Raw genomic sequence first — 121,896 nt, 5'->3', positions numbered from 1 at the left:
GAGTGTGATTGCTTCTGATTGGCTGTGTGTGTGTGTGTGTGTGTGTGTGTGTGTGTGTGTGTGTGTGTGTGTGTGTGTGTGTGTGAGTGTGTGAGTGAACTAACGTCTCTCTGCGTACATGTGTGATGGTGACGTGTTCCAGATAAATTAGCTGTGGGTTTATAATTAGCCTCTTGAAGTGTATTTCTGGACTGGCCCATTTGTGCTGTGCGCCTGCTGGAGCCATTCTTGGTTTCTCACTGCCACCTTGTGGATTTTAAGTTTTCTTCCCCTTTCACGTGTGTCATGATGTCGTAGGTTACGTCTTCACTATTCAAACACCATCCTGGCTGCACAAAAAGTAGAGAAATAAGATTGACAAGATAGAAGATTAGGTAAGATTTAATAGAGTGAAGTGAAATGATGTTTATTAGCCTCAGCATGTGACGCAGAGAATCACGCAGAAGATTGGAAGGGTGTTATAAATAAATAAATTTAGAAAAGCAATTAAGGGAACATTTTGGCTTGTAATTGAACATTTTTCTCCCTCGATTGTTGCCCTCTTGTTTTTTTCTCCACAAGAACAAAACCAATCTCTCCATCTCTCCCCCTCCCCTCTTTGATCCTGATCCCTCCTCACGTAATGTGTTGCTCATCGCATCAAACTTCAAGTCCATGTTCGTGACCGGGATTCAAATCAGAGCTATAAAGATCCGAAGACCATCAACACTTCCCACCCCTCCAAAAAAGTCACAATTTCAGGGGCCGAAAGCGGCGACATTCAGTGTCAGAGCTGCCAGACAAGCTGCAGACGGGCTCTGCTCCACAGATGTGCAGCACCGGTGGAGGTAACCAGCACTCACAGTGACTCACTGGTGCGCAATGACAATAAACAGACAAGGCTCGCTCTAAATATCAGCAAATCAAGCCTTCTTTGACCAAAGCAAGGTCACCTTGTGTGGGATCTAGCGGGGGAACTGAAGCACCGATCCGAACCTCAGTCTTCTTTTTCTTCTTCTTGGAGTAGCGCTGCAGTCTCTTCTTCTGGAATTAATTGGTGGTATATTCATTTTTTTCTTTCATTTGGGCTGCACTTGATCACCTGGAACTACACACACAAGGTAAGCCACCTATCACTTTGTATTCTTCTTTATAAGCTCTAAACACGTCTAAACCAAACTAACTCTTCTTTATTATCATTGGAGATGCTCTAACAGGTGTTTTATCAGGTTTTCTCCCTGAAAAACAAAGCTGGTTTGTGTGACATCATTGGTAGTGGACTGTGTGTAAATTGTATGAGTGCAGAAAATGTTTGTTTTGCTCTGGGGGAAATGTTTCCCAGAAGAAAAACTCGTTTAATACCCAAATTACGCATTAGGAGAAGGATGTGCCTTTTTTCTATGGCTGGCTTACCTGTATCACACCTATTTATGCAAGAATCACCTTGAGCTGTTTGTGAAGCTTAAACCAAGAAATTCCCACATCATTAAGGCCAGGTCATGAAAATACAAAAAAGAGAGTAATTTGCTTCCTGGAGTCTTTTATTTGCAGTTTTGCATTTTTTATGCATGGCCTTACGCCTAGAAGTGGATCATGTGAGCAGGGTTTGATGATCTGTTGTTTACAAAACAGAAAATGACAGGTGAGGATTTTATGCCAAATGTGGCAAACCTGAATTTGTTTGCAGTTGATCATCAGGCTGAAATAATGCCCTCATGTCAGTTTATCAAAGTGGGAGCACTGATAGACTTCCGCCTGTCAGCTAACAGAACTCGGGTTGAATTAAATGTTAACTTGTCAGACAGCCAGTGTCCTTGTCGTCTACAGGTCTGTGTCGCAAACTTGAGCATCTCTTTTAGTGTTAGAGAGCAGGATGCGCATTGTTTAGAAACGCTCCTTTGGGGTTCCTCTTCTTTCCACCAGTGAGTCCTGTCCTCCAATCCTGAATTATAGAGTATAAAGAGGGATTTTTGGGGCCATTCAAGGGGCGAAAAAAGTGTCCAGGCTTTTTGAGGTGAAGACTTTGGCACAGGGTCTCGGGAGTGATGGCGGCGTCTGCACCCTCCTCCTCCTCCGGCGGCGGCGAACCGGATCCCAACTCGACAAATTTACGACCACCGGGCTCAAGTAGGTCCATCACAGATAAAATGCTATTTCACGTGTGCTATTTACTTTGTGGGCAATGCCATTAATCATTTTCATCGAGGGGGAGAAGGAGGGAGGGGGAGAAGGAGGGTGGGAGGGGGGAAAGAAAATCCGCTACCATTTGGAGAGGCTTCCTCCGCCACAAATTACCGAGTGTTTCATTCAGCATCACAGACCTCCCGGCTTCTGCTGACAGACGAATGTGCTGTCAGAGGCAGCTCACCTCTGCTAACATCACACTGACGGCTATTAGCCCGAAGCTAACCACTGGAACAGCTCATTAAAATAAATTACAATATACATTTGTATATACTTTATTATTATTATTATTATTATTATTATTATTATTATTATTATTATTATTATTATTATTATTATTATTTGGCATGTTATTTTTCCCTCCTCTCTTTTTCTTCCTTGGTTTGGCTGAATGTGCCCATTTTGAATAAAGTGCCTGCATGGAAAAAATTCAAATTGCCCCTGAAGTGGCTTTTAATTCAGCCATATTAAATTGCCTCTAATGGCACACTTAAGCATTGTAGCCTTCAAGAAGGGGAGCCGGGGCACTGTAGAGCCCGTCCATTCATTGTCAGCATGCAGGAAAATAAAAAGCCTGCTGTGTCCTCTTTGAATAGAGGTCTAACATCAGATCCTGGAGGAAGAAACCGATATTGGAGCATTCTGCTTTGAGAACTGCATATCTTAACAGTCCATTTTTTGCTGTTTCTGAGATAAAATCAGTGATTGTTCTGTGTCAGGCCCCTGCAGCTACAGCTGATAGCAAGCCCATAACATGCATTCAGGCTGCACCTTTGCAAATGTTAGCTCCTCTGAATGCCTTTCGTCAGCACATCTGCTCTGGTTCCTTTTCCTGTTTTTATAGCTGTTTGTTGTTTCTTTGTTAGCCATTACGCTCTTTCTTGTGGAGGAAATCACTGAATGCTGAGTTAAAGTGCGACCAATGAGCTGAGCAGGGCAATGATTTATCTAATGATCCAAAGCAAAGGGTTAAATTGGGATGTGGGGAGTAGTTCAGCCCCTCGATCTCCATTCTTCCCCTCCTCCTCCTCCCCCTCCTCCCTTAAATTGCTGCTTTTGAGGATCTCGTTTTTATACCCCCCTCCCTCCTCTCCCTCCCTCTTCATGTGGCTGTGAGCCCTTGATAACGCAGTAATTCTCTATCTGTCAGCGGCCAGCCGCTTCATGTCCACTGATGCTCGTGTTTTAAAACCAGCATCTTTTTCACTCAATTAGATCTTTAGGCTGCACGGCGTGGATCCAAACGGCTAATTAATTTTAAGTCCTGGCCCGGGTCATGAACGGTGACATACACTGGAAATGGGCTAATCCACATGCAGGGGCCAGGGGAGTTCATGTTAAATCATCCCCGGTGTCTCATTCTGGTTATTTTTGTTCCTGCATGCGACATCACTCCACCTCACGTCTCCTCTTTTATTTCAAACATAAATCGAAAAGGATAAAAACATACGCTGATATCGATTTTTTCTTTTTCCCACTGTGAGGCCTCCTAATTGTTTTGTGGAATTGTTTCAGGCTATGATGCTTGGTGTGGAGTTGCTCATGGATGTACTAGAAAATTGGGAATGAAAATATGTGGTAAGTTTCAATAATTTCCCTATTTCCTAATGCAATTTTGCCAAACATTATGAAATTATAGAGAGAGATATTCGCTCTGGTTTCTCGCGCCTCTCAGCATGACTGGAGGCTGCACGGCCTGCATCACTTTCCCCGCGGCTTCAATTGAAAGGGCAGAGATTTCCAGACCTTATGGTGTTTAAAATAACATCCAGAAAAAGAGGAAGAAGAATATTTATAAAAACAATTTTGAGTTTTAAATTACCGTCACAACTGCGTGTAAAATTGATCCAAAATTGGAAAATTAAAGTAGGCTACCATTATCCCCTGACCTGCATCTGATTATAAAAAAAGAGAAACGGTGCAGCTTGGGTTTTTTTCAATTTCCTCTCTTTCAGTCTGAGAGTCTATTTTTGTTCCTCCCTACTCCAACCATAGACGGACTGACATCTCCCATAATGGTGAATGTCATGCGTCAGTGCGCAGCGCAATTTCCAGGTATTTTTGACCGACACGTTCTGCTGCTTTCATTATGGGCATTTAATTAACCGAAGACATAAAAAAGCTGCAGAACACAATGTGTGAGGGGGCACAAAAACAAAGCCACATTTTGGAGGGAAACCTCCAAAGTAACGTGGTACATAATTTTATGTAAAGATTTTCTATCAATTTATTTCATGAGAATATTTACTGATAAATTCACACCCATCAGATGTGCACTTGTGCTTCACTGTTACCAACTACTTGTGCTGCTGTGCTTGTCTGCACACCATCACCGGAGGAGCTTTAATAAGAATTTACAGCCGCTACATGACAACGATTTGTTTATGCTTGACTGGAGTCCGATGCTGATGTCACCGTGCTGAACATCCCACTGTGCCCCTCCGCCCATAAATAGGACCACTGCGCACGGAGATAAAGTCAGATATGAGAGAGTAGAATTATTAGAAGAGGCCTGGCAGTGTACGAGCAACAAATAAATAAATAAGAGCTGCAGCATTCAACATGTTCGGAAACTGCAATCACCCCACGGACTCTTCTTCTTCTTGTAAACGTTTAGGGTTTTTGCAGAAGAACAACAGTCTGGAGGAGAGGAGCAGGATCGTGAGTTCTTTCAAGGAGCGCACAGCCAAGAACCTGCTGTCCTGCGACAACACCGGCGGAGAGGCGCGTTTCAGACACACAGAGACCGACTTCTCCAACCTGTACGCCAGAGGTAAGCCTGACAACAAGTAAGACTTTTTTTTTTTTTTGGACTTGATGGGATTTCTTTGCACACAACTTGGAGAAACCTAGTGGACACCCGGTGAAAAGTAAATATAGATTTTATAGATTGAAGAAAAAAGCCTATCACATAATTCAGCAGCAAATTCAAATTTAGTGAGATTTTATTCTTCAATCCTGCTTTCAACTTTTTTTTTTCATACCCTGTATGGACATATGGAATCCAACTGTGATAAGTTTGTACAGCCCTATTAACACAGTATTTTATTGCTTGTTTTTTATTATCACTTATCTTACATTGACTATGGATGAAATGTTGATAAATCCTAACTTTAGGTCAAAACACAAGCGTATGTACGAGAAAGAAAACAAGCGTGTTGTATCATATTGTGTCTTGTATTGTATCCTATAGTTTCATTCTGTTATCACATTAAGCCATATCCCATCATATCCAATTATACAACATGTTATTTTATATTACATTGTGTTGTATTGAACTATCCTTTCTTTACACATCTTAATTTCACTATTGTATTGCATTGGTTTGTTCATCCTATTGGTTGGTATCATATCATGTCATGTTTTAGAGCGTCATATTTGAACCTAACTTTTCAGAATTTGTTGAAATAAATAAGTAGATATTTTTGAGTTAACTCTTAGACTACCAATTCAGGTCAAAGAGTGTGACTATAAGCAGACCTAGAGTTTCACGGACACATCTTGTTTTGCAGATCTGCTGCCTGCTAAAAATGGAGAGGAGCCCACCATGCAGTTCCTGCTCGAGGTTGTGGAAATCCTCACCAACTATGTCCGAAAGACCTTTGACAGATCCACAAAGGTCCTGGACTTCCACCACCCTCACCAGCTCCTGGAGGGCATGGAGGGCTTTAACCTGGAGCTATCTGACCAGCCTGAGTCCCTGGAGCAGATCCTGGTGGACTGTAGGGACACCCTGAAGTACGGAGTGAGGACAGGTGAGAACAAAGAGGCCTGGAGATGCAGCGGGAGCCTGCTGCAATCAATAACTCTCATTACATTGCATGTCAGAGTAATGATTACAGATAAGCCATTTACCCGCGCAGATTCTCGCATGATTAATTGTTTTCTGGGGGATTATGTTGCTCTGTTGTCTTTTTTATCAATTGTAGGACACCCAAGGTTCTTTAACCAGCTGTCTACTGGTTTAGACATTGTTGGGCTGGCAGGAGAGTGGCTCACCTCCACAGCCAACACTAACATGTAAGTACTGATAGTGTTAGAGATCAGTTTGTATTTTAAGCAACTGATTCACTCTAAAAATAAAGCCAATGACCTGGAGTAAAGTAATAAGAGGCAGGAGGCCGTAAAGTTCATTTTATTCTCCTCTTTTGTGCTGAGTGTTTTCAAATGGGCCATGAAGAACTGAGGCTTTAATATAGAGGGAGAAATCAAGATGGGTGCATTAATTAGCCTCTTTGGCTAAATGACAGTCTGCACGCTTTGATATTGTGTCCGTCAAGCAAAATCACAAAAGGGGGTATTTTTAACACACACACACACACACACACAGAAACACACACACACGCACACAAATGTGTATTGTCCATGAGGGCCTGCACTCTGGCTGGGGTCACGTCATTCAGCCCTGGAGGCAAACTAAATTGCATATTGATTCACATTCAGTTTACATGCTGTCTTTGTTTCTATTTCTACTTCCTGTGACATAACAATAGCAGGAGCTAGGGGACCCAGCATGCCCCACAGACCATCTGTACACATTATCAACAGCTTTCACAAAGACCCATTTTTCCCATTCGAATGAGTTATATCTATTTTTACAGAAGAAATGTTGTGTTTAAACAACTTGTTTCCTTCTTTGTATGAAAATTGAGTCAAGATTGTTTTAGTACTGTAAGTTTGAACTGTAGTTTTGAGAAACAGCTCTAAATTTCTTCCTAATTGTCATGGATCAACATGAGAAAGGAGGATTTTCCAGTATAAGGTCTCAGCATGTGTCCCAGTCTTTGTGAGAGACTCTCTGCACTCATCTCCTTTTCCATTGTTGTCTTCAGCGAGGATGACTTGAAGCACTGGGTGGAGGTTGCGTACATACTTGTAATTTACCTTTATTAATTACTCCATCAACCCTAATTACCCCTGGCAGATATTGACTGACACTAATAGACTGACAATCACATGAAGGTTCTTACATAATCACGATGACTGAGTGTCATCTGCATGAATGAATGCGGTGAAATTAATGGGTGACATCTGCGACGTGGCATCTGACTTGTTTATTTTTTCCCCTCCATACATCCTATTTATGTGAGTGTGTGTGTGTGTAGTGAAGATGCTGAGGGGCACATTGTGACATTCTTTAATGTCCCACTGATTCTTTAGCTCCATGTGCATGAAAAGACAGATACTTATGGAAGTGGAAGGATATTGGCCTGGAGGTGATGGATGAACGTGCGTTGGCTTTAACTTCTAATTGACTGTCTTTGAGGCAGAGAGGTTTTTAATGTACTTCAACTCTGAAGGAGAAAGTAAAGGCTTCACCTGTTTGATCAAAAAAAATACAGGCAGCTCTAAAAAGATTTAAATTGTGACTGGGATCTCTGACTATGCTTCATACCTTGATTAGTTTTATTGAGTAAACGTGAAATTGTTGCTAACTTTCTGAAAACAAACCCCCCGTTGTTGCTGTGTCACTGAGCCTAAAACTATAAACTCTTCTCCTACAGCAAGAGGCTGTTTCCAAAACAATAAGATGGTGCTGCTACTGAAGTGTGACTGAACAAAATGCATATTCGTCCCATTTGTATTAAGAGAGCAGCGTGCTCAGTAAACAGACAATTAGAGTCTGCAAATGCATGCTGTTGAATATCAGTGTATTTCATATCGATCCCATCAGCGTGAATGTTAAACAGTTATCACTTCAATTAAACTGTGAGGAGAAACAATGTGATGTCCCACTTTCTCATTAACTAACACACATTAGAGCACACAGATATAGAGACGATCTTCTTCTGTTTGTTTGGGAATGAAAGAAAAGCCTCTGCTGATTTCTGTTGATGTGTTTGTGTTGCCTTCAGGTTTACCTATGAGATCGCACCTGTCTTTGTACTCATGGAGCAGCTGACACTGAAGAAGATGAGAGAGATCGTCGGCTGGCGTGATGGAGAGGGCGATGGAATATTCTCTCCGGGTGAGAAAATGTTTTTATCTCTTTTTTCTTTCTTTCTTCATGTTTTAGTGAAGAGAATGACAAATAAAGCCATCATTCGAATGCTGAACTGTTCGGAAGGGCTAATGTATTAGCATTAAAATGCTAATTATTCAGGAAGAATTTGATATTAATTGAAAAATAGTGGTGTACACAGACTTTTTTAAGGCAGAGACAAAAAGAAAAAAAAAGGAATATACAGAAAGTGCTCAACACTGAAGAGGGCACTAAGTTTATCATGTTTTCAAGGGGCACTTAAGCATGTGTTTTTGCCACCCTGGAGGGCATTTTACCACGTTTTCACAAGCCAAGAGGGCCAGTTTGTCGTGTTTGCCCACCCAAGAGGGCAGTTTAGTGTGTTTATCCCACCAGGATATTACTTTGTTTTGGATCCCAAGAAGGCACTTTGGCAATGTGTTTTTCAACAATTGGGCCAAGTCCCCCCAGCCCCCCACCCCTGTGCACACCACTGTTAAAAACAGATAAATCTACCTCTTCTGTTTGAATCTCTTAAATCATGCAGACAGTTATGATTGGGCTAATTTAAGATTACTAAATTGTTTTTGATTGCATTAGACCTTTATTTTTAGCAGTTAGAAGGTGTTTTTGCTTTCTAAATCCATGCAGTATAACTAAAATGTACCAACATATTTCAGTAGGGTACCCTTCTTTCTACTTTCTACAGGAGGAGCAATCTCCAACATGTACAGTGTGATGATCGCGAGATACAAGTTCTTCCCTGAAGTGAAGACCAAAGGCATGGCAGCAGCACCCCGGCTGATCCTCTTCACCTCAGAGCATGTAAGTTCAACACTTCCCCCTAACCTAACCACTCCTTAAGTTTGAAATGACTTTCTGCATCATGACTGATCATCCTGTGTCCTCGCAGAGCCACTATTCCATCAAGAAAGCCAGCGCAGCTCTGGGCTTTGGGACGGAGAACCTGATCCTTTTGAAGACAGATGAGAGGTTTGCTTTGTGCTTTAAACACATGAAAACACTCAGACAAGATATCAAATATGGATACCTCACGTGGATGTCTCACTCCTGTTTGTCGTCTTGTTCCCACAGAGGGAGAGTCATTCCTGCAGATCTGGAGGCCAAAGTAATAGAAGTTAAGCAGAAGGTGAAAGTCCATATGTTGTTCCCTCTTACTTACTTATTTGTTTGTTCCTATTAGTGACTCAATACAACAGGAAGTGCTGCTCTGAGCCTTGGAGTTCACTTATCAGAAAGTAAAACACTGATGTTAGCCTGAGCAGATGGGTTGTTTCTCCAAGGTTAATGCGTCTGTCTAGTCACATGTGATTCTCCTACGCTCTAAAGTGCCTCTCCTGGAGAGGAGTCTTCGGGGGTAAAGTGACGTGCGGGCTAAAAGAAATGGAAAAGCAGTCGGCAATTACAGCAATGCTTTGTTTCCTATGCTCTTACTTTGCAGGGCTATGTTCCCATGTTCGTGAATGCAACCGCTGGTACCACCGTCTACGGAGCCTTTGATCCCATTAATGAAATCGCAGACATCTGTGAAAAGTACAAAATATGGCTACACGTGGATGTAAGAGAAGATTCACTATCTGCAAGATATGAAACATGCATCAGCTGTGCATGACATCAACTGAATGTGTTGTTTCTTGTGCAGGGTGCGTGGGGAGGAGGTCTGCTCATGTCCAGGAAGCACAGGCACAAGCTGAATGGCGTAGAGAGGTAAAAAAAAGAAAAAAAAAGAATTAGGTTGAGTCAGCACTCCCAGTCTGGTGATCGTCATCTTGTACACAACCACAGATTTCACAGAGAAAGAAGTGCAAAGCTTTTTCATAACCAGCTTAGACTGCCAGTTCTGTTTCAAGATTTTATGCCACACACACACTCACAGAGCTGTGTTTACTGTTTCAATATCTGCACAGAGCCAACTCAGTCACCTGGAACCCCCATAAAATGATGGGAGTGCCACTGCAGTGCTCTGCCATCCTGGTCAGAGAGAGGGTGAGCCTGTGCTGCCTTCTGCACACATTACCACTCTGCTGCTTAAACACATGCACACATTTCTGTTAGTGTTTCATAAAACTCACCTCTCTTTCCATCATGACTCTGCATCATGTCTCTGCAGGGTTTACTACAAGGCTGCAACTCCATGTGTGCTGGATACCTCTTCCAGCCTGATAAACAGTACGACGTCACGTATGACACGGGTGACAAGGCCATTCAGTGTGGACGCCATGTTGACATCTTCAAGTTCTGGCTAATGTGGAAAGCAAAGGTGTGTGTTTTACCTCTTCCTTCCACCTCTTAACCTCTATTGTAGAATGTCTTGAATGTTAAAGTAACATCTCAAATCTTCCTCAAAGGGAACAGTGGGATTCGAGCAGCATATCGACAAGTGCCTGGATCTGTCAGCGTATCTCTACAACAAAATAAAAAACAGAGAAGGTTATGAGATGGTGTTCAATGGAGAGGTGAGAACTTTATTCTTAAACTTCTGTTTGTCTTGTACGATATAGAAACAGAACTTTTAGCTTCTTCACTTGGTTTAAGGATCGATTGTCATTTTGTGTTGCTGACAGGAAACAGTGAACAGAGCAGTTTTCTTATCAGCGCTCATTTCAAATGTTGTTCACATTTTCTGTTATCAGCCACAGCACACAAATGTGTGTTTCTGGTATTTTCCACCGAGCCTGCGCAGCCTGCCAGATGGTGAAGAGAGGCGGGAGAGGCTGCACAAGGTAATGACCTGTCAATCTGCTCCTTGAGAAACATCTCTGTTCCCACAGATCGATTCAGAAACAGATTTAGAGATTCATCCTGTAATGTCATAGACTTTTTCCGCTCAGGTGATAAAGTTGTTTGTTTGCTGCATCAGGTCGCACCAAAGATCAAGGCGATGATGATGGAGTCTGGGACGACAATGGTGGGTTACCAGCCGCAAGGAGAGAAGGTCAACTTTTTCCGTATGGTCATCTCTAATCCAGCAGCAACCCGGTCAGACATCGACTTCCTCATAGAGGAGATTGAGCGACTTGGGAATGACCTGTAAGAGTCACAGCTAAACCACTTTTTACCCTCTAAACATTTGTCTTTTAAGACTCAGGAAAGCCACAAGTTTGGCTTTGAGTCCTTTCTGTTTGACAGAAACATCCCAATGTTTGCTTCAGGTCTTTTTTTTTTTTTTGGCAAAACAGAACAAAAATCTGCACTGTGTGTCTTATATTTCCCCCCTCTGTTTTTGGCATATGTTTGAGAAAATTGCACTCATAGAAATTCAGCACAACACTGGAGAGGATAGGAAAAGCACACTGGTGTTCCTACCTTACATGGGAACATGATGCTGCTGACACAAAAACCTCATTTTTTCCTCTTCTATTTTATCACAATCAGCATCAAAAACAGAATGAAAACCAAGATATTTTTCTCTCTTAACAGAGCACAATGTAGGAAACCATATAGCATTGACAAAAACACTATTAATGTAAATTAAATTTAGGAATATATAATGTACTGACTGTTGGTGCTTCATGTTGTCTATGTAATTACGAGCCCGATGCACCGCTACATTGTCCCCTAGCTGTTCTTCTCTTTGATATTACATAAGTGGAAATATTTAACACAGACCTGTACCTGACTGCTGTGTTTTTAGAGCTCTTTGTGTAGATTGTGTATAGTATTGTTACATTGCCTTTGTGCCAAATGTGTCCTAGTTGTACAGTGAGAAAAACCTATATGTAAATGGACAATACCGTATAGTATGTAATAGATGAATCACTTTATTTGTAACCAGAGATTATAATTGTGAATAGGTTATCTGCTGTCCATTTGTAATGTATCCTCTTTTCCTATTTGGAAAATGTATTATATCACACTGTTTTAAATAACGTCAAAGTCTTTTAGTGTCTTTGTGAACCAAAGAGGGGTTAAGTTGCATTTACCAACATGTACACTGACCTTATCCTCCCTGATAGATGCATTCAGACAGGTACATCAGAACACGTCACTTACCGCCCTTAACTTTTGTGCAATCTATGTTGTGTAACTGTGAAATGTCATTGTGATCCACTGACTGAATGTTGTTACGACAGAGGCGGGAGGTCGGACTGGCAGCTGAGCTCCTGCTGCCGGTGAATTATTTGTGATTTAAAGAGCACAATGCTGGAGCAGCTTTTATTCTAATGGACCTATGATTGTGTAAGTGTTAAGTGAAGTAAAATTGTTATATGCAAATTTAGTTTGTCTTAATGAACTCTGTAGGCTCTTATGTTGAGAAAACAATCTGGGAAACTCTTAATCTATTGTATAGAATTGAGCTTGAATTATTGAATAATGAACTTTGGTGTTTGCTACTGGAATAAGATTTATTTATTGGGAAAATGTACATTCCTAAATCAGTGGGATGAATATTTCCTTGTTAAATTTAATGTAGGCACTTTAACTTCACGCCATCATTTGCAGAGTATTACTGTTGTATCCACAGCACTAATAAAAACATGAGCTATACGTCATCTGTGGGCACATTTTTTACAGTGTAAACAACACAGGACAAAAACTCACTTTGACTTGTATTTTTTTTCTTAATTACCATGATGCTTTGTTAATTGTTGACATATTGAAGGTACTGCTTCAAAAATCATGTGGGGAAAAAGAATCTGCATAAAAAGTCGAGGGATATTAAAATGTTGAGTGTTTCATGAGCTGTTAAAGAGAGCTCAGGGTCAGTAGGAGTCTGTCTCCAGCCTCTCTCTGGCTCTCCATCACCCTCTCTGATAGACAGGTTAAATGTTTAAAGGTGTTGAAAAGCTGACAGTTAAGGGATAAGTAGTCCATCTCCTCTGGTGTTTGATCTTTACACAAAGATGTATAAAATAAGCATAATATACGTAGAAAGATCCACACTAAGGTAGGTTAATTAACCATTCTCAGCTTGATATTGTCTGTGTAAAACTCTCCACATCCTCTCCATCCACCTGGCAGTCACAGCTATTGGTCAGATTAATCACCCAGCTGGGATTCTTTTATTGGCTGATCATCTCACAGCTGAGATTTCACGAGTCTCTCCTGCCAATTCCTCCACTCCTCTCATTACTCACACTTCTAAGATATTTATCATAAAACGCATTAGACTGTGCCGTCTTTACTATTTTTTTTTTCTGAGGGGCCTATTTGGAGGCTCTGCCTGGCTGCTTTTTATTTCGACACAGCCATTGAGGGACTGGCTGTTTCTCTCCTCCCCATCCTCCACTGGGCAGCCGCTGCTGCTGCTGCTGCTGCTACTGCTGCTTTGTTTCATGCTTCAGTGCAGCGATCATTACAGAGCTGGTGTCTCTGCCGCTGTGTGAAGTTACAGGGAACAAAGGATTCGAGGAATAACTGCTGATATAATGATGTAATAAAAATAATAACACTTGACACCCTGCCAAAACCTGAAGGAGGAGATACAGAAGAGAGAGGATATGCAATTTTTTGTTGCTCTAAGCATTGCTCTGCAAAAGCATAATGACAGGGGGAATTTGGAAGCAGGTGCTGGAGAATTTTCACAATAATTGAATGCAAATTGAGTCGGGCCTATGTTGCATGAGACGCCTGCAAAATGATAGTGAATCCCTGCTTCAAAAATACGCACAAGTGTCATGATTTATTCTATTTCAGGAAACTTGAGAAGTTATTTTTTCTCATTTTTCTGAGCTTGTCGTGTGAATGTGGCTTATTTTAGGTCTAATACAACATCCTTATCATCAAGCTTAACAAAAACACCCGCTAAGTTTTGAAAGTTTGTGGTGTTTTTCATACATTTTAAGCCGTTTTTATAGTTTTGTTCCTCATTACTTCATCAATTTGCAACACTTCTGTTTTTGCAGTGCAGCCTGTGAAGAGTAGGTGGATGAGTGTGGGTGTGGGCTAACTCAGAACACCAGACTGTGAAATGTCTGTCTCTGCACTGGTCTCTTCACCCTCCATTTCACACCTGGCACACACACACACACACACACACACACACACACACACACACACACACACACACACACACACACACACACACACACACACACACACACACACACACACACACACACACACCATCCAGATTGGAATACTGCAACTGAAACAAAGACCATCACATTTATTGGGCTCATTGCTTCTCCCTCCCTGCTTCTGTGTTAATCGTTTCCTTCATTACCATCTTGTGTTTTCTTTTGTGTTTGTTTGCTTGTGAGTATCTTTTGGGGGGGGTCACAGTTTCCCCTCACGCACCATCAATCGTTCACGCGTCTCTCATCTCTCTGCTGTGTTACTCCTCTCTCTTAAACGTCCATGAATCTTGTCAGTGGTTTTACTTGATGTGCCAAATATATCTGCTGCCCCAGGGAATCACTGCCACATTAGCTTCCTGATAGATACTGACGCTCCCATTGTGCAGGGCACATCTAATGAAATGATGAGGATGATGATGATGATAATAATATTGACTGCTGGCAGCTTTCCAGCCCATCCCCCCTTTTTTACACACACTGTTAAAACGCATGTTCTTTTTTCTTTTTGACCCCGGGGCGACGTTAAAAACATTTTTTTCCCTTTAGAGTTAAACTAAGAGGTCAATCATTTTGTGTTTTGAGCCACAGCGACTTGTTCTTAAATTCAAACCAAGCAGCAGACATGCTTGACATCAAAAACAGTGATAACAGAAGCAGTTGTAGCACCTTAAGGCCTCTGACTCCTAAAGTAATTATAATGGGTTACACTTATCTAAATAGCCTCCTCTTATTGACTGTGGGTCCACAGCTTGATTAATCTTGGCAGAAAGTAAATTTTTAAGCAGGAGATTAATAGTGCAGGGACTTTAACTTGCCTGTCTCTTTAGCCGGGGAGTGTAAACCTAATGTGGCGCTTGTTAAAGTTGAAAGGCTGCTATAGTAAATGTCTCTGTTGGACGTTTTCTAAACGAAAAAAAAGCTGGAGCCCAGGAGCAATTACACTGCAGCTAAGCAAGGCTTTAAGTGGTGATTGCTATCATGCATGCTAAATGAACAGAACAACCTCCACGAGGGCACGACAGTCATCCACAGCTCTTGTCTTTGCTAGTGTAGTCTTTTAAAGTCATTTCACCCTCCTGAATAGGAACCACAGGTCAGGACGGGGAACATGTGTCCACTGCAGCTGAAAAATAACACCATGAGAACTATAGTGTCGGCTGCTTATGCTTGTGTTTGTCTCAGCTGCTTCATCATCTTTACAGAGGCTGTTCTAATTCACTTAGCGTTTTATCTGTACCTCCCAGCCCTTCAGGGGACATTATGTCAGCACAGAGCGTTTATTTATGACACAAACCTTTCATTGGGGAAAAATAACACCTCACACGAGCATGACGTTAAGCATCTAACCCTGACAATTCAGTTCATGACATTTAGCTGCTTTGCTTACTGTGTAAAAATGTAAGGTGTAAAAAGGATACTACAAAACATCTCAGATTCTCAGTTAATTCCTCCTCAGACTGGAATGAGTATCTGTGCTAAAGTACTCTGTTTGCAGGTTTGGTTGTAAATTGCTTGGAGGACTGAGGACGTATAAATCTGAGAGATCTATCCACATCAGTGATCGCAGAGTTTTAAGGCGTCAGCAAGCTTCTGCTGAAACACAGAGTTTATTTATCTTCTTCTGGAAAGAGCAAGTGTCATCATATGGAGTGTATTTCTCACCGGTGGTAAACACTGAGTATGATGATCTGTGACAGAAAGACACAATGACTGAGTACAGTTTAAGATTTACACTGGGACTGTTACTCAGAGTAGTCTTCTTTTTTTTAATCCCAAAACTCCATTAGTCATTGGTCTACAAAACATGGAAAAATAGTGAAACTGTTTGCAGTGGTTTGAGCATAATCTTCAAAATCACAGTGATATAACTATTTGGACCTACATGAGCTCTGTGCTCACGTTTTATATGAAGAATACCTTTCTGAATTTCTGTAGAGTACTTCCTCTCATCATGTATCTCGTGTTATGAAACGATTTGAGTTGCAAAAAATAATTATTTTCTGAGTCTTAATTCCTTATCCCAGATTTACACCACAGTTTTGGCATTGCGAGCAGGATCACTCATGGGTTTCTGGGGCTCGGGTCAAGTGATCAACCTGAAGCCAAGCTATAAGCCTCTTCAGCCTCAGACTTTACTAAAACTCAGATTTGGAGCAGAGACAAGGACCATAGGCCTGAGACTGGACTTACATGCTGCTGTGATCCCAAAACTACCTCCAAAAAGGTGAGTTGACTGGAAATTCACAGTTACCAACATTTAAGGAGATTTCTTTCACTGTAAAAAATCACAGAAGAGCAGTGAATTATAATCCTGTGTATGCCACGGATATAAATATTCCTGCCTTGAAATTGGCGAGAATAATGACTTTTTTAATCGGTATTTTATTCAAGTTCTCTATGGATTGATCAATGGGCTCCAGCATGTTGATTGTCTTACTTTAGAACAAGCATTAAAAACAGGATAGTACTGATTACTTTTTTAAATGTCTTTTTTGTACTGTAAGAAGAGACCAGGATAATCTAAAGGCAGGGAAAGAAATGTAAACTATCAGGCTTCTCTGTTTCCACGACATGAATTCAGAATTTAGGTCTTAAAAAGACCCATCATGAATGCTTGAAAATGAAAAACGTTAACTCCTTACCGCCTGATTTAATTAACAATTATAAAAATAGATTTTTTTTATGTGTAATTAAGTGGAGATTGTAAATTTGAGTATAGTGCACACATACGCTATAAATGAGTTATATCACACATGTAGACATGAGAAGTTCATCCCGTGACCTTAATATTGTGACATAGAGGAGCTGATATGATCTTTGGTTTGTGTAGAATATGAATCAATAGGCAATAATGAGATAAAAAGGCCATTTCAGTTGCATCAAGACCTGACAGGGCATGTCACAAATTTGCAACAACAGACAATAAGGAGATAAATTCATACCACTTATTCTGATTCTCAGGAAACAACACTTCAATCAGTTCATCTTAGAAAATAAACACACTTAAAGTGAGTTAGCTGGAGCTAGAATTGAAAGGGGATCAGTATTTTGGCATTTTTACCAAACACGTGTCAAACAATGGTGAAATTTTTCATTGAGGAACACGGTCATGAGGTTTTAACTCTAGATTTCGGTGAAATATATTTTCATCTCATTATCTTTGTTTAGTCTTTTCACTTTTGTTTTTTGTTTTTTTTGTTTAGTCAAAAAGTCAAATCAATTTTCTGAAATTCCAACAGTTTAAAGCTTTAATTTCTGCTATACTGTCTCTTCACACCTTTAAAGCAGGAGATAAGTGAAAAAACTATTATTGCCACGAATCATTACTCTAAAATGATAATATGAATGACCATTTTTACTCGGACGACAATGTCAAAAGTATAATCCTCTTGTTAAAATGTTTCGCACCACGGCTCGATCTCCTCTGAATGATATATTTAAGCTTTAAGTATCCTCAAGTGCAGAGCGACCATATCAAGGTGAGCCTCAGTGAACACGCAGTCTGACAGATAACTGATGATTGATGAGAAGCATCAAATGCTGCGTGAGTTTATTTCAAATTATTTGATAAGAGCTGCTGCACTACAGAGATATCAAGAACATATACATTCATCTGCTCCTCATTCCCATCTTCTTTGTAGCATTAAAGATACCCACCATTATCACTATGTGATCACAGGGACTATTTTATTCTTGAACATATTCTTTGGATGTTGTTTCTGCTGTGAAATAATTATATGCAGAACAACAGAAAAAGAAACTTTCATAATAAAGAGTTATCAGGGTTATTTTGGGGTTGTGTGGGTAGGAACTTAGGAGCTCTGAGGAAGTTCATGGTGAAGTGTCATTATCCTCAAAAAGAGGGAAAAGACACAGGGATGTTTTTAGAATACTAAAATTGGGTTATATTTTCTTGGACATTGAAATAAAGAGTGCATGCGTGTGCAGTAAAAAACCAGCAGATGGTGCTGTCTGGCTTCATAACAATTCCACAAGACTGGACTCAATAGCACATGCAAATGAGCACAATGGTTATAGATACAAGATAGATTACAAGCAAAGTATTACTTGAATTAAAAAATATGGAGTATACCTCATATCAAACTAATGATGCATTTCAAGATCTTTCTGACTCAGATGCATCATGTTTTCTGATAACCATATTTCAACAAACATAAATGTTAAGATCTTTCAATGTGGAGTCAGTTTTTCTTTGTTGCACACCACTATCTAATCTGCAGAAAAACTTCAAAACAAATAAAGTGTTTTGATTTGGAAAGAAAACACGTTGTTCATAACTCTTACCCAGGGTAGCAAAAGCATTACCCCATTAGTGTAGGACACAATAACTGGTGTATAATAACAATAACAATGTATTATTTTTTAGAATGTTATCCCATTATTTATAAAAGAAAGCTTTGTTATTCATGGTTTATACCAATGTGTCTGAATAATTCAAGTTGCTCGGTTAAGGAAATCTGAAGAAAACGACTGGAATTAACTGTTATTGTAAGATTATTTTTATTTATTATTTTTAACTCAAGATAATGAGATAAATAGGCTACATAGAGATCTAAAATATAATGTGAGTTATCACCTGAGAACACATTATACATGGATGCATGTCAGTTTGGGACTGGTGTAATTTCCCACCCATGAAAATTAAAAAGAACTGAAAGGAAATGTTAACGTTAAAATTTGAAGAGTTTTATCACATCACTCTCACATGACTTAGCCAATGGTTTTAATTATATGTGTGCATTACCCCTCTCATCCGTGATGCTGTCATCGATCGGCGGTGATGATGCACCACAGCGGAAGTGCAGGAAACCAGGAACCGCAGAGCAAACACCGCACTGTGCGGACATGACCTGGAGGAGAGCTGACACCTGCTAACTAACAGAGACAGAAACCCTGAGAGACACGTCCAGGGAAAGACATGGGAGGATCTCAGAGCGTGGAGATACCAGGTGGAGGGACAGAGGGGTACCACGTCCTCAGAGTAAGAGCAGTTCGGCTGCATCATTTCTGCTGTGAAGGCTGCGGGGTGTAGCTGCAGATTCTGCTGCTAGCTGTCGTCTTAATTTTCTTCGTCTGTAATGAAAACTGATGTTCATTTGTCGAAAGTCATTTTGAGGATATTATGCGACAAAGCGTCCGGGTGGTCTCGTGCTTTGCTTGGCTATGTAATGTACTACACCTTGCTGTCAAAATATCGCGAGCCTCTAATGAACGCGCGTGCTGCTGCAGTGTTACCTATCTTACCTGAGTTAGCTCTCAGTTACACCCTGCGCTTGCTTTCATGCTTTCACATCAAAGATCTGTGAACCAGTTTTTATTTGCCCACAAATGAAACAATGTCACATTGATGTTAGTTTGTTTATTGTAGCAAAATAATGTGTGTTTTGAGGCGCTGTGTACGTGTTTCAACACATTTTTTACCAAGTATCAGGATATGCTAACAAGTGGAATAACCGGTGTGGTTACTGAAGCCCATGGAGTAAGAGGACTGGTGCTGCTGGAATATATGAATAAACAGCAATAAACCTCCATTTAAATGCTGGAATTCACACCTTGAACAGTTTTCTTACAGCTTCATTATTTTGGTACTGACAAAGTCCAAAAAATGAGAGCTGCTTGTGTTGTTTTTTTCCTCTCTATAATTTTGCATCATTAAAATTTAGAGGAGCCCTGGTCTGATTTAAAGGACTTGTTTAAGGTTGAGGACAACAGTGTTGACTAAAATTCCAATATGATCTACTTTGCACCTCAGCATTGTCATCAGCTCTTCTTAATGTTTATTTAAAATTATTTGATGAATTTAAGTAACCAAACAATTTTTGTTTTCTGAGTTTTGAATTAAGTGTTTTTTTTATTGACTGACAGGGAAAATCAAGGACCAAAAGCTATATATACTTTACTATACTACTATACTATATATTTACTAACTAGAAGTGGTGATGAGAAAAGAGGTTAAAGCAAACATGTTTCAATGGAAAACATATTGGTTGTTGAGGAGATGGTGCAAAAACTGATTTGAAATTAGGCACATTTTCCTGAATTTGATTTAAAAAAATAGTCTTTTGGAAGTCCTGATATGTATAAGTCATAATCATTTGATATATGTAAAACTTCAAAATAAATATGATTTAACCTTGCTATACCCACTGTTGAGCTTCTTGAGTTCAGAGGAGTTAAACTGTGATCTTTATCACCCTCTCAGGTCTGACACGTTGTGTTCTTACAGAGGCTTAGCAATGCTGCAATGCTCGCTCTTTGTTTCACACATTTCTACATAAACACAAAAGACCAGTGTGTCCTGGGGAACAGCTGTTTGTGAGATCCCTAAGTCTGGCATCAAACTCATTGCCCCTACAAAGTTACTTAGACTGCTCATTGGTTTGTAAAAAGTAAATGACAAAGTCTCTGAGCTCAAATGCATTTAGTTCCTGCCACATGAGCAGTCTAAATATTTGCACTAAGGTGCAGGTGTACAGGTGTACAAAATGAATTGTGCAGCCGAGAAGGTCAAACCCTGATAATATTTTTTGTGCTGAGATGCACAGTTTTAAACAGCTTTCTTTCAAAGTATCTCTCTCGCTAAATGAGGTGTTTCCATTCAGCATGCTTCGTCGTCTTATCTTTATGATGTTGTGTTTACAGGTGCAGGAGAATTCCCCTGGTCACCGTGCAGGACTAGAGCCATTCTTTGATTTTATCATTTCCGTTTGTGATACCAGACTGGTAAGTTTCCTCTAATGGCAACAATAAAACTTTGCAGTAGCTATTGAACCTGCTCCTGTAAATCTCATTGAAGTGCTCCAGCAGTGGTGTAAATGATTCGATCTCTCATAGAACAAGGACAACGACACACTAAAAGAGCTGCTGAAGATGAATGTGGAGAGGCCTGTTCGGATGCTGCTGTACAGCAGCAAGACGCTGGAAGTGAGGGAGACCACCGTCACACCCAGCAGCATGTGGGGAGGACAGGGGCTTCTGGGAGTCAGCATTCGTTTCTGCAGCTTCGAAGGAGCCAATGAGAATGTGTGGCATGTCCTGGTGAGTGTTGACTCAGAAGGAGGGTTGGAGCAGGAACACTATTTGGAGATCACATATAATTTTCAGTAGTTAAAGAAGAATCCAAATAGTCATGTAAGTGTTCTGCTTTGCAAAACAATACAAGACAAGGTCACCATAATTTCTGACAGATCTTAAAGTTTGATCCAGATCCTGGCAATATTCTGGATACTAAGCTCCAGAATATGAAATATGTACTGGGTCATCATAATTTTCAACACTGTCAGGTAACAAATTATCTACAAACCTGCAACTAACTACTGCAAATTGTAGCAGACAGTCTGCTGAAAGGGAGTATAACATTAAAGTAGGACTAAAGTGTTGGTGACAATCCCAATATGCTTGGTGGAAGTCTGCGCTCTCTGATTGCTTTTGAACTTTCTTGTATCCTAATGTCCATCCTAATGTTTTGGTACATGTCTGCTTCTAGGAAGTGGAGCCAAACTCTCCTGCAGCCCTGGCTGGTTTAAGGGCTCACACAGACTACATCATCGGAGCAGACATGGTCATGAATGAGGTAATTTCTCTCCAGATTAGTGGTAAATTTGTTTTAAGCTGTGCAACAAGTTGGCCTGCAGCGTCTTCTCTGTCCACAGAGTGAAGATCTGTTCTCCATCGTTGAAACCTATGAGGGCAAGGAGTTGAAGCTTTATGTTTACAACACAGACACAGACAACTGTCGTGAGGTGCTCATCACTCCGAACTGTGACTGGGGTGGAGAGGGCAGGTAGGGCAGCAATGTTGCTTTTTGGAAATCCTGAAATTTGATAGTGCTCCTTCCCACACAGTACAAATGTAAGATGATGATCCAAGTACACGCTGACCTTAAACTCTTGTGTGTTTTCAGTCTAGGATGTGGGATTGGCTACGGCTACCTGCACAGGATACCTACAGTGCCATTCACAGAGGGAAAGAGGATCAATTTCCCATCGCAGCCTCCCAGTGAGCCTGCACTTCCAGCTAAAGATGGTTTCACAGAGGTAGCTCTAAAATTACAAAGATAAAATCACACCCATATACGAAAGCTCTCCTTGGGTTGAAACATTTCGCTAGACTAAATTTATTTTGTACCCCAGGTCCACCTCTCTGCTGTTGTTCCAACCATTCCTGTTGCCATGTCTTCTCCTGCACCAACTGGATTAGAGCAGTCTCTTGCTGGGTTGAATGTCAGCTCTGACCTGACTTCAGTTGTTAGCAGTCTACAGACAGGTAAACCACCATCTCTACTAATTTATAAAGTTTGTGTGCAACATAACATGACTGTTAAATTTTGTTTCAGGAGCTCCTACTCTCCCAGTGCTCAGTCAAGCCCCCTCACAAAGTGTTCCTCCATCTGCTGCCACACTCCCAGGTAGGCTGACATTACAGAGAGTTTAAAGCTTTCCATATTGGCCAAGCAACCTAACGTATTAATTCCCCTTTTGTTGCACAGGTTTAATGCCCGTACCTGGAAGCCTTCCACCTCTCCCTACTATGCCAAATCTTCATTTCACCTTGCCGGATGTGGGGCAGGTTCTACCACCTGGAGTGGGTGGATCACAACATGCAGGTATTTTGTTTTCTAGAGCAGTTGGTGTTATTGATATTTACCTTTTTGCTTTCAAAAATGTGTGCAGTTTGTGAAATTTAAACTAAAATTAAGTAGGGATGCACGATATTATCTGCACAATATCGGTATCGTCTGATAAAAGCTTAAAAACACATTTATCGGTATCTGAATGTCTTGAGTTTAAAAAAAAAAAAATATTTCTTATTTATGGTAAAATCAAATGTTTTTTGTCTTGTTTTATGTGTGTTTCTTAAACAAATAAGACCGTCACAATAAAAGTAACATATAAATTCCAGTACAGGAAAGACTTAGCTTTCTTTACAGTGAAAAAAACAAACAAACTTGTAATTATCGGTATCGGTATCGGTATCGGTGTCGGCCAAAAGAGGTTTCGATATATCGGCATCTCGGATATCGGCAAAAATCCAATATCGTGCATCCCTAAAATTAAGTGGTTACCAGATGTGTAAAATATGTGTGCAAGTATTAGAAATTTAATGTCTTAAAATGTGTAACTCTCCTGCAGGTGGTAAAATTAGACTCTCAGGTAGAAGTTAAGTCTCTTTGTGATTTGCTCCACAGGTCACCCGCCTCTCGCCATGCACAGTGGGGTCCCTGGTGTCACTTTGCCGCCATCAGACTTTATTCTTCCCCCCATTCTTGCTAACGCAGCTCCTGCTGTCACATCCCTCTCCTCTAAGACCCAAACGAACAATTCACTCACTGACACCCCTGCCGCTCCTCCGGTGACCACCTGTGAATCCATAAATATCACAATGACTGCAGACTCGTCTTAGCAGAAAGTGCACTCTAAGTGGCCATCAACCGCTCAAGTCTTAACTCAACAGAGCCAGAGCAGTTACACTGACAAATTTTCCACAACAGTTAGGATTGTTTTCACTCTACCATGCTGCTCTTCTAACATGCAGCAAAGCCAAAGTTTCCCTGTGAATGTGTTCATTTATTGTAGTCCTGAATCTTCAGTATATTTTATTTCAGCAGAGGTCAAACATATGTGGGGTTACAGAACTTTCAAATGTGAAGTATAATGGGGGAGCGAGATGTTTTCATTGTGCAAATCTGTATCTTTGCATCTTTTTTACTCCTACTACAGAGCCTCTGAAAAGTTACATTCTGTGTTAAGATGAGTCAATATCCTGGTTTTATACAGTTAAAATTATAGTGCCAGTTTTCCTCATACTCGGGTTACACTGAGAGATGACCAAATGTTTTAAGTTTTACCTTTAAAAAGCAGAGCTCTAACACTTTACAGCATCTGCTAATTGAATCTGTTGCTACTGTCATAACTAGAGCTACATCTGTAAAACATATTTCTGTTTCAATATTGTTACTGAAAGTTACACTTTTGGCTTGGTCACTCTAAATGTGAAAGGGATACAAAAAGTAACCTTTTAGGGGCTCTGTAAACTACTGGGTTTAAAGGTTTGAGTTTTGGCTGGGATCATGCTATTCTACTTGGTATTTTCTTTAAAAAAAGGCAGGTTTACTCGCTATCACTGTTGCCATTTAATCTACTAAAAGTTTTGGTTTTGTACAGAAATATTATTTGTAAAGTTGCCTTGATTAAACTAATGTATTTTATCTATCTCAGCCTGTTTTGTAGTTATTGGGCACCTCTAAAAGGATTTGTGTTGTGTGCATCCCCTTCAGTCACTGAAGTGACAAACTGAGCCACTGGGTGTCAGTATAATGTAAACAAATGGAGACAAATCCTGGCAAATCGTACCCAAACATTTACCCTGTCTAACCAGCATTGATGGCTGTTCTGGGCTTTATTGATACTTCAACTCTTTTTTTAAATAACGTTTCATGACTCGAGCGCGTTAGACATGACAAGTCGTGACTAAACCACGAAGCAGTATCATGGTTTGACATGTTTTCCCCATGAGCTACCGCACATGTGTCAGGGCTTCAGTCATCGCCTAACCCCTTATGTTTTTTGCAGAAATGTGACCAGAGATGAATTACTCAAAAATCACATGGAGGACACTCCCAGGGCTCTTACAGAGATACCCAAGTAGCAAAATAAGCACTCAGGGCACCTTTTCTGGTGTTTTTCCAATTCAGAATTAAAAAAAAAAACATGGACTAAACCCCTTGTGTTTTTTTTTTAAATTTTGACCAAAAATAAAAAGCTGAAAAAACACATTTGGGACATTCCTAGGGCTCTTATGAAGACACCCTGAGGTTGCACTCAGGGTTTATTTTTGGTGTCATTCAAATTTCTGAAAGTTAAAAAAGAAAAAACCCATTGAGCCTATAGGCTCCAGTGATACAGTGCCTGAAGTGATCAAGTAAGACATCTAGTGGTAAATAAAATTAAGTGCAATTAAAACGTTATATTGGTTCATGGGTTGTATGGGATTTGATTTGCCTGCACATTCCAATTTGACAACACTCAATGACTGCTTCAGGTAGATACACTCATAATGATTATTGATAAAATAGAATATAATAATAATAATTCTATCAATCATAATAATGAGAATATACGTTAATATGTTTCTTATTTGGCATGTGTCTTTGTATTCGTGTCTGCTTCACTTACAATTTGTATACTGAAATATTTCAATGGCTTTGCTACATTGATGAATTGTTCTTTACAATTAGACTGTTATTGAATACTCAAAATTGAACAAATCAGCTGATTTGTTGACGTTCGAGCACTCAACTGCTTCAAGTGTCACTTGGGGGCATTAGACGTCATGACTCATGCGACTGATCATCACTTTAGCACAGTGGTTTGACACGTTTGCCCCATGAACTACCACACACATGTTGGAGCCTCAGGTGTCTGAGGACCAACACTAATTACCAGGTGAACTGTATCGTTTGTTAACTTCAGAATAAACAGGCTTGTATTTTCTCTTGCACCATTCACTGAGAGAAAAACGTTTCCTGGCATTTATTATTCAGTCTTAGCAGAACTGCACAATTTGTACCCGCAGAGGAACATAGAGCCCTTGAAAAAGTAAGAGCATCCAAGCAGCGTAATGAAACAGTCCAGGAAACTAGTTTTACATGGGGAAGTTTTAACTTTGTACATGTTACTACTGCAGCTCAAAATTTGAAAATTCACCTGTACATCATATACAGCTTCCAATTTAATATTCCTGCATAGGATTTAATATATTGTCATTTTTCTACATTTGGTTACTTTGTGCATTAATCTTAAGTATGCCGCCCCGCCCTACATCACTAGTTGCCACTTGTATGCTACACATTACATTCTCATGGCTAAGTAACTTAATTTAAAGCCTAACACTTGTGAAAAACAAAACATTTAGCCCAATCAATGGTGAAATCTTTGTAGTTCTACATAACTGCCCTCTTCTCACAGTAAATTAACGTCTAGCAGCTGAATCATTTGCACCCTGGCAGAACCATGTTATTTATTCTAAACGGCCGCCAAGTCTCCCTTCGGCCCTTTAAGGCTTTATCCATCTGCAACATCAGAACAGAGTGTCCAGTCACATTTGCTTCAAGGTACATCGTCAGTTTCAGTGCTTTTGTCGGACCCTCTAAAGATCCTTTCACCCAAGTCCTTTTCAAAAAAACGTCCCTTCACTGTCCCTCTATTGATCGAGCCCGGGTGAACCAGAAAAAGCCTGGCACAGGTCAGAGGAGACTCTGCTGTGATCTCCTCATCATTGTCCTGCTCCTCCTGTTTCTGGCTGTTCTTTTCCCCATGAGCCTGAAGCTTACGCAGGCGGATGGAGCCACTTGGTCAGTTTGCCTTTGAGTCGTCACAGTACGAGGCTGTCAGTATGAGATGATGCTGGAGGAGGCAAGTCCTGAGCCGGCAGCACTCATCTGCAGGTTTCCAGACGAGCTAGACCTCCGCATGTGAGGGAGCAGGTAAGGGTCGCTTCCCATTTGGTGAACATCTACCCGGTCTTCTTTCCTGTATGCCAGGCACCGTCTTATGAAGGCCTGGAGGAAGGAAAGATTGTTTCACAAAACAAAGGTCAAAAAACTGTGGCCAAGACTTTAAATACTTACTTTCTATTCTATAAATGTGAATCCAAGTTTCCCTACCTTTGCTTCATTACTGGAAACAGGCTTGACAGGGAACTGAACATCAGTAGCTTTCAGTATGGTGTTCTCCTGAAGGATATCTTGTTGTGACTGGTTGTGGCCAAAAGGCTGAGAAGAAAGGACGAGTGATCAATCATAGTGCAATAAATACGTGAAAAAAAACAAAGTCCTAATCTTTATTTTCCTGCTTACCTTCCTTCCATAAAGACACTGAAAAAAGATAACGCCGACAGACCAAACGTCCACCTTATTGGAGATCTTTGGAGGCTCTTTTCCAACCACAAAACATTCAGGAGGCAAATACCTGGTTGTGAAAAAAGTTAAACATTAAAAGTGGAGCAGCATCTTTGAGTCCATATCTTTAAGTATCTCAGAACTTTCACAATAATCATATTTTCCGTAACTGGTGTTTATCTTTTCAGGGGATTTTTTTCCTCACCAATAGGTCCCTGCACCCTGTGAGGTCAAGTCCATCCCGTCTACGCCATAGTTGTCGTCATCCATGATTTTAGACAAACCAAAATCAGTGATTTTGATTTCTCCACACGCTGTGCCGTCCACCAACAAGATATTACCTTCAATGGGAAGTAAAATGAGTCATCACTGAATAAAAGATGGTGGATCATCACTCAGATGACTCAGTCAGTCAGTATAAGTGATAAGTTCTTGTTCATCATGTTTACCTGGCTTAAGGTCATAATGGATGATGGGAGGTTTGATTTGATTCAGGTATTTTAGTGCGTTCACAATCTGCATGACTATGGACCGAGCCTCCTTCTCGGACATTAGCTTATGCTGTTTCAAGTAGAAATCCAAGTCGTTGCCCTCGCAGTACTCCATGACAGTGCAAAACCTGTCCAAAAGAAAGAAAACTCACTTAGAATTATGACCACATCCAGCAGGAAGCAAATGAAAGAGCAGAAGAAGAATTCATGAGTGTACTAACGTGTCTGTGTCCAGTGAGAAGTAGTCGTACAGCTTCACGATTCTGGGGTGGTCCAGCTCCTTGTGTATTCTGTACTCTCGACATGCATGCCTGCAGAGAGGAAGGTGATTATGCCTCAACAAGACAACAAAGCATGAAGGTGCAGCTCTGAGAGGGGGGCTTCTGGAGAGGAATAGCAGCAATGACAGGTGTCTACATACTTGTGATAGTTCTCCTTTTTCTCTTCTCGCCAGTTTTTGTTGAGTTGGTGGATCTTCACAGCAGCATATCGTTGCTCAATCAAGTCAAAAGCCTGCACGGAGAACACACACAGTTGTCTTATATTTAGAAAACAAAAGCTGCAAAGAGCATGACTTCCTTTCATTTGTTTCCTTACCTTGTAAACTTCACTAAAGCCCCCTCGTCCCAGAAGATGTAGGAGCAGATATCGTTCATTCAGCGTTGGGTGATCTTTAAATCTTTGGATGGGGAAATAGATGAAAAACAATCAAATAAGAGAAACATTTTACAGTTTTATTATTTCTAAGGGATGTTTGTTCCATGTGTACTCATGTTGTAATGTCGATGCTGTGAGAGTTGAAGAAAGTGATCCAGACTTACTGTGAGCTGTCCTCGTTATTTATTCTCTTCAGCTCCCGTATGTGAAGGTTTCTCACTCTCTCCAGACGCTCCAGCTCCGCCTGGATCTCAGCTTCTTCCTATAAATGATTCAAGCACAAACACACACACTCACACAAGGCACTTCAGAGCGTTGGCTTCAAGGAGAGAAGCTCATCAAAACCCACTTGCAGACACTGACTAGTTCTGTATTTAATATTTACGGTTGACTCAGTACAGAATCTGTCGGCCACTGCTTTTGATGCTCAGTCATCAAGAAAACAATGAGTATATCAAATAACTACAGGCTCACTCCATCTGTTACACAAAAGAAACAGTGTTTGAGCTTGAGATACGGGATAATCACTGTCAATTATCTTCAAAATGAAAAGACAGAATTGCCAGATTAAATAATTCACCACCTCCAATTAGGAGAAATGAACTTAGTGAAGGGTCTTTACCCTTTTGGAAATTGAGGCCTGAATAAAATGAATGATGTGTGAAATTAATTATGTACAGAAGAGGTTTTGTGCAGCAAAGATATGAAAGGTAGTGTAATTATCTTTGTGCAAACCTTCTTGAGATGTCCAAGGCGCAGTTTGAAGATTTCTTCCTGTTCATGGTACTCTGCGAGTGTCAGCCTTTCAGGAATCAGAGAACAGAAAGCATTTGGTTTTTGGCCACGGTTAACTTCGACATGTACATTTAGCTTTCTCTGTACAACACTGCTGAACTTACAGCTGAGGTAGGCTGGGTTTCAGAAAGGGATCACTCTCTGCTCCATTCACTGCCTTGGTTTTGCGTTGCTTTGGCTCTGAGTTTGTGGTGGGTGCTTGGGAGTTGCTGGAGGACGGAGGTTTTCTCTTGGCTAGAAGTTTTCTCTGCCTCTCAATGTCCTCTCTCTGTTGGTTTATCCATTCTTGCTGTCTGTAGATGGAGAGCAGTATTTTGTGTTGGATTGGTCCCAGTCATTACATTCAATTCAACAGTTTGTGGCTCAGAAATTTGATGTTTTCAAAATACAGATGAAGTTCAAAGACTTGTGAGCTAACACAAAAAGTCTGACACAGTTTCTCATCCAAAGCCTCTTACTTCACAAGGTTTTGGAAGGCGTAACCATCAGTCCACTGTTCTGTAAATGAGGCCCCATGTCTCACTGTAGTGAAATGTCCTAAACGAAGCCTATCCTGCATACTTTTCTCCCGACAGGCCTGCTTCTCCTGGGTGCTCTGAGGAACAATTCAAGACGACAGGTTTGCATGTGCGTTTGCATACACACAAATATACGCGTGTTCAAAAAGAGTTAAGAAAATCAACCCATTACCTTTTCTATGAGCAACTTCTTGCTCATGGTAATACATTTATTCAAGCGTTCCTTGTACTTTTCAAGTAATTTCTGTTGTTCGTCTATCTGTCTCCTGAGATCACAGTTTGCCTACAGAACAGAAAAGAAACATAAAAGATCTTGTTGTAACATCACAACCCAGAGCACATTTTAAAAGTGTAGTAAAAAGACTCTCTGCTCACCCTTAGTAGGTCATCTATTCTGCCCTCCTTCTTCTCAAGGTCTAGATTCTTAGTGCTTTCAAGGGCAGCCAGTTTCAGGACTGTAAGGTCAGTCTGGAGTGGGAAACCAGAAAAAAAAAAGTGAAATTCAAAACACATTTCAGAGCGATCACAGAAAGCTGGTGGTGTTTAAACTATCCACCGTCAGTTATTCCCCACACCTGCACAAATTTGACTGCTTGTTGCTTTGGATGTGTCATGTGGTCCCCAAAAGACAGACTAGTAGGAGATGAGCTGTTTTGTCTAACCTGTGGCAGGAGAGAGAGCACTTCTTTAACACCACAGCAACAAGTGGAACAGCAGAAAAATGTACCGAGTGCAAGCGTAACTTACAGCTGTGCCCTGAGCGGAGTGGGAATGTGAGTTCTGGGGCGAACGGATCACTGGTGGGAGACCCCTCACAGGACTGGACCCATTTCCTCCCTGGAACTAAAGGGTACAGAGAGGAAGAGTGAGATGACTGACAAACAGTGGGTAACAGCAGACCTGTTGGAGACCATCAAACTATTACTTGGGAGACAGGAAATAGATTATGCCTCAGATATTGGAAAGTTCTCTAGACTTACATCAAAATAATCACTGATTTTGGGTCCTCGCACAGATGTTTTCCCTGTAAAAGAGAACAGAAGGAAATAGAGAAGTGAGAAGTTAAAATATTCTGAATACTATGCTGAAATGTAACCAGTGGAGCATGCAGACTCTCACCTTGGCTGCTCTCTGACTGGATCTCAGGTTTCCTTTTCCTGCTTCTGGTTTCAGACTGTTTTTTCTCTGGGGTCTGCAAGCCAACAATTTATTTAACAACTTTTTAAAGAACAATCACAGCATTATATTTTCTGTACCAACATCAAATGGCTATTTATAACATAAAAGAATCCAGCTGAAACAGTTACAGGTCAAACTTTTGTATCTGCACTTCTAAATTGCTCTTCCACTTACCGAATAAGCAGGAGAGCTGCCTCTTTTCACATCTGAACCCTATAAAGAGAGTAAGAGAAGTCTGTTATGACAAATTAACCCTTGCAGTGCTTAATAACATATTTCTTACATCCTTTTCCCACAGCACAATGTTGGTATTTTCGTACTTTATATGTGTACTTGTAGGAGGTCAAACAACTTGCCTGTTGCTGAGTGAAGTGCACTAACATCTGAATATAACTTTAAGTACAATGTCCTTTTTTAACACAACTCCCAAAAGCTGGGATGACTTGCAAGAAATAATTGATAAACAAATCAAAGCACAAAACTACTGTTTCAGGTATCTTCAGATAAGAGAATGCAATCAGCAACGATAACAAGTGCTGGTCTGATCTCAGTCGCACTTGTGCATCCCTGATTTAGGTGCAAGTTCACTGCCTGAGCTTGCACTGACAAGAAAATAATATGGAAATTGAAGTCCAGTTTGAAGTCTTTGAATACCAGGAATACAGTCTTACATAGTCCTCCATGAGGTGATTCAGGTGTGTTGTTGATGGATGTCAGTAGTTAAGAAATCATTTCAGTGTCACCCATTTAAACACAATGTTATTTCAAAACGAGAGCTACAACTAGTGAAAATGTGCGCTCAAACATCTTATTTAGATGCTTTATCTGATAGTTTCTGTACCTCTGATTCCTTGTCGCTTGAGGATCCCAGACTTCCAAAACTATGATTTGAACATTCATTATTGGTCAAACCCTAAAAACAGAGAACAGGTTTAGAATACCTCTCAACATAGCCTCTCAAGCAATACTTTACACATTTCGCACTCACTTTGGTTCCCCCACTCATGCTGCCAGTGCTGCCCCCTGTACTGCCGCTGACCCCGCCCATAAAGCGGGCCTCCAGCAGCTCCTGTCTCCGGGGGTCCAGGCTGTGCAGCTCCTCCATGGTGCCTGCAAGAGACAGGGACATTTCATAGTGTCAGTAGCTCAAGGATTGGACAAGTCCATCATTTTGATGAGCTTAAGAAATAAGTATGAACACAACATATTCTGACAGGTGATATTAACGACTAGACCAGAATGTAGGCCCAGACCAAATGTATGCCTGTTCCCCAGTGGCAGGACAGGTTTCACTCATCATTTGTTTCAAACTGAGGGGATGAACAAGCTTTCATTGCACTACTCTTGTTACCAGTTCCAGATCTAATAGTAGGAGCTTAATACTCTGTAAATATAATGAAGTGGACGGGGTTATTTATCGCTGTTAGGAGGCAGAACAGACATTTATGAGAAACTGCCTTTCCTGTTCCAGTGTGACTGACTAACATTATTATCCCTACATGAAGAGCGATGTTTCGACACTGATGAATAATGCGCTGCTGTGGGACTGTTATGTGAGCTCCCTTGGCTTTAGTGTTGCTGCACTCTCAGTGGGGTCTGCCCACTGAAGCTGTGCTCGAATGAGACGACCATTTTGAATCAACACAAGGAATCCATCCAAGTGGAAACAATGAGGTGTTGTTTAAATTATACAAACATTAAAATAAACAGAATCTAGAGGTCAAACAGGAGTTCAAACGGCGGATCTGCACTGAATGTAGACAAACATGCTGAATATTTGCATGTATGTAAAGCCAGAGCACAAATTAACTACAACAGCAGCAGCATATTGTGCTTCTCTTTAATCCCCTTCAAAAATAATTTGGAAATGAATTATTTTTTCAATTACCTTGAAGTTTTTGTTTCACACTAAAGTACAAGTGAAGGAGTTGTATACAGATTTAATTTTAGAGAACTTAAGAAAGAAAGGTTGGCAAGTTTGGCTTTCATTCAGCAAATTATTCATCTTCAACAACAAAAAAGTTACCTAACCTAGCTCAACAGATCATAAGAGATACTACAGGGTGCAAGAAGAATACATTAAAAGTGAGTAGGGATGCACGATATCATTGGTACAATATCGGTATCGGCTGATAAAAGCTTAAAAACACGTTTATCGGATCGGCAGATATGAAAATTTCTGCCGATAAGCACAGCCGATAAGGTGCTATTCAGTTAGGATTATTATTATTTTCCATCTGAAAAATAAGCTCCTTAAATAAAATGTAGCACTTCATTTATTTGCACTGCAGAGCTCTGTGTCTGTCACCAGGTTGTTACAGTAGCTCTAAAATAATCAAATGCAACTTGGTTATGTTTAAAAATGCATTGTACATTTAAAGTTCATGTGATCTAAGGAAATTATTTTTCTGTATTTCAATACTGAATGTGTTGAGTTTGAAAAAATAATACATTTCTTATTCATGGTAAAATCAAATGTTTTTTGTCTTGTTTTATGTGTGTTTCTTAAACAAATAAGACCGTCACAATAAGAGTAACATATAAATTCCAGTACAGGATAGACTTAACTTTCTTTACAGTGAAAAAAACAAACAAACTTGTGATTATCAGTATCGGCCAAAAGGGGTTTCGATATATCGGCATATCAGATATCGGCAAAAATCCAATATCGCGCATCCCTAAAAGTGAGCATGGAGGTTAATAGAGTATACTTGCCTCTCGTATGATATGTGCATGAGTCACACTAAATCGACCTGATTGAAACGTCAGATTTAATTAGGGTAAAATGCAAACTTAATATTAACCATGGGTCAGGATACAGTATTTAGATATTGACCACAAGTAAAACAAAAGTGTTCATATGATGACAATAAAACACCTCCTGCCAATTAATGTCGTCACAAAAGTCCCCTTTGGTTAAAGTCTCTTCTTCAAGGCTTTATCTTTTAGAACTTAAACAGAAACCAGATAATGACCTGACGGCTTTATGAGATGATTAAATTAGCAGCAGAGAAACGAAAGACGCATGCTGACAGTTTTCAGGAATTCCACGAGTTCTGGGATTATTTGCCAGACAGTCCGACAGACTCAACTACTGGACGCTTGTTTGGGTTGAGAGGTAATCTTAACTGTGACTTAGCAGTAATCTTGACTGTGATGAACTGTGAGGAAAGAGACCTGCCAGCGAATAGTAATCACTGTTGTTTGACTTAGCTTAACCAACATGTTTCCTTCTGCAGTTATAATCCTAAACTTTCATACCAGAACTCTTTACCACACAGAAGGAATGTCCTAAAAAATAAATGCCAAATCAGCAGGGAAGGCCTCAGTGCATGACTATTATCTATATTCAAGCCCCTGCGAGAACAAGTGGTTGAACCCTTACAACCCTTGCTGTGGATGTCATTTTAACTCTACTCAGCAGTGGCCACCTGTTTTCGACAGACACATGGAAAACCTCAGACAATCTCTTACATAAAATTGGCAAGCATCCCCATTGCTTCACTTATTGACAAAACTGAAGACAACAAAAGTCTCCTTGTTGTGTTAAATCCGCCGTAATGATTGTAAGCTATCAATGAGTAATGTCAATCACTGCATGCTACACTAACAATGCAGTGAAAGCATGAAGCTACATTCATGTCCAAAGATATGTCAAAGTCCTTCATCCATATGACACTCATAGGAAACTGTTGATTGAGACAGAGGGTGTGATTTGCACAACTAACATGTATAAGGATAGCAAAAACAACCAAATGAGCACATTATTTTCATTTTAGTGTGACATGTGGCATTGCTTGAACACTCTTTCCTACAAGTTGGTTATTGTATAAGGTCATACAAGGCTGCATACGACCTCATGCAGTGACATCAATAGCAAAAAAGCTACCTTTCAGATCATGACTACACTTTATGTTACGTGAAATCACATATTTAGTTCACTTTTCCGATCCATTAAGGTGATGGTTCACGCATTACATTGACACAGTGGCTATTATCTACAGAAACTCACAAAGGATTGCTAACAGCCCGATGCACATTTAACTTATTCATTGCTTGCTAACAATACAGTGATATATCACATCAACAAAAAACGCTTGATTCACACCATACATTTCCTGATGTAACGTTATTTCTCCATCTATTAGTAGTTTGACAAGTGTTTGCTAATAGCGGCAGCGTGCTCTGAGGCAGATGCAGCGACTGTAGTGGAAACCTTTCAGATTTGATAAAGGTTTATCGCCATTACGCACGTATTTGTCTTTAGGTTAGTGCACTGGCCTGAACACAGAAAGACGGTACTGTGTCCTCGCTAGCTAGCCAAACAGACTGACTTTGGATCTGACGGGTTACTGTAACATTAGCTAGCTGCAGGTTTCGCCACCAATATTTGGTCGGTCATTTTAAAACATTTTCCTTTCGCTGTACACAAAACGGCCAAAACTAGCACGTAGAAAAGACATATGCGGTTTAGAGCGTTTCACGATACCTTCCTGGGCCTCTACCCCTGCCGTGGTATGTTGCTGAAAACACAGTCCGTGTTGGGGACGTGGAGAGCTGGGACCAAAGATGGCGTCCCCTCCAAACTTCCACTACTTTGGACACTCATCAAGCCACTTTTCGTGTGTTGGCACTGCCGCGCACACGGTTAATCTTTCGCACACACTGTGAAATTAACAGACTGACACACCACACTTTCTTTGACATGGGTGCAGTGAGTGTAACTGGGTGAAAATGTCTAATTATTATCTGTTTTTAGGGCACAAACCTCTTCACACCTCAGCAGTACGTCCTGACTCCAGGGCCACCTCTCCGTCTTCAAGTGGTTGACTATGAAACGTCATGCATCGTGTGCAAAATTCTTATCGCGAGGTGATACTTGTTTTCCTCACGTCAATGACCACATGGAGATATAAAAAAATGTACAAATAAATTATATCAGCTTGACTAACAGCTAGAGAAAGCAAACAGTTTTTGGAAGAGAACAAAAACAGATTACCTTTAAAGTTATTTCACTTATTCATGGATTGATGTCTCTATTGTTGCATTTTAATCTCTTAGAATACTCAAATCTAATCCAATTAGACACTAAGTAACCAACAAAATGATTAACTAACTGAACTAATTAATATTAAAAAAACTGATAACACTGACTTAAAAGGTTTAAATTCTGCTGACAAGAGGCCAACTTCACTTCATTAGGAAAGAGTTTGAATGCAAGACTTTTTACTTGAAGTGTATTTTAAAGTGTTTTATTTTGTTTTCAAAGTATTTCATATCTTCTACCACCAAAAACTGTCAACTGTTTTTTGTTTTTTTTCCTCCTATAAAAGGTGCCAAACTTAAAGTTCCAATAACAAGGATAATTTGGGAATTGTTTGCTGTATTTACCACTCTGGAGCTATAACCCCAGTTCCAACAAAAGTTAAGCTCCTGTGTAAAATTTTAAGAAAGAAAAGAAAACAGTTTTAGTCATGTCTCAAACTGTAAAAACATTTCATTGTGTTGCAACCCTGCTGTTGTAATTTGTGTGCTGAAACCTCAACACCACGTTTTGCTCCACAGTTATCTGCCTTCCCATGATTCTCACATGATGGCCAATTTTGGGCTGTACACACCTTGTAGGTAAAAAAAATAACAAAGAAATCAATAAAAACAGTTTTATTGCTCAAATGTATAAATATATAAAAACATGTCCAAATATAAAAAGGCAATGGGGCTGTTTGTGGTTGGTTGTCAAGATGATGAAGAGGGATTCAGGTGTAATTTCCTGTACTTGCTCTGCATCCAAACACGATGCATTGCCACTTTCTTTCCTCTGTTCACTTGAAGTCGTCTATCCTCCAAATTCTGAATTTCCTCCAGTCCAGCTTGGGAAAATAAATCATGAACCTCTTCTGTGAAAATAAATGGAAATGTTGTTATATATAAAGGCCAAAGTTTGATACAGTTTGTCTATCCAAGCAGAAAAGTACAGCTTGCATATCTCAAAGCACCTTTAGTAAAGAAGTACACACAGGTTCCGTCTCCGCGTATGTAGAAATTCTCTGAAAGACACCGTCCTGAAAAAGAGATTAAAAAAAAGCCTAGAGATGAAATGCATTATCTTACAGAAAAACACAGCTGCTCACACATCCTACTACTAATACACATAATTACAACTAAATGGGAACAGTAGCTAAACGACCTCAGTCAGGAGTGAACCACTCACCTTTCTTAAATCTTAGTTGTGAGAAGTCGTACCTCCCATAGTCACGGAAGAGGAGTATCCCTCCATGTTTCAGGTGTGTGGATAGCCGATTCACAACTCCTTGAATTCTAATGATGAAATTGAAGGAAAAAGGTTTTTGGACTGGACGGTGGCTCATGAAGATCCAAGTTAGTGAGTAAATTTAGTGAGCTAGGTACATCCAGAAACCAAAATAGTAAGTATATTGGTGTGTTTGAGTTTGTGTAATGACTGCTTAGAAGCCCAGGGAAAGAGAGGTTTTATTGAGTGTATTATTGGTGTAGTGGAGAGTGGAGGGTCTGACAGGTGAGAAACGATATCAAGCTGTCTTTTGTCTGGTAACCTTCACCTACCGGTCTGGATGGATGGAGGAGAGAACAAAGACAGCCAGAATAACATCCAGGCTCTGAGGAGGAAAGGGAAAGGAGGCTGTCTCCTCACAGATGTCATGGACAAAGGCATGACACACAGATTCACTATAGTCTGGATGATCCTGGCAAATATAAGGATAATGTAAGTTAGTAACTGGTAGCTGAGGTACAGAAGTTTTTTTTTGTTTAGTGTTTGTTTTACAGCTATCTTTAAAGCCTGAAGCCTTATGCAATCAGCCAAAATATAACAATAGTTTATGTTAAAGGGTACTTCATCCTAATCTAATATGACTGTAAACACCCTCATCATGATGTCTAATATCCAAAGAGTTAAATACAGACGTGATTCTTTCCAATTGGAAGTGATATGAGTCAGTGTTGCCCTTAAGAAAAGCTTAACTTCTATATAATGCAGTATGGAAAAAATCCTACCTTTACCAGCTGAATGGCACATGGGGAGAAGTCACAGCAGTATAAGAATGCATCAGCATCTCTGTGGGTCACAATAGACGGTAAATCAAAGAACATTGTGATAGAGTCAATAAATAATCTCTACTTTTCACTTCATGATTGAATAACCTCAAAGAAATATATGTAGATATTTAAAAAGGTCACTCACCTGATGGAATTAACAATGGGAAATACACTGTTTCCTACCCCACATCCAACCTGCAAAGGTAAAAAGATAATTTTTTTGTAAGACTTTTGCCAGGTGAAACACGGCAAAGCAACTTTTTTCAAGCTGCTTTCAAACACTAGTGTAGCCACTTTACAATTGCAATAACGTAGATTAGTAAAACATTTCAAAACACCTCCAGGATCCGGAAAGAAGCACACTGGCCGGGGAAAGCAGTCTCCTTTCTTACTGCAGGTGCTCCATGACAGGGCTCCTGATAATTAGAGGCCTCTGTTCTGAGATAGTTCGGGGAGGTTTTGTCATGCTGGTGTCTGGTCTCTGAGTCTGTACTGGATCCCGTAGGATGTGCATTTGGAATTTGGTCTCTTGCATCTGGAGGGAGCAGTTCTGGGAATTCTAAAAACAGCCACTTGCGGTCTTTGAAGAACTTGTTGTGATGCGTCTCATAAAACTTGTCCCAGTATTGGAAAGCTTCTGTTGTAAATTTACCTGTGTGGGGGAGATTCATGAATATTTTTGCATTAGTGTATCTTGCATTTTATCCTAAGACAATCTTCTTAGCTATGCATTTTACCTTGCTCTTCCATAGGAATTTGCACACAGGAATTTTCTTCTGCCCTCTGGCGTGCATTTTCTTTCTCCTCCTCTGTCCATTGTACATGGTCCCTGATGCATAGAGCAAGATACAACAACTGATACATAATCACAAACTGTAATCAATGGAGATACAAATGTGAGATATTGAGTCATCATTTAAGTCATCACACCCACGCTTTTACTCTGCTATCTCTACAGAATGCATATGCAGGTGACAAACTGAAGACCACTAACCACATGTTGTGCTTAAAGACGTCATCAGGATTTGTCAGTAGCCGTGAACCCAAAGGAGCTGAACGTCTTCCTCCTGTGCTTTTTAGTCTCTGTGAAAATCTCCCAAAAGCCCTAACCAGTCTGCCCACAGAGAAGCACTGCACTTTGTGCATTTTTCCTGTATCCTGTATAAATGCAAGGGACAGTTAAACAGAGTCTACAAATCTCAAGGAGGTGTGGCTGAAAATTGCTTTCAAAATAATTGTTCACCTCAAGAAGTAATTCATATAGTCATTAACACCTTTGGATTTTATCCTGATTGCATGCATTTTATTCCCAAGGAACACTTCCAGTTTAGGAGAATAATTCTAGCAAAAACAAGATCAAGTAACCTAATGACCCAGCTCACCACTTCTTGTGCAAACTTGTGTTTTGCATTCATACATTTGGAACTGTTTGCATCATAATGAAAAACAGAATATTTTAGAAAGCTGTATAAAAAACTAATAACACCTTACCCTAGCCTAAACCTGTGATATCTACATTTTGTAGTTATTCTGCTTCTAAAATGCACAAGTTTACTGGGATTTATATGTTAGCCAATATAAACATCATACATTTTAGACAGAGAGCTGGAAGAAGCCACAACAGTATATGTGTTGATTCTTTTGCTCAAACCAAACCAAACCAAACCAAACCAAACCAAATCTTACCGCTGCTACAGAAAATAAATGAAGAAAGAAACGAAATGTTGAGGGATATTTTGTGCAGTCATGAAGTCTGCGCCTTAGCGCGTGAGCCTATGCCCAAAACGGCCGCTAGGGGAGCTAATGTCTAACTGGTTGCTCCATGTCCTTACTCCTGCAATAGAAGAAGACGGATGCAATAATAATGAAGCTGAGCTAGCTAAACTAAAACCAAACCGATCAACGTGCTTCACAGTTTCCTCTAGAATTTGAACTGTCGTATTTCTGTCATTTCCTTAACAACTGTACAATCTGACAAACGCTGCACCAAAGAAAGAACAAGAAAGGTACGCCTTTGAATAAATTAATCGGGATGTCCAACTTCAGTGAACTGCTAACTTCAGGTGCTGGCTAAAGCTAACTTTTCAAAGAGGTGGTCCGGTGGTCTCCGCAATAGGGGTGGATTCTCCTAATGTTCTGGCACACTCAATTGGGAAACGTCTTGCCCTTACCTGGCTCTAGCTGTGGTCTTTGGGGTTAGTCCAGGTTCTGCTGGGCTGTCATGCTACCAGACATCCTCCTGTAAGAACAGCGCTCACCTGATGATGGCGCCCTATCGGAGAAAAAGATCCGTCCACACTGCTGAGCTGTTGAGCCTGAGAAGTAGAGGCATCAAGGATGCTGGCACCATTCTCAGACACAATATGAAGCTTTTTAGAGCTGTTCTCCTTCAGGTAATGGAAATGATGCAATGTATTCAACTAATCACATTGACTGCTAATCTATATTTACAACCCAATATGTATATTTAACCTTTTAACTACTCATTTACATTTTAGGACAACAGAGATTTCATTAAAGTCTGGAGTAAGCCCTCAAAATCCCCAATAATGTGTGAGAATGGAAAAATCTACTTTGAAAATTACCAGAACTGCTACAGCTAGTGAGTATGAATAACTAACTTGTATTATTTTTAAATTGTAACACAAACTTAGTTAATACACAAATATTTAACATTATTTAAATTAACATTGGATAAAGTAACACTCATGCAGGAAAACTGATATGCCCACTAGTGTGAAACAGATATCGTTTACAAAGTTATGTTAATACAGTGAAAGGAAATGATGACAAACTTTCCAGAAATGCTTAGTGCACAATAGTGAAAGAAGAAGTACTGGGCCACTGAAAATGTAATGAAAGGTTTGTAGACTTACAAGTAAAAAAAGCCTTTTTGTGTCAGTCTTCATTCACAGCCTCACATTCTCTATAAACTGCCTAAGAAGTCGAAGTTGGAGAAATTTGAAGATGCCTTACTGTGTCAGAGCTCAGTTGTGAGTTGATTAAAGCAAATACCTTCTTTGATTAATGCAGAGTCTGCAGTGTCAAACTTCTGACTGTAGTTTCATTTGCCATGTTGACAGGACAAGACATTACCCAACCCTGCTGATCACAAACCCAGTCTCTTGGCTCTTTCTGCCAATAACTGGCTGTATCGTCTATCTGCTGAAACGGGAGAAGAGCTGCAAAAAGTTTACCTTTCACCTAACCTTAAGTTCAGGTATTGTCTGGGTTCTTTCTTTCTTCCCTTTGAATGAATTTACACTTCATTTCAAAACCCTTTAATCCTGTTTTGTGTTGTTTTTACAGGTACCTCAGCTGGGATGATAACCCAAGGATGTTTTACGTGAAATCAGTTCAAAACAAAGAAACACCTCTTGCAAGACAGGTATTAGTACAGTATTGAAGCTAAAAGTGTCACATCCTTTAAAGTGAACTAGAGTCTTGGATTTTGATGTACTGTATTTCATAAAGTATATTCCTCATACCAATATAAATAAACATGAGGTCTTACATTGCATCTGTAAACCTATTTTTTGTGGAAACGTGACAGAATATTTCCTGTTTCAAATCACAGGCGGGTATAACCCAGAACACAGTACTGTATTTGGCCATCTTTTGTGTTTTCCCCTTGGGAGTCGTGGGCATTTTGGAGATCAACAAAAAAGTATTCAGATATGTTAATGGTTCATCAAATTTTTATTTATGTCTTTTTGTGTGATATGTTTGCATTAAAGTGAATTTTTTTTTTCTGTCAGGTATTTGGGAATGGTATTACAGATGTTGTCCTGTCTCAGGGTGTCCTTGTGGTGTCCCACAGCAACAAATCAGTTAAGCTGTACAGCCTGGAGCACATCTTAAAAAAGGTTTGTATTCATTTCAAAGACTGTTCTGTACTTTGTTGACCCAGCTGCGCTTTAAGTTAAAGTCACTGGGGTATACCAAAAAGGCTCGTCTTGTTAGTTTATTCCTACTGTTTGGTGGCTGTTTTCTTTGGTTCTAGCATTTGACAGAGAAGTTAACACTTGGAAAACAGAGTTCACTTCTTGGAGGCAGAACAGTGGGAGAATCTCCGTTTGGCATTCCAGTAAATATCCAGATCACAGGTGATTCTGTCTCCAATCCTTTGACCTCTTTGTGCCAAAGATTGTTGTAGATCTGTTTCTACTGCTTTAAGTGGAAATCCTTTCTTCATTTACCTAAGGCATTCTTTCTGGTTTCACAGATTGCCCTCCAGTGCTTTTCGAGATGTCATGCTCTAGTGGCATCCAGATTGGGGGCTATCCATGGCATTACATCTACACACCACCACATAAAAACCACAAGGGGACTCACCACATCTGCTCCCTCACAGGTGGCACCCTGGTAAGTTTAACACCTCTTATACAGCACACTGTGACAGGTGTGGTTCATCATTTCATAATGTAAAGACAGAATTTAAAAATAAAAATACACCTGATCTTGTTTAGTGATAGTCTCAAATACCTCCCAAATGACCGGAGGCTGTTGAAAGTGTCAGATTAAGAAAGGCCACAGATGTTTGTGACAGTCTTTGTATTCAGCTGCTGCACAGAGCGAGACTGTTGTTTTTGCTTTTAGCTATGTGATGTGCCTTTGGCTCAGGTCCTGGACAAACTAACATAGTGAATGAGAGAATACTTTGGAACTTTGATGTGAAATATTACATCAATTACACATTAAAAGAAGAAACCTGATGCTCTGCCCCAGACGTTTACCTTTTTATGTATGTCCAAGTTTATGAGTCAATAAGATTGTATGTAATTCCATTACTTTAGGCAACAAATGGTATTCAGAACATGAACTGCTGCTCTCTGGAGAGTGATGGGATTTTCTTTCACCCTGACGATTCGGGCAGAATCATCCATACTGGACCAGTCACCATAAAGTGAGTCCTTCAATCAACCTTCTTTCTGTGTAAAATGTTAAAACAGCTGTAGTAAAATCTGAAGCTGCTCCTAGAATAGAGGTGTACTTGGCTGGAGAATTTGTTTTGTGCAGTGGACATCTAGTGCTTGTGGGAAACTTTCGAGTAGGGTACAGCTCAAGCAAGATGTGGTGTGGAGACTTGAGATACCAAAAAGTTGGCTTCCAGAGGCATTCCTGCCAAATAAAGGATTTAATCCTTAAAGTATGGTTTTAATTGACCCCTTTTGACAATAACCTGCAGTCTACGAATACAGACCGAAAGACGTTTTCCAATTATGATTTTATCTTGCTGGAAAACTTTCACAAGATGTCTTTTCTGCTCTTTCCTGCTTTCTGCTCACAGTGTCCTCAGGATTCTGGGCGAGCTGAACAGCAGTTTGCCATCAAAGGTTGTTTTGGATTTTTCCATGGAAACTAATAGAAACAACAATGTAAGTGCTGTGTTTACCTTGTAGGCCTTCTGCAGTTTGTTGTATTTTGTTGCGTAACCTTTACATGTGTAGTTTGTATTGAATATTTACAATCTTAAAATTGAATGTATGTGTTTCCATCAGCCTACCTCTCAAGTAACTGTCACATCATCGGGCCGCTCAGTGAAGAGAAGATTTCAACAGCTGGATGATGACCCAGAACAAGAGGTGTTGAAATTGATCCAAATCCATTGATATCTGAAAGCACAAAGTGTTCAAATAAGTTATAAAGTCACACACAGTGAATGTGTGTTTGTGTGTGTATGTTTAACCAGCAGAAATGTTTCTATTTACCCTAAAACCCTGCACAGCCAAAGTGATCCAAGGTGTGTAAAGTAATTCTATGTCTTAGACTTTCCGTACCGTGGAGTATGAAGATGAGCTGGACCTCCTGGCTGTTGTGGTAACAAATGGTGAGGACGGTGAAGGAAAAGCCAGTGTCCGTCTACATGACAACCTCAGTGGGGAGTTGCTACGCACAGTTGATCTTGATGAACCATGGGACGAAGTGAGCTGCTCGATATGATCATGCAATAACTTAATTTTAAATCTGTGGATATAATTTAATGTGTGCTCCCTTTTCTCTGTTTCAGACTTATCGACATGAGCTGTTCTTTGACAAAGACACCATCGTTCATATTGAACAAAAGAACACCAGCTTCTGCTGCCATGTATATAAACTGAAGACCAGCAGAAAACAAGTGGCTCGAAAGTGATTTTTTTTTGCTGTGACTGTGTAAATATCTGCGCTCGGCATTACTTTTTACATCCTCAATTTTATGTCATTTATTTTAAAATTTTATTGTCAAGATGCATTTTCTCAAACCACTTTTAGACTGTTATCTGTGACAGGACCATGAACAAATTTTCAAAACAGTTTCTTTTAAAAAATAAAGTTATCTATTTTTTTACTTCACTCTTTCTACCTCCTGTGTCTCTCATGTGGATATCATTTAGATACAGTATTTAGAAGTTGTTTCAGTATGTTCAAAGTCTTTATTAACAGGGGTAGGGATAATCTTATACTGTATACTGGAAAATACACAGCACAAATTGATGCAGGATCAGGGTTTGAGGGTCCAAAAACTCACTCTCACTCCTTGCTCAAAGGTGCCAATGGTTTTGGACAGCACTGGATGTATCTGAACCTTTGCAGGAGTGTGGCAGGAGAGGTTAAAGGGGGGTGTTTTAGGAAAAGGCCTCACATGTGAAGTGTTTTCAGACCAAAACACTCACTCATTATTTTGAAAGTCAGTCACCATAAATCTACACTTTAAAAAAAATCAAGAATAATTGTTCATGTTTGCTTTATTGGGTCATATAGGGAAAAATTTTAACTTACTTTCAGTGTTTTTATTAAACAGCTAAAAACTTCTTATAGTAGCTTTAATTTTTTCTTCTATTTTTTAGAGTGAAGATAGCCTGCTGTACACATGACACCAAGCTTGTAAAAAGCTCTTTACTCTACTGAAAGTGGCCTTGGCTTTGTTTGATAAAGGAAACTGCGAAATCTGGAATGCATCTGTCTCCCTTCCAGAATAAAAAAAAATATTGACACATTTTTTTCCTGTTTTGCAATGAAGAAAGTTATAAAACGCCATTTCCCTAGATCACGTGACCTGGTCCGCCCTCTCCGCCGACCCTTCTTGAAATTGTTGTAGCTGTAGTAAGTGTTGTCTCAGTCTGCTCTCTCTTTCTGACAGCGATGGAGGACTTCAGGCATTTCCTGGTCGCCCTGTCTGCCGCCGCCGCAGCTGGGCTTGTCACCATAGTATTTGTGCTAAAATGGGTCCTGCACTTCAGAGAAGGTTTAGCCTGGGATGGAGGACCAGCCGAATTCAACTGGCATCCGCTCTTGATGTTGTCTGGCTTCATATTCTTGAATGGAGTAGGTGAGATGAGGCTTTTCTTTGAAGATTTTTAGGCTAGTGGATGATAAAATAGAGGAAAATCAGCAGTTAGGAGAAAGATTGTAAAGGGCGGTATGTTACGTCCAGAACGTTAAGGGAAAGTTTAATGCAAAGAATTTCAAACAAAGCCCATATTACAAACTTATCTCCCACTAGGAAACGCAAAATCTGCTAAAGGGGGAGCATTCAGACACATTACATGTTGACTTCATGTTGTTTCTATCACCTAAAAATATATCTATGTGATATAAAAGTTGGTACCATTAACTACAACTCTCAACTTAAGCATGCAGGAAATAATCTAATATGGTATGATTCTTTCTAAGAAAACAATGTTTATAATGTTAGTTATGTAAACATTTGCTTTATGGTTACATCAAGAGTTTTTTCGCTGACCTTGATATCCTCTTTTGCAGCCATCATTGTCTTCAGACTCCCATGGACCTGGAAGTGCAGTAAACTAATAATGAAGTTCATTCATGCAGGCTTAAACTTGGCAGCGTTCACTTGTGCCACTATTTCTTTCGTGGCAGTTTTTGACTTCCACAATGCTGCCAATATCCCCAACATGTACAGTCTGCACAGCTGGCTGGGCCTGGCTGCTCTGATACTGTTCGGTTTACAGGTACATTAATTACCTCCTGGAATTTTTACTGTAATCAACAGAGAAGAATGTTGCAGGGTTCTTTGACAGTTATGAGTCTTGAAATAAACAGGACAACATTCAGACAAGTACATTAAAAATGCAACTTCTAAATTTTGATTGTTTTGGGAGGTTCTTAGTTAGAAAATTAAATGTTTTTTTTTTCCTTCAATGAGCAGATTGTTCTCTCAGTCACCATCTACTTAGTGCCATTCACACCAGTATCCTGGAGAGCAGCATTTATGCCTGTCCATGTGTTTGTTGGACATTCACTTTTTGGCAGTGTGATTGCTGTGGCACTCATGGGAATAACAGAGAAACTTATTTTTGGCCTGTAAGTATCACACACAAAGTGCTTCTTGTGATTGATCTCAAACCTCCACACCTGATTCTACAAATAAAAGTGCTGCCTCACAACTTCTGTAACCAGTTTTTTGCTTTGTGATCCAGGAACAACCCCAAATATAAGGACTCTCCCCCAGAGGCAATTTTTGTGAATGTTATGGGAATGCTCCTTGTGGCCTATGGTGTTGCGATTCTCTGGATATCCACTCGACCCTCTTGGAAACGTCCTAGGGATGAGGTTTTGAATACTTGGAATACCAGTGCAGGAGGTGAGGACACCACCAAAGTGGGTCCCTCTTTGTCTCAGATGTCTGATGAAACCGAAGCTGACGGTCATGTGGATGTGAGGAGAAGGGGTAATAAATAAGATGATCAGGCCAAGTGATTACAAAATGATTCAGCATAGATGGGTTGAATGTATGTCTAAGCTGGACAGAAAGAGTTAAAATCACAATTTCTATCTGCTGAATTATCAATATGTAACTTCATGTATTTGAATCTCACAGTAGGGAAATCATCTGCACTGCAGGGATTAATTACTAGGCTTATTTTTCCTGTAACTTGTATTATTGTAAGCATGTACAAAACTAGAGTGACTTTATAAGAAATAGTTGATGATGCTGGCATACACTTTGTTTACAATTTGTATAGATTATTGACACTGCTATTACTCTAATATATTTTTATTTCGGTTTTTGCAATTCATAAATAAAGATTTTTTTAAGAACTATTATCGAACATTTGTTACTCCTGAATTCTAGCTGACATTCACTGAATCTGTTAATATTGTAACTGGAGCCTTCAGATAAAACGATGAGCTCTGGTTTGTGGCTGTCGCACTTGTAACATACATATTTTGTCTCAGAGCTTCATGTCAAACAAAGACACTGCATTTTGAGTTTAGTCGAGTCTCCATCTTGACCTCAGTTGACAGCTGCAAAGCCACGTCAAAGCGGAATAATCCTATATGGCTCTTCCCGGCACCCGTAGGTGAGCTTGCAGCCCGATTGTTTTGGCTGTGTTGAATTTGAGGCATTTGCTGTCAGGTCGAAAACCTGAGTTAAGGTTCGTAATCTGCACGCTAGTATCATATTTACACTTGTGTTACACACTTGTCAAATATATATGTATCCGTAGCTATGTTTTTAGTCCAACTACAAAAAGTTGAGTTATTTTTCTGAGTGGTCTTCAAAGATGTAAGCGCATGACAGCACTGCAGACCTATGTCCGGTTAACACTGCTGCTAACAAATAAAGCTAACGCTTCATGTATTTGGCCGAATGTTGGGGGTTCAGTTTTTCAAATCACATTTCTGATACTTCAAAGAGTTTTATTTAACAGCAAGCTGTACCAAGTGTGGCTTTTAAGCTTAGTGTATTTTTGATAAACATGAAGGCTAGGCTAACTCTGTAGCCCCCTACAACAAGGAAGGCTAACGCTAGCTGAGGCCGATTTGATACTTAACATTGGGATTTCTATAAAACTGCTTCGTGGAAGTGATATATATTGAGTATTGTTATTTCTTTTAAATTGAAATTTTGTACAAAAACGTCAACAATGTGCTTATAAGAACCGGGGCTTAGGACCTAAAACCAGATGACCGTGTGCTAAGCTAACCGGCTGCAGTGCATACTGTAGGGTGGGGCTCTGTGAGCCATCTGACAATGAGTGTACAGCCTGGATGAAGTTATAACCGGTTATGACGCCGCTGATTTGCCTTCTTCGTCTTCTTCCTCTTCAAGCCACTCACTTATGAAGTATAAGAATTTTGTTTAATCTTTTCTAGCTTTTAAATCTGAACAGAAAAGTATAAAGGCTCTTTCATCCTCATACAAAGTGGTACTGATGCTGAGTATTTGCCCTGAGGTGATACGTCCTTAGCGGATTCACACATGGGCACCTAAAGCCCGAGTTTTTTTATTTTTATTTATAGATACCAAAGCTTAGAGAAACATATTTTTGTAACCGACAAACAAAATAAACTTTTTGCTCGTACACAGTTGTGGCATCATGTCTTCCAAGAGTGAGCTGAAAGCAGAGCTTGAAAGGAAGAAGCAGCGCTTGGCTCAGATCAGAGAGGAGAAGAAACAGAAGGAGGAGGAGCGCAGGAAGAAAGAGGTATGTTCATATTCTGTAAACAATAAGATATCCACTTGCACTAACTGTGAAAGTAGAGACGAAGCACATATGTTTTGAGCCCTTTGATTTTTGTCATTTCTGTCATTTCTTACCACATCACTTAATCCAATAACTGTCACTCTAAGTTGTCAATACTTATGCAGTGTTCTAGACTGTCCTGTATGGATTTAATATTTCTTTTACTCCTTTGTGTATCAGTTGTAGATACCTCTTATTTCTATTATCTAAATTTAACCTTATCTTGGTGACCCAAGAAAGTTCAGGATGAAATATTTCATGATTTAATATATAACAAGTTTAAACATAAATGTAAATTTTCTTCACTCAGGTATACATCAAATGTCCCTACATTTCATGTGGGTACATTTCATTCCACATAGCAGCATTTGTTTATGCTATAAGTATTCCCTTTGCTACCCAAAATGAATTCTGATTGCAAGAAATATCTGAAGCGTCATTTGTTAAACTTGAAAATGAGCTGCACATTTCAACTGACAATCTTTGCAAGTTTCTTCTGGATGGCAGACAGGAGTATGACCTCTCTCAAATCAATGTCCAGACTTCGTGGAACTTCATTGACTTCAACAGAAAGACATTTGTAAAGTTTGAATCCCAAGAAGGGCTTAGGTGGGAAAAACAAAATCTGAAGACTAAAAACCAGAAGGATCAAGAGAATGATGCTGAACAAGACATGGAGAAGTATCTGAAGACTAATTGAATAGATGAATAATAATGGATTTTTTTATCAATCAATTTCTAGTCTATTTTCACTGAATTTTGAGTTTCTATGTAAATTTATTATGTAACAGACCATGAAGTATTGGATCCTGAATTTTGCTGGGTCACCAAGATAAGGTTGGATATATACAATAGAAATAAGATGTATCTACAACTGTTACACAAAGGAGTAAAAGAAATATTAAAACCATACAGGGCAGTCTAGAACACTGCATGAATAGTGACAACTTAACGTGACAGTTATTGGATTAAGTGATGTGGTATGAAATGACAGGATAGGGAAAAAATCAAAGGGCTGAAAACATGTGTGCTTTGTTTCCACTTTATCAGTTAGTACAAGTACAAGCCTCTGTTCTCTGAGATCAGATAGACATACTGTATATTCTTAGCGGTTGCTCCAATAGGAGATGCATTTTTATGATTCTAGGCAGACCAACTGAAAGAATCTGCGCTAAAGCAGGATGATTCAGACCTTGAGAGGAAAAGGCGGGAGACTGAGGCCTATCTGCAGAGTATGGGCTTAAGCACAGATGCTCCTGTGGGTAAGTTAGATTTCCTGAGTTTTGGATTGTACTCACCTTGGGCAAACATAGTAAATACATATAGTCTGTTAAATTAGCCTATTTATTGTTTGAGTTGAAGATTTGTTTTAATACTGCACAAATCTAGGATCTGAGTATTTCCTTTACTCAACAGTAGACCTGAGCATTGGGTTAAAAATCAGAAAAATTCAGATTCTTTAGAGGCTGATGAGTGGAATGTGTTTACTGGCTTATGAGGTCACCTGACGTTAGTTCAGATGAACATTATTCTCACTCTTCAAAGGTCAGGCCACTGGCAGAAAGCTCAGAAACATTCATGTTAAAGTTTGCATTTATTTTTTGTTACATTCTGAGCCAGTACTTCCATACAGTGAAATATATTAACATATTTATTTGTAAAAGCACTGGAAGGCACACTAACATCCTCACATCAAAGCTTTTAGCATATTTATGTAGCATTCTCATGACTAGAATGTAATCATATCATCCAATTTGACATGTAAAAGTTTATGGATGTAGCATTATAACTGAATTTCTGTCCTAACTCACAGCATTGTAGACATTTTAGTGAAGTCAGTCAAAACAAATTAATAAAAAATAAGAAAAATCTCATTGAGAGAACTTCCCAAAGCACGTTGCTGATAGGGCCTTTCATATTTAAATTTAAAACTATTGCTTCTGCAAGTTTTCTTTATTTTTGGTGTTGTAGAAACATGAATGAAATTGGAGGATAAGGACAGTATGCTAAATCAGTGGGCCTATAAGAGCACTGCTGTGTTGCAAACAGCAGGTGGCAGAAGAGATCCATAATAACACTGACATGCAGAATGCAAACAAACTTGAAACTCTCAAAGCATTTGTTTTCTGTCTTCTGTACTTTCATTGGATTTATTTTACAGTTGGTATAAGGATGATAACATCAGTGTTACTGTTTTTTTTTACTTTCTGTCATAGTTTGCTTCAGATTATTTAGAGTGACTTGTGTATGAGTCACCTGCTCTCCCACAGCTTTCAAGTCTTTGCTCTCAGCACAACACTGCCAAGATATCTAATGAGAAAAATAAACATTGATGCATTTCATTCTGTGCAGGGAATAGCTCAGTGTATCGGTGTAACAGATGACTTTTGTCTTTTTGAACATGTAGCCCCGCCTCCTACGTCTCCAACAACCAAGTCCGCGGGCACTCCGAGCGAGGCGGGGAGCCAGGACTCTGATGGAGCTGTGGGACCCAGGTACACACATGAACCCACACACAGACACCCTGGGGAAAAAGTGCGGATAAAGAAGGATTTTCATGTTTTTTGCTCTATGCATCTGTGGAATCAATCTAAAAAATCCCTGATGAGGAAGTACCTGTGGCTATTTATCCACCCAGAGCAATAAATGTTAAACACTTTACACTTAAAATGCCAACAAGGACATGGTCTCAAGGATTTTAGGTCAGCAACTTCTACACATACATAATCATATGGAATGTGCTTTGAAAAATATAAGTTTGTTTTTGCGTTACTTTCAACTCTACTAAAAGCATGATTACGCTGAGAACAACTGTGCTTAAGTCTCTGATAAGTCTCATTACATTAAAGTGAATGATGGCAAGTTCATGCCAGTTGAGAGCATGTTTATTTAATTTGTGTGCTGTTGAATTAGGACGATCTTAAATTAACAATAAAACTGCAGGCTGCTGTGATGCCTGGGGGACTTCTTAACCCCTAATTAGAGCCCCTTCCCTGTGCTGAAATTCAAGCTCCCCCAGTGTCCCATCAGGCCCAGGGAGCTGTTCCCCCTACGTGTTGACTCATTTCCCTCACCAGCATGGCCATTTCCTAAACACATGGAGGTCATGTTTTCTCCCTGAGGGCGCTCTCTCTGCCTCTCCCTCTCTTGTCGACATAACACTCTGAGCCTTTGGTGTGACACAGTTCAGATTTTGCAGACCTGCCACTCTGAGTGCATCCATGCATTTTAAGCAGAGAAGCTCTGTCATGTTTCGTTTTGTGTACGCAGGTTCAAGCTTGATGTTGCTTAAAAAGTGTGTTGATTTCATGAATATCTGTTACCGAGGAGCCAATCAGCATGTTTTGTGCCACAATGCTAACTGTATCTCTCCTCCTCATTTGTGCTTGCTTCTGTCTTTCACTAATGCTGCCTTGTTGCTGTGACACTAACCAGGACTCTGCACTGGGACTCTGACCCGTCCACTCTTCAACTTCACTCTGATTCTGAGCTGGGGTACTGGACACTCTCTTCTCTCCTTTCCTGGTCATTTTCCCTTCTCTCAATCTACGGCATGATTACTATGTCTGTCAAAGTCATGATTCAGCTAATACAGTCCAAAAATAGAGTCGAGAAGTGCATGCAAAAAAAGTCTTTTAATAAATTCACAATGAGTGTTGAACTAATCTGAAATCTTTGACATCCCATAAAACACTCATGTACTTACTTTGATCAGCACCGTATTTTTCTTGCATGGTTACACAAAAAAACAGATGATAAAACAAACAGTAGAATGATTATTTTATGTTATCTTAGAAATGTTTTGTAGTGATAGCAGGATGTGCAAAGTTTGAGTCGTTTTTTGCTTCTAGGCGCGTGACACCGAAACTGGGAATGGCCAAAATCACACAAGTGGACTTCCCGCCACGTGAAACTGTGTCCTACACAAAAGAGACCCAGACACCAGTCATGACTGTGCAGAAAGAAGGTAATTCTTACGTAATGTTACACATTATGGCCACTACCATTTTGTCCAAACACCTGGTTCCTTTGTAAAAGAAAAACAGCGTTTTGCCTCACATCCTCTTCAGAATTACGCAAACCACAGTATTGAAAGGCCGTTCAAATGTACAAGTGTGTTGCCGGAAGTGATCACCAAGTCGAAGAGATTTGATTGGAGATGAAAGGAGAGGGGGGAAAAATGAGGCACAGGAAACACAAGAAGCCGAAGGAGAGATTACACTCGCACAAGTCCTGCTCCTCTGATCCTCACCACCAACCCCACTCTGGGAAAACTAATGAGCAGGATGGGAAAACCAGTGACAGGAAGGAGAAAGCGATTCAGGAGGGAGATATGAAGCTCTGCACATGCGACTGCTTGCTGTGAGTGAAGCATGTCGATGTGTATGTAATTGCCGCTCTGGAGCTTTCATGTGGTCAGGCGAGGAGAATACTCGGGCTACTCCTAACATCCACATGTTGAACAGATGTTTGATAAAATATGCAATATCTGTGGGTGTGCTGCTTGTTCTGGGTTGATTAATGTAATGATAGATGGCAAATTATGCGCTCGACTTAAACCCTGATTAGAATTTTTGTTTTCTGTTCTGATTTTTGTTTTTATTAGACAGATCTGACAGAACTGGAACTACCGGAATGATCAAGCTTTCCAGGCTGTTGGCTTCATGTTTTTGCCTCAGCTGACACATCTTTTTAAGAATTTTGAAAGCCTGGTTAGGGTTTTAAACAGTGTGCTGATTGGTGGTTGTTGTCCCACCAGGTGATGTGTAGAAAATTCAGATGGGGCATGCAGTGCCAGTAAGATAAAATTGTGTGATTTTGTGGAAAGACTCCAAGCAGAACTAGTGAAGGATGAAGAGCATCCCTCTGTTTGTCATCGCTCTTTACTCCGGACTCTCCTGGGCATTGTAAAACTGTGTTAAACAATGATGGTTTCTGCCAGCTGTTCAACAGCCCCCCCTTCTCCCCCCACTCTGCCACTATGTAATCATTTCATCAACTTCCCCTCGCTTCCCTGTCTTCTCCCTTCAACGAGCAGCCACATAACAAAACACACTCAGTGACATTGTGCATTTTCACACCATCACTTCTGGCACTCGATGAGGCGGCATCCCCTTCCCCTGCTCGCTCCCCTCGGCGCATTTTTGATGCGCGGGGCAGCGTCAGGCCGGTTCTCTGATTGAGCGATTTATCATGTTGTCAAAAGGAGGCAACGGCGCGGCACTCTCAAGGTCAGCGGGCGGTGACTTTGGAGGGAGCGGCTGCTGCACACCGAGGATTTCCAGAGAGTCTGCTGGACATCTCTAAAAAAGGAGGGAAATGTTTTAATATCAGCTGCCCTGTTGACATACAAAACGCCCCTGACCTGTGACAGAGAACAAATCTTTGTTTAAACGTTTGTTTGTTTTTTTAAACGGAGAAACATTGTTTTTTTTTTCACCACGGAACAAGAACGAGGCAGAAGTGGTGGCTGGTGCATGTTTATAACTGCTCTAACAAAAATCCCAAATATATTGCATACATGATTCAACAACAGGTATTGTCACACCTTATCCAATTTTAAAGGAAGGCCTTGATTTCTTTGTTAAGTTAAATAATGGGTTAAAAAGCTCAAAAAAGCTTGAACTACAAATTTCAGAGATGAACTGATATGTTCCAAAAGTCTGTCTGTGGCGTTGTGTATGTCATAGTATGTCTCAAACATAGACTGTGCAATAAATGGACCTAGCCTCTGTGACATCACCTGTCTGTTTCTGAAACAGAGTTTTGAAGCAATTTGTCAACATAGGCCATATTGAAAATGGGGGCCGGCTTTAAGCCTCCACACTAACAGCCACAGGGTGCCTGACTGTCAATCAGTTGGGTGAACTTCTTAAAAATCTTTTAAACTGCTGAGTAAGAAAATAATTCACCCCCCTACATTGTGTGCTGATAGTGAAACGAGTGATTCGGACAGAAGACATTTTTTGTAGCAGGCTGTAAATAGGTTTATTTCTTATGTGAAGATGACTTTTTTTGGCTTAGCGTGTTTGTGGTTTCCAGTCTTTGTGCAGCCATCCTCAAGTGGACGCTCAATGAACTGCAACTTTAGCACTTCCACATTGGCGTCATTTTTCTAAACCAAATGTTGCCCCTTGGTCTCCATCCATAGGACACATCTCTCTGCTGCCACCTGTTTGGTGGGGGTGATATGTGAACCATTTGGGGTGCATTCATCCTGTGCCCCAAGAACCCCTTTCATTTGCTCATATGAGAGCAAATCTGTCTGTACAGTTCACCCAGTAATGTCCTCTCAGATGTCTTTAGTTGCTTTGTAAAATACGTTGGGAGAACTGAGATACATGAGTTTTAATAAAAGTAGCTCTATTCCCACTGTAGATCATTTTAGCATCAGAGTCTTCAGATTGATGAATATCTGTGCCCTGGTTACAGTATTCCTAGATTGCACTTGTAGGTAATATGCAGCATCAGTATGCTCTGTTCAACAAGAGGCTGTAATTATGGAGTAAGATATTGGTGGAGGTAGGGGTGGTGTGTGTGTGTGTGTATGTGAAGTGGTTGGTCTGGAGCAGCGTTTAAAAAGGCTTGTCAGGATTATGAGTGTGCAGAGCCGTGCTGTAAATCTAATATTTAATTGAATGTGATTGTTTTAATCACTCTGAATTCAGAGGCAGGTCAAAACTTTTAATCACAAAAGCCCTTTAATGGCCTTCTTGTGTGAAGTGCCACTTGTAATTGTGGTCAGCTTTTATGCACTTGATGATTAGTACTGTTAAATATCTATTGTATTCCTCTCCCTCTGTAATACTGTTGCTAATAATTTCAAACAGAACATGTTTTTTTCTGGGTTTCATACTCAGCGCTCTGATTTTATAGTAAAGTTTTAAAGAGGAGATTCCTAGTTTGAGATTTCTGCTCATCAGTGATCTTTAGACTTCTGTGTCACTGGAGACATGTGTAACCTGTCAAGAAAACAATAGTCTCCTCTTTCACAGATGACCAAGTCTTGACCAGCACCATTAGATTGACAGATTTTTGTTTGCCTTGAAGCGATTCACCTAACGTTGCACTACTATCAGTTGTGTTGTGATTCTAGACAGTCTATTTTAAGAAACAAGAAATGATATTGCATTTATTTTTGTGTGTTTATTGTGTAACGTTTCTCTTCCATGGGTCATTATTGAGCTTTTATACCACAGACTCAAAGCCTCGCTGCACGTGCTCAAGTCAGACCCCTGGTTTCTTTGAATGTATAGAAATTGGGGGGACTCCTGAAGTGAGAGCAAAGGTAATTTAGTTTTGAACTTTACATCGCCGTGTTTGCATTACTATATTGCCCGCTGACTAAGACCTGTGATTACTCCCTCCCCCTCCCCTTCCCATTCCCTGCCTCCAAAAGCTTTTATTTCTTAAGTGGTACAAAAGCCATAATTGGGCCCTGCTTTCAAAGGAGGTGGCAGTGTATGGGACATCGCTGATCCGGGTGAATTCTGTTAAATGCAACCCCCCCACACACACACAACTTCCACCACCGCCCACCCTGGCTATGTGCTACTACTACCCCCTCCACACATCCACAGCGGGGTCACCAGGATCACTAGCTTTTCTCCAAATGGCCATTTTGGCTGGCAGGTGCATTATACCCTTTATTTTCAGATTGTCTATCCGCTTCTAATGCCTGGCAGGTTGATTGCTCTGGCTGCCTCACCAGGCAGAGGGCTGACGAGCACGGCCGGGACCATCTGAAAGACAGTGATTACTGTTTTCCTTTAAGCCTGATTGAGGCCCTTGAAAGGAAAGATTTTAACCTTGTCCTGTTGGCTGCAGAGTATGGCCGCACATTGAAATGGCTCGTGTCATCAACCCGGTTTCAGTAAACTCATCAGTGCACCCAATAACCTTCTTCCCCAAACCTCCTCTGAGTGAGGGGATAAATCACTTTATGGACAAAGTGACAGATGACATTATCATTTAGATTATCTCAGTAGGAAGGAAATTCTGGCGTGCTGTGCTGTCATCTTAGATTAACTATAAGACTCATACCAAGATAAATGCCTGTAGGAACCAGGCGAGTCCTTTTCCTGGGCTCATGAATCTGTTTTGTCCTGCTTTTGCTATTATGCTTTACATTGAAAGCTCAGTCTATGTTCCGTCTCTCAGAGATGTGTTGTGAAAAAAAAAGGCATTTATCTCCTTCGAGGTAGAACCGGTGTGCTGTTTGCCAGCTGGTCTGGCCTGTATTTTGTTGTACATTCTCTGAGGTTGAATAGGAGTTGCAGGACCTCCTGCTAGGACGGTAATTGCTCAGGCTTGCTGTTCAGGGAGAAGCTTGTCTCGGCTAAGCCAGGCGGAAAACCTCTGTGCCATCCCCATGCCACCTCTGAAGAGCACAAGACAATCCCAGCATCACCATCTGCTTTTGCACCATGCCGTCATCTGGTCAGACCAATGGGACGGGGCCACGGGCAGCTGCTCCAACACCCCTCTGCCCCGCTGCCCCGTGGCCTAGAAGGGGTTCAACCTGCCACTGTGACACAGAGGAAGCAGCTACACTGACAGCTCGACTCGCTTTTGAAAGGCTGCGGTCTCATTAACAGTTGGGATAGACAGGGGTCCCTATGACAACAGGACCCCCGCTGTGCTGTGTCCCTTTAACACAAACGACAAACTTCCCCGCTTTAGAGGAGCAGGTTCTTTTTGAAAGGCGACATTGTTGCTGACAAACCAAACAAATGGAAAGCAGAGATACAGAATCGGTCTTTGGCTGTGCACATAATCACCGGGTGGAGCTTTTATTGAAGGGAGAAAATAATGGAGATGGAAGATGTAGTGACCAAAAGGTATGAATCGTTTGTAACGAGGCATGGCTGTTGTGTGAAAGCTGTTACATGTGTTGAGATTTAACGCCATTTACGTGTGAAATTTTGACAAGATGTAAATCATAGTAAACAAGTATTTAGAATGTGACTATGAAGAGATGTGTCTTTACAAGCTTTACCAGTGTTTAATATAACTCTCCTGTTGATCCACAGAGGAAGAAGAAGAGGAAGAAGCTGTTCCAGCTCAACCTGTAATTGAGACTCAGACTGAGAAACTGGACCAGAAAGAGGACGAAGAAGGTACGCAGTCGCCAGACATGATGCTGAAATCAAATCAAGCTGCTTCGTTTTTGGGATTGTAATGAAGTCCGTGCTTTCACTTTTAAGATTCACACCTAACTTTTCTGTGTTTGTCATTTTTCTGTGTCCAGTGCCCCCCCACGAGCTCACAGAGGAGGAAAAACTCCAGATCTTACACTCTGAGGAGTTTGTAAACTTCTTCGACCACAGCACTCGCATCATCGAGCGGGCTCTCTCAGAGCACGTGGACCTCTTTTTTGACTACAGCGGCCGTGACCTGGAGGAAAAGGAGGGGTAATAATTGGACAACTTGTGTTTTTTTTTCCTTTTTTCCCCAAACTTGTAATTGGCTTTTGAAGAATGGTTTTTATTGATTTGTGGTTGCTTTGTTTTCCACAGTGAAATCCAGGCTGGAGCAAAGCTCTCTCTCAACAGACAGTTCATGGATGAGCGCTGGTCAAAGCACCGTGTCGTCACCTGCCTAGACTGGTCTCCTCAGGTCCTTTTCTTTTCTTTTTTGTCCCTTTTTGCAGCAAAACCAATAAATGAACACAATTCTCAGAAAACTGTCTGCAATTATCAAAATGTCAATCCTGATGAATTTCTTTTGTTTTGTCCCAAAATGGTCATAATTGTTGCTAATTGGCTGTTGAAACAACTTTGCTTTGCACCACCATAATGCTTTATGATTAGCTAGCTTGAGTTTGACAGCGTTTACATTTATCCACAAGTCCCTCGGGGAAAGTTACTTATGTCCCACACAGATTGTCACTTAGTAAGCGGCAGTAATGATTTGTTTCCTCTGGTGTCTGAGTTCATTGAATGCATTATTCTGCAATGACTTCTGACAGTGATTGAACACCAGCTCCATGCTAACAGTGTTTGGGAACTCAGAGCGATATCCATACCGCTGTGATTTGAATGAATGAATTCAAGAGCTTTAAATCTGAGATCAAGTATCAGAGGCAGCAAAGGTTAACGGTTCGTTTACATCTGGAGGATTGATCATGCTGGTGTTTTAACATGAGCACTTTAATGGGCTTAAATTTCAGATTCTCAAGAAGCTTCTCTGCTTTTCTTTTGTTTGAACGTCTGAAAGGAAATTAGATGCATGTTACCAAAGTTTGTTTGGGGGGAAGGGCAAATTAAACGGGCCATAAATCTTGAGGAAAGGCTTACTCATTCTTTCAGGCATTCAGCAGCACCACACAGGCCAGGCAAGGTTTGTCCACATGGAGCCAAGCCTGGGGCACACGTCTGCCTCCTCTCCATGCATTCATTTGGCATGATCCTGTGTTTTTTTCTGTCTCCAGTATCCTGAACTCCTGGTTGCCTCGTACAACAACAACGAGGATGCTCCTCACGAGCCAGATGGCGTGGCCTTAGTGTGGAACATGAAGTACAAGAAGGCTACGCCGGAGTACGTCTTCCACTGTCAGGTATTAAAAGTCCTTTTTTGCTTGTTTCTCCCTTCACCCACGCCTTCGCCATAAATCCAGTGGCTTCCTCTAAGGTTAGCATAGAAAACCGCCAACCCAACAGCCCCTGTTTGCTCACCCTCTCTATTACTCCCCTCACCCTCCTGCCTTCACTCACATTCTGAGTTCACCATGCTGGCATCCACCGCCACCACATTCATCCACAAACACATGTTCGTGAGGCGCCGGAGAAGACCTGTGGTGCAGAAGTTGAATGGAATCTGAGCACTGCTGCAGGATTAAGTGTGTGGGGCAGGGCTGGTTATCATGTGCATCCAAACAAGGGCCCTGTGTTCAGAGTAGCAGCGCAGCTCCTCTGCTCTGCCCAGTCTTATTATAATGCCTGCCCCGAGGCTCCGTCACCACGACAAGTTGAGTAGAACCACATGTTTCTGCCTGCAGAGCGGATGTAGACGCAGGCGTATTGCTCAGATGAATAAAACTGAACAGAAGTGTGAATGCAGTTTTCTCTGAGCCTCCCCGGTCAGACTGTAATGAGATTTTCTTAAACCATGCGTCACCTTTTCGTCAAGAAAAGTCCGTTTGGAAGATATACCGTGGTGATAGTTTAAGTAATGAGTGTGTGAAGGCCACCCAAAAAGCAAAGGCAGGTAATGAAATACATGAATCAAGTCATGATCCAGGAGTTTATAATAAACCTGTTAACAAGTGAAAAGGTTTGTATTTTTCCCCCTTTAAAAACTGAACCATGAGTGCTGAAAGATGTGTTTGGTTGGGTGAAAGGGAAAAAGTAACATGCCCAGAACAGTCTTCTGGATAACTTTGAGATGAAAAAGTACAAGTTCTGCTGTTTTGTAATTTGTAACATTTGATATTTATGCGTTATGTTGCTGCACTGTAGCTAGAAACTGGTTGGTTCAGTTTTGCATGTCATTTTTCAGACCTGAGAAGTGTTGTTTTTGAGTTTTCATCATCAACAAGGAACATTTTGATTACAGAAACATCTTTTTAAACTAGATATAAAATCTAGCTCCCAAAAAAGCAGCTTTCTGAGCCAATACAGGCCTCTAATGCGATACTGATATCTGCAGGCTGTGATCAGATACTCGTGTCATGCCTTACTTGTTCCTGCAGAGTGTGCTCCTGCTTCACTGTTTCAAAGACTCTCAGCATTGTTTGTAGCATGTGTAGTAGAGCAGACACAATTCATGATGATTTTAAATGTTCTCCGGTGTAGTCTTTGCAGAAAAGAAAAGACACAGCCTCCTGTAGAGTCCTGTTGGTGGAAAAAACATCACATTCCCTGCAAAAAGATTCATTGGAAAAATTAGCTAATTTTGGCATTTATATGTAAATTGGTTAAGAAACAAGTCTCAAGTACCCTGAGTCCAAGTAACCAAAGAAGACTACAGGTCTCTTTTACCTCAGACTCAGTAACTTTCGGCAACTTTCTTACTTTGTCTGTTACAGTTTGAGATTGTCGCCATCTTCTTTTGCTTTCGCTTCACAGTCTTTGAAAGCAGAATTCACGTTCTGTGGTCTACTGAAGCAGCTCTGCAGGAACTGTGGCTAAATAAGATTGTGAGAACTCAGGTGAACACAAAAGAAACTGAACAATAATAAAATAATGAAACAGTGGGTGTGAGTTCTGCTCTTGTATGCAGCCAATGTTAATGTCCAAGTGAAGCTAAAGACCTGAAAATCATGAACCAAGTCTTGGTCTCACTAGATTTAAAAGTCCTGGACTTAAGTTCTGCAACACAACTGTTGCTTTTTAAAATAAGGCAAGGTATCACTCTTTAAAATTCCATAACTGTCATATTCTGGTAGATATTAAGATGTACCTCACTGAATAACCCGTCCAGTGTCTCTGAGCTGGTAGAGCATTGGTCTACAAAGTGGACCAGTACTCCTGTTCCCCCTTCAACTGGATTTGTTGCACTAAACCCAACCTGTTTATGTTTTTCTGACAGTCTGCCGTTATGTCAGCCGCGTTTGCCAAGTTCCACCCCAACATTGTCGTCGGGGGCACCTACTCAGGGCAGATTGTTCTGTGGGACAACAGGAGCAACAAGAGGACGCCTGTCCAGAGGACCCCCCTGTCAGCTGCAGCTCACACGGTACAGGAACAGCAGACACAGTGAGATTAAACTTTATTTAAAAAAGACAGACTTGTAGAATGACCTCCTGTGTGTCTTTGCAGCACCCGGTGTACTGCGTGAATGTAGTCGGCACCCAGAACGCCAACAATCTGATCAGTATCTCCACTGACGGCAAGATGTGCTCGTGGAGTCTGGACATGCTCTCTCAGCCTCAGGTAAAACAAACTTTATTAAACTCTGTGTGTGTGTGTGTGTGTGTGTGTGGCTGGATTACATTAACACTCCAGGATTTAAGATTGAACCGTAAACTTTAATAGCTGTGTTAATAATGCGACACATCTTAAAGACGTGAACATATTTTTACATGTTGTGTACTTTCTGTCTCTTTACTGTCACATTCCTCACACTTCCTGTCCCTCCCTTTTGCGTTAAATGTCAAACATTTCGTCCGGGCTCCTTCTTTTTAACATTCCAGCTTCCCTGATTTATTTTTCTTCAACTCATTTTTCACTTTCCAGGAAATTGACTTTGCTAGCTGTGTCATTTCATCCACGCTGCCAAGACCTCAATGTCAAACCTGCATTTTTTATAAAGTGCTAGTTGAATTTAGATTCTGCATTAATAAACTGTCAAGTGATTTTTATAGGTTGTGTTTGGCAGCTTGTGTGTTAACATTAAGCCTGAGCAGGGAGCTTGTTAAAGGATGTTGTTCCACTCTGCCCCCCCCTCCACAGGACAGCATGGAGCTGGTGTTCAAACAGTCCAAAGCTGTAGCTGTCACCTCCATGTCTTTCCCCCTCGGAGATGTCAACAATTTCGTGGTGGGCAGCGAGGACGGCTCTGTCTACATGTCATGTCGTCATGGAAGGTGCGTTTACAGCCGTGGTTCTCCCGGCGCCCCTCCCCGAACATAGCCAGGAAACTGAGGCGGCTTGTCAGGGCCCACCTAGCACAGAGTGTCAAATAAATATAGCCCACTCACTTCCCAGTGCAACACAAATCCAACACTTGATCTCCCGCTGTTTGAGGTTTCACTCCTGCCCAGTCATCCTGTTTTTCTTTTCCGCTTGTCAGTTGTGTTTGTAAAGGTCGTTCAACATAAACAGGGCACACATGCAGGAGAAACAAATCATTTTTTCCTCGTCCTTTTTTTCTCCTTCTCTTCTCTTCAGCATGTTTCTCCGGGTGAGAGAGTTTGTTTACAGTCAGTCGTCCTGGAGAGAATTAAAAACTACACTTCATCCCACAATGTTCTCATTTTAAAAACTAGGAGCTCCTCTCTTCTCCTCTCCCCTCCTGGTGGGTCGTCCCCTTCTTACAACCCAGCTTAAATAGGAGCTGCAGAGTGTTAACTGCGTGTCCTGCAGTATGCCTGTTAGACCACACAGAGGGGATAGCCGTGAGCTTTAGCGGCGCAGAATCACCTCTGTAATTGAGGGAATAATTTTCCAGCTCATTGACGATGGTATGATACTCTCATCACAGTTAATAATGCATAAGCATCACTCACGCTGAGTATTTACCTCTCTATGTTAATTATCAGAGCCTCAGTTGGGTAACACATCTGCAACATGTGGGTGAAGGTTGGAAGCACTTTTACCACCCTGCTGCTTATCACATCATGTTTAAGGAAGAGATCGATGTGTTTATGACCAGCAGAGGTGCTTATCACTCCTCCTAAAGCCTGGATGGTCTAAAACCTGTAGGTGCTGATTGCTTAAAGCTTCTTATTATCTTCGTTTTGACAGAAATATACATTTAAACTATGTATTCTGTAATTGTGTTGAAATGGTAAGCATACAATATTTCAAAATATAGAAATTCAACTGCAATGAATGTCTTATTTTTCTGTATGTTTTTTTGTTTACTACTTCTTCAAATTTTCGCTGATCTGTTCAGCATCTTCAGGAGAAGTGTGCTTGTACTTTTCACATTTCTAACCCCTATACTTTTAAAATACTCAATGTTTTCTAATTTTTTTGGCCTATTTGAATGAATGGAGATGTTCCATCACCATGGAGACCACATGTGTAATAAGGGGTTCAGAGGTTATAAATAGGACTGGTGCACATAAGGTGTTTGGGTTAGGGCTCAGCATTTCAACATTCAGCATTTACAAGGAAATGACACACACACACACACACAAACCATTTTGAATGAAGTGTCATCACCTAATTATTTCACATTTCATCTATGTGCTCTGCAGCAAAGCAGGCATTAGTGAGATGTTTGAGGGCCACCAGGGGCCCATCACAGGGATCCACTGTCACACAGCCCCTGGGCCACTGGATTTCTCCCACCTGTTTGTGACTTCCTCCTTCGACTGGACTGTCAAGCTGTGGAGCACCAAGGTACAAGTCAGATCCAGGTTATGTTGTGTAAATGTTTCACAGGCATTGACTGAGATGTTCCTAATGATGCATGTGTGAGAGTTTTTTTTGTCTACGAAATTCCAAATTCTCCTATTAAAAGGGATATGTCATTGAATTTGAAGACATAATTGACCTCACAAGACCTTATTTTAGAGCAGTTTGAAGGAAAATGCTGTTCATACTTTTATTCTTGTGTTTCTTTGATTGCTCTGGATCACATCTTTTTCATATATATATGTGTTTAGATAAAATGATGCATATCAACAAACACACAAGGACCATGAAATTATTTTTTTTTGTGCAGAACAACAAGCCTCTCTACTCATTTGAGGACAACTCCGATTACGTGTACGATGTCATGTGGTCTCCGACTCACCCCGCTCTCTTTGCCTGCGTGGACGGAGTCGGCCATCTCGACCTGTGGAACCTCAACAATGACACTGAGGTGATGCCTCCGTGCAAGCAGCACACACACTCAGAAATCACATCTATTCCAAGTGTTTCATCATCAGGAATGACTTTACAGAGAACATTTACACTTCAGTGATTGTTACTTTTTGTTTCATTTTTAAGGTTCCTACTGCAAGTGTCACAGTAGAGGGTAACCCGGCCCTCAACAGGGTCAGGTGGGCTCCTTCAGGGAGAGAGATCGCTGTAGGAGACTCTGATGGACAAGTTCTGGTGTACGATGTTGGAGAGGTGAGCTGTGCTTTAATTAATCCTAATCAGGCATGTTTCAGTCTTTTGCCTGCTGGTATTTCAAGTATTGTTGGTGCCTTGTTGAGGTCTTGAAGCCTTTTTTTTAAACTTATTTTGAGATTTAAATCCGCTTCGTCTCTTTCCCAACAGCAAACTGCTGTTCCACGAAACGACGAGTGGACCCGCTTCGTGCACACGCTCGCAGAGATCAACGAAAACAGAGACGATGCAGAGGAGCTGGCGGCTCAGCGCCTGGCCGCCTGATCAACTTATTGTGGAGGAGATGTTTAAGGGACCAGTGGCGCACTCGCTTTTCTCAGCCTCATTTTGAGGAAATGGAAAAAAAATATGATGACAGAGGAAACGGATCAACGTTTGATCCAACAGAAGCATGGACGTCTTTAGTTTTCTTCCACCTCTTTACTCTGAAAAACTCAGCCCTCTTAGTTAGCTGGATTATCTTTTTTTTGGAGTTACCAGAAGTGACAGGGCTGTCAATCTCAGACATGAACAGGAAGCCATATTCACAAACACAAATAGGATGTCCTTTCTCCAACCAGATGCCTTAAATTGTCATTTACTTTGATTGTAAAACCAGTTCTGTCTTCATTTTGGGCATTTCAACACTGGCCTTATTTCCGGTTCAGTTTTTTAACCCATATCGGTGCTTCACTCCACGTAGTCAGTGTAAACACTTATAGCTGAGCTCCATTTTTACCAAAGCTGTAGTAAAACAATCACATCATGAAACACAGGATTGTAGACTCACTATCACCGTAGCCCATGTTGTTATTTGTCCTTTTAAGACTTAACTGAGCTACTCCCCTGTTTGTAAAACACTGAAATGTCAAATCCAAATGTCTTTCTACTTCTATATAGATTTATTCTGTACCAGTCCTCACTTCTTAGAGTGGCTGGTTAGACTTGAAATAGCAGGAATATAATAAATGCCTAAGAGGATGATCTTGTATGCTGTAACCGCTCAGTGATTTCCCAGTCTGTATGTTGTACAGATTGTTTCTGGAAGAATCTCAAAACTTGGTGATGGAACTGAGAATGTACATTTTCGCACAGGAGCAACAGTTTGAATGATTTATTTCAATAAAATACAATAAATACATTTAAATTATGTCCCCAAGTCCCTGGTCATGATTTCAAAATGAAGACTTGAAAACATCTGTACATCCTTGTGTCTCTAAAATATGACCGACACATGCACACCAAAGCTGTTGCACACCAGGAAAAGCAGTAGCAATCTGTTATAAGGCCATAATGTCCCTCTGAAGAGAAGTACAATATGTACAATAAAGTTGTGCGAAGAAAAAATGCAAGAAAGCCAAACCCATGCAGCATGAAAGTAAGACAATCACCCCAAAGGCATTGTGTAGCATGTGGTTGAATAAATGCTTCTAGAGGAAACATGACTGTGGTAGCATGCTGCCCTCTCAGGCACAATGAGACACGTTTACGAAGGCTGTGGCTCCTGTTTGGACTCCGCTGGCTTGATTGTCGGCTCACTGGAAGACTTAAACTTTGGCAGGTGCAGACCGAACTTTCGCTCCACACCAGCAAAGGTTGCAGCAGCCAGACGGTAGCCTCCTACGTGGTCTGCAGTCACAGAGGGAAGGTCCTCAAGGGCTGGTTTGTGAATGGGCTCAGAGCCAGTGGGACGACTGAGGGAAGACAGTCAAATTAGGAGCTGGAGGCGTTTGCACAGGTCAAAGGTTTTTCGATTTATGAAGTACTTACTGTCCCCCAAAGTCAACGTAGAACCATCTCTGTAACAGCTCATAGGTCACCAGGGTTACACCAAACTGTGGTGAAGATCGGAAGACGCGAGCTAAGGGAGAAGAGTTTGACAATTACACTTCTGGGTTTAATTTTACAGAAACAGCAGACACATGATGCCTCGTTTCCCAGACATACCAAAAAACTATTGAATGTATATCTTTGTATGCATTTACCTCCCGCCCCCTTCCAAAACGCCCTGAAACCTTCCTCCCTCAGGATCTTCCTAAAGCAGTCGATGACTCCGTTGTAGGTGGTCTGGCCCGCGCGGGCTGCCACCTGGAGCCTGGTCTTGATGACATCAGCAGGGGTCACGAGTGAAGCTGCTGGTACACCTGAGGAGACGATTCACAGCAGGCATAATGAAGCACGGACAAAGTCGCATCCTGAGATCCCCGCTGCAGCATCACGCAGGGTTTAAAATAGGTGTAGATGTATGGTGTAAATGTATAGTCAACAAAAGCGCTGAAGCTGGTGTGTGTCAACATATTTTTAAAGCAGAAAATGGGAGAAATACGTTGATTAAAGCACAACAGGATGCAGAACTTTCCAGATGTTTCTTACCTGCGATAGCTCCAGCTGTGAGCAGCTGCAAGGGCCCCAGTGTCCCATCCTCGTGTGCCAGTTTGGCTTTGGTGTGGGCATAAACAGGGAAGTAGATGGCGGAGAAGGGGATGTCACGCAGGAAGCAAGCCTTGGCTCCCTGGAAGAAAGAAAAATGAGTTTAAAAAGATTAATATCACGAGCAGCGGAGGTTTGTCTCAGGATTGATTGACCTGGGAGCTGTCTTTGAAACTACAGGGGGGGCGGCTTAATGTTGATGATGGAGCCAAGGGGCCTCAGGCAGAGCTGAAGTCCAAAGCACAGATCCATCACACGCACACACACACACACAAATGTCTGTTCTAGCTCTTTCTGCCAAGAGTTTAGCATTTTTCCTTCCTTAACAAGCCGCACACTGCCTGCTCCTCATTAAAATATGGAGTACGAAGACATGAGCAGAGCTGGAAGTAAAGCCACAAGGATCTGGAAGGAGCAGTAGCAGAGCGTAATGCTTCACTAATTCGCTGTCAGTTGTTGGCCACAGCTCTGTTACATGTTGAACACTGTGTTAGAAAACTGCAAACAGTCAGACATAAAAAGTGTTTGATGTTTAAATTCACAATCCTGATGTTAATTATGTGTGTGTACTCACACAGATACAGCTGAACATCATTACAGCAAAAAGCAAACCTATCATGTTGTTACATACCATCTAAAAACTCCTCACAGGAGCTTTAATCCCTCTTTCTCGTTTGAAGAACACAAAATTATTAGTAACAATAGAATCTGGGACAGTGATGCTTCAGTGTGCTGTCTGATTTCAGCTCTTGTGTAAGTGTAACTTTGCAAATAGGTCATTTTTTGTCCTCACAGTATCAATGCCAAGTTTAATATTTGTCAGTAGAAGTAAAATTAATCAAATACTAACTTAACAAATCATTTGTGATGTATTTTTTCAAACCTAACTGAGGTTTCCCAATAATTTTCATCTTTTGTTATACTTCAGATGACTTTATTTGGTAACAACACTCAAAAACTCAGGATTAGTCAGACTCAGTTTGATTTTATTTTTAGAGATAAATAGAGTAAAAACACTTTGTGCACAGTAGTGAAGAATGTTTTTTTCGGCTTGTTTCTGAGGAACTTAAGAGAACTTTCGTTGCCCTTGTGTGTCAGCGAGCAGAGGTTGCTGCTGCAGACGTCATGGAGCTGCAGAGGTGCTGACCTACCTTGTAGAGGCCAAGGAAGCCCAGGTCTCTCACAACATTCAGGGCACTGACCCGGGGGCCTGTGGTGATCTCTCCAGCCACCTGCAGACGGATCTTAACAATCTCCAGAGGATTGGTGAAAATCACCTGGGAACCTCCAGCCTGCAGGAACAGCAGAGAGAGAAACTGTTGCAGAGTGGAAGCACAATGTAAGTTTTCTTAGCTCTGAAATGAGGGGTGAGCTCTGGGTTGAGTTGTTATGATGTGTGAGCATTGAGAAATTTCAAATATTTCAGTAAACTTTGGGACAAAAGATACTTTTTCCTCCTGGTCTGATTCCAGCGAGTAAGAGCATGGCCTTGAAAGAGGAGGCATTGAAAGGAGAACAACCAGGGTCAGAGCAGAGCAGGCGTAGGGCGAGTCGAAGCCTCGGCTCATGGTCGGGAATCTCTGACCCTGGCAGCGGCCCTCTGCCCCCTCGTCTCCCCCCGAGGCACCTCCTGTGGCAGGGTGAGCAGCCCAGCCTGGCCTCGCCCCGCACACTTCCCCAATTCACCCCCCATTCCCAGGGGAGAGCGCTGAATCACCCGGACTGCTCGGGGTACAGACAGGCAATGCCCCGAAGGCTCGGCACCCTCTGACTCAGGCACATTTATCACCCGCCCCAAATCGAATCAGGCCCCAGGATGGCTGCCGGTGACATACAGGGCAGGGGTCTTATCTGTAAACATCCGAGCATAGAGCTAAAAAAAGCTCCGGCACATTTAGTCGTTTTCAAAGAGGAGGGGGAATATCCGCTGCTCTGAAGATTGATGCACTCCTTCTCTTTTATCCTCCTCAGTTCTCCTCTCTGATGGATGCCATCATTTCACAAACTTTATCAGACTTCAAACCTGACTGAGATAAGGGGAGGATTTTTCCTGACTCATAGAAAAATGAGTATGAATACACACAGGTCAAATGTGGGATAAGTCTTAAGTGTCAAGCACACGTATTGGAAACATCCTCATTATCCTGTGTGCAGACCTGCAGTGCGACTGTGCCTCGGGTGTGTACAACGTTGTCAAACTCAATCACCCTGAGCTGGACCCAGCTTCATCCAAGACCCTCCAGGGCCTCTTCCTACAATTACACCCTGACAGGGGGCGCGACCCCACAGACCCCGCTCTTCAGTGAGCAACCTGCAGGCTCTGCTGCGAGGCCTGCTGTTAAATTTCAGCACAGAGTGAAGGAATTACAGCTTTACTTTATCTCTGCATTAAAGAGACGGTCTAAAATTAGGATTTAGGCCCAAATAGAAAATAAATATATTAAACACACTTAACTGAGGTTGATTTAGGGAAGTCAAAACTGGGAACCAAAGATTGTTTGACTGGTTATAATCTCTCACATGAACCACTTGATATGATGCAGACAAAAACAATGTTGTTTGTTAGTGAGCCTACTTGGAAAGTCTAAGTCCCTGATGCTTCTTCATTTTCGCGTCCTGAAGGTCTGAGTGTTGTCTATTTATTGTAGCTAACGTGCCAATCAATATCTGCAGGTGTTAAAGTGATGCTCAACCTGTATGTCAGGGGTGGCCAACCAGTCAGAGACCAAGAGCCACAAAAGTTACCGTGGTACTACAAAGAGCCACATCAAAACTGCTCCCTCTCACACATAAACGAAAGGACATAAGATGAGAATTTTGAGGTGGCATTTATTGCGTTTGTTAGCGTGTTTAAATTCATACCTGGAGCCATGTCAGAGACAAATTTCTGTTTTTAGAGCAGAAAAGACCAAGTTCCATCCATCTATTTATCTAGATAGCTATGAGCACATGTGAAATGTAGAGAAAAGAAACTGAAACTTAAGTATCAATCTCATCACCCAAGTATTGATCAATACTGATCACAATGTTGGCATCAATATACCAATATTTTAGATTGATTGGCACACTACTACTCATACATATAATAATTTTTTTTCTGAATGGATGAAAGAGCCGCACACCGAAAGGCAAAGAGCTGCATGTGGCATGTGAGCCACAGGTTTGCCACCCCTGCTGTATGTCATCAGATCGTCTTCTGTTGAAGCTGAAGCTGAAGCTGGGCCACAGACTAAACTGTCAAATTTGACAAGTTGGGATTGATGCTTGAATTTTCTTTTTCAAATTTGTCTTTACATTAGTTAAGTTAACCTTTTAAATCTTGGAGGTTTTAATCATTATTAAAAAAAAAAACTTTGCATATCGATCAGTAACTCACTCTGCTCTCATTTCAATATTTTGTGTTGTGGCAACTTAATACATGAACTCAGACACTACAAAAACAATATACTAATTAACTGTATGTTCAATTATTTTAGTCTAACTCAAAGTTTAAACTGCAGCTGAGGTCATGATCTCAGTCGAATAGAAATTTTGAGTTATTATGTTATGAATATTGTTAATTCGCCCTTTTATATTAATAAATAAAACTAAAGAATTGAGTAAAAAAAGTGTAAGAAGTCAGATTCGACAACATAAGTTCTTTGAAAATCTTTGTTTTAGCACATTTTAGTTTCTTATACACGTTTATTTCCTAATTAAGGATCTGAAAACTTTTTCCACCCCTTTGAAGAGTTGATATAAGAGTTTCCAATATTTAATACTTATTCATTTATGTTTGATTTGTTCTTTAAGGTCCCCCTGTACTTGGTTTTGAGATCATCTACAGACTGAGTTTAAAACATCTCTCAAATGATTCTTACACATCCACCAGCAAGGATCTCTGCCGCCAGAGGGATGGTACCATCTTCTGTGGTGAACTTGTCTCTGACAAAATCATTCATCTGAAAAAAAGAGAAAAAAAAGAGGGAAATGAAGAAAAAAAAGGCAGATGAGACACAATCCTGATCCTGATAGCAGGGCATTAATGTTAACTTGTGGTTGCTGTCGCATCTTGATTGCAAAGAGTGCATTTCTCCTCCGCTGTGTGCATGTTTTTCATTCTCACTGAATCAGTCGGAGCAACTTTTTGAACACTCTTAGCGACACAGTGGAATGACTTGCCGTGAGTTTGATAGCTTTCTCCGGGGCAACGCCGATGAGCTGTGGGAGGAGACCTGCAAAATATTATTCATAGATACCATTAGAATACCTGACAGTGTGAGAGACAAAGTCTGGCTTGAAATGAATGCACATTTTTTATCTTTGCTGGAGGGGTACATGCACTGACAGCCGGGACAATGTGAGCTGCAGGGTTCTTGTGAGCGTAAAACAAACCCATAAATATTTACAGATGTGGCTGATACATCTGATGCACCAAAAAACACAAAGGTCTCATTGAAACTGAACAAAAGAAAGGCAAAAATATGACACTGCTGGTGTGTATGGGATCAGCTTTGTTGAGGCCCTGATCTACTATTGGTGGGGAACAGAGAGAGCTGTGTGGTCACGGACAAGATCAGGGAACAGGCGAGGGTGGCGATAACCGCCATACTGTTTCACTGCCCGTCCCTCATCAAGCCAGATAAACTTCTGAAGGAGCTGCTGAGTGACTGCTGCTGGTATGCGGCCAGAAAACAGCCGAGCGTGTCTGTCTCGGAGTAAATCACCCTCTTATCATGTGCAAAAGAGGAGGAAAGGAGGCAGATCAGAGCTGCAGCGGTGGAGGCAGCAGTAGATGGCAGTCTTGACTTCCTTCATATGAGCAGCCTGGTGGTAGAAGTGTTGTATATCACAAGCCTTCAGCACCGTTATCATCCTGAGCACAGAGCCAGATCAGACACCGCTGCTACTACATGACTCCTCTGGTCATTTTCCTCACAGAGCTCTCCCAGGAGTGGAGATAATGAAAACGCGACCCCTGGGTGCTGCTTTATTCACCGCTGAACAGGGAGGGCAAAGGTTTCTGGTATCAATTAGCGAGCCATGCTGCTGATATTAGCACGCTGGCAAGTCCTAATGCTTTCCCATCAGATGGTTTGTTTTGCACGACACCCACATGCTGGCCTTCACACAGATCTCTGAGTCTTTCAGCGTGCTGTGAACCGTGTAAATTGTTACCTCTGTAGAAGCCGAAGAAGCCTTCATAACGCAGGACTTTCTTTGCACAGTCAAAGCTGTTCTTGTACATCAGCTCCCCTACGAAGGAGCCTGTGGAGCGCTGGTTCTGCATGCGGGTCTTTACCAGGTCGATGGGGTACACAGCGGTGGCACCAGTGGCTGAAAACACACAGATTTGGCACAGATTAAAAGGAGCACGCTACATATTTATCAGTTGTATGCTCTAAGATATGTGAGGAGCAATTAATCTTTAAATATTGATTAATTACCGAATTTTTTGTTGTCTACATCCTGCAAGTTAGTGCAACAGTATCAGAGCTTAAGCTGGCATAATTACAGCCCTACTTTTACCTTAGGTATATAACTTGCTCACATATTTGACAGGAAAGCAGAAAATTGTTATCAAACTCAATATGGAAATAAAATGACAGAAAACTTTTTTTTTCTTTCTGAACAAGTTATTTCTCAAGCTCAATTTGTGACTCCTGTTAGGTCAGTTTGTCATCCAACTACATTTCTTTATATATTACATCATCCATCCTTTCAGTGTTTATCTGAGAGTGTTTTTTCTAGAGATCACTGATATAATCTGTGCTGTGTTTGTGCAGAAGAAAAACTGTGATGAAGCTCTTATTGAGTAGGAAGTGTGGTAACTAAGGGAGAACAGTCAAGAGCTTGTTGCTGCAGAAATCTGCACTGAACTTCTGCTCTCGGCTTCACTTTGACATGTCTCGTCTGACATGAAAGACTGCAGTAATGATGGCTCAGTCAAACATGCAAACTGCTCAGTCAGCATGGAGGCCGGGTGAGAAACAGCTCATTAACGCCGCAGAGACAAGGTGGCTTCAGGAGAAGAAGACTCATGGTTGTGTGTGTGCTTTAATGAAATGGCCTTGTGTGCACACACGGGGGTCAGAGTGTGTGCTATCTTAGGGCCAGTTATGTCAGAGGTATCTTGTATCCTTTCTGTGTAATTAGACGGAGATTCCAGAGAGTGCGGTTCCGGAAGATTTGTGTCATTCCAAAGCTCCGACTCTAACGACAGCCTGGAGCCACCGGTGGCACGGCAGCACAATGCCGGGGCCTCACATCACAACCTCTTTCTCCCCCATAGCACAATGGCCGGCCCCGGGGCCCTCAGCGGCGCGCCAGTCTGGCCGGCTAAGGTTACCCCTCGGTTCTGTCGCAGACATGTCACTCACCTCCAGCGATTGAGCCCAGGGTAAACCTGTAGGCAGACTCTGCAGCCTGGAGCCAGATGGGACGGTGTGCTTCGTGCTGAGAGTGCTGTGGAGGAGAAAAAGACACCGGTGGTCAAATGAATCTGGGGAAAGATGAGGGAGGGGGGTCAGGACGCTGAGCATATAGCAGATACATTGAGGAAAGAAAACTGTATGGATAACTCAACAGCGGAGGAAGGAGATGGAATGTTGTTGAGGTCTGTTTCTCCATCATCCTGTATTAAATGTCACAGACCCACAGTGGATGAATGAGTGTGTGAACTTGTGGCAGAGTTTTTCTTACATGCTTTGCTCGTATCTTCAAACTAAAGGGTCTCTTTTATTTCTGCAACAAAGTTTAACTTGGATCTAATCGACTTGATCTCTAGTTTGGTGTTTGATCTTGAAAGCCGAGCCCCTTTGTTTTCACAGTGGTGCAGCAGGACAGATTAGCCCCACAAGCCTTTTCCATGTTCAGATAAGTATCTACATGAATATCACACAGTCCGAGTGAGATTTTTGAAGTGTGTGTTTGTGTGTGTGTTTGTGTGTGTGTGTGTGTGTGTGTGTGTGTGTGTGTGTGTGTGTGTGTGTGTGTGTGTGTGTGTGTGTGTGTGTGTGTGTGTGTGTGTGTGTGTGTGTGTGGACTGAGGGGGTGAGTAACTTCTCCCAGAACATGTGAGGAGAGCAGATCAATCTTTTCCTTACCCCAGATGCTTCCACCAAGGCTTTGCGAGCCAACAAGATCGAGGTCTTGATCAAAGGTTTGAACAATTAGCCCACTTCCACTGAAGGGCAGGACTGAGAGTTGCAGCATCCCCCCTCCAAAAAGGACTCAGATTCCAGACCTCTGAGCACGACTCCCTGAAGCACGAGTGGCCTGAAAGCTCTGACCACAGCCTGATACAGAGACGTGTCATCCGGTGGAGGCAGGCAGGAACTATTTTGTTCTCCTACATCCACCTTGACTCCCACTCTCCTTCTGCCATTAGCAGCCTTTGCTAAAGGCTCCTAAAACTCATTGAGCCCCACACTGATAAAAGCCTCTTATTAGCCTCTCAGATGTGTGATTGCAGCTGATGTGTATGTGCAGCTATACTGAATGAAATAGGGGAGAGCCTTTCATAAAGGGGAGCGATGCAACAATCCATTCCTCCTCTATAACCATAATTGGTGTACTTTTATCTGGAAGTTTAAGTAATGCACTTCACAAGGGAAGAAAATCACGGGCACTCGGCTAATCCAGCGGCTGAGCATTCTGCCTTTTTGGCCCCTGTCTGAGGAGGAAGCAGAAGGGAAAGAGGAGGCTTTGATAAAAGGAATGAGGATGTATTAGAGGAGTCATCAGAATACCTGTCTCTGAGCCTCTGCTAGGTGGTATGGCATGGCTCCTTCCTCCAGCGGGGCTATCCTCTCGATGTCTGCGTGGTTCAGCCGCCTTAATGCACAACAGCAGGGGAGGAGGGATTTACGCCAGGAAAAAGCAAAGCGCCCTGCATCTTCTGTGAGCAACAGCCAGTGATGTAAGTTTTTCCACTGAACTTTTTTTTATGAGCATATAACTCCAAGTTACTGTAAGTTTCATTTAAGCTTATATAAACAACAGACAAACAAAGCTGGATGAGTGCCCCGTGGCCCAGAAAGTCAATGAAAGTGTTTTGTTTCGAAATGTTTGAGACACAAAAATTCCCCACTGCTGTTCGGACGCATCATAAAGTCTGTTTCCATGTTTTATGTTTGTCTTGTAAATCAGCCAGTGGAGCCACTGTTGTTGAACTTAATGAGCAGTAACTTTAACTTTACGGGCAGTAAACAAACCAGTAACATTTTTATTCCATTCATGATGGAATAGAAAACAACACAGTTTTATGTGAATGCTTTGAATGCATTTGAGTGGCTTTAAGCAGAGACTAACGTAAAGAGCCCAGAAAGAATTCAAGTCTGGGCTGATTTCAGTTTGAATATCACAGTTCATTAGTTTTCTACATGGTTTTGTTCTAATTTAACAGCTTTACAACAAAAACTGCCTCTTTTTAATAAACTATGCTGTGCAGTGTGTCTATACTCATCTTGTCAGCTGAGGGAATACTAAGCTACAATGAACCAATAGTACACAGAAAAAAGAGAATTGCATCAAAAAATGTCCCAAATTAAATCATATTCACTAAGAATTGAATAGTAAAGCAGCTCTGGGAAGTAAAACGCAATGTTTCACCGCTTGTCTGATATGATAAATTAATTTAAGCGATGAAATCACAGTAAAGTCTCTTTACATAAAAATCCAAACTTGTTAACGTGGAGGTTTAAGATAATTCAATGATAATCTTTCAATTTCTTGCTTTCAGCCAAAAAAGTAGAATTTCCTCGGCCAGCTGAGGACAGCAGAGTAGAACTGCTATTCAATTATTGTCCAAATTTCCGTATTTTGTAGCTCCATTTGGGTCTCAACCACTTCCACGCTCAGTTTGGTGCTACCTTTTCTTGCTAGCTGAACATTAAAACATTTTTTGGCTGGACAACTTCCTGCAGCAGCAAATTTTTAATTATCAGAACTTCAGATTAACCAAAACTGTTAATCAGTGGTCCTGACAGCGAACGCAAAACCTGCAGTTCCCAAAGTGTCCACTTGAGGCTGTCACCAAATTTAAAGCAAACCGCATCATTTGCCAGTTTTTACGGCAGAATTTAACATCCTTAGGTCTTGTTACTCAAACCATTTCTGTGTCTCTATACCTTGTATTTTTGTGCCACTTGGGCCGTTTTATAACTCCTTTTTTTGAGTTACATGAAGTCTAAGAGCTATGCATTATTAGGTATAATAAGGGCCATTAGGCGCCAGGCTTTGGCCCCACCTCCTCCTTTTTGTTAGCTTCAAGACTGGCCAGAAGTGAGTTGGGGTAAGAACTGTGAACATGGTGATTTTAAGGTTTCAGAAAAGAGTCCATGAAATAATGCCTGTGCTTTGTACAGTTTTTTTTTTTGTGGATATCAAAGTAGAATTTACTCTATAATATCTGAAAGTACACAAGAAAAAAGTTGAATTTTTTTTTTGAAAAGTCATTTCAAATATCTGATAAATTGGATATTATGCAAAAGGCTGTGCTAACTTTTTTTTTTCACTATCCACAGCAAATAACACAAAAACAAAGCTGTGACAGTGAAAACACAAACTATCCAGTGTTTGATGAGCCTTACCCAGAGTGAGAGTGGAGACCAACAAGCTGGTACAAGATGTCAATCTCCATCGGGGTGATTTGACCAAACTTATTTGCAGAATGAACAAACTCCTCTGCAAAGCGACACAGAGAAGGAGAGGTGAAGTAATGCAAACTTCAGTCTTTAATGTCCTCAGTGCACTACAGTCAAACAAAAAGCTGAGTGGTTAGGCACAAATTTACATCAGCGGTACTTGCAAATACAATTCTTTGTTTGCTGTAGTGTCATTGTAGTTACGCCTATTGTGGAGATCACAAAAAGAAAAATGTAAAACTCTTGAATCTGCTCTGTTTGTGCTTTATCTCTTTACCCAGGAGCACACTAAACTGAGCATGCAATCTCCCAGCAGAAGCCTGCATCACTCTTTTATATGTGCTTTATATTCAGTTCTTTACTGCTGCCTGCTGAGAAGCTCCATTACCATCAGGTGGTCTTTCTCAGAGGAAACCTAATGGTAGTTGTTGTTGAGGGAGGGGAAAAGAGTTCCTTATTCACTTCCTCAACAAAGACCTTCCTATCAGGTCTGAGTGTTCCAACCTTCGGTCACACGCCTGCCTCTCTGGTCTCGAGTGCCGCAATGATATACTTTTCTGTGACTGATGGCTGACATGTGAGTGTTTGCTTTAACATCTGATATGTTTGGTTGCACATATGACAAGAATTATTTACAAATGTGACTTTTCTAAAAAGAGGACAACCAAAGAGAGAAAGAAGAGGGTCATTCTACAGTTTAGATCTCAATGAGGAACACAAGTAGAAGAAAAAGTGACTGATCGCACAACTATCTGCTACACAGGTCTACATATTTTATAAAAAACCTGCATTTACCTTACGGATTTAGTGCTACAGTAAATGTTCCCTGTGAGTTCACACTGTCAAGGAGAGTTAAAACATGATCACACATCTCAAATCACATCTTTAATTCACACATTTCAGTGAGTTCACAGTGAGTATCTGAGGTGTACCTTTAGTAACAAGTGTGTCCCTGTGAGTCCCTGCCAGGGTGCTGTAAACCTTGCGGACCAGCTCCATGTTGTTGAGGAGGGCATTGAAGGCGTTGAAGTAGGAGAAGCTCACCATGTGGGAGGTGCTACCTCCTGCAGCCTGCAAGAGATTTAAAGTTTGGCATTTCTTCTCATCTCTTATTCTAAGCTCAATCTATTTATAATTAAACTTGCTGCATCCTAGTCTTTTACTTGTCAGCTTCTGACCTGCAAAAAGCGATTTCTCTGGGGTCAATAGGGGGCAGCAGAGGAACGTTATGATTCATTTGAAGTCAAATATTAAGTCTTTTTTTGCTCTAATTTTGGTCTCAACCAACGTGTTAAAATTCAGGTTTTTATGATAGCAATATAACTGTTTTAATTTCACCTTCTCCACTGAGTTACAAACCAACGCTGGGCAATACCTCGCTTTAATGATTCCATACGATTCTGATTACTTTTTTGGCACATTTATTTGTTACGACAGAAATGCTTTTGATGGTAAAACCATGGCCTGTAACTTGCGAAAAGCTCCTTCAACTAAAGGATGTCACTGTCATTTGTTACAGTCTAATCATATAATATCATTTACAGACACTTAAAATGTTTTACAGCTGTTAAAATAAATTCTTTAAACTTACTGAAACCAGGTTCTCCTCCACAAATGGTGTCAGCATGTGGTGTCTGATGGTGGCCATGATGTCACTGAAGTCCAAAGCGGTGATAGTGCCACTTTTTTTCTTGTCCTTCTGTGCAAATGCCTGGCGGGCATGCTCAGACTGCAGCTCCTACAGACACACACACACACAGACAGGAGGTCAATCTATTACCTGAAGAAAATAAAAAACAAAGACTGTGATCCTGTGATGAGGAGTCCTGCACCACAAGGATCCTTTTTTAAGGATAATAATAATAATATCAATGTGGTGCAGATGTAAAAGTCATCGGATGTGACAGTGTCAGACACCGGCTTTTGTAATCACCACCGTCTCTCTGGAGACTAATGAAAACCACGTTCTCTGAAGTCTGATCTCAGAGCAAAGCCGGGTGGTTGGTGAGACAGCCGGCAGGTGTGTCCACAGGAAGATGATTCAATATGACAACCATGCAATCATATGTGGATGTGGGGGAAGGCCGACCCGGGGTCAACGTGTGCTGTCAGAGCTCATCGCATAAAACCAGGAGATCACACACCACAATATTCAGCTGTGCAGATTGATTCTCACAGTGTTTGCAGATTATATTGTTGAAAACTCATGATGATATGACATCTCACAAACATTTCATCTCTTGTCTGCACTCGGTGAAGTTTTGAAGCAAAAACTGCAACAACCAAAGGCTGACAGAGACAAAACAAACTCCACACAATGTTTTTTTCTTTTGTGTTTTGAGTAAAGCTCAGCTAAAAGAGCTGAAATGTGCTCGGATATGACAGAAAAACAACACATAATAATGAAAGGTGTAATGAAATCCTGCACACACGAGGCCTGGTTGAAGCCCCAGTCTAGTATGATAAACCACAGAGTGCTCTGAAGGATCCCACACAGCAGCAAAGCCTGTCTAACGCTCAGACCACCCAGCTTCTGCTACAGACCTCAACCCCCTGACTCCAAATCAGGTTCCACCCTGGGCGTACAGAGACCTGCTGCACAGTCTCAGTGCTCGGTCTCATGCAAACAGCAGTAAAGCAGAAAAATAACTCTAAGTGACTTGATGGCACACTGGGCTACTGTGCAAACCACAAGACACAAATACTAAAGGTTCAACTCCACACCACAGATCCATCATCTTAAGAAATCATATATCACATGTTGTTCACCTTATGTCATTTCCATTTGTCCCTCAGCGTGTTAAAAAAGGCCTCACTGTGAGACGAAGGTGATTATTTGAAGGTATCCACATGTATTGACGTGGAGAAGAAAATTGCGATCTGTGTACAAGTCTGTTCATAAAATTCTGCTTTACATGGAGCACTGTTAGTGTCTCTATCCACTTTGGAGTAAGTGGGGAGGATCCTCAAACTGTGAAGTCATGTCGTATGAAGATATCTCAAAGTGGGATCTTAGAATTCAAAACTATAAACAATAATAAAGGCATCCATGCTCTGATCTACTAAGCTGCTTTGTCGCTACAGCCTGATCACAACAGAGTCTTAATGTTGAATCACATTGATGAGAACACACTGTGGGAGACAGCAACAGAAATTGCACAACACTTAATGCAAACCAGAAGTGCAACTTCCTTCTTTTTAAATCAAAAACACAAGAACGAAACCGTCTCTAAGTCTAGTCTGGAAGAGTTCCTTCGCTCAGAGTTTGAATATTGTGACGCTGTGTCCCATGGACTCATTACATCCTGTCTTAAAGACGAGCATTAAAGCAGTGGTCCTGCTTTTTAAACATCACTATCTCATGAAGAGTTAATTTCACTTTCATTACTAATCTTTTATCTGATAATTATGTGATTATGATGATAAATGAAGACGCAGCAACCATTTAGCTCAGCATAAAATCAAGGCTTTCACAGAAGAATTCTGAGGATCTGAGGCGACCAGCAGAGACTCTGGGATGACACAATAAATTGTTTTCACACTTTGTTCCTTTAAACTCATTTCACAAACCAAATAAAATTAAGACTGCAATTTACAGTCTTTGTTATAATTACTTTTCTGATGATTTCTAGATTTACTGGGGAGTTTAATTTCCATTAAAAATATTTCTAAATGAAATTCATGGGCTGCAGAGTCATTGATGACTTGAGGCCTTGTTGGAGTCGGAAATGTAACAAAGACCCAAAATTTAATAAAAATGTAATAAAGCCTCACGTGTAATAACTGGCTGATAATGTAACAAAAGTGCTGAGCCTGAATTTTAACTGACCCAAAATGTAACAAGTTGTTTCACACTGGGCAAAAAGTTTACGCAACGGGCTTTATTACATTTTTTAATTAAATTTTGGGTTGTTGTTATATTACGTATACAGGCTCTGAAATGCCTCGGAATAAAAGATATACAGCAATACATTTATTTTTTGTAAGCTACACATTTGATTGTCCAGTAGTATTATTTTTCTTTACTCAATGGCTTAATTATATGATTATCATGTACAGTCTATACTTCCATTTAAAAGATGCTGCTGGGTGAATTATTTCCCTTTGCCTTCTAAAGATTGATACAAGCTGTTCTCTTTTTTCAGCCTTTATCCTAAGCTAATCTGGTGCCACAGGCTTACATTCAGGATGCTAACATTTACGTGATATCAAAATGCTGACCTTACTCTGTTTAACTCTTTATTTTGCATTAGCAAACCCCAGCAGCGAACATGAGGACTACTCTGAATGTGTACAAAACCTTGTTATCGTCTAACACAGCAGTTATGAAAGGAAACTCAACAAGTTAGTCAGAACTAGCTTATTGTTAAAAGAAGCTATCGTAGCAGAACTGCAAAGGTGTCTTTAGCTGTGAAACATTTTATAAGCTTTATGATAGATGGTGGAGATTTGATAAGGTGCTCAAGGATTTATCAAAGTGCCGTTAGAAAAATTATAACATCAAATGTGTGGAAATAGGGCCTTAAATTTTGAAAACCTGACATTTTATAACTTTAGTGTAGAACCCTGAAGAGAGCAAGGAGGAGCTTTTCGCACACAAAAACAGGTTTCATCAGTGAGCTTATTTGTCCTGATACAGAAAATAATAACAGCACAGATGAAATCTATACCTGCAAGAACTGTGTGAACTCTGTGTAGCTGAGGTTCTTGTTTCTTTCATGGCCAAAGTGTAGCCTGATGAACTCACAGTCCCAGTTGAAGGGAATGTGGTGATGAACTGTGGTCTGGCTGAAGATGTCGCGCACATTCTCTGGAAGAGTGAGACATGAGTGAGCAATAACAAGAGGAAGATCAGAAAACCCACCAAAAAAAAAAAAAGACATCTCCCATCTCACATCCTCACTCTACTTGAAGTGAACCTTGTAGAAGTACAGGAAGGAGTCCATTTGAATCTCACAGCTGAATAGGCTGCTTGACAGTCTCACTCTCTTATATTTTGAGAGGTTTGAGTCCCTACAGGAAATACTCTGTGTGAGCAGCACTCTCAATTTTAGTCTGCTTTATGGGAGCCTATTGCACAGGCAGAGCATAGAAGTAGGTTCTTTGTAAGACTCTGCATCCCTTGGTTATAATGTGATGTTTCAAAAAGCTCACTTCCCATCCTTGGATGAGACTTTTGGAAAAGAAGCTGCTAGTATATTTACATAAACAATTTGAAAAGGACGTTTGACTGCAGCGTTTTGGTGAGAAAAGCACTTGTTCAATGTAACACTCTGACAAACCTTTGGACAATTGCTTTTTACATTGTCAACATTTTCTATTATTTATCCACAAGTCTGTTTGGTGTTTTTTGGTGGTCGTATATTGTTAATGCAGACCCAAATAAGCTACTATTACGACTTCCTGCTACTACAATAATAAAACTACCAAAAGCAACATAAATACATTGAATTACCTGCACAAAATCATAATGTAGTTAACAGGATGTTTAAAGTCACAGTGTGTGGAAGAAAAAGGACTACTCCGTTTATTACTTTGGTGAAGCAGCAGTGGCCCTTGAGGACAGATGCTTCTGTGATGCATGCTTGGTATAATCCTCTATTTGCCAAATTTGAACGATTGTAAACATCTATCAATGCAAATCATTTTGCTCACAACAACTTGTCTCTTCTTTGTTGTCTTCAAATTGGAAGATTTTGTGCAGCCATTCAACTCACAAGGGTTTATATATATTGAGTATCTTACGTTTGTCCATTCTGTACAACTACAAAAACACAGGGCTGCAAGGTGGTACACGAGACCCACTCTTATGTAGGTATGTCCTCAGATCGTACACTGTTTTCAATTTTGTTTTGCACATTTTATTCAATTTCTACCACATCTGCTCTGCTAGGAACTGCACATTAATAATAATAATAATAATAATAATAATAATAATAATAATAATAATAATAATAATAACAATAATAATAATAATAATAATACATTTTATCAGAATGGCACCTTTCAAGACACTCAGGGACACCTTTCAATGTGGAAGAAGTAAAAAAGTTAAAATACATGGGTACAAAATAAAATTTGAAAAATTAAAAAAAAAAAAAAAACATCTTTAGACCTCACTGTAAAAAGATGCTAATTTGCAAAGTCTCCTGCATTGAAATATGAAGTAACCCCAACACCAATGTGATTTCAGTATCCAGCATGGACGTACCAAATGAGATGTTCCCCGTGCCGGTCTTGTCAAACAGCTGAAAGGCCACTATGAACAGGGCATCAGGGGCACACAGAACTGACTCAAAGGCCAGAAACTCTTGGTAAGAGATCAATCTGTTTGGAGAACAAAGAAGGAATACTTTTCAAACAAAATATAACAAGTATCTTCAACAAAAACAAGAACTAAGAACTAGACTACAGATGATAATGAAATTAAACACATAACTTTTTCAAAACAAGACTGAAGGGTACCAAGATGATCAATTTGGTGGCTGTCTTTAAGCTTTATTTCAGACTGATCTGATTTCATACAAACCAACTGGAGGGCTTCTTGCCCATGTTGTCTGAAAAGCTGACCTTCAAGGCTCATTTTACTACATAATTAGACCATATTGACCTCTTTGTAACAAATAACGGGAAATTCTCCAAGTCACAGTGGATAAGAAGCACTGAATGTGATTCCTCGAAAGGAATATTGTTGTATTTTCCCCACAGTGGAACTCTTACTGCTGCTATCTACTCGCATTCAAGTAACCACAATCAGCTTATCTTATCACTGGGTTTAAATTGATCAGCTGAGGGTGTAAAATTGACTTGAAAGACACTGCAAACATCATTGGGATTACTCATTAACAGTCTATTTGGCATCTGCCTGCCCCTGTGCTTCATTGAATGGTAACAGGTAAATAGAGCTGGAGAGGAAAATCATTCAGAATACAAGAATGGATTGATTAATGTTGATTTTAAATAAATGGAATGAACTGAGACAAAATTGAGGGCTTACATAAGTGAGACTCCTTTTTGCGTTTCCTTACTTCCACATGCGAAGGATATAAAGATATTCAGAGGAAAGGCTTGCTGTTAACATGCACGATGCATTGTATGTACTCACCCATCTTTAGTGGTGTCAGCCACTCCAGCTATCAGCTCCACTGTTTTAGGATTGTGCTGAGGTTGTGTATGCAGACCCAGGTAACTCTGCACAAAGTCCCGTGGGGTCATGTAATGCTCCCCATCCTCCACCACACTGGCATACTGCAGAGGACACACAGACAGCGCTGTTTGTGACATTAACTCAACGTGCATAGACGAACCGCTGACTGTTGCTTAAATCAATAAAATGCTTTTCTATGACATGGTTTAACTAATAAATACAGCTAAAAAAAATTCAAAATAAAACATCAAACAAACAAAAGTCTTGCATGCACTAACTGTATTCATGGTTTGTGGCTTTTGTTGACAGAGGGACAGTGTTTGAGTATTTATTTATTTTTGGAAAGTAGTGCTCAGAGCCAGGCTCTTGACTTCAGGGACACCATGTTCACATTCATACAGTAACACACATTCATGACCTGGAAGCTGCTCCACACACTCCTCTGGCCACTGAGCAGCTCCACTGGACCACTTTGGGGGTTTGGGCCTTGGAGAAACACACCTTTGGGATATTAGTCCAACACTGGATGATCAATACAATTAAAATCTCCAATTAAGCTATTTATATCAATGTACTATTACTCTTAATGCACTGTGTGAAAACATTTTGTTTTTTTAATTTTTGCAGTCTAATTATTTGAAGTATATCTCAAACAATGTTAATTTACTTTAAGTATATTTCTTTTGGTAACGCAGCTGGTGTGAAGTAAATCAGACCCCCTAAATCAGGCACACTTTAATACTCTAGCTATTTATGTTTTACTTTTATCATGCTGAGTATTTTTAGCAGGTCAGGCAGCACTTGACTGAAAGAGTACACCAAAGGGGGAACCACTTAATCAATAACTATCACACTTGCAAGTGTTTTGTTGCAATGGTATGTCACTTGACTGGAGCAAAATATGTACAGCCAGAGCAGCACGGAGCTAAACCTGAGCCCTTAGTCAGGCTTTCAGATAGAAGGTCATTTTTAGGGCTGGGGTTGGGTTTCTAGTTGGAGCAGAGATAGCTCAGGAAACACAAGCGCTGTCTGAACTGGCAACAGAAAGGCCACGCTCGTGGGTCTGAGCCAAGCTGGGGTACTGCGAGCATGAGATAAACAGCACGAGAGTGTGGGAGGAGACCTTCGTGCAAAGTGTTTTCAGGGCTACAATCGCCTGCACTCTGCTGAATTAATGTTTTAAGTGAAAATATTAATTCCAAGCAATTTATTGCCACGTTACTCCAGCGCATGATTGTGTATCCATTCACCCTCACAGTAGGCATAAAGTAGTCCTTAATCAAATTATACAGGCAGTCAGAATGAGCTTCCAGTAATTAACTCTTCCACCTGAATATGCATTACAAATTACTCAGCCCTCTTATGGCAGAGTAGAGAGCTGTAGAGGGACTATACAGTGAGTTGTAACTCAAACTGATTTGCGTCTGTCATGAAACAAGTTTGTACTCCAAACAAATGATGCAGGAGTAAACAAACCTGCACACTAATGATAGGAATTTCATAAGCTGAAGGGTAAAGCGGACAAAGCTTGTGTGTAGTCATGCTACATATTAAAACTCATGCAACATAAGGCATAGCAAAGGGGTCCTCTGTTGAAGCAGATCCAAAATTAGTCGAAGCATTTGTGTGACCTTTATTGAAATATGCATCCCAACAGACTTCATACAGACACCACTCACAAAGTGCAACATGCTAACACACTTGTTGCACAGTTTCTTTTTATGCATGTGTGTGTGTTTCCACGTTGAGATACACTTTAAATGTTTGAGTGACAGTCTTACCTTCAGAAAAATAGTCTTCAAGTCATTTGGGTCTGCTCTTCTCGTTGCTTGCACCTATATGGAACATAATTTGGAATCTGCTATGAAAAAAAGTTCAGTCAGATGATCACCAAGTTGCATACTAATCGCATAACAAACTATGACATGTTTAAAGCACCTGAAGCTGATACAATCTCTGTTTAACCTAGACTCACACGCACTCAGGTCAGACCAGGAAATAAAAAAGCAACATGCACAAGAAAATAACCGCTCTACTACAAAACAAAAACGACTCAAAGCCAAAGGTGTCTCAATTAACACATGCAGCTGAGGAAAGAAATTACAGTTGTCTCTGTGAGGCCGGCAGAGATGCGCCTAAGTACAGATGCAGAAAGAAAAGAGAAGGGCTCCCTGCGCTGCGTAAAAAAACAAGCGCTTTTAACCCACGCGTCCGCACAGACATGCTGTCCTCCGAGTCCGGCAGCGGTAAGCTCACGGCCGCTTTGCTGCCTTTAAAAAATTAATATCTGATAAGAAATATTGACGGAGTCACCTTGACCGCCATGCTGGGTGTGACGTCAGCTGCAGAGGACTAGCGCAGGCGCTGGGCATCGGGATGACAGCAGGCATGACAGGACAGCAGAGGTCCGCGTTACAAATGTATATTTAGCAAAGTGTCGCCCCTAAACTGTCCTGACTGTCCACAGAGGAGCCGAGGGGGAGAGGAGAGAGATGCCCCAGACTGAGAGGACTCGGACAGCACATGTATTACAGCATTTCCTGTCAGCTCGGGTCAACCCAGGACACGATTCTCTGACTGGGTCTGCAGACCAAGACGATGCACATTAATCATATCTGCGTTGTTACACTCTCTTGCATACATACGCTTTATGTTTTGAGTTGCTTTGCAGTTTGCAGGAGGCTATTTATGGATTCCTTTGAGTGCATTACATAAGTCTTCCCTAGGACAGATGAAATCAATGAAAACATCTGAACACTGATTTTAGGTAGGCATAAATGGAAAAAGCAGTAACAAAATTCAGATGAATAGTTTTCAAAGTGTAAGTATGCCCAATTCCAATATATTAAAAAATGCTATTAAATAAAGCTAAGACTTTTTGCACTTAGAGACAAGCAAAAGTTGAGAAATGTAAGTTTTTTTTTTAATTAATTTGTTATTATCATTATTGTTTTGATTATTATTATTATTATTATTATTATTATTATTATTATTATTATTATTATTATTATTATTATTATTGTTATTATTATTTTATCAATACCAATTATCCCCACTCAGTGATCATCCCAACAATTGGCAATCTCTAATGGTGAAGCATTTTGAATCATCTGGGTTTTAATGGTTTTAATTGAACACACCATGTAAACATTCAGAGTGTAGAGTGGGAAAAGTATGTGAACCCTTGGATTTAATAATAGGTTGGCCCTCCTTTGGCACCAATAACCTCAACCAAACGTTTCCTGTAGTTGCAGATCAGGAACTTTTGAACCATTCCTCTATAATGAAATTGTTTCAGTTCAGCAATATTCTTAGGATGTCTAGTTTGAGTTGTTCTCTTTTAAAGTCACGTCACAGCATCTTTATCAGATTGAGATCAAGACTCTGACTGGGCACTCCAATGAAAACACACACAAAAAAACATATACATTATGGTTTGTTTAGTATTAGTTTAAGCAGACTATGTTTTTGTCGATTGTTATGATAAGGATACAAATTTTATGACCATTTTATGCAGAAATTTAGGTAATCCCAAAGGTTTGGTTCACATACTTTTTCTTGCAACTGTTGGTTACACAGAGTAATTTTTAAACTACATGGGGAACTAGTAAGCAGATGTGAGTCTTATTTATGTAAATGTGGGTGGTGTTGTCCAAACAGGGACTGAGTAATGTGCAGAAATGCAAAATATTTTTAACCCATCTGTGGTCCCCCTGTCTTTTTTTTATCCACAGATACAAAATTTCACAAATCAGTTCTGTTTACTTTTTCTGAAGATTGACATCAACAAGGTTAATGTTGCAACAACTGTCTGGTGTCAAATCACAAACTGCATACACCAAAAATAGTCTGCCATTGGTTTACAGCTGGTTACCCACATGTGACTTAACAATGCCCCTGTTCAAACCATTTAGACTGAGTTACCTCTCTGATTTAGATGCAAAAGTATTGAAGTTGGTTGTCACCACTGAAGCGGTTTACTCCTACACACTATTTTCTTTCCTCTGTTGTGGGATCTTCTCACCTGTATGGAAAAAAAGTCCAAACGACTGTATTTTGAAGTTCAAAGATCAAGCAGCATGTATTGCCTCCACGCAGACACAATTTGTTGCCTAAGGATTGTGAAAGGTATGGTATTGTTCGAAAAAAGGGATAATCTAGTGCTGACAGTGAACCAGAGGTAAAATTATAGTGGCTTAAACATGACAGGGTAGATCATTCATTGGTGCACCTGCAGGACGGAATAACTGAGGTTGGGATGATAGCACAGCATTACCTGGGCTCAGGGGGATGTTCGGAATTGCACCTTTGCCCAGAGTCAATTTCTGTTTATTTCACTGAGCGGTAGTTAAACCTCTTACTTAATGGCAAATTTCTCTTATTCATTAAGATACATCTAAATTATCTAAATACAAGGCACTAGGTGTCATACCTACCTCTTTTATTGGACAGGATTATTTGTTCTATGTGTTTATAGCTAAACTTATCTATTTTGTTGCTCTGTTAATAGTTAAACTTTTACAAATAATGTACAGTCATAGATTGGACCTTTTTTTTCTAAAACTAAGATGGATCTTTGTTTTAAGACTTTAGAAAATATTTTTGGCCGCACTGCTTCATTTTGAAGATGTAAATAAGTCACATGAATAATGAACAATTGTTATATGTATCTTTTTGACATTTGTTATTTACTGTACACAATTTTTACAGTCATTTTGGTAAATTCATTTTGGCTATTAAAAACCTGAAGAACAACTTATGAGCCATAAGAAACTACTCTTTTTAGTGAGTTGAGCCGAAAAAACGGACTCATTGGAATTTTCATGAATTGTGAAATGACCTTAAAGATATATTCTATTATTTTTCCATTGATTTTATTTTATTTAAGTCAACCTTTAAATCAATCTGGTCTTAAGGTCTTTAAATCGACTCTTTGAGATCTTTTTTAATATACATAAGCATATGAAACATTTTTAATCTTCAAAATACTTTTTTTTTTTTTTGGAAAATTAAGTGAAGTACAGAAGTAATATTGCAGTAGTTATTTTTATTGCTTTCACAAATTTGTGACGGGCCGTTAAGACAGCCACTTCCTGTTTCTACACGGACCCGGACGTTGTCTTGATTCCGCGGGTCTTTTGGGACACAGCTCGTCACAACACGGTGCAGAAATGGCGGGTAAGTGACCCAGCGCGGGAAGGCAGTAGTTCTCCTTCGTTTATTTAATGCAAATCTGCCTTAAAATGACATTTGATTCCGCTTCGGGTCGGCAGATGTTGTATATTTACTTGCAACCTGTCCAAAACGTTGCTAGGAGCTAAGCTAATAGCAGTTGTGGGGGCCTATCTGCTAACGTTAGTAGCATGCTATCAAGCTGTCAGAGCAAACATCGTGTGTGTGTGTGTGTGTGTTTATAAAATGTTTTGTTGGCTTAATGATTACATGCCTGAAGTTTATGGAGAGCCTTTGGTTTATTTACATCCTCCGTGGGGCTCCTCTGTGCACATTGCTGTGAAACACTGTTCTCCCCAATGTTTCCTCTAATGACAGAGAAACCTCCCAGGCTTCTTCTGCGTCTCTATATGCATGTTTGTACCATCAGTAAGACTCATTCTGAAGTTAAACGAGCTACTCCCATCATAGATTTTACATTTCTGACTATGCTTATCATGCGATGATGCCCAGCTATAGGTTTTAGAAGCCTCTGCCACTGATGTTGAGTGTAAACAGAAAGATAAATATAGGCGTGTTAAATGCAACCTGCACAATCATCACCATCGAAAAAAGACACAATAAATGTTCTTCTGGCATCTTAAGATGAAAACGAGCAATGGGTCTTTAGAAAAACATGTATTTTGTGTGAAAAAACTGACATTAGCCTATTTGTGGTTGTCTGTAGGAGTAAACACCATGGAGAAGAAGCTGGCTGAATACAAGTGTGACACCAATGAAGCCTTATGCTTGAAGCTGGGTATGTGACTAACCTCCTTTTCTTTTGTTTTTTTTTTTTTTTAGGTGTGCATTATCTTGGGCATGTTCACATTCACAGTGTTAATTCATATGCTTCTATTCTTCGTTTGACTTGGGTTTACTTTTTTTCTCTTCCTTTCAGTTCGCTTCCCTGAGGATGTTGACGATGACAGCACCACGTTTCACCCTGAGTACAGCCACCAACTTTTTGGCGATGAGTAAGTACTTTCCCTGCAGTCATTACGGTTCATTTTTGTTAAAAAATTGCAGAAGTTTCTCGGCATGAACCTTTTTGGGTAGCGCTGTTATGCATTGCTGTATTTCTGGTGTTTTCTTTTTACCTGTTAGCTGCCAGGTGAAAGTACTGTAATGTCTGGCCGCAAAATAAACACAGGGGTTAAAAATTCTTCCCTGTTTTAGCCAAAGGAAGGGCTGATAGTAAAGTGTCTCAAGTGTTCTGTCTGAATCTTTATGCAAAGAAAATTTATTTTGAAAAATTTGAAATTGTTGAAAATGAGGTGCCAGTTTAGCTCAGTTGGTAGAGGACGTGCCCTGTGTACAGTGGTTGCAGTCCTTGCTGCATGGTTCACAGATCAAATCCTTGTCCTGACATGATCTAGTGGATACCTTCCATTGCTCTCTCCTCATCTGCCCCAAGCTGTTTTATCAATTAAAAGCACAAATCCCCAAATACCTTACATACTACTTTTTGTTGGAAACTTGCCTTATTTCCTTTTTTAAAAATTTTTGTCTATGTTAGAGTCTTGTCTGCTTCTGTTTTTTAATGAAACAGACTTCATGAGCATAGTTTCTACTCACTTTGTGCACTGTTGAAAACATAAACACTTAACGATAAATAGCTTCAAAAGAAGTTGAATCAGGCGTCAGCGTTTCTGACCACAACAAAAGACTCTGAACTGGTAATGTCTCATTATTTTGAAGATCATTGTCATAAATAAATCATGATAATAATAGTTTATATGTTTAAGAATAAGCCTTATAGATTCCCAATCTTAAAAACAGCCCTGAAGAGGTGGAGTAATGGTCAGTCTAGCTTAGCATTAGGGTAAGGATCAATGGGGAACAGCTTGTCTGTTATGTTTCGAAGTTAACTAATGCATGCACCTGCAAGTATGATGCTGGTTTGTGAAAAGTATATTTTGCTATGGCACCAGTTTTCTTTAATTTTTCACTTCACTGCTGTTAAGAAATTAAAAGTATGTATTTCCAAAAACCTGAACCTTTAGACACAATATTCAAACTTTGTTGTCTGATTGTGGGTTTGGTTCTTAGCAGTAAGGATAGGAACATCTCTCTTGGACCAAGATGCCTCTGCTTTTCTCTGAAATCAACTTATCCCATCTCGTGTCATTAGCATCAGCAGTTTTTAATCAGGGTAGTTCAAGTCCTTTCAACAGACTTTCAGTTTTTGACAGTTTTTGACTTTCAGTTTCAGTTCTGGTTTATTTTAGTCTTGTTATCATCTAATCAGTTGCATTTGTAGATCAAAATCATAAACAATGTGTTCTATATGACTGAATCTATCTCTTACATAACGTTGCCAAGTCCCATGTTTTTCTAGCAATGATAAAAAAAAGAAGCCATAGAGTCAGATTATTAGACCAGTCCGATGCAGAAAAATGTTTTGCCATCGAGCCAGAGCACGCTGCATTTTTTGCACTGACACCTGTGTCTGTATGAAGGCTTAACTAGCAGGTCGTTACGCTCCAAATTGCTTTTTCCAATTAGTCAAAACTAGGATTGGTTGTTTTTGCACTTGCTGCAATCAACTTAAAGGGAACTCAGTAATTGGGGCATTAATTATTTCAGCACGCGTAATTGCTGGTAAGGCTCAATCACACAGTTGCATAATGATCAAATCTATTTTGCCGTAAACTGCCAGTGGTGTTGTGGTGCAAGAAACAATGCAACACGGTGGAATAAGTGGCCTGACCTACTGTAAGCATTTATTATTCTCACCAGGTGTGTATAGATTTAATTAAAAAGAATAATCAGTCGGTTGTTATTGTCCCCCTGAAACGAGTTTATCCTCCACTGCACAGCCGACAGAACACAGCTGCTGTATTGTTTTTTGTTTGCACTTAGTGCTGTAGTTTTAAGGAAAGCCCTTCACTGAGATTTCTCTTCTCTCCTGTTACTCTGTCTTCAGTGAGGTGGCTTTTGGATACAAAGGTCTTCAGATACAGCTCTTCTACACTGCAGGGAACCTGAGCACTCTCTTCAAAGTGAAATATTCCTCAAAGGTCACTGAGATGTTTGATTGTGTGGAGGTAAGAAGTACATTACTTCATTCACTTTTTTGTTGTTTTTGGTAGAATTACAGGTGTTAGATGTGACTAGCTTTGGTAAACGCACCCAAGAATCAAAGTGGTATCAGTCACACTACCTCACTGATCAGCCATAACATTATGGACACTTGTATTATATTGTCAGATCAGAGCCACAACAGCCCTTGTCTTAGGAAAAATGGACCCTTCAGACCTCTGAAGGTGCACTGTTATGTATGACACCAAAATACAGGCAGCAGATTCTTAAAAATCGTGAAGCAATGTTACAGTGGATTGAACAAGAAGGTCCAGCACTTTGGAGAGATGCTCTGTTGACTTTCCTTTGCTTCATGGTCCAGGTCTGGTGTAGTGATATTAGGGGCTTTTTAAAGTGGACAGGGTTGAGCGTAGACACCCTGACCAGTCAGCAGCTCTACAGGCCCAAACACAACAAGCTGTGATACACTGTATATGTGTGTGTGCATCAACTTTTTTCAGCCATTTGAAATCCTGGATCAGCACTCAAGAGTTTTGGGAGGAATTTCTAAATAAAAACAAACAAAAATGTAGGTCATGTGCAAAATTTTCTTGGTAAAACTGGAATATATAGATAATATTCAATTATATGTAATATCTAACTAGCCTACAACAACTTTCAACTGGATCCCGACCGATATGGAATTTTTGGGGCCGATACAGATACTGGGGGCAAGAAAAAAGCCGATATCCAGTATATTGGCAAATATCCGATATATCAACTGATATCCAATATATCTGCTGATATATATATATATATATATATATATATATATATATATATATATATATATATATATATATAATAAATTCATTGATATACACGGGATATATACTATATATAATCACAAATCATTATAATACCCGTATGATTCAAGACAGCGACAGAACACTATTAAATTAAAACAAGGAACTTAAATTATAAAACTGTCAACATAAGAACTGTAGTGTCAACCAATGATAAATAAGATCAAGCTGTAAACACAATAAATAAAGAAGTCAAACTGTAAACACCTTTAATGAATAAGTCAAACTTTAAACACAGTAGGTATAAAAAAAAGTTAAAAATGTAAATACACAATGAGCAACTTAAACAACGTTAAAACGCCAAATTATAGTCTTACATTAGATAATGGTGGATGTGTGAATTAACAGTAGCATTTCTCTCGTTTTATCTCACAAAAAAGCAACTTACACAATGTTAAAACGTCACTCTATAGTCTTACATTACATAATGGTGGACGGAGGGGGCAGTGCAGTGTGACGGGCATAATCGGCCCGACCAATTAATCGGTCGGGCTCTACTTTCAACCTCTATCTCCTTATGTGTGCAGAGGAGACAGGGAACTGTTTGAATTATAGATAAATACAAAGGTGCCTTGACTTGTGAGTTTAATTTCTTCTGTGATAAAGCTTGTAACTCAAATTAGTTGTATGTCAAATCAATTTTTCTCATTAAAATGACTTGAAATGCCATTTCAAATATTTTTTTGACATCATCACCAAACTAGGATGGAAGTTGCTTTTAAAGTTATTTGACACTTTACAGAGAGTATTGATCAGCTAATCAATCTGTATTTTGATAGCGGTGACTTAAAAGTAGAGCCCGGCCGATTAATCGGGCCGATTATGGCCTGTCACCGATTAATCAACATCGGCCAAAAATGTTGCAGATTATAAAAATGTTTGCTCCGCAGGGATTCTGTCGCTCCTGCTCCTGTGTGTTAATTAATATAAGGTTACTACACAGCGTCTCACTTCATAACGCCATGCAGGATTAACCTGGGCTTATAAATTCACAAGTTATTGTGTTGATTGTTTTGAAAATGTTTCAATGTATTTTGTTGTAATTGTATTTATTGTATGTTTCGAAAGGAGCTACATTGTTACTTAAAATCTAGTTTAGTTCCATGCATTAAATGGAAGATGGAACTTTTCGATAGCTAGTAATAATTTGTGTTCATAAACAGTATTTATCCTGTGTATATCAATGAATTTATTACATATGTCAGCCAATATATCGGATATCAGTCGGTATATCGAATATCGGCTTCTTTTGCCCCCAATATCTGTATCGATATCGGCCCCAAAAATCCCATATCGGTCGGGCTCTACTTACAACTAATGTTATCTCAACATGCTTTAGAAAACAGACATGTATAGACATCCATTGAATCCGAGGCCTCCAGTAAGGCCCAGTGAAACATCTAATGCAATAAAACCACTCCCAAAAATCAAGACATGCCTTCTCCAAAACTCTTGCTTACACCACATTATGATACTCTGGCTGTGCTTACTGTTTTAGAGTGACAGTGAAATGTTTACTAAAGCCAACCTAACATCAGCTCTCTGTGTTTTCCAATCAGACTTAAAGCTTTAACTCTGGAATATTAAGTTACAGCAGAAGGATTGTGCCATCAATTATTCCTTAAGGGGAGGAGGTAGACTAGTGGTGCTCTGTGGTGCTCACTTTTGGGACATTAATGTTGTTTCATCCTTTACTAAAGTAACTCTGAGCCTCTGTGGGTGGTGACATTATTCCTGTAAAAGATCTCCTGTTTTGTTAGACCTAATCTCAGCCCACCTCGGCCCCCTGTGCTGCTGCTCTAATCCTCCTCCTCCCTGTTGGAAGAGGAGGATTTTAAAAGGGTTCTGTACATGCGGTCTAACATGAGGTATTGATTTTAGAGGTTTATGTGATTGAATCAGCGGGAGGAGTAATGTGACACGGCTGGAAATCTTGTACATATTTTTTTCAGGGATGAATTGCTGCTCAAGTCGTTCACAATCAGGAACGTTTGGTTGAACATCTGCAAACTGATCTTTACTGGGTTAGGGGTAAACTCCACTCAGCCAATGACATGCAAATTAGCTTTAATGTTCCTTTTTGGAGCATATCTGCTTACTGTGTTAAAGTTTCTACCTTTTTTTAATTGCTTAAGAATTTACATATCAACAGGCAGACAAGAAGGGACAGTAAAGCAAAAATCCTGTTCTACCAGAGCATTTTCTAAGACTGCACAAAAGACTGCTGTCGGCTTTGAATATTTCCTGGCGCTTTCAATGAAGCAAACGCGTAAAACGAACATGAGAATCAGCCAGGGCCCCTTTTTAGGTCAGGTGATTGAACTCTGGGACATCTGTCCTATCTAGAAACAGCAGGAGCTCCATGACTGGACAATGTGGCTTCAACTGGTGCCACTGGGAGCTGTGGTACAACTTCTAAACTAAGCAGGATTTCTGAGGATGTACTCGAAGCATAAATAGCCATGTAGGACAGAGATGGGTTCTTCCAATTGTGCTTTCACCTCTGTCAACATGGAACCAGTTCAGTGGTTTTAAACCAAAAGAGAACCATTAGACTTTTTTGGAAGATGGCTCGAAGCTGATATTCAAACCAAAATGCGATGGGCTGCTGGCTTAGTGTCTGCGTGTGTGTGCCACTACTTAGTGTGCAGCGTTGACCCCTGAGTGTTCACCTTGTTAAGGGTTTGAGTGCAGCTGGTGTAGAGGTAGAGAGCAGCAGAGTTCAGGCTGCCTCTGAAGAGTGTTTGTCTCTGAGTGCATGTGGACGGCCGGGGTGCGGTGCAGCTGGTGAGAGAAGAGGGAGCTGAGAGAGAGACGAAGGGAGGCAGAGTTTATGCAGCTGTCATGTTAATACAAGACATGGAAAAAAAACTCCCTCTTTACTTTTTTCATCAACCAAAAACAGCCAAATTCTGGACCTCTCACAAAAATCACTGATGGGTGAGCCTGTGGGCTGAACATTCAGTTTGAGTATTATGTTTCAGTTTCATTTATCAGACATGTGGGTGTGTAACTTCATATAGAGTAAGAGACTCAGATAGGTTTGAATGTAGAAAGATCTTCAGGTTAGATTAAACAAATGAAATAATACACAACACAACAAATTAGCTAGTTTTTACTCCCTTTGTGCTCATTGTTAGAAATCAAAGACATTAACCAAATGCTCTAAAGGTACCTTGTTAAGTTATATTCATGCCAAACTGAGGCATCTATTCTGGAAGGCTGTACAATTTAGTGTCTAGTATGCAGGAGAGTGCCTGGGACAAAGGGACGTGTTTGTCCATGGCCTTTTAAGTGTGCTTCTTGTTCCTTAGAAATGTGGCTGAACAATTACAATGGTTAAGAGGCATTCAGCTGCAGGTGCATTACTTCCAGTTAGATATTAGCTGATGTCTGAAAGGATGGGGAATTAGCAGCATGTTGTATTAGCCTTTTGTAGTGCATTTTGCTCAGACCTTCTTCATTTCCCAGTTTTCAATGCTGAGCAGCAAGGGTCTCTCTGCTGAAATAATGCCCATCACACATGTAAATGGTGTGAAAGGGCTGCTTAGCAAAGTGTTCTCATGTCAATCCTTGTGGAAATGGATACAATGCAAACATTACAGCTGAACTAACCACAGGTTGCTCTGAGTAAAAAGTCCAAGGGTAGGGCCCCTTTGTCTCCGGGGCTCTTTGAAAATGCAGGGGCCAAATTCATTTGATTGGGTTCACTTGGCAGGATTAGAGGAGAGGCCTCTATTATGGATGGCCAAAGGTTTGTTAAGTTGAGATCAATTCATAAGATTTAATTTCCCATTGAGTAGCAGAAATTCGTTTCATTGTGGCAACTTCATCACATATTCATGGTTTAACATAAGTAGTAAATGTACTGATTTAAGTGGTCTTTTCACCGGAAAGGGGGGAACTGAGTGGGGGGTTGCTGCTGTGGGCTCTGCTCAGCTGACAGTTTTAATTGCCTAATGGTTTTTCTTTCCATTGGCACTAAAATGTATCCTTCCAGATTTAATTTCTAGAATTATATGCACAGTTTCTAGCTTAAAAAGTTGCACATTTTTTTAGGAAAAACAATTAATCTTCACAAAGAAAGTAAATCTTGGGATTTCATGCTTCAGAAAATCTGTTACTGGTCATATTTATGGAAATATATTTATCTGATGTGCTGTATTTCTCTTTATAAGACCACTAACTTAATTGTGTCGTTCAGTCTGATGACGTCGAAGGGAAGATCCGGGAAATCGTTCCCGCTGGGTTCACCAGCAACACCGACGACTTCATCTCGCTGCTGGAGAAGGAGGCCAATTTCAAGCCCTTCGGCACCCTGCTTCACACATACACAGTCCACAGCGAGGAGGCTGGAGAACTCACTTACCAGATCCACAAGGTACAAACATCACTCACTCCTCACCACAGCAACCCTGGAAGTCTTCTCCAGACTTTTTAATGCAGTTTTTTAACTTCCTGTAGCTGCTGTCACTAGGATTTCTCTCTAAAGTGTATCAGATATTTATTTTTGCGACGTTTTCACCCCAGGCTGATATCACCTGCTCAGGATTCCAAGAGTACCACGAGCGCCTACAGACCTTCCTCATGTGGTTCATAGAGACCGCCAGCTTCATCGACGCCGACGACGATCGCTGGGACTTCTTTCTCGTGTGAGTGCCCTTCCTAATTGACATCAACGCCCCGCACTACCACCACCCTACACGCCCACCCCTACCCTACCCTACAGCCTTTATTGTGTCAGTGAAAAACAAAGCCTGCCTTTGTGGCGCTTGTGACCAATTACCAGGCCAGTTTGATTATATATCCCCCCATAGGAGAATTGTTGATCAGGCAAGAGCTTCCTTTGTGCCCAAAGCCCTTTTCAAAATTTTCAGGGGCAAGAGCTGAATTGAATACTGTTGTCTTTTGAAACACTGAACAATGTCTAAACAGTAAAAAGAGCCTCTGCCAGTGTTTTCTTTACCCTGGCAACTATTAAAACTGACAATGGGCAAAATGGACTGAAGTGATTTTGAGGAGTTCAGTCCCTCCTCCAACCCCTTCTCTTCCTCTAAGTTGCAGTACTCCAATTAAGTGCGTAATGTATTCAGTTTGTAGCAGGTGTACCAATCGGGGCCTGGCTGCTTTAACATGCTCAAGTTAGGGAAGGGGGGGTGTTAAGGGTGGGCACGAGAACAGAGGGGCTAAAATGGACACTGCATGGGAGTGTGCCTGTAATTGACCTGTTTGCCTTTGTGTTTTATCTGCAGATTTGAAAAGTACAATAAAGATGGGGAGACTCTCTACGCAACTGTTGGCTACATGACAGTTTATAATTACTACGTGTACCCAGACAAAACCCGACCACGTGTAAGGTAATTGCCGGGGCAGCGCGTGCCTTCCCATTCTTTTGTATGAAAAAAAAGAGTGGAAAATTATACATTTCTTTATCCTCTTCCCAAAGAGCCCAAATTATGGGCTTATATAGCCAACCATTCATCCAGATTTTGTTTCATTACCAAGCCAGGGTGATCCATATCTGAAAACAGCTTTATAGATAAGCTTTTGATGTGGTTTAAATTTTAACAGTGATGCATGAGAATAACCATTTACTGTTTCTTTATAAAAAATAGTTTTGTGATTAATTTTCAGCGAGTTCCTCATTGGCTTTGTGTGTTTGCATGTATGTCTTCACCTTTACTGAACAGCCAAATGTTGATCCTGCCTCCGTTCCAAGGAGAGGGTCATGGAGCTCAGCTTCTGGAGACCGTTCACAGGTTTTACTGCAGCCTGCCCAAAGTGCAGGACATCACCGGTGAGCATGCGAATTCAATTTATTTATCACGGTGAAAAAAATAGATCAACACGTGATTTAAGATTGCTGTGTCTCCCACAAACGGTTTAAATTGTTTTTCTCTTCAGTTGGTGGATCCATGGGGTTGAGCTCATTTGGGGAGCTGGCATGAATACCAGAATGTGCTGCAGCTCTATTATACTAGTTGTCGCTTTGCATAGAGACAGAGAATGAATACTAAAGAGGCTCCTTTTTTCCCCTTGGAGAGAGGAATCCTTTACAAGAAATAACTGAAAGTTTAGCCTTAAAGTGGCAGAATGTTCCTTTTTACAGCGTCTCATGCCTGGATTAAATTTCTTTCATTTTGATCTTAAAGTGAATGTTTAAAAAAGTGTCAAATAGATGTGAATGTTTTAGCTTTTGAACAAAGCTCCCTGCCTAAATCCTTAAAAACACACCCTGTATTTAAAACCGTATTCACACTTTCCAACCCCGACACATGCATCAGATGATTTGCACATGATTAAAAGAAAAACCTCTGCTACATGCTTCCAACCTTTTTTGTGTCATGTGCTGTTTACAGCTGAAGACCCCTCAGAGAACTACGTGAAGCTGAGGGACTACGTGCTGACCAAGCTGTGTCAAGGCCTGCCCTGCTTCGCTGCGGACAAGCTGCACCTTGGCTTCTCTGCTGACATGGTCAAAGAGACGCAGGACAAGCTAAAAATAAACAAGGTGTAGTATGACGCTGCAGTTCTGGGTGTGCAAATCATAGCTTTGGCCAAGAATTAAAGAGAGCCCCAAGGTGACACTTTCGATATCAATAAGTCAAACCCCAAAATAATCCTTGCACAGCCCAAATAATATTTTTATTCCACCTTTATTTTACCAGGAAGAGACTTGAGAATAAGAAAGCGTGTCCTGGCTAAGACAGGCAGCAGCATAGATACAGAGTTAAAACAGACACATACACTATCACTCAAAACAACAAATATACAATTACCTACAGGATTCAAAACATCAGACATTAGACAAAACATCCACAGACATGCATCTGCCTCCAAATTCCAAAATTGTTGGGAAATATATAAAAAAAAAAAACAGATTAGAGCCTGAAAATTATTTAAAACTTATTTTGAATTGAAAATATGTAACTATTGTGTCCTGGATTGCTCAATGGGTGACAAATCATGATTGTAGGAGGCCAGTTGAGCACCCAGACTCTTCTACAACAGAGGCATGCTGTTGTACAGTGTAGTTTGGCATAATCTTGCTGAAATATGCTATCTGTGTCATGGGTGCTGGCTTTTGAACTGGGCTGATTAATCTCCAGGATGAATGTACATAGTTTTACACTGAACCTCAGTCTATCTTCAAGAGAGACTCAACTTTTGGCAAACCATAGGACATAAAAAAGATGTCTGATTCTGTGAGCTTCTGTGTTGTAAAGCTCCTAAACACTGGTGTTTTGTACATGAAGCATGAAATATTTTTTTTTCCTTTTTCTTCAGAAACATGCCAGGCGAGTGTATGAAATCCTGCGCCTAAGAGCAACAGATATGAGTGATGGAGACAAAGCCAGAGAGTACCGCCTGGATGTGAAGAAGAGGCTATTTGGACCCTACAGGGTGAGCTTCAGCCTCTTAGTAATGTGCCTTACATGTCTGTGAGGAGAGGGTCAAAGAGTGGAAACAGAATGACATCCTGAGTGAGTGTTTTTCTGATTTATTCAGACATGAAACTGAATTTCGACTTGTCTCTCTTGCTGTCAAACAAAAATCCAGTGTGCAGTCTTCCACCTTTTGTTCGGGTAACATTAAAATTTCTCAGTGTAGGAAGCAAAGTGGCCCGTGTGCGGCACACTTGATCTGCTTACAGCTCCATATTGTCCCTGTTTATTATGTTACCTTTTAAAACAGCAGAAAAATTGATCTCCAGTTCTGTGAAAATTGATAGATTACGAGAACCGTATTGTTGCAGCCACAATAGGGCGCACCAGGCGTCTGTGGTTCTGCTGCTGCTGGAGCTTTTTTCTATTCAGACACATGTCATTTGTCAGGATTTGCATTTCTTTGGGAGAAATAATTTTCATGAAAGTGTGTGAAGCACTTTGTCTAAAAGCTGCTACTATTCAGAGTTCTGTCGTGTTCTGCAGCGCTTTTTATAATTTATCTGGAGAACTACAATTTTATCAAACCTTTTCTTGTATTTTCAAATGTAAGTGTGTCGTCAGTTTCAGTCTGACAAACCAACAAGATCAGGGCTGCTTTTCTGACTGTCCTAACAGGTTTGACATGACTAAATACAGAGTAGATTTACGCACCAACAGAAAAACCTACATCCTGTTTACATATGACTTTTTATGCTCGAGCCTCTTGCTGAGACTTTGCATATCAGCCATTAGAGAATTTTCTGTCAGCAGGGGAACCACATGTCTGGGAAAAAAAGCCATAATCTGATGTGGAAAAGACCTATGTGGTGAGGAGGGAAGGAGAAATTCCTTGAGAGAGTGGCAGGGGAAGATCTGGTGGCCAGATGCAGAGCGGTTTTCCTTCCCTGAGGAGATTTAGCATGTAGTTAGCTCAATAGCTGAAGCCTTTGCTCTGGATGTGAGGGGGATTATAAGTTTCTGCTCTTACCCTCAATTCCCCAGTGACCATGTCTGCATTTATATGCGTGCTGGATTTTTAAAGCAGCAAATAGACGACTGAAGCAATGTGTGCTCTGTTTGTCCAGGTTTGAAGAGGCTTTAAAGCACTTTGACCCTTTTTTACAACCATTACTGTACATCAAAGCTAAATCATCTGAAGGTGCAGTTTTTAACTCTTGGATTCTGTTTTTCTGTCTTTACTTGTGGTAACCTTGTCCTGTAAAAATGGCTCTTATTAAGTCATCATGCAGTTGGAGCTGTCCCCTAAATTAAAATTAACTATCGTATTTTACTAACTACAAAGTATCACATGTTTCAGACTAATCAAGATCCGCCCTCGTCCTCATAAAACTTTATGAAAAACACATTTAGAACATAAATGTTGGGAAACATGCACCATCAACTCCTTTTAAGTAACATTTGCCTCAAACAAAAGTGACTTTTTAGTTTGTTTGCTTTTTTATTTCCCTTTAGGAAACCTGGTTACAATTGCAATTATGAGGGATTATTACCAGGCTTTGTTTCTCATTACCCAGCCGTGTGAAATACTTTTTTCTGATTGGCCATTAGCCTTTCTCCCTAATTAATAGCTGACCAGACAGCCCCTTAAGGATTATGAAACAAACGTGTTATGAGTGACCTCACCTGTGCCTCTTTGTGGTGTGAATGCTCTGCAGAAGAACCAGAGGGAGCTGGCGAAGATGAAGAAGTGTCTGCGGCCAGAGGAGCTGGTGTCCCACATGGGTCAGATGGACATTGAGACGCAGCACGAGGAGCTGGAGAAGAGCTATCAGGTCGTTGTGGAAGACTACAGGAGAATCATCGAGCGGCTTGCATCACAGGCCTGATCAGACTCTTAACCCACCCTCTCAATGACACAGGTGGTCTTTCCTCTTTGTACAAAGTTCACCCCACTGCAGACTTTAGCTGCAACCAAGACCTTCTGATGCAACAGAATCACAGTTTGAATAGAAGAGTGTTACAGGTATCAGGGGCTGAGGCAGGTGTGTCAGTGACAGGTTTCTGCTCATGAAATCTATCCCCCAGCTGATGTTCACTCAGTAGAGAGGAGGATGTTGCAGCCGAAGACTTCCTGTTTGTCCCATGTGTTAATCACATAGTGTGAGATTAACTGATATGTAAGATTTCACAGGTGATAGAAGATCTACTGCCCTGCAGAGAAACCTGCTTCTTCTCCATCATAGACATTTTCTAAAGATCTTTTCTCTAAATAAAACCCGGTGTGTGTCTTTTGAAGCAATTCATACAATAAAAAATGGTTTTGTATATTGCTCCGGTGGTCTGATTCACATTGTAGGAAGGAAAATAAATCTTGGAATCTTAGTTTTTAAAAGCATATTAGTATTTTATTTCAAAAATGTTCAACACTTAATCCTGTTTAATTTAAAAGACAACAAGGAACATGTATGTTCTCTCAACAGCTAAAATTTGACTAACTTCTTCTGGGTTAAAATTCAAAATTTGGAAGAGCAACTTAGGAAAAAGTAGCCAAGATAAAAAGGTTAAAAGTCCAACACAGAGCCCCCTACAAACCTAGGTCCTGTGTAGTGATTGACTGTTCAAATCATCTATTTGGTTGGTGTGTTAAAACAGGCTGCTTGTAGTTTTTTTTGGGGAAAAAAATACAAAAAAAAGGGGAAAATAACAAGTTCAGCTGGTTTGAATTTTTCCACTCTTTCGAGTAACCTCAAACTAAACCTCTGACATTACATTAAAGCTTTACCATGAGATTGCGAAAAACTCACCTTTTGAAAAATACTCATGCATGGTTAACTTCCTCCTTTTTCCTGTTCTTCTGCTTCCTCAAAAAGGTAAGTATAGTCATGCTGATGTTATTGTTTATTCTTTGCTATGCTCTAGACAAAATAATGTGCTGTATGTGTTCGATATTCTTCTTCCTCCTCTGTCTCATAGTCATAGACTGATCATTTGAAGTAATGACATTTCTTGTGCTCAGTCTTGCAGAATTTGAACAGGACTGCACACAAATGAGTAAATTAAATAGCAGCTAAATCAAGATTACATATGCTTATACTCAAGATAATCTCATTCTTTAGATCCAAATATGCTAGTTAAAGCACTGTGCAGTAGGTGTTTTATACTTTGTAGTTGTTTTATGGATGTAATTTTTACCTGGGCTTTTCCCTCTTCCAGCTAATGCAACTTCTGATTGCTGCTGATGTTGAGTGTTACACTAATGAGTATTATGCTTTTCAATTGAAAACCTTTGTGCCACCGTTCTGCCCCCGCTTATGTAGATCACCGTGATGAATACCCATCATACTTTATGATACTTTAGCACATTGTCACTAAATGAAGGCTGCCAGGTCAATTTTCAATTTTTCCCCCTCCTCTCCATACGAAACAAGACCAAACCTTGGAACTCTTCACATCACTAATTCAGATTGATTGAATCCACTCATGGCCACAAGGGGCCTCATCTCACTTTGCTTTTTTTTTTCTGCTGTGAGTGCACATTTCACACTGCGCAGGCTCAGCCGACAGAAGCACTAATAGGGAATAGTGGTGTTATCATTTAGTAGACACATGAGAACATGTGCTCTCTCTCGTAGAGCTGTGTATCCGCCAGGCGTCTGACGTTTGGTCCACTGGGGTGACAAACCAGTGTGGATGTGGATTGTTGTGGACAATTTGCAGGCCTCTGTTTGGTTGTCGGAAAACTGTGAAACCACTTGGACCACACAGTTGAGTTTACAGAAGCCTAATTATACCACCACCAAACCAAATCTGACCTGGGCCCTTGTTTCACAATGCACCTGCAACAAATATGGTAGGTATCTAATTCAATCAAAGTTTTAATCAAAGAAAATAAGTTAAAGTTTCTACATCAGCATCTCCTTAAAGTTCTTGGTTCTTTCTTTTATTTTCAGCCCACACATTATGAAGATGCTACATTATGTGACTACTTCATAGCATGCATTTGTCTTAAAACTGCACTTTTCACAATGATATGGAAGTGTGTATATTCTAAACCTATCTAAGTGTTCAGGATTGTGTGCATTCATATATAAAAGAGCTACATCAAGGCTGTGAAGTGCAATATATTCAAGGCGTCTATTTTGGCTTTTCCCCCCTCTGCAGTTCATCAGCCATTCACAAGCGGTGAATTGAAATCTAAAGAAGGCAGCGCACTTTCTTCTGCAGCCGAAGCTATTACAGTGGTTTCAGCAGTGGGCCCTCAGTCGCTGCGCTTTTGTCGCGGGGACACAGTCTGTCTATTATGTTGTTTCAGAGTGGAGATGTGGGAGGTTGATTTATGTCTCAAACTGTCATCGGTTTCAATCTCCTCTCTCTCACTTTTCATATCCCACAAAAAAGAGAAAGAGGGGGAGAAACTTCTATTAATGTTTCCTCTCTTTTTCCCCTATCATGTTGAGCACCATGCGAATAATTGTCACGTTAAAGCAGGCGGAGAGGATTAATGCCATTATTCTGTGAAGTGACGACAACAACAGTATCATGCTTGACTTGAATATTTAGTTTCACCTGTTGGCATTTTCTGCTACTGTTACATTACGGCGCCTCCACATCTCTGCACTGAGGCAGACAGTCAGGGAGTTTTGGACTGGAGCCCAGCTGCACTGAGAGACCTGCTGAATATGATACCTGTGTGGAGTAGCTCCAGCGTCTTCGCCCTCAGGTTCCCAGGAGAGAGCCGACAGGAAAGTTAGAGTCCCCCCTCACCACACCTCCACTGCCTCACCCTCCCACCATCACTGCTTTTCTTATCGTGTTCCCCTTTCTTTTGTACTCCTTAGTTACCCTCATGCCCCCGAGGCTACTGAGCCCCCTCTTCAGCGTCAGTGAACCTGGCCTGGTTCCTTTTCTCTGCTAAATGAGTCCTCTTTAAGATAATGTTTGATGCGCTGACAGCTCGAACCAAAACAGTGTAAAAGAAACCAAGTTTGACATCTTTTAATTGTGCGTCAGAAAAAGCAGAGATTGTGGTTCCTTGGTCTGCTTTCAGATCATGCTGCTGATATGGTAATTTGCTGGAGTGAGGGATGTGATGAAAGTGGTGGTGTTGACAGTTTTAGAAGAAGTCCCTTGAGTCCAGTACGCTGGGTCCCCCTTCTGTAAACATGACTCCTCTAATATGCACAGTCAAAAAGCATGTCAGTAAATCACCTTCAGTGTCAGCAAAAATAAAAATAGAAGCAGCAAGAAGTCTTAAATCTCCTCTAAACAGAAGCAAAAGCACAATCTGGTTTGGAATAACTTGCAAATGAAATAAAGGAACATGATAGTGTTTTATTTTTCCTTTTTGTATTATTCGTGGTTATTTATTTCCATCTGTGTTCGATCAGGACTTGTCAACATGATTGCAAGTGTTGGTTTAGTTATTTTGGATTACAAAACAATAAGTAGAATCGAGCATGTTTTCAGTCTGGATCTCTATTCATGTGACAAAAATAGATCAGTCAGTGTACATAAAGCATTTGATTTTTATCTTGATTGACAGCGAAGGAACAGCAGCGTGACAAGACTTATTTTTGTCTGGAGTGGTGCATGTTTGTAGAAATCTTTATTTCGATGCAGCATATTGAGAATTTGATTCATTTTGTCCCTTGTGCACTCTCCTCTTTCTCCTTCTCTTGCACAGTTTTTATCCCCTTAAACAGCCTCTTACTTTTGGAGGCATCACACTTGATCACACTGGAACCTGCTGTGTCATTTGGTTTCCTTTCACTTCACGTGCAGCACCGAAATATGACACAACAACATCTAGCAGGAAGTTAGGCTGTTTGCTGAAAAGCCACAGAGGGCTAATTTCCAAAGTGTGCTTTAAATAAAAATTAGCTGAGTTATTATGAAGTGAAAGTGCGGGAAACATTCATGTGTCAATGTACTGCACAGCATGCAGGGTTTCATTGTGAATTTAGAAATCAACAGAAAACATTAACAGTGGGCTTTTTGTTTTGATCTGCACATGAATGGCCTCCTTGATTTGCTGACTTTCCTTGTACTGCCCGCCCTGCCTGTGTATTATTAATCTCTTAAATGAGCCATGCTGCGGAGTTGGACGAACATGTGGTGCCTTTCAAGATGTAGTTTTCTAATTAAAACTGTCCCATTAGGCTGTAATTGGGGCTATCTCAGGCTGGGACGTGGCTGTAGAGGAGGGGAGCTAGAAGTCAGGCCGAGATGGTATCGGGGTCGAGGAGACAGGAAGCCTCTGTGTAATCTTGTCAGGATGGAGATCGGGGCTGCGATCGAGCCAGTCAGACTGAACTGTACTTGGCTGCTGCTGAACTGTAACTTCAGGGGGAATGTGCTGAACTTGTCTCGTTTTTGTTTCCACAGGAGCCTGGATTTCAACTTAATCTTTGCAGGTTTTTTGAAGGACCACAAAGAAGGTTTGTGCAATAAATCAAAGTGTTATCACAATATGAGAATTCACACATAACACTGTAAAGCCTGAATTTATCAAAACTGTGCAGAACATAATTCAATGCAAATGCTTGATTTTCTGTTTTAGTGGATTATTTGAATTGAGGAGGGATTTGTTGCAGAAATACTGTTTAAAATGTGGAAATAGGCATTGACAGTGTCAGGGCCTGTGTCCACTGACAGCACAATAATGCCCCTGCTGACAGCTGTTTTGTTGCAGCTCTCAGGGGATAATAGCTCAGCTTATGAAACACTGCTGCACTATGTTAAGTCACATCTCCCTCACCAACCAACCAATCAAATTCAAGACGAGGCGAGACTTCCATTGTCAACTTTGACAAAAACAAAGGCAGAGGAGAAATTAAGGGCATGGTCATACTGGCCATTCAAACTGTGCCCAAACACGCTTTAAACCCAAAGTCCAGTTCATTTGGCCAGTGTGACCACAAGTTGATCAAATGCTAGGGCACAGTGAACTTCCTTGCCTTTGGCACACTTTGGAGAGGTGTGTTTTGGGGTGGACATGACATAAAATCCATGACGACCACTCCTCTTGATGCCCTAAGTATCGTACATGTTGCCAGCACAAAAATGCTGTCAGTGGACACAGGCCCTTACAGCTCACTTTCTTTTCTTTTTTTTAATTACACTTCAGAGTATAATCTCTATACGTTACAGTTTAGTTGCACATCCTATACATTTATCATATCCTGCAGACCTCCCACTAAGTTTACTTGTTGTCATCAGTACAAACAATCACTGGCTTTTAAAAGGTTTATGTAATTTGTAAAACTTGACAAGACAAGGGCAGAAACATTAGTAAACCCTAAAAATCTGCAGCCTGGTTGTGAGCACTTTGTGTTCTCAGCTTCAACTTTTCGCCCAAATCCCAAAAAAGAATGATTCAAGTATTACTCAGCCAGAGGCCTGTCAGACAAATTATTTACCCTTTAATACTTAAAAACTCAAGTAACCAGACCAAAATATCTACAGATGACTAACTTAGACAAAACAAACCCAGTTATTAGGACCCCCCTTTTGAAGGACTTTGCACTGGTAGGCGTGTATGTGACCTACAACAGAATGAGAAAAGTTTGGTTAACCCTCATCACGCACAAGAACCAGGGGATAGTGACTCACAACGTGAAATAAAAATAACACTCTCAGGGCCCGCGGTCTGAAATGCTACAAAACTCTCACAGCGTTTTCTCCGGCTGAACCAGCTTTCTGAGTAAATAAGAATGCTCACACACAGACACACCGTGACATTTGCCAGATGCTCGGTGCTAATTAGGGCCAAGTATTCCCCCTCATATGGAGCGTGTGAGAAACCATAAGTGAACCGCTAGTCGACCTGTAAGACCTGACGGGGAGGGGGCAAAACTTTGTGTTTGTAGTCTGAATGTTTGAACCAAACAAACCCAGGATTTTTATTCAGAGCAGAGTCTCGTTGTTTTAGTTTCCAAACATGGAGATGCATAAATTCCAGATTTTGTTGGTGAAAGTTACAATTTAGAATATATACCTGTGTCAATCCAGATTCAAGAACATTTTCACTTTGTAGAAATATAAACTTCATGCTAGATGGAGCAGAGTAGTCCATAAGCACGAGTGTGATGGAGGAAAAGGTTTTCTCTCTCATCTGTCTCTGTCACTTTCTTGTAGTGCAGTGCTTCCTGGATGAGTGATCCACAGCAAAACACAGGTAAATTATCCTTTTAGATAAGACATTTGTAACTTATTAAATCACTTGAAGCAAATTTACTTTCAAGATCTGTCCCTTTGTCCCAAATTATAACACCTCTCTCCCTAAAACAGAGCTGCTATGGGCACTAAACAGGAAGTGAATGCTGCAGCCACCCCTCCATTCTGTGTCGGCCCCCTCCCAGCCCACTCTCCCAGGCTGCAGTGCAGCTCTGTGTCCTGGCTCCTATCCAGGATTTGGTGCTGTGATGGGGAGGGTCACGGTTTGCATCTGACCCCGGGGCCTGCATGTTGGATGTTGTTATTATTAGTGCTCGGTGCCCCCCCCGGGCTGGCGTGTAGTCCCCAAAGCTGGAGGAACTGGCAGGCTCTGGAGAGGCTCTGGACCTGGAGAACAGCTGTGTGGGTTAGAGGCTGCTGGGGCCCCCATTGTCCCCTGGGAGCACCGCTGCACCGGCCCTCCAGGAGGTACAATTGTATTCTACAGACTCACTGCATCACTTTATGATAGACTTCTGCACAGCAGGCTTTGGGCATCTTAGTGTTTACACTGTTCATTGTAAAACAAAGCATATGCTTCATTTAAAAGAACAACAGATCAAATAGAGTTGAAAATTTGGTTTATGCACTATCTATCAGTAAATTAACACCTCCATGCTGGGATGTGTCAGAGATAAATCAACAGGTTGGCTCTTCGGCTGTTTTTGATTCATTTTTTTTAGTTTTTGTGTCTTTGCGATGAGTGTTTTGATTGTATCAGCCAGTAATCCCCCGTAGAAAACGTGCCTTTGATTCACCATGATGGAGGTTTTTATTTAAATCATCTAACCCATACCCACAGATGCTAGTTGACCTGCACTGAAAGAGTAATGAAGTTTATCTTTTATGTTTGAATGGGTACCTGTTGGTATTTAGAACCCCTTGAACCAATAAATGTATTTGTGAATATATATCTGCTTTTATAAACTCCCCTGCCTTTGCCATTGGTTGCTTTGTGAATGGATTGCAGCCAGAGGAGGTCAAAGGGTATTTAAAAGCCCACCTTACATCTCTCTACCATTTTAATTCTGCCTATTCTTGTCAGTTCTGGGGTGGGGGGTGCTTTTAACTGTGTAAATAGCTCTGGAAATTGCGTTTGGCCTTTGACTGTCTCTGTAATTGCGAGACTCTTGCAGTATTTTGCTTGGCAGTCTGAGAGGTTAACCCCTGAGGGCTTGGGGCCCGGAGCTCTCCGTCTGACTGGCAGAGGGCTCCTCAAAGCTCCACTTGTTCACCTTCCAGCCCGGGCAGCTCTAAGCTGCTGCTGATCCTCTTCTGGACAAGAGAGAAAGTGAGGTAGATAAAGAGAGGGAGGAGGGGGAGGCTGGTGCATGTGCCAGTGGATGAGTAAAGCTTGAAGTGTTATGGGGCCAGTAAGACACACCCAGCTCTCCCTGTTAGCGCCTGACCTCCATAAGAGAGCGCTGGAAATAAAGTCAGATTTAGCAGATCAGATTGAACACAGACTGCGGCAGTATGTAGTCGATCTAATCCCCAATTACTATTTCTATCATATTACGAGTATTACAAGCTACTGTTTCTGAGGGGAACACTGTGCACATGGATGCTCTTGGTTTGTTGCTCAATTTGCTCCTCAATTCAGTCACAGCTGTGAGCAACACTAAACAGACTGGCTGCTCACCTCTTGGACACTACACTACAAAATATTGCTACGTAATTACCAAGCAGCAACCTCCGGTCTAAGAATATGAGACAATGCTGAAGAGCTAAAATCTGCTGTTTCTCGAGTGTTCGCTTGAGGCTGGCTCCAGAAGTACTGAAAGTCACATACACACCAAGCCAAAAGAAAATGTTTTCAAAGCAGAAATTGACCTATTTGCAGCCTGGTTCAAAAAATGTCTCCTGTCTGAATTGTTAATTTCACTATTAGCACACACTGTTTTTTCTAACTTGGCAGTTCAGAAGATATTAAGATCGCAAGATCACTCTTTAACAAAGAAAAAAAAAGAAAATTGTCTCTTCTTTCATTTGCTTTGAAACAAGAGTCACATCCTCACGCCAGTAGGTGCGAGTGCTCATGGGAAACTAAGCTTTTACCCAGGAAAAACAAACTTCCCCAGGTAGTCCTCTCTGCCCCTTTAAGATGTGGCTATCACACCTCCAGATTTTCACCTCCCAGACATCTTCAGGCTCAGATTCTTTTGTGAGGGCTGACATAGTCGCAGTCTGTAAGAATTATATATGTTTACCCTGGAATACAATAGTAGAGCATTTTGATGGTCTTGAGTGTCCCTGTTTCTGACTGGTGTCAAGAAACTAACAAATTGCTCTTGGCAGCTTTGGAAATAAAAAGACGTTAAGATTTAAATCAAGAGAATTTCAATGTTTAGACAGTCCCAGAAACAATATAACAAGGGGAGATTGACTTGATTTTGGATCTTAAACCTGTGTTTTGAGAGTTTTACATCATCATCTGTTGATTTTGAACTTAGGAGTATTTGGAGCTTGTTGGACTTGTGCAGACGTTACTTTCTTAACCCGTCTCCTCTGATGGATGTTGTAGCTGTATGAAATGGTCTGTAAAGATGCCTCCTCTTGTTGAGTCACAGCAGAAACTGCAGAGAAAAGACAACATTCGCAGTTTCCGCCATGGATTCCCACATTGTTCGTGCCAGCTCTGCTCCCCCTCGGCCTCCAGAGCGACTCTCTACGCCCCAGACAAAAGTACACAGGCAGAAAAGAAATATCACGGCACAAAAGCTCTTTATGTAATGCTGTCAAGATGCATTGATTTTTTTCCCCCAGTATATTTGACAGACAACATAAAATCGTTGCTTCATGTCATGTCAGGCTGGGCCACGGAGATTGCATCGGCTTTGCCAGTTTCACTCAATTCTTCAGTAGAAATGTTTCTTGGACGAGGCATTGTGCACGTATGTTGACTTAGTAATTCATTTGTGCAGCTCTGAATGTTTGTCGTCTTTTACACAGCAGAAAGTGTGACTTCAGCCTCAAATCTAAGTTAGTTTTGTGACCAAACTTTGTCTCCCTGACCAGAAACCAGTGCAGAGTACAGAATCTGAGGCCTGTGTCTGTTTCATGAGTGTCACAGTGGACGGATGGACTCGAGGGCCTGCAGAAGGAATGGGCTGCTGGTTTGTCTCTGGATTTTTCGTTGAAGGATCAGCAGCTGTGCAATCAGACCCGACTCTGACCCCACCTGTCCGGACGTTCCTCCACACCCTCCATCATGTCCATGTGTCACGCACACGCTGATGAACCGCCGGTCGCGTGCAACCTCTGAGCTGCTCTGACCTGCAGTCTGATTTAGTGAGGACGTGCAGCGACTGAAGGTACATTCATGGCGTACAGTACTTTATTGTTTTTGCTGTTTCCATCCATCAGAGCTTTATTTAAACTACTCCTGAGTTATTGTTCACCTGTGGACACTGTTCAATAAACAGACAGAATCAAAGAGCTTAATAGAGCTTAATTAAAACACACTTCATTGCTGCTCAACTGAATATTTATGTTCTGTGCCAACATTTAGTTCTACTCTCTTACATCTCAAAGTAAACAGATGAGCCTTTTATCCCTCCACATTCAAAGTCTGGTCTTGAAATTTAATATGGGCTGCACTTATATCTGCATGGCATTAAAAATAATTTGGTGAATACTATATTATATAACTAAGAATGCAATACTTTCACTCCTAACTAAGTGTTTGACACATTTCCCCCTGAGCACTCATCCACCCCTGCTGTCTGATGGAGGACCATGTTATCTGCTGATACTGTTTAGCCCATATGAGGACAGACTGAGCTGAATGTGACACAATAGAAGAGGCAGCCAGTGTCAGACATGTGGATGGTCTGCGGTCCCTGTTGAGAACACTAAGCTCTGTATTTGCACTCCTCTTGCTGAGGCTAACAGCCTCTCCAGCCCAGGTTAGGAGTGGGGGCTCCCTGCAGCTGCTGTCTTTGAGGCTGATTAGCGTTGGTGATGAGCGAATGAGAGCCGGGGGAGAACTGCACACACACACACACACACACACACACACACACACACACACACACACACACACACACACACACACACACACACACACTGAAAGGGTTAAGCAGCCGGTTAGGGAGGAGACCTGCTCTGTGTCCAGGATGTTGAGTGCTGCTGTGGAGCGATGGTGTGCTGTTACACTGCATGAGGCCTCCGCTCCACTTGGGTTCTGATTGGGCCTGTAAGATCACAGCAACCCCTCTCCTCCCTCTTTCTCTCTCTGCCACCCCCCTCCTCCTCCTCCTCCTCCCTGAGGGTTTCTCTCTCCACATCCTCCCTGCTGATTATCACCACTGCCAGAGCTGACTCTTGCACTCCAGCTGCTGTCCACACTCTGGCTCTGGGGCTAATTTAACCAGGCTGCATGGAGGTAGAAAACTTTCTCACAGCCTGGAAATGCAGACACAGTACACAGCGGCGCTCCTCCCAGGCTTTCGCTCGTTGCCCTCTGCACAAACCTCCATCAGATTGCCGCTACAGAAAGAAGCTCTCTGCTAATGCCACACACCTCTCTGTGAAGCCCTCTTTTGCGGTGCATTCAAACAAAATCCAGAGCTACAAATGATCAGAACAAGGTCACAGTCCTCTTTACTTGGAAGTAGTTCATCAGTGCAAAACAGACAGCTGAGGTTCCCCTGCAGTCCAACATGTGTTTCTCTCTGCAGGTGTTTCCTCTGAGCAGAGTCAGGGCGAGGGGCTGCCTTCACTGTCCAAAAGGTGACACTGAACAGTCCTCATCAATATGAAACTCAGCCTTTAAGCTAATATAAAACATGCACAAGATCTCACAATGGCTACTGTATATCAAAGCATTGTGAATTTCTTTTGTAATACAATCCTGAAATAACAAAGGTTGGAAAATCAATGCCTGGTGGACTTCTTTTTGAGGCTTGAAAAGCAAGTTTGAGTCGCTATTTTTTGCATTAGGGTATTTCAAGTTGTTATTTGATACAAGAAAAAGGCTGAATTATTCACACGAGCATTGTCATAAGACGGGGGGAATGTGAAAAAAAAACATCTATTTGACTTTGTGCTGCGAGGGGAGAAAAACACAGTGATTGACCTGTCGAACGAGTGGCTTTGGAGCAGGACAAAAGAGGTGGATCTCAGAGAGAGACTGGAATCACAATGAAGAGCTACCTTAAGAACGCACAAACTGAATATCCAAACAAAACATTACATTTACGTTAGTCTACTATGATTTGCATGTGTATTTAACTCCAGCAGTATGCACACTACAAATATTAGGAGTGTTCTCTGCCCTGGCAAATATCCATAAGCCACTTGGACACATGCCAGCACCCTTGGGAGTAAAGCCTTGTCTTACTTGTGTGTCTGTGCCAAAGCAGAAATATGTGAGTGATGATGGGGAAAGTCCTCTGTCAGCCTGCAGGGCTCCAGTGTCTCCTGGGTTGCACAATCGGACTGAAAGGGCAAGACGCTGCTGCACAATCCTCGTATTTAACCCCAGCATGTTAAATGGGAGCATTGTGACTGCAGACCTGCTCTCATCCTCATGTATTTTTTTCCTTCCTCCTCCTTCTCCCAGCACATAATGACTCCAGACTATGTGACGACAGGCATTGTATCTGACCACAGAGAAATTAAAGATGAAGATCTAAGCCGGAGGCAGCTGCAGGTCTTTCTCTGCTTTGTTGTGGCACCCGCTTCAGCCAGGCACAAGGTGTGTGAGTTATATATTTGTGGGTAAGTATGTGCATAATGAATATGAAATCACTATTATGGGTCCAAATCTGTGTGTGGTCTCTCAAACGTCAAGCCAGGTGGTAACAATTGATTAAATCAAATTTCTGCCCTGAGCAAGAATTCAATTATGGTATTAGAGCTGTAATCTAATGCATTTGTTCCTTCACTTGCAGAACTGTGAGACACAATCGTGGTTATGATATATCTATTATATGAATGACTATAATTTGAGTTAGTCATGCAATTTTAGACATGTTCGGAGGTGGTGCAGTTGTAATATGTTCATAGTGTGTGGATCTGATTTTACACATCACATTAGAGACAGCACAGACAATAACCTGCATCATTTATTAAGATTAGATTTGCTCAGGTAACACTTTGTATGTTTCTCCTCCACAGAAATTTCCCTCCATCAGTGAACAATGCAGCCACACTACACCCGACAGATATTTAATCTCTTGTAACCATTTTATCTGGGAATCCCCCCTCTCTTTCATTTATGAAGGGCAATTGAGAAATTAAACCCCGGGAGCAGTGTTTGCTGGGAGAGGAGTTACGATAAGATCCTCCTTTGATGTATTTTTCATACAGTGGGAGAACACTCACAGATTATTCACGATTTATGCACGACAGTAAGCTGAAACACATCCATGAAGGTAAAGTTTTCATTTTTAATTGGATGAAAGTAGATGAATATACTCTAATCTTAATATCTATCTTAATAGTAAACTAATCACATAAATGTGATCCCTAAAGTGCTTCACTTTTTACTTCTATTTTGGTAAAAAGGTAACACTTTTTGCAGCTGCTCTATGAGGATGAATTGAACACTTTGTTCAGCGCTGGCAGCTATTCTGCAAAGTTAAAACTGGCCACAGAGATACTATCTGAAGTCTCAGCAGGCAATTAAAAAGTAATTAGCTTTAACTGTGTGTAATTTTGTGTTGTCTGCTACTTTTCCGTGTTTATTTTGACCAAGCTGTCTTGGAAACTCCCACTTTTTAATTGCACCAAAGCTTATTTTGGATGTTTTTTTTTTCTTCTTTTAACCAGCCTGCCTGCTTTTCCACTGCTAGATGCTATCAACAGTGATGTAAGTGTGGCTATTTCTGCTTTGCACACAGACACATATACTCTGATCTGGTGCATGAATAAATAATTCACACAGGTCAAGCTTTGATCCTTTGATACAGAGCTCTTGGATTGCCAGAAGAGGCAGGAAAACCAGTAGATTGCAAACGAGGAATGCATCAAGGGGAGTGCTGTTTACTTGTGGCAGCTGGTTAGCCACCTCCTCTGCCGCTTTTACACCCCCCTCCCTCGCTTTTCAATTTCAGCCAGACCCCAGGCTCGGCCACTAACAGGGGGCTGGAATATTGTGCACAGGGGATCAATGTGGCCCTGAGTGAAATGTCAACTGCGGCCCTGCGACGTGTCAGGCTGTGAGGGAGTTGTAATGGCTATTGATCCACTGTGCGCTTAATGCAGAGCTGCCCCGCCACGTCGTGAGCCAGCTGCAGCACACGGATATATGTATGAGATGAGCTAAAACGGAGAGAATAGAAAAGAAAGAGCCCACAGTTTGTCCCCCTCCTCACATCCCTCCCTCTCTGGCTGCAGATTGATCTTCCTCTTCCTGCTGATTCTAACTGGGGTCTGTCATTATCTTACTCTGTCATTAGGGGCTCCATTGACAGCCTTGGCCTGTCTGTGTCACTCTATTGAGACAGCAACACTTTTCCCATGCAGTGTTCCCTACATTTATTAAAATCTCTGACAGCCTTGTCTTTGCTTTCTCCATAGATGGCTGAGCTTGAGGCAGCGGTGCAGTGGTGTAATTGGAAGACGAGGCTCTCGGTCCCTGGCTTGTAATATCTGTGAGGTACAGCTGTAGGTCAGACTGGTTTACACCAGGCTGTCAGTGATGGAGAACGAAATCAGAACACCTCTGTCTCAAGGTATCTGAATGTCTGAGGTAGTTGGTAGATCTAATCTTATTCTCATATCATATCATATTCCTATGCTGGGTAAAAGTCACTCTGTTCCAGACAGTGAAACCTGAAGTTAAGGGACACTGTTAAAATAATAAGACCAGGAGCCACACATTGAGCTTTATGTATCTATTGTCTTTATTCATCATCTTCTTTGACAAAAAGCTGACATGAAGAATGATTTCTTCCAAGGTTTTGAATAATATCTTTATTCTATGATGCATTTTAACAGGATCAGACACAATAACTGTCACACAGCATGAAAGAGATCATATGACATCAGAGAAATTACTCTTGGTCTGCAAACAGGCAAAATGTAAAATCATTTGTTAATAGAGCTCCTGTTTTGAGAGGCTTCCCTTTACTCACTGTGTAACACTTATTACATTCATAACATTTGATTTAAGTAATTAGGTTTAAACTTGACACCATGTTATTTATTCACTTTTTGATTTAATTTGCAAAATAATTTGGTGTTGCACCATTTTGAAACATCAAGAGTTTTTCCCATTTGAGAAAATTCTTGAAAATGATTCTTTTTTTTTAATGCTCTGCCAAAGTGGAAGCAGCACCGTTTCACTTTGGGGTTGACCATCATGCAGTTTCACTAAAACCAAAGAGCTTTCAAAAAAAGGCATCAGACTGTAGTCTGCAGAATTTGTGTCAACTTTATTCATCAAAAAATAAAGAAGTAAACATCACACATTCTCCCTCAGAGGCTTGTAACTGTGCAAGATTAAAGAAAATTGGACCCCGACAGTGGGGCATGAAATCTAGATGCAGAAAGAATAGAGTTTGTCGAGTGCAGTAGTGCGACGGGAGTGTACCAAAACCACTGTCTCTGGGTGAGAAGCTGAAAGTTATGCGAGTGATCCTATAATTGGGGTATATTTCTCAATTTAACAAAATATTAATTTCAAGTAGTGATCGATGTTATATTGGATCATTTGGGTAATATTCCACCTTCATTTAATGCAGAAAGTAAACTGGTTCATTACTTATTTAGCCAAAAAAATGCACATCATGTGTTGGAATTTACAGTTTTTGGGCTTTCTGATTTCTCAAATGTTAAGTTTGCTCTTCAAAATTAACACTAGAAAATATTCCTGTTAGTTAGATTTTCGACATTATTAATTCAAAGCAATCATTAACACACAATGCAGCTGTTATATAAACTATTTTAATGATTAATATGCATAAAACTATTCACTTTGTGAGAGAAATCTGTGTCAACTGTTACCCATTGAAAAACACTATAAATCAGCAATTGTTTGATCCAAAGTCATGTGACCCAAATCAGTTGAGGTCCTTTTGTGTGGGAACCTTGAAGAAAGTGTGACATGCTTCAACTCCTCCTTGTCAATATTTCATCAAAATGATCATTTGTACACGGTGCAGATCGATTGTTCGTCAACTGTCTAATCAACATATTCTTCTGTACCAACTTTAGATGCTATGATAAAAAACATGTAAAGAAAATGCACAAAAATATGAGACGATTAAGGTCAGAGGGTGACATGTTCAAGGTCTGTAGTTAGCACAAGAGCCAAAAATGTAGAAAATGTCAACTGTGTTACCCATCATCAAAGTTTCTGTTGCAGAGAAAGGTTTTGTCAGCTGTTACTTCTGTTAACTCTGTTACGTGTTATTTTTGTGCCATAGTTCTTTTAAATGTTGGCTAAACTGTGGTATAAACAATGACAGACATTTCTAGAGGGCAAAGTCTGACAAAATGTTGAATAACTCTAAATTCAGTTTAATATGGATTTGTGGGGAAACAAATGTCACAACTTTTGTCTGTAACACAGTTTGCGAAAGAATGAACCAGATTTTAATTTTGATTTCAAGGGTTCATTAGAGATAAAGCTGACCAATTGATGAATTTATTACACTCTAGGTATATATTGTGCAAACAAATAGAATATTGAGAAAAAAACAACACTTTTTTTCCACATTTTGGTTTATTTGAAATTTGCCGTAAATTATTGAATCACTCACGTATCCCTTATTGAAATAGCAAAAGCCTTCTAGTTTTGTGTATTATTCTAAAAAACTTGATCTTCAAAATATGCAAAAAAAAAATAAAAATAAAATAAATATGTCAGGAAGGTGGATCTGCAGGTTTTATCGTAAACAACCAAACATTCGGAAGTTAATTCAGATGGCAAACTCTGATATAATGATTGAATCATGCATTAAAATTAGCTAAAGCCAAAGTTTATGCAAACCAAAGATGAACATCACATGTTTTGAATGAGCTGTTACCATGTTGCAAAACTAAGAAATGTCCCCTCTCTCTGCCCAGTTGTTTCTCCACAGTCCCTTACCACTGTCTAACTTCATAAACTTAATTTGTAAAAGTGAGTTTTTGCACAGATTCTGCAGCTGCTGCAGCTTATTAGATCCAATGGACCACTTTGGTCTCCTGTTAGAGCGTCTGAAAAGTTAAAGATTCAATTTAACGTGAATCCAAAAGAAAACTGCAAATTAACAGGCCTTTAAGAAGCAAACATCCTCATTCACTCAGTCTATACATAGCTAAATATTTCTGATCACATGATTATTTCTGTGTTGTATCCACAGCCCACTGACTTGCTGTGGAGACTTGACAACTTGAAAACATTTCTTCAAGCTGTCAGGAAGTGCGCAGTGGGGTGCACTGTATTGAGACTGGTGTTTTGTGTGTATGTGTGTGTGTATTTGTGTGAAAAGCAGTGCTGAGTATAGGGCTGGTGCTTGGACCTAGCTGCTCCTCCATGTTACAGGAGGCACAATCAGGTAGGACCAGGGGGTCTCCGGCTGTCTTGGCCCCCGTAACACACAAGGCTGCTCAATGGGACGGAAGTTATTGTGGGGTTGGGGGGGTGAAACTGATGACATGGTGTGTGACAGAGACTCATCATTTGAGTGTGATACAAGTATTTGAGCTGCAAGGCTGTAATGCTGCGCGGCTTGTCTGGAGAGATTTATTCCAGATTGCAGGGGCCGGAGGGGTCAGCGGCCGAACATGTGGGAGGTTTCTCAAGAAAAAAGAAGAACACTTGTGGACGTAGGGAAATGTGTGTGAAGGGAGTGTACAGAGAAATATGTCCTAAAACTCGTCTATTTTTAGAGCAGTGCTGCTTGGAATCACTCTAATAAGACAATTCAAAGAATAAATTTAGTCCCTGCTTTGCTTGAATATGTAAATGTTAGACACTCCCTTAGACACAATGGATTCCTTTCCCCCAAACTTGAATTCACCACCCAGCTCGAGTGGAAATAAGCTTTTATTCTTTCTTCTCCCAGCAAGGAAGAGAAAATGTTTAATCCAACACCCACTGTGAAAGAAAAAGTAATGCATATCTCACTATCTCGTCCATCTCCCTGCCAGCTAAAATTGAAATTTTAATGCATTTCAGAGTTTTTCCCCCCGAATGGAGACGCAGATAGACACTGGGATGTCATATTTACAGTATGAACACCCCACGGTTTAATGCACTCTCCACAATACTGCCATCTCCCAAGTTCTTACCCCGAACAAAACATGTTCTACTCTTGAACATAAAGGAAAAAAAAGGGCGGAGAACAAAATTATTCCTCAAACTGTCTATCAAGCTTCTGCATTCATGGCAAAGTCTAGAGGGCATGTCAGTCCCCCTGGCTCTGAGAGAGGTAATTATCCTTTTCCTGTCAGAGAACAACAAATGATAGCCGGCTATGGGGGTGCATTTTCAGGAGCTGAAATTTGTCAATTGGAAGGAGAAGGAGGTTTAATTTTCTGGCAGCTGCACATCTACTTTTATCATGTTTTTTCCCCTGGTCATTTGTTGTGTGTGCTTTTTTCCCTTTCACATGCATAGGGTAGTGTTTTTTCTATATCTACAAGCCTCTCAGGGTGTATTTATGTGCCCTGCATTAACATACCTATTTATAGTCCTACACTTTCTTACAGTCATCTTTTTTTCTGTTGTGACCATTTCACAGATTATATATTGTCCAAGTAATTTCCCTTTCAGCATCTGTGTTTTTTACCTTTCAGAGAAAGCAGTGAATGGAGGGAAAATTATCACAATTACTCATATAATTGAGCCGTCTTTGTAGCAAGTGCAGCTTCAGTAGCCCCCTTTTTTCCATCAGCCAAAATGGTTTCATTATATGGGTTTTTCATATTCTATGACACGGGGCTCTGCTGAGAGTCTGGCGCGTGGATGAGGTGCAGGATGAACAGAGCGAATCATTGAGGTCACAGTAGGAATAATTATCCCAGCTATGGAAAGAGCATCTACAGCCTTTATTCTCCCCCCACCGCACAAATGCAGCGTCCACGGCTTAGAACTTTGTCACAAATGGAGCTCCCACCTTCTACTTATACAAAAGAAGAGAGAGGGGGAAAGCAAGACTTGTATCAACATGACAATTTTCCATCATTAAGACTAATGACAGGCACAGACTGTGGGGATCAAGGGGAGCACAAAAAAGAGAGGTGCATTCAGGTGTTGGCTGAGTGCTGACCTCCTTCCTGTCTTTGTTGGAGACTTAACTCTTAACAAAAACTAAAAAGGGCATTTCAAACTAAAGGCACAGTGGCAGCTGAACGTCAAGCATCCTGGCTCTCCATGGGCAAATGACTTAATTGGTGAATTTGCATGTTTTCCATTTGCAAGGAAATTAATTCAATAAGACCTACATGTAAAGATAATCAGTCTTTGTTTTGGTGCTGGAGAAATAATCCCCCTGCTTGCGTTATATTAAATTTGGTTCAGCTCTTGGTGAAGAGTTTCCTCGTTTTAAATCATCTTTAAATCTGTGTCCAGTTAGTTGACACTCCTATGTTCACATCTTGACTTAACAGGTTGGATTCTGCAGCATGTAGCAACTTTGAGGCGTCAATATGTCACCATTTCTTTTACAGTTTAGCTGAATTAAGTAAAAGCCATATTTTGCCAAGTCTTTTCTCCCCCAGCCTTCACTCAGGTAATTGGTCATTTTGCAGCCAATTTCAGGCAGGTTGGATGCTTGCTGCCATGGCCTGACCCCTGCTGCTGCTGTAATGGGGACAGCATTTCTACCAGTTCAGCTGGGGGCTCTTCCACTCTGTGACCCCACAGCTCTCTGTGGAGGGAGAGAGCGGCTCTGAGCACTGACAGGGGGAAAAGAGAGGGGAGATATGACTTCTGCAGTGACCAGCTTTATGTTCTATTACACTCCTGGTCATCACAGAGACCATCTTTTCATTACCTGGATTTTATTTTTTGCAGTTGGGGAAGACATCTGTGTGGAAGGGGGTTGAAATGTTTCATTTATAACATTGTTTTATGTTCAAGCAACACATTCTGATAAATAATGACTGTTTAAAAAAAAAGCAGTTTCAATATCCAACACAAAATTTGGTGGCTTTCTTTTTCAAGTATCACCAGGTTTTAGAAAGAAACACAAGTCTTCTTCAGGGCAACAAGTCCAGTTTGAAGTCCAAAGAACATTTGGTCAGTAATCCTTAAACCTTGAGTGTTGTTTCCTAAAAACAAAGAAAAAATGCATCATCATATTAAACATTTGAAAAACATGCTTAAGAATTCATTTACTTAAAAAAAAAAGAAAAAAAAACATTTCAAACAGCCTGACTATAAATTAAATTGATATGAACCCTTTACTTTGAATCTACATTAAAAATGTGCTAGAGCTGTGCAAAAATTAAAACACATTGCCTACTGACTGCCCTTTTAATTAATAAAGAGTTGTTTATATTTCAAAGCATCCAATTATCCCGAACAAACATTTATTTTGTAAATATAAATAACAGTGAAGGCCTTCAAAATAAAAGATGCATCATTCATATTAAGAATTAATTGAACACAGCACAAAGCCTGATCCAACTTTGAGGTAATAAAGCCATTCCTGAAAATCTGATATCAGTTTCTCCAAACTGTTTTGAAAACACAAAGTTAGTGAGAGACAGTAAAAATGTAAAACTGTTTTCCTCTGTTTATTTTCTTTAAGTGAAGAGCCCTTAACATTTCATTTTCTTCCTCCTGACCCCCATAAAAATGCAATCAATTAACCATTTTAACAGACTTCTTTCTCATGTGACACGACTTTCTTTTTTTGGTTTGTTTGCTCAAAAATCGGAAAACAAAAAAATCAATTCACATTCTGATGCCACACTGAACATGAAAATAGACGCAGAATCCAGTTAATTGTAGTGCGTCTAGTGTTGCGTTCATTGACGCTGCAAAATTACAGGATGGCAGAGAGCAGCCGCAGAGGAAGCAGAACAAAAGAGGGTTTTTATTCAGTGCTTCTTACGCTGAGTAA

The 121,896-nt window shown here is 40.7% G+C and overlaps 9 protein-coding genes across 16 annotated transcripts; 6 read left to right on the top strand and 3 right to left on the bottom strand.

Annotated features, from left to right (window-relative positions):
• Positions 1-611: 611 nt before the first annotated feature.
• LOC141808351 (glutamate decarboxylase 1) lies at positions 612-11,646 on the top strand. Of its 2 annotated transcripts, none has more exons than XM_074694899.1 (17): positions 612-1,100; positions 1,933-2,106; positions 3,679-3,741; positions 4,781-4,936; positions 5,676-5,918; positions 6,093-6,183; positions 8,019-8,131; positions 8,835-8,950; positions 9,039-9,118; positions 9,221-9,275; positions 9,588-9,704; positions 9,789-9,853; positions 10,054-10,132; positions 10,257-10,406; positions 10,495-10,602; positions 10,780-10,869; positions 11,007-11,646. In XM_074694899.1, exons 2-17 carry the CDS (start codon positions 2,025-2,027, stop codon positions 11,178-11,180), a joined length of 1,782 nt encoding a protein of 593 aa, XP_074551000.1. In that variant the 5' UTR covers positions 612-1,100; positions 1,933-2,024; the 3' UTR covers positions 11,181-11,646. The 2 variants fall into 2 exon arrangements, with proteins under 2 accessions (XP_074551000.1, XP_074551001.1); XM_074694900.1 differs by having other exon boundaries at positions 1,903-2,106.
• Positions 11,647-18,958: 7,312 nt separating this feature from the next.
• Positions 18,959-24,396, top strand: LOC141807913 (Golgi reassembly-stacking protein 2-like). The gene is made up of 10 exons (XM_074694104.1): positions 18,959-19,168; positions 20,830-20,910; positions 21,022-21,225; positions 21,674-21,760; positions 21,840-21,970; positions 22,091-22,223; positions 22,320-22,452; positions 22,523-22,594; positions 22,676-22,792; positions 23,375-24,396. The coding sequence occupies exons 1-10, from the start codon at positions 19,106-19,108 to the stop codon at positions 23,587-23,589; spliced, it is 1,236 nt and encodes a 411-aa protein (XP_074550205.1). The 5' UTR covers positions 18,959-19,105; the 3' UTR covers positions 23,590-24,396.
• A 1,612-nt stretch (positions 24,397-26,008) lies between these two features.
• tlk1a (tousled-like kinase 1a) lies at positions 26,009-35,472 on the bottom strand. The gene is given in 24 exon segments (XM_074694102.1): positions 26,009-26,746; positions 26,852-26,959; positions 27,044-27,155; positions 27,291-27,426; positions 27,535-27,704; positions 27,798-27,887; positions 27,998-28,089; positions 28,174-28,255; positions 28,398-28,495; positions 28,969-29,035; positions 29,133-29,321; positions 29,487-29,623; positions 29,719-29,829; positions 29,922-30,014; positions 30,122-30,208; positions 30,294-30,389; positions 30,527-30,570; positions 30,666-30,738; positions 30,900-30,938; positions 31,567-31,638; positions 31,714-31,835; positions 35,215-35,264; positions 35,266-35,291; positions 35,293-35,472. Coding segments are annotated over 24 exon segments (2,307 nt in total). The 5' UTR covers positions 35,335-35,472; the 3' UTR covers positions 26,009-26,575.
• An 894-nt stretch (positions 35,473-36,366) lies between these two features.
• mettl8 (methyltransferase 8, methylcytidine) lies at positions 36,367-40,063 on the bottom strand. Of its 4 annotated transcripts, none has more exons than XM_074694107.1 (10): positions 39,971-40,063; positions 38,794-38,957; positions 38,537-38,628; positions 38,138-38,334; positions 37,945-37,994; positions 37,758-37,818; positions 37,308-37,447; positions 36,937-37,043; positions 36,722-36,787; positions 36,367-36,622 (listed from the first exon to the last, which is right to left on the bottom strand). In XM_074694107.1, the coding sequence occupies exons 2-10, from the start codon at positions 38,943-38,945 to the stop codon at positions 36,462-36,464; spliced, it is 1,026 nt and encodes a 341-aa protein (XP_074550208.1). In that variant the 5' UTR covers positions 38,946-38,957; positions 39,971-40,063; the 3' UTR covers positions 36,367-36,461. The 4 variants fall into 4 exon arrangements, with proteins under 4 accessions (XP_074550208.1, XP_074550207.1, XP_074550209.1 ...); XM_074694106.1 differs by having other exon boundaries at positions 36,370-36,622; positions 38,138-38,451; positions 38,794-38,950; positions 39,971-40,046; XM_074694105.1 differs by having other exon boundaries at positions 36,371-36,622; positions 38,138-38,451.
• dcaf17 (ddb1 and cul4 associated factor 17) lies at positions 40,060-44,094 on the top strand. The gene is made up of 14 exons (XM_074694103.1): positions 40,060-40,192; positions 40,298-40,401; positions 40,702-40,792; positions 40,883-41,019; positions 41,109-41,187; positions 41,377-41,466; positions 41,558-41,665; positions 41,803-41,905; positions 42,025-42,164; positions 42,596-42,705; positions 43,090-43,177; positions 43,301-43,384; positions 43,569-43,724; positions 43,810-44,094. Exons 1-14 carry the CDS (start codon positions 40,061-40,063, stop codon positions 43,930-43,932), a joined length of 1,545 nt encoding a protein of 514 aa, XP_074550204.1. The 5' UTR covers position 40,060; the 3' UTR covers positions 43,933-44,094.
• A 754-nt stretch (positions 44,095-44,848) lies between these two features.
• Positions 44,849-46,774, top strand: cybrd1 (cytochrome b reductase 1). Its single transcript, XM_074695165.1, has 4 exons — positions 44,849-45,108; positions 45,543-45,751; positions 45,949-46,103; positions 46,220-46,774. Exons 1-4 carry the CDS (start codon positions 44,922-44,924, stop codon positions 46,479-46,481), a joined length of 813 nt encoding a protein of 270 aa, XP_074551266.1. The 5' UTR covers positions 44,849-44,921; the 3' UTR covers positions 46,482-46,774.
• A 277-nt stretch (positions 46,775-47,051) lies between these two features.
• Positions 47,052-65,131, top strand: LOC141807995 (dynein, cytoplasmic 1, intermediate chain 2a-like). Of its 3 annotated transcripts, none has more exons than XM_074694258.1 (17): positions 47,052-47,179; positions 48,115-48,232; positions 49,419-49,533; positions 50,679-50,766; positions 51,707-51,796; positions 52,123-52,238; positions 57,304-57,390; positions 57,522-57,684; positions 57,790-57,889; positions 58,704-58,829; positions 60,803-60,949; positions 61,033-61,146; positions 61,666-61,799; positions 63,138-63,282; positions 63,608-63,748; positions 63,877-64,002; positions 64,153-65,131. In XM_074694258.1, exons 2-17 carry the CDS (start codon positions 48,125-48,127, stop codon positions 64,264-64,266), a joined length of 1,914 nt encoding a protein of 637 aa, XP_074550359.1. In that variant the 5' UTR covers positions 47,052-47,179; positions 48,115-48,124; the 3' UTR covers positions 64,267-65,131. The 3 variants fall into 3 exon arrangements, with proteins under 3 accessions (XP_074550359.1, XP_074550360.1, XP_074550361.1); XM_074694259.1 differs by having other exon boundaries at positions 47,056-47,179; positions 51,707-51,766; XM_074694260.1 differs by lacking the exon at positions 51,707-51,796 and having other exon boundaries at positions 47,057-47,179.
• LOC141807994 (electrogenic aspartate/glutamate antiporter SLC25A12, mitochondrial-like) lies at positions 65,081-85,736 on the bottom strand. 2 transcript variants are annotated; one of them, XM_074694255.1, is made up of 18 exons: positions 85,498-85,736; positions 84,966-85,019; positions 83,143-83,285; positions 82,249-82,364; positions 80,708-80,847; positions 77,629-77,775; positions 76,970-77,108; positions 75,984-76,077; positions 74,142-74,226; positions 72,771-72,855; positions 71,569-71,727; positions 70,573-70,625; positions 70,272-70,352; positions 67,563-67,703; positions 66,355-66,493; positions 65,967-66,125; positions 65,752-65,842; positions 65,081-65,675 (listed from the first exon to the last, which is right to left on the bottom strand). In XM_074694255.1, the coding sequence occupies exons 1-18, from the start codon at positions 85,507-85,509 to the stop codon at positions 65,468-65,470; spliced, it is 2,046 nt and encodes a 681-aa protein (XP_074550356.1). In that variant the 5' UTR covers positions 85,510-85,736; the 3' UTR covers positions 65,081-65,467. The 2 variants fall into 2 exon arrangements, with proteins under 2 accessions (XP_074550356.1, XP_074550357.1); XM_074694256.1 differs by lacking the exon at positions 85,498-85,736 and adding an exon at positions 85,289-85,482.
• A 2,528-nt stretch (positions 85,737-88,264) lies between these two features.
• Positions 88,265-101,984, top strand: hat1 (histone acetyltransferase 1). Its single transcript, XM_074694879.1, has 11 exons — positions 88,265-88,362; positions 89,084-89,155; positions 89,297-89,372; positions 91,325-91,445; positions 96,490-96,666; positions 96,816-96,937; positions 97,538-97,642; positions 97,976-98,082; positions 98,645-98,796; positions 99,573-99,689; positions 101,389-101,984. The coding sequence occupies exons 1-11, from the start codon at positions 88,356-88,358 to the stop codon at positions 101,557-101,559; spliced, it is 1,227 nt and encodes a 408-aa protein (XP_074550980.1). The 5' UTR covers positions 88,265-88,355; the 3' UTR covers positions 101,560-101,984.
• Positions 101,985-121,896: the final 19,912 nt, after the last annotated feature.

This window comes from Halichoeres trimaculatus, unplaced genomic scaffold (genome assembly GCF_033239565.1).
Source record: "Halichoeres trimaculatus isolate MK-OKI-2021-1 unplaced genomic scaffold, fHalTri1.1 fHalTri1_scaffold_19, whole genome shotgun sequence".
Taxonomy (NCBI): Eukaryota; Metazoa; Chordata; class Actinopteri; order Labriformes; family Labridae; genus Halichoeres; species Halichoeres trimaculatus.
The sequence above is the reverse complement of the archived record's forward strand: the minus strand, read 5'-3'. Positions and strand labels throughout refer to the sequence as shown.

Excerpts from the sequence above, each read along its gene's own strand:
- LOC141808351 (XM_074694899.1), top strand. The coding sequence starts at position 2,025 with ATGGCGGCGTCTGCACCCTCCTCCTCCTCCGGCGGCGGCGAACCGGAT. Across the intron at positions 10,133-10,256 it reads CCATCCTGGTCAGAGAGAGG|GGTTTACTACAAGGCTGCAA; the intron begins GTGAGCCTGTGC and ends ATGTCTCTGCAG. Across the intron at positions 10,407-10,494 it reads GGCTAATGTGGAAAGCAAAG|GGAACAGTGGGATTCGAGCA; the intron begins GTGTGTGTTTTA and ends TCTTCCTCAAAG.
- LOC141807913 (XM_074694104.1), top strand. The coding sequence starts at position 19,106 with ATGGGAGGATCTCAGAGCGTGGAGATACCAGGTGGAGGGACAGAGGGG. Across the intron at positions 19,169-20,829 it reads AGGGGTACCACGTCCTCAGA|GTGCAGGAGAATTCCCCTGG; the intron begins GTAAGAGCAGTT and ends TTGTGTTTACAG. Across the intron at positions 21,761-21,839 it reads CAGACATGGTCATGAATGAG|AGTGAAGATCTGTTCTCCAT; the intron begins GTAATTTCTCTC and ends CTCTGTCCACAG.
- mettl8 (XM_074694105.1), bottom strand. The coding sequence starts at position 38,945 with ATGCACAAAGTGCAGTGCTTCTCTGTGGGCAGACTGGTTAGGGCTTTT. Across the intron at positions 38,629-38,793 it reads GTCTTTAAGCACAACATGTG|GGACCATGTACAATGGACAG; the intron begins GTTAGTGGTCTT and ends TCTATGCATCAG. Across the intron at positions 37,819-37,944 it reads CCCATTGTTAATTCCATCAG|AGATGCTGATGCATTCTTAT; the intron begins GTGAGTGACCTT and ends TGTGACCCACAG.
- dcaf17 (XM_074694103.1), top strand. The coding sequence starts at position 40,061 with ATGATGGCGCCCTATCGGAGAAAAAGATCCGTCCACACTGCTGAGCTG. Across the intron at positions 41,020-41,108 it reads TCACCTAACCTTAAGTTCAG|GTACCTCAGCTGGGATGATA; the intron begins GTATTGTCTGGG and ends TTGTTTTTACAG. Across the intron at positions 43,178-43,300 it reads AAACTAATAGAAACAACAAT|CCTACCTCTCAAGTAACTGT; the intron begins GTAAGTGCTGTG and ends TGTTTCCATCAG.
- cybrd1 (XM_074695165.1), top strand. The coding sequence starts at position 44,922 with ATGGAGGACTTCAGGCATTTCCTGGTCGCCCTGTCTGCCGCCGCCGCA. Across the intron at positions 45,109-45,542 it reads CATATTCTTGAATGGAGTAG|CCATCATTGTCTTCAGACTC; the intron begins GTGAGATGAGGC and ends CCTCTTTTGCAG. Across the intron at positions 46,104-46,219 it reads GAGAAACTTATTTTTGGCCT|GAACAACCCCAAATATAAGG; the intron begins GTAAGTATCACA and ends TTTGTGATCCAG.
- LOC141807995 (XM_074694258.1), top strand. The coding sequence starts at position 48,125 with ATGTCTTCCAAGAGTGAGCTGAAAGCAGAGCTTGAAAGGAAGAAGCAG. Across the intron at positions 51,797-52,122 it reads CTCTCTTCTCTCCTTTCCTG|GCGCGTGACACCGAAACTGG; the intron begins GTCATTTTCCCT and ends TTTTGCTTCTAG. Across the intron at positions 61,147-61,665 it reads ACATGCTCTCTCAGCCTCAG|GACAGCATGGAGCTGGTGTT; the intron begins GTAAAACAAACT and ends CCCCCTCCACAG.
- LOC141807994 (XM_074694255.1), bottom strand. Across the intron at positions 80,848-82,248 it reads CACGGGGAACATCTCATTTG|AGAATGTGCGCGACATCTTC; the intron begins GTACGTCCATGC and ends TCACTCTTCCAG. Across the intron at positions 66,126-66,354 it reads CACAGCTGGAGCTATCGCAG|GTGTACCAGCAGCTTCACTC; the intron begins GTAAGAAACATC and ends TCGTCTCCTCAG.
- hat1 (XM_074694879.1), top strand. Across the intron at positions 89,373-91,324 it reads CACCAACTTTTTGGCGATGA|TGAGGTGGCTTTTGGATACA; the intron begins GTAAGTACTTTC and ends CTCTGTCTTCAG. Across the intron at positions 99,690-101,388 it reads GGCTATTTGGACCCTACAGG|AAGAACCAGAGGGAGCTGGC; the intron begins GTGAGCTTCAGC and ends AATGCTCTGCAG.